The sequence below is a fragment of the Pan paniscus genome, chromosome 3 (assembly GCF_029289425.2).
Source record: "Pan paniscus chromosome 3, NHGRI_mPanPan1-v2.0_pri, whole genome shotgun sequence".
Lineage (NCBI taxonomy): Eukaryota > Metazoa > Chordata > Mammalia > Primates > Hominidae > Pan > Pan paniscus.
The window spans coordinates 129629100-129773278 of record NC_073252.2 but is presented as its reverse complement, the minus strand read 5'-3'; the positions used below and the strand labels follow the sequence as shown (position 1 = coordinate 129773278).

The window sequence follows — 144179 nt, the reverse complement described above, 5'->3', positions numbered from 1 at the left end:
TCACCGCCGCCCCAGTCCCCGCAGCCGCCGTGTCGCCGCCATTTTTTAAAGGGTCCGCAGCCTGACTCTGCCAAGTAAGGGGGGTGCGGCGGGTGAGCCGGCCTCGCCAGTGCGCATGCACGAGGCCCGAGCCGCCGCTTGGGTCACAGTGACCGCCACCGTTGCCCGGGGATGGGTCCCTGAGACTTGGCGAAGTAGGAGCCCTGTGTGATCGTGCGTCAGAGTCGGGGCTGAGACCAGTCCTGGCCAGGGCAGTTACCAGGACGGTCTCCGGAGCCCGGGATTCGCGGAGGCTCCACCAGGAGGAAGAAACCCCAGGAGGAAGAAACCTCAGACAGATCGCCGGGGAGGCAGCGAGGGATCCCAGCCTCAGGCGTGCGCGGACGGTGTGCGGGTGAGTCTCCCCAAAAGTGGCGCCCTTGTGATGTGGAGGACAGGTCTGCCTGTGTGCCCGTGGGCTGCTCCCTCGCCGGTGGCTCGTAGTCGCGGAGAGCAGAAGCCGGCAACTTCAGGAGCTGCCTGGGGGTGGGTGTTGCCTGCCGTATGTCTGTGTGCGTTATGGGTGTGTGTGTGTGTGATTGTGTGTGTGTGTCTGTGTGTGTGTGTGTGTGTGTGCGCGCGCGTCCGCGCGTGTGTGTCTGTGTGCCCACTTCCGTCTCTCTCTTACGTCTCTCTCTCTCTGTCTCTCTCTCTCCCTTCTCGCTCTTTCCGTCGTCGCCCTCTCTTTCTCTCTCTGTCCGTCTGTGTGTGCGTGTGCCTTGGGACACGTGTGCCCTGTGCGCCGGAGGGTGGGCTTCTTGCAGGTCGGCCTTTCTTCTGGTCAGCCTCTCCCCGCGTCTCTGCCTGGGTCGTGTGGCCGGTTGGCAGTCGTCTTCCCGGCGGTTCCGGTCTGGGGGTCTGTGAAGGCCTGGGCAACGTGGGCATCTGCGTCGGAGCCGCAGGGGTTTTCATCCCCTCCCCATCCGATGGGGCTAGCTAGCTAGCCCATCTAGCTAGGCTAGATCCAGACGACCGCTGCCCAACCAAGGACAACGGCCTCCCGGGCGCTCATTGTCCACCAGCGGGAGGGTGCCCGCAGACGTTTTAGGTAGACGGTCTCACGCCTCTCGCCCTCTACCTTTATCGAGAAATCTAGCCACAGTTCGACGCAGGGACGGAGAAGGAAGCCGGCAAGGGGATGAGGCAAGCATCTCTGTCGCTCGAAGGCTGGCCTTCCTGGCCGAGTCACCCGTTTGACACTCCTCCCCGGATGCCCGTGGTGGTGGCATGGCCCCGTATGCTGCCTGGGCTCTGGCCTCTGCTCTGTCCTCCCTCTTGCAGTGTCTGCCCCATCTCTGAGAAGCCAGGCGGCTTCTTAGTCTGGCTCAGTGTCTTCAACAAAGAAGACTTCCCAGTCCATCAGGGAGAAACCTCGTGGGGGTCCCTGTCATGATGGTTTCCCTCTCCACACCTCTTACTGGATGACTGGGCAGGTGTGGTGATCCTGGAGCTCTGGGCTTCCATACCTGTGTGGGACAGGGAAGCTCTCTTGGTCTCCATGGCCCAAGTGATGGCTGCACGCTCGGTCCAGGAAGAGGGGGAGGCAAGCCCGCCGTTCCCGACACTGGCCTTCTAGGAAAGGCGGTGTTGCATCCCACCTGCACTTCCTGTCTGATCCTTGAGGGCCAACCGGTTCCTCCGCTCCTGGGGAAAGTGCCTTCTAGCACTGAATCTTTTGGCTGCCACGGATGTCAGGGAGCCAACGGGACTGGGTTTTGGGTGGGTGCAGGGGAGGTTGCGTCAGGGGTACCTAGGCGGTGGCGGCGTGGGGGTGGGGTGTACTTTGTCCAAAGCTCTCGGCTCCCCTGGCGGGCCTCCCTGAATGTGGCCTGGACTCGCGCACAGGCCCTGCCTCGCAGGTTTTCAGGAGCGCTTGGCTTTTCCTCCGCTTTGTGGGGCCGGTCTCCAGTGGCCCCCGGGCGCACGCCTGGAAATCCCTGTCCGTCTCGTCGTCGCCCCCTATGGCCTCAAAGACACACGCTCACTGCATGTGCTCTTGGGGGACGTCAGTGCCACGTGTGGTCACACTGGCTCCAGCTCGGACTCGACTCTGTCTCTCCTTGCCCGTGTCGCCGGAAGCCGCGTCGGGATGCCGGAGCCCCCGGGCCTTGGAGATGAAGGCAGGCCCCTGCTCCCCCCAGGAAGGAGGGAGGCAGTGGGCTCGTGGGTCAGTGCCTTTGCAGCCGACAGCACGCCTTGCGGCCCTGGGGATCTTTCTGTGCCCCGGCGAGACCCTTTCCGCCTCACTGCATTGTGACCCCATTGACGATCGCCCGGTGGGATCCATCATCGGATCCCAAGAGGAGTCCGCGCAGCCCAGCCGGCACCCGGAAGCTCCTCCTTCCCCGGGAACCGAAGCAGAAGAACGATCAAGGAGGTCCTGACCACAGGACTCCTACGGGTCCGACCCTGGGTCTCCCGCAGGCCCCTCTGGTAGTCCTCTTCCCACCCGCCGCCTCGGGCTGCGCCGCGGCCGCGGCCGCCGCAACCTCCATCACCGCCGCCCCAGTCCCCGCAGCCGCCCTGTCGCCGCCATTTTTTAAAGGATCCGCAGCCTGACTCTGCCAAGTAAGGGGGGTGCGGCGGGTGAGCCGGCCTCGCGAGTGCGCATGCGCCAGGCCCGAGCCGCCGCTTGGGTCACAGTGACCGCCACCGTTGCCCGGGGATGGGTCCCTGAGACTTGGCGAAGTAGGAGCCCTGTGTGATCGTGCGTCAGAGTCGGGGCTGAGACCAGTCCTGGCCAGGGCAGTTACCAGGACGGTCTCCGGAGCCCGGGATTCGCGGAGGCTCCACCAGGAGGAAGAAACCCCAGGAGGAAGAAACCTCAGACAGATCGCCGGGGAGGCAGCGAGGGATCCCAGCCTCAGGCGTGCGCGGACGGTGTGCGGGTGAGTCTCCCCAAAAGTGGCGCCCTTGTGATGTGGAGGACAGGTCTGCCTGTGAGCCCGTGGGCTGCTCCCTCGCCGGTGGCTCGTAGTCGCGGAGAGCAGAAGCCGGCAACTTCAGGAGCTGCCTGGGGGTGGGTGTTGCCTGCCGTATGTCTGTGTGCGTTATGGGTGTGTGTGTGTGTGTGTCTGTGTGTGTGTGTGTGTGCGCGCGCGTCCGCGCGTGTGTGTCTGTGTGCCCACTTCCGTCTCTCTCTTACGTCTCTCTCTCTCTGTCTCTCTCTCTCCCTTCTCGCTCTTTCCGTCGTCGCCCTCTCTTTCTCTCTCTGTCCGTCTGTGTGTGCGTGTGCCTTGGGACACGTGTGCCCTGTGCGCCGGAGGGTGGGCTTCTTGCAGGTCGGCCTTTCTTCTGGTCAGCCTCTCCCCGCGTCTCTGCCTGGGTCGTGTGGCCGGTTGGCAGTCGTCTTCCCGGTGGTTCCGGTCTGGGGGTCTGTGAAGGCCTGGGCAACGTGGGCATCTGCGTCGGAGCCGCAGGGGTTTTCATCCCCTCCCCATCCGATGGGGCTAGCTAGCTAGCCCATCTAGCTAGGCTAGATCCAGACGACCGCTGCCCAACCAAGGACAACGGGCTCCCGGGCGCTCATTGTCCACCAGCGGGAGGGTGCCCGCAGACCTTTTAAGTAGACGGTTCTCACGCCTCTCGCCCTCTACCTTTATCGAGAAATCTAGCCACAGTTCGACGCAGGGACGGAGAAGGAAGCCGGCAAGGGGATGAGGCAAGCATCTCTGTCGCTCGAAGGCTGGCCTTCCTGGCCGAGTCACCCGTTTGACACTCCTCCCCGGATGCCCGTGGTGGTGGCATGGCCCCGTATGCTGCCTGGGCTCTGGCCTCTGCTCTGTCCTCCCTCTTGCAGTGTCTGCCCCATCTCTGAGAAGCCAGGCGGCTTCTTAGTCTGGCTCAATGTCTTCAACAAAGAAGACTTCCCAGTCCATCAGGGAGAAACCTCGTGGGGGTCCCTGTCATGATGGTTTCCCTCTCCACACCTCTTACTGGATGACTGGGCAGGTGTGGTGATCCTGGAGCTCTGGGCTTCCATACCTGTGTGGGACAGGGAAGCTCTCTTGGTCTCCATGGCCCAAGTGATGGCTGCACGCTCGGTCCAGGAAGCGGGGGAGGCAAGCCCACCGTTCCCGACACTGGCCTTCTAGGAAAGGCGGTGTTGCATCCCACCTGCACTTCCTGTCTGATCCTTGAGGGCCAACCGGTTCCTCCGCTCCTGGGGAAAGTGCCTTCTAGCACTGAATCTTTTGGCTGCCACGGATGTCAGGGAGCCAACGGGACTGGGTTTTGGGTGGGTGCAGGGGAGGTTGCGTCAGGGGTACCTAGGCGGTGGCGGCGTGGGGGTGGGGTGTACTTTGTCCAAAGCTCTCGGCTCCCCTGGCGGGCCTCCCTGAATGTGGCCTGGACTCGCGCACAGGCCCTGCCTCGCAGGTTTTCAGGAGCGCTTGGCTTTTCCTCCGCTTTGTGGGGCCGGTCTCCAGTGGCCCCCGGGCGCACGCCTGGAAATCCCTGTCCGTCTCGTCGTCGCCCCCTATGGCCTCAAAGACACACGCTCACTGCATGTGCTCTTGGGGGACGTCAGTGCCACGTGTGGTCACACTGGCTCCAGCTCGGACTCGCCTCTGTCTCTCTTTGCCCGTGTCGCCGGAAGCCGCGTCGGGATGCCGGAGCCCCCGGGCCTTGGAGATGAAGGCAGGCCCCTGCTCCCCCCAGGAAGGAGGGAGGCAGTGGGCTCGTGGGTCAGTGCCTTTGCAGCCGACAGCACGCCTTGCGGCCCTGGGGATCTTTCTGTGCCCCGGCGAGACCCTTTCCGCCTCACTGCATTGTGACCCCATTGCCGATCGCCCGGTGGGATCCATCATCGGATCCCAAGAGGAGTCCGCGCAGCCCAGCCGGCACCCGGAAGCTCCTCCTTCCCCGGGAACCGAAGCAGAAGAACGATCAAGGAGGTCCTGACCACAGGACTCCTACGGGTCCGACCCTGGGTCTCCCGCAGGCCCCTCTGGTAGTCCTCTTCCCACCCGCCGCCTCGGGCTGCGCCGCGGCCGCGGCCGCCGCAACCTCCATCACCGCCGCCCCAGTCCCCGCAGCCACCGTGTCGCCGCCATTTTTTAAAGGGTCCGCAGCCTGACTCTGCCAAGTAAGGGGGGTGCGGCGGGTGAGCCGGCCTCGCCAGTGCGCATGCGCCGCTTGGGTCACAGTGACCGCCACCGTTGCCCGGGGATGGGTCCCTGAGACTTGGCGAAGTAGGAGCCCTGTGTGATCGTGCGTCAGAGTCGGGGCTGAGACCAGTCCTGGCCAGGGCAGTTACCAGGACGGTCTCCGGAGCCCGGGATTCGCGGAGGCTCCACCAGGAGGAAGAAACCCCAGGAGGAAGAAACCTCAGACAGATCGCCGGGGAGGCAGCGAGGGATCCCAGCCTCAGGCGTGCGCGGACGGTGTGCGGGTGAGTCTCCCCAAAAGTGGCGCCCTTGTGATGTGGAGGACAGGTCTGCCTGTGTGCCCGTGGGCTGCTCCCTCGCCGGTGGCTCGTAGTCGCGGAGAGCAGAAGCCGGCAACTTCAGGAGCTGCCTGGGGGTGGGTGTTGCCTGCCGTATGTCTGTGTGCGTTATGGGTGTGTGTGTGTGTGATTGTGTGTGTGTGTCTGTGTGTGTGTGTGTGTGTGTGTGCGCGCGCGTCCGCGCGTGTGTGTCTGTGTGCCCACTTCCGTCTCTCTCTTACGTCTCTCTCTCTCTGTCTCTCTCTCTCCCTTCTCGCTCTTTCCGTCGTCGCCCTCTCTTTCTCTCTCTGTCCGTCTGTGTGTGCGTGTGCCTTGGGACACGTGTGCCCTGTGCGCCGGAGGGTGGGCTTCTTGCAGGTCGGCCTTTCTTCTGGTCAGCCTCTCCCCGCGTCTCTGCCTGGGTCGTGTGGCCGGTTGGCAGTCGTCTTCCCGGCGGTTCCGGTCTGGGGGTCTGTGAAGGCCTGGGCAACGTGGGCATCTGCGTCGGAGCCGCAGGGGTTTTCATCCCCTCCCCATCCGATGGGGCTAGCTAGCTAGCCCATCTAGCTAGGCTAGATCCAGACGACCGCTGCCCAACCAAGGACAACGGCCTCCCGGGCGCTCATTGTCCACCAGCGGGAGGGTGCCCGCAGACCTTTTAAGTAGACGGTTCTCACGCCTCTCGCCCTCTACCTTTATCGAGAAATCTAGCCACAGTTAGACGCAGGGACGGAGAAGGAAGCCGGCAAGGGGATGAGGCAAGCATCTCTGTCGCTCGAAGGCTGGCCTTCCTGGCCGAGTCACCCGTTTGACACTCCTTCCCGGATGCCCGTGGTGGTGGCATGGCCCCGTATGCTGCCTGGGCTCTGGCCTCTGCTCTGTCCTCCCTCTTGCAGTGTCTGCCCCATCTCTGAGAAGCCAGGCGGCTTCTTAGTCTGGCTCAGTGTCTTCAACAAAGAAGACTTCCCAGTCCATCAGGGAGAAACCTCGTGGGGGTCCCTGTCATGATGGTTTCCCTCTCCACACCTCTTACTGGATGACTGGGCAGGTGTGGTGATCCTGGAGCTCTGGGCTTCCATACCTGTGTGGGACAGGGAAGCTCTCTTGGTCTCCATGGCCCAAGTGATGGCTGCACGCTCGGTCCAGGAAGAGGGGGAGGCAAGCCCGCCGTTCCCGACACTGGCCTTCTAGGAAAGGCGGTGTTGCATCCCACCTGCACTTCCTGTCTGATCCTTGAGGGCCAACCGGTTCCTCCGCTCCTGGGGAAAGTGCCTTCTAGCACTGAATCTTTTGGCTGCCACGGATGTCAGGGAGCCAACGGGACTGGGTTTTGGGTGGGTGCAGGGGAGGTTGCGTCAGGGGTACCTAGGCGGTGGCGGCGTGGGGGTGGGGTGTACTTTGTCCAAAGCTCTCGGCTCCCCTGGCGGGCCTCCCTGAATGTGGCCTGGACTCGCGCACAGGCCCTGCCTCGCAGGTTTTCAGGAGCGCTTGGCTTTTCCTCCGCTTTGTGGGGCCGGTCTCCAGTGGCCCCCGGGCGCACGCCTGGAAATCCCTGTCCGTCTCGTCGTCGCCCCCTATGGCCTCAAAGACACACGCTCACTGCATGTGCTCTTGGGGGACGTCAGTGCCACGTGTGGTCACACTGGCTCCAGCTCGGACTCGCCTCTGTCTCTCTTTGCCCGTGTCGCCGGAAGCCGCGTCGGGATGCCGGAGCCCCCGGGCCTTGGAGATGAAGGCAGGCCCCTGCTCCCCCCAGGAAGGAGGGAGGCAGTGGGCTCGTGGGTCAGTGCCTTTGCAGCCGACAGCACGCCTTGCGGCCCTGGGGATCTTTCTGTGCCCCGACGAGACCCTTTCCGCCTCACTGCATTGTGACCCCATTGACGATCGCCCGGTGGGATCCATCATCGGATCCCAAGAGGAGTCCGCGCAGCCCAGCCGGCACCCGGAAGCTCCTCCTTCCCCGGGAACCGAAGCAGAAGAACGATCAAGGAGGTCCTGACCACAGGACTCCTACGGGTCCGACCCTGGGTCTCCCGCAGGCCCCTCTGGTAGTCCTCTTCCCACCCGCCGCCTCGGGCTGCGCCGCGGCCGCGGCCGCCGCAACCTCCATCACCGCCGCCCCAGTCCCCGCAGCCGCCGTGTCGCCGCCATTTTTTAAAGGGTCCGCAGCCTGACTCTGCCAAGTAAGGGGGGTGCGGCGGGTGAGCCGGCCTCGCCAGTGCGCATGCACGAGGCCCGAGCCGCCGCTTGGGTCACAGTGACCGCCACCGTTGCCCGGGGATGGGTCCCTGAGACTTGGCGAAGTAGGAGCCCTGTGTGATCGTGCGTCAGAGTCGGGGCTGAGACCAGTCCTGGCCAGGGCAGTTACCAGGACGGTCTCCGGAGCCCGGGATTCGCGGAGGCTCCACCAGGAGGAAGAAACCCCAGGAGGAAGAAACCTCAGACAGATCGCCGGGGAGGCAGCGAGGGATCCCAGCCTCAGGCGTGCGCGGACGGTGTGCGGGTGAGTCTCCCCAAAAGTGGCGCCCTTGTGATGTGGAGGACAGGTCTGCCTGTGTGCCCGTGGGCTGCTCCCTCGCCGGTGGCTCGTAGTCGCGGAGAGCAGAAGCCGGCAACTTCAGGAGCTGCCTGGGGGTGGGTGTAGCCTGCCGTATGTCTGTGTGCGTTATGGGTGTGTGTGTGTGTGTGTCTGTGTGTGTGTGTGCGCGCGCGTCCGCGCGTGTGTGTCTGTGTGCCCACTTCCGTCTCTCTCTTACGTCTCTCTCTCTCTGTCTCTCTCTCTCCCTTCTCGCTCTTTCCGTCGTCACCCTCTCTTTCTCTCTCTGTCCGTCTGTGTGTGCGTGTGCCTTGGGACACGTGTGCCCTGTGCGCCGGAGGGTGGGCTTCTTGCAGGTCGGCCTTTCTTCTGGTCAGCCTCTCCCCGCGTCTCTGCCTGGGTCGTGTGGCCGGTTGGCAGTCGTCTTCCCGGCGGTTCCGGTCTGGGGGTCTGTGAAGGCCTGGGCAACGTGGGCATCTGCGTCGGAGCCGCAGGGGTTTTCATCCCCTCCCCATCCGATGGGGCTAGCTAGCTAGCCCATCTAGCTAGGCTAGATCCAGACGACCGCTGCCCAACCAAGGACAACGGGCTCCCGGGCGCTCATTGTCCACCAGCGGGAGGGTGCCCGCAGACCTTTTAAGTAGACGGTTCTCACGCCTCTCGCCCTCTACCTTTATCGAGAAATCTAGCCACAGTTCGACGCAGGGACGGAGAAGGAAGCCGGCAAGGGGATGAGGCAAGCATCTCTGTCGCTCGAAGGCTGGCCTTCCTGGCCGAGTCACCCGTTTGACACTCCTCCCCGGATGCCCGTGGTGGTGGCATGGCCCCGTATGCTGCCTGGGCTCTGGCCTCTGCTCTGTCCTCCCTCTTGCAGTGTCTGCCCCATCTCTGAGAAGCCAGGCGGCTTCTTAGTCTGGCTCAATGTCTTCAACAAAGAAGACTTCCCAGTCCATCAGGGAGAAACCTCGTGGGGGTCCCTGTCATGATGGTTTCCCTCTCCACACCTCTTACTGGATGACTGGGCAGGTGTGGTGATCCTGGAGCTCTGGGCTTCCATACCTGTGTGGGACAGGGAAGCTCTCTTGGTCTCCATGGCCCAAGTGATGGCTGCACGCTCGGTCCAGGAAGAGGGGGAGGCAAGCCCGCCGTTCCCGACACTGGCCTTCTAGGAAAGGCGGTGTTGCATCCCACCTGCACTTCCTGTCTGATCCTTGAGGGCCAACCGGTTCCTCCGCTCCTGGGGAAAGTGCCTTCTAGCACTGAATCTTTTGGCTGCCACGGATGTCAGGGAGCCAACGGGACTGGGTTTTGGGTGGGTGCAGGGGAGGTTGCGTCAGGGGTACCTAGGCGGTGGCGGCGTGGGGGTGGGGTGTACTTTGTCCAAAGCTCTCGGCTCCCCTGGCGGGCCTCCCTGAATGTGGCCTGGACTCGCGCACAGGCCCTGCCTCGCAGGTTTTCAGGAGCGCTTGGCTTTTCCTCCGCTTTGTGGGGCCGGTCTCCAGTGGCCCCCGGGCGCACGCCTGGAAATCCCTGTCCGTCTCGTCGTCGCCCCCTATGGCCTCAAAGACACACGCTCACTGCATGTGCTCTTGGGGGACGTCAGTGCCACGTGTGGTCACACTGGCTCCAGCTCGGACTCGCCTCTGTCTCTCTTTGCCCGTGTCGCCGGAAGCCGCGTCGGGATGCCGGAGCCCCCGGGCCTTGGAGATGAAGGCAGGCCCCTGCTCCCCCCAGGAAGGAGGGAGGCAGTGGGCTCGTGGGTCAGTGCCTTTGCAGCCGACAGCACGCCTTGCGGCCCTGGGGATCTTTCTGTGCCCCGGCGAGACCCTTTCCGCCTCACTGCATTGTGACCCCATTGCCGATCGCCCGGTGGGATCCATCATCGGATCCCAAGAGGAGTCCGCGCAGCCCAGCCGGCACCCGGAAGCTCCTCCTTCCCCGGGAACCGAAGCAGAAGAACGATCAAGGAGGTCCTGACCACAGGACTCCTACGGGTCCGACCCTGGGTCTCCCGCAGGCCCCTCTGGTAGTCCTCTTCCCACCCGCCGCCTCGGGCTGCGCCGCGGCCGCGGCCGCCGCAACCTCCATCACCGCCGCCCCAGTCCCCGCAGCCGCCCTGTCGCCGCCATTTTTTAAAGGATCCGCAGCCTGACTCTGCCAAGTAAGGGGGGTGCGGCGGGTGAGCCGGCCTCGCGAGTGCGCATGCGCGAGGCCCGAGCCGCCGCTTGGGTCACAGTGACCGCCACCGTTGCCCGGGGGATGGGTCCCTGAGACTTGGCGAAGTAGGAGCCCTGTGTGATCGTGCGTCAGAGTCGGGGCTGAGACCAGTCCTGGCCAGGGCAGTTACCAGGACGGTCTCCGGAGCCCGGGATTCGCGGAGGCTCCACCAGGAGGAAGAAACCCCAGGAGGAAGAAACCTCAGACAGATCGCCGGGGAGGCAGCGAGGGATCCCAGCCTCAGGCATGCGCGGACGGTGTGCGGGTGAGTCTCCCCAAAAGTGGCGCCCTTGTGATGTGGAGGACAGGTCTGCCTGTGAGCCCGTGGGCTGCTCCCTCGCCGGTGGCTCGTAGTCGCGGAGAGCAGAAGCCGGCAACTTCAGGAGCTGCCTGGGGGTGGGTGTTGCCTGCCGTATGTCTGTGTGCGTTATGGGTGTGTGTGTGTGTGTGTCTGTGTGTGTGTGTGTGTGCGCGCGCGTCCGCGCGTGTGTGTCTGTGTGCCCACTTCCGTCTCTCTCTTACGTCTCTCTCTCTCTGTCTCTCTCTCTCCCTTCTCGCTCTTTCCGTCGTCGCCCTCTCTTTCTCTCTCTGTCCGTCTGTGTGTGCGTGTGCCTTGGGACACGTGTGCCCTGTGCGCCGGAGGGTGGGCTTCTTGCAGGTCGGCCTTTCTTCTGGTCAGCCTCTCCCCGCGTCTCTGCCTGGGTCGTGTGGCCGGTTGGCAGTCGTCTTCCCGGTGGTTCCGGTCTGGGGGTCTGTGAAGGCCTGGGCAACGTGGGCATCTGCGTCGGAGCCGCAGGGGTTTTCATCCCCTCCCCATCCGATGGGGCTAGCTAGCTAGCCCATCTAGCTAGGCTAGATCCAGACGACCGCTGCCCAACCAAGGACAACGGGCTCCCGGGCGCTCATTGTCCACCAGCGGGAGGGTGCCCGCAGACCTTTTAAGTAGACGGTTCTCACGCCTCTCGCCCTCTACCTTTATCGAGAAATCTAGCCACAGTTCGACGCAGGGACGGAGAAGGAAGCCGGCAAGGGGATGAGGCAAGCATCTCTGTCGCTCGAAGGCTGGCCTTCCTGGCCGAGTCACCCGTTTGACACTCCTCCCCGGATGCCCGTGGTGGTGGCATGGCCCCGTATGCTGCCTGGGCTCTGGCCTCTGCTCTGTCCTCCCTCTTGCAGTGTCTGCCCCATCTCTGAGAAGCCAGGCGGCTTCTTAGTCTGGCTCAATGTCTTCAACAAAGAAGACTTCCCAGTCCATCAGGGAGAAACCTCGTGGGGGTCCCTGTCATGATGGTTTCCCTCTCCACACCTCTTACTGGATGACTGGGCAGGTGTGGTGATCCTGGAGCTCTGGGCTTCCATACCTGTGTGGGACAGGGAAGCTCTCTTGGTCTCCATGGCCCAAGTGATGGCTGCACGCTCGGTCCAGGAAGCGGGGGAGGCAAGCCCGCCGTTCCCGACACTGGCCTTCTAGGAAAGGCGGTGTTGCATCCCACCTGCACTTCCTGTCTGATCCTTGAGGGCCAACCGGTTCCTCCGCTCCTGGGGAAAGTGCCTTCTAGCACTGAATCTTTTGGCTGCCACGGATGTCAGGGAGCCAACGGGACTGGGTTTTGGGTGGGTGCAGGGGAGGTTGCGTCAGGGGTACCTAGGCGGTGGCGGCGTGGGGGTGGGGTGTACTTTGTCCAAAGCTCTCGGCTCCCCTGGCGGGCCTCCCTGAATGTGGCCTGGACTCGCGCACAGGCCCTGCCTCGCAGGTTTTCAGGAGCGCTTGGCTTTTCCTCCGCTTTGTGGGGCCGGTCTCCAGTGGCCCCCGGGCGCACGCCTGGAAATCCCTGTCCGTCTCGTCGTCGCCCCCTATGGCCTCAAAGACACACGCTCACTGCATGTGCTCTTGGGGGACGTCAGTGCCACGTGTGGTCACACTGGCTCCAGCTCGGACTCGCCTCTGTCTCTCTTTGCCCGTGTCGCCGGAAGCCGCGTCGGGATGCCGGAGCCCCCGGGCCTTGGAGATGAAGGCAGGCCCCTGCTCCCCCCAGGAAGGAGGGAGGCAGTGGGCTCGTGGGTCAGTGCCTTTGCAGCCGACAGCACGCCTTGCGGCCCTGGGGATCTTTCTGTGCCCCGGCGAGACCCTTTCCGCCTCACTGCATTGTGACCCCATTGCCGATCGCCCGGTGGGATCCATCATCGGATCCCAAGAGGAGTCCGCGCAGCCCAGCCGGCACCCGGAAGCTCCTCCTTCCCCGGGAACCGAAGCAGAAGAACGATCAAGGAGGTCCTGACCACAGGACTCCTACGGGTCCGACCCTGGGTCTCCCGCAGGCCCCTCTGGTAGTCCTCTTCCCACCCGCCGCCTCGGGCTGCGCCGCGGCCGCGGCCGCCTCAACCTCCGTCACCGCCGCCCCAGTCCCCGCAGCCACCGTGTCGCCGCCATTTTTTAAAGGGTCCGCAGCCTGACTCTGCCAAGTAAGGGGGGTGCGGCGGGTGAGCCGGCCTCGCCAGTGCGCATGCGCCGCTTGGGTCACAGTGACCGCCACCGTTGCCCGGGGATGGGTCCCTGAGACTTGGCGAAGTAGGAGCCCTGTGTGATCGTGCGTCAGAGTCGGGGCTGAGACCAGTCCTGGCCAGGGCAGTTACCAGGACGGTCTCCGGAGCCCGGGATTCGCGGAGGCTCCACCAGGAGGAAGAAACCCCAGGAGGAAGAAACCTCAGACAGATCGCCGGGGAGGCAGCGAGGGATCCCAGCCTCAGGCGTGCGCGGACGGTGTGCGGGTGAGTCTCCCCAAAAGTGGCGCCCTTGTGATGTGGAGGACAGGTCTGCCTGTGTGCCCGTGGGCTGCTCCCTCGCCGGTGGCTCGTAGTCGCGGAGAGCAGAAGCCGGCAACTTCAGGAGCTGCCTGGGGGTGGGTGTAGCCTGCCGTATGTCTGTGTGCGTTATGGGTGTGTGTGTGTGTGTGTCTGTGTGTGTGTGTGCGCGCGCGTCCGCGCGTGTGTGTCTGTGTGCCCACTTCCGTCTCTCTCTTACGTCTCTCTCTCTCTGTCTCTCTCTCTCCCTTCTCGCTCTTTCCGTCGTCGCCCTCTCTTTCTCTCTCTGTCCGTCTGTGTGTGCGTGTGCCTTGGGACACGTGTGCCCTGTGCGCCGGAGGGTGGGCTTCTTGCAGGTCGGCCTTTCTTCTGGTCAGCCTCTCCCCGCGTCTCTGCCTGGGTCGTGTGGCCGGTTGGCAGTCGTCTTCCCGGCGGTTCCGGTCTGGGGGTCTGTGAAGGCCTGGGCAACGTGGGCATCTGCGTCGGAGCCGCAGGGGTTTTCATCCCCTCCCCATCCGATGGGGCTAGCTAGCTAGCCCATCTAGCTAGGCTAGATCCAGACGACCGCTGCCCAACCAAGGACAACGGGCTCCCGGGCGCTCATTGTCCACCAGCGGGAGGGTGCCCGCAGACCTTTTAAGTAGACGGTTCTCACGCCTCTCGCCCTCTACCTTTATCGAGAAATCTAGCCACAGTTCGACGCAGGGACGGAGAAGGAAGCCGGCAAGGGGATGAGGCAAGCATCTCTGTCGCTCGAAGGCTGGCCTTCCTGGCCGAGTCACCCGTTTGACACTCCTCCCCGGATGCCCGTGGTGGTGGCATGGCCCCGTATGCTGCCTGGGCTCTGGCCTCTGCTCTGTCCTCCCTCTTGCAGTGTCTGCCCCATCTCTGAGAAGCCAGGCGGCTTCTTAGTCTGGCTCAATGTCTTCAACAAAGAAGACTTCCCAGTCCATCAGGGAGAAACCTCGTGGGGGTCCCTGTCATGATGGTTTCCCTCTCCACACCTCTTACTGGATGACTGGGCAGGTGTGGTGATCCTGGAGCTCTGGGCTTCCATACCTGTGTGGGACAGGGAAGCTCTCTTGGTCTCCATGGCCCAAGTGATGGCTGCACGCTCGGTCCAGGAAGCGGGGGAGGCAAGCCCACCGTTCCCGACACTGGCCTTCTAGGAAAGGCGGTGTTGCATCCCACCTGCACTTCCTGTCTGATCCTTGAGGGCCAACCGGTTCCTCCGCTCCTGGGGAAAGTGCCTTCTAGCACTGAATCTTTTGGCTGCCACGGATGTCAGGGAGCCAACGGGACTGGGTTTTGGGTGGGTGCAGGGGAGGTTGCGTCAGGGGTACCTAGGCGGTGGCGGCGTGGGGGTGGGGTGTACTTTGTCCAAAGCTCTCGGCTCCCCTGGCGGGCCTCCCTGAATGTGGCCTGGACTCGCGCACAGGCCCTGCCTCGCAGGTTTTCAGGAGCGCTTGGCTTTTCCTCCGCTTTGTGGGGCCGGTCTCCAGTGGCCCCCGGGCGCACGCCTGGAAATCCCTGTCCGTCTCGTCGTCGCCCCCTATGGCCTCAAAGACACACGCTCACTGCATGTGCTCTTGGGGGACGTCAGTGCCACGTGTGGTCACACTGGCTCCAGCTCGGACTCGCCTCTGTCTCTCTTTGCCCGTGTCGCCGGAAGCCGCGTCGGGATGCCGGAGCCCCCGGGCCTTGGAGATGAAGGCAGGCCCCTGCTCCCCCCAGGAAGGAGGGAGGCAGTGGGCTCGTGGGTCAGTGCCTTTGCAGCCGACAGCACGCCTTGCGGCCCTGGGGATCTTTCTGTGCCCCGGCGAGACCCTTTCCGCCTCACTGCATTGTGACCCCATTGCCGATCGCCCGGTGGGATCCATCATCGGATCCCAAGAGGAGTCCGCGCAGCCCAGCCGGCACCCGGAAGCTCCTCCTTCCCCGGGAACCGAAGCAGAAGAACGATCAAGGAGGTCCTGACCACAGGACTCCTACGGGTCCGACCCTGGGTCTCCCGCAGGCCCCTCTGGTAGTCCTCTTCCCACCCGCCGCCTCGGGCTGCGCCGCGGCCGCGGCCGCCGCAACCTCCATCACCGCCGCCCCAGTCCCCGCAGCCACCGTGTCGCCGCCATTTTTTAAAGGGTCCGCAGCCTGACTCTGCCAAGTAAGGGGGGTGCGGCGGGTGAGCCGGCCTCGCCAGTGCGCATGCGCCGCTTGGGTCACAGTGACCGCCACCGTTGCCCGGGGATGGGTCCCTGAGACTTGGCGAAGTAGGAGCCCTGTGTGATCGTGCGTCAGAGTCGGGGCTGAGACCAGTCCTGGCCAGGGCAGTTACCAGGACGGTCTCCGGAGCCCGGGATTCGCGGAGGCTCCACCAGGAGGAAGAAACCCCAGGAGGAAGAAACCTCAGACAGATCGCCGGGGAGGCAGCGAGGGATCCCAGCCTCAGGCGTGCGCGGACGGTGTGCGGGTGAGTCTCCCCAAAAGTGGCGCCCTTGTGATGTGGAGGACAGGTCTGCCTGTGTGCCCGTGGGCTGCTCCCTCGCCGGTGGCTCGTAGTCGCGGAGAGCAGAAGCCGGCAACTTCAGGAGCTGCCTGGGGGTGGGTGTAGCCTGCCGTATGTCTGTGTGCGTTATGGGTGTGTGTGTGTGTGTGTCTGTGTGTGTGTGTGCGCGCGCGTCCGCGCGTGTGTGTCTGTGTGCCCACTTCCGTCTCTCTCTTACGTCTCTCTCTCTCTGTCTCTCTCTCTCCCTTCTCGCTCTTTCCGTCGTCACCCTCTCTTTCTCTCTCTGTCCGTCTGTGTGTGCGTGTGCCTTGGGACACGTGTGCCCTGTGCGCCGGAGGGTGGGCTTCTTGCAGGTCGGCCTTTCTTCTGGTCAGCCTCTCCCCGCGTCTCTGCCTGGGTCGTGTGGCCGGTTGGCAGTCGTCTTCCCGGCGGTTCCGGTCTGGGGGTCTGTGAAGGCCTGGGCAACGTGGGCATCTGCGTCGGAGCCGCAGGGGTTTTCATCCCCTCCCCATCCGATGGGGCTAGCTAGCTAGCCCATCTAGCTAGGCTAGATCCAGACGACCGCTGCCCAACCAAGGACAACGGGCTCCCGGGCGCTCATTGTCCACCAGCGGGAGGGTGCCCGCAGACCTTTTAAGTAGACGGTTCTCACGCCTCTCGCCCTCTACCTTTATCGAGAAATCTAGCCACAGTTCGACGCAGGGACGGAGAAGGAAGCCGGCAAGGGGATGAGGCAAGCATCTCTGTCGCTCGAAGGCTGGCCTTCCTGGCCGAGTCACCCGTTTGACACTCCTCCCCGGATGCCCGTGGTGGTGGCATGGCCCCGTATGCTGCCTGGGCTCTGGCCTCTGCTCTGTCCTCCCTCTTGCAGTGTCTGCCCCATCTCTGAGAAGCCAGGCGGCTTCTTAGTCTGGCTCAATGTCTTCAACAAAGAAGACTTCCCAGTCCATCAGGGAGAAACCTCGTGGGGGTCCCTGTCATGATGGTTTCCCTCTCCACACCTCTTACTGGATGACTGGGCAGGTGTGGTGATCCTGGAGCTCTGGGCTTCCATACCTGTGTGGGACAGGGAAGCTCTCTTGGTCTCCATGGCCCAAGTGATGGCTGCACGCTCGGTCCAGGAAGAGGGGGAGGCAAGCCCGCCGTTCCCGACACTGGCCTTCTAGGAAAGGCGGTGTTGCATCCCACCTGCACTTCCTGTCTGATCCTTGAGGGCCAACCGGTTCCTCCGCTCCTGGGGAAAGTGCCTTCTAGCACTGAATCTTTTGGCTGCCACGGATGTCAGGGAGCCAACGGGACTGGGTTTTGGGTGGGTGCAGGGGAGGTTGCGTCAGGGGTACCTAGGGGGTGGCGGCGTGGGGGTGGGGTGTACTTTGTCCAAAGCTCTCGGCTCCCCTGGCGGGCCTCCCTGAATGTGGCCTGGACTCGCGCACAGGCCCTGCCTCGCAGGTTTTCAGGAGCGCTTGGCTTTTCCTCCGCTTTGTGGGGCCGGTCTCCAGTGGCCCCCGGGCGCACGCCTGGAAATCCCTGTCCGTCTCGTCGTCGCCCCCTATGGCCTCAAAGACACACGCTCACTGCATGTGCTCTTGGGGGACGTCAGTGCCACGTGTGGTCACACTGGCTCCAGCTCGGACTCGCCTCTGTCTCTCTTTGCCCGTGTCGCCGGAAGCCGCGTCGGGATGCCGGAGCCCCCGGGCCTTGGAGATGAAGGCAGGCCCCTGCTCCCCCCAGGAAGGAGGGAGGCAGTGGGCTCGTGGGTCAGTGCCTTTGCAGCCGACAGCACGCCTTGCGGCCCTGGGGATCTTTCTGTGCCCCGGCGAGACCCTTTCCGCCTCACTGCATTGTGACCCCATTGCCGATCGCCCGGTGGGATCCATCATCGGATCCCAAGAGGAGTCCGCGCAGCCCAGCCGGCACCCGGAAGCTCCTCCTTCCCCGGGAACCGAAGCAGAAGAACGATCAAGGAGGTCCTGACCACAGGACTCCTACGGGTCCGACCCTGGGTCTCCCGCAGGCCCCTCTGGTAGTCCTCTTCCCACCCGCCGCCTCGGGCTGCGCCGCGGCCGCGGCCGCCGCAACCTCCATCACCGCCGCCCCAGTCCCCGCAGCCGCCGTGTCGCCGCCATTTTTTAAAGGGTCCGCAGCCTGACTCTGCCAAGTAAGGGGGGTGCGGCGGGTGAGCCGGCCTCGCCAGTGCGCATGCGCGAGGCCCGAGCCGCCGCTTGGGTCACAGTGACCGCCACCGTTGCCCGGGGATGGGTCCCTGAGACTTGGCGAAGTAGGAGCCCTGTGTGATCGTGCGTCAGAGTCGGGGCTGAGACCAGTCCTGGCCAGGGCAGTTACCAGGACGGTCTCCGGAGCCCGGGATTCGCGGAGGCTCCACCAGGAGGAAGAAACCCCAGGAGGAAGAAACCTCAGACAGATCGCCGGGGAGGCAGCGAGGGATCCCAGCCTCAGGCGTGCGCGGACGGTGTGCGGGTGAGTCTCCCCAAAAGTGGCGCCCTTGTGATGTGGAGGACAGGTCTGCCTGTGTGCCCGTGGGCTGCTCCCTCGCCGGTGGCTCGTAGTCGCGGAGAGCAGAAGCCGGCAACTTCAGGAGCTGCCTGGGGGTGGGTGTTGCCTGCTGTATGTCTGTGTGCGTTATGGGTGTGTGTGTGTGTGTGTGTGTCTGTGTGTGTGTGTGTGTGTGCGCGCGCGTCCGCGCGTGTGTGTCTGTGTGCCCACTTCCGTCTCTCTCTTACGTCTCTCTCTCTCTGTCTCTCTCTCTCCCTTCTCGCTCTTTCCGTCGTCGCCCTCTCTTTCTCTCTCTGTCCGTCTGTGTGTGCGTGTGCCTTGGGACACGTGTGCCCTGTGCGCCGGAGGGTGGGCTTCTTGCAGGTCGGCCTTTCTTCTGGTCAGCCTCTCCCCGCGTCTCTGCCTGGGTCGTGTGGCCGGTTGGCAGTCGTCTTCCCGGCGGTTCCGGTCTGGGGGTCTGTGAAGGCCTGGGCAACGTGGGCATCTGCGTCGGAGCCGCAGGGGTTTTCATCCCCTCCCCATCCGATGGGGCTAGCTAGCTAGCCCATCTAGCTAGGCTAGATCCAGACGACCGCTGCCCAACCAAGGACAACGGGCTCCCGGGCGCTCATTGTCCACCAGCGGGAGGGTGCCCGCAGACCTTTTAAGTAGACGGTTCTCACGCCTCTCGCCCTCTACCTTTATCGAGAAATCTAGCCACAGTTCGACGCAGGGACGGAGAAGGAAGCCGGCAAGGGGATGAGGCAAGCATCTCTGTCGCTCGAAGGCTGGCCTTCCTGGCCGAGTCACCCGTTTGACACTCCTCCCCGGATGCCCGTGGTGGTGGCATGGCCCCGTATGCTGCCTGGGCTCTGGCCTCTGCTCTGTCCTCCCTCTTGCAGTGTCTGCCCCATCTCTGAGAAGCCAGGCGGCTTCTTAGTCTGGCTCAGTGTCTTCAACAAAGAAGACTTCCCAGTCCATCAGGGAGAAACCTCGTGGGGGTCCCTGTCATGATGGTTTCCCTCTCCACACCTCTTACTGGATGACTGGGCAGGTGTGGTGATCCTGGAGCTCTGGGCTTCCATACCTGTGTGGGACAGGGAAGCTCTCTTGGTCTCCATGGCCCAAGTGATGGCTGCACGCTCGGTCCAGGAAGAGGGGGAGGCAAGCCCGCCGTTCCCGACACTGGCCTTCTAGGAAAGGCGGTGTTGCATCCCACCTGCACTTCCTGCCTGATCCTTGAGGGCCAACCGGTTCCTCCGCTCCTGGGGAAAGTGCCTTCTAGCACTGAATCTTTTGGCTGCCACGGATGTCAGGGAGCCAACGGGACTGGGTTTTGGGTGGGTGCAGGGGAGGTTGCGTCAGGGGTACCTAGGCGGTGGCGGCGTGGGGGTGGGGTGTACTTTGTCCAAAGCTCTCGGCTCCCCTGGCGGGCCTCCCTGAATGTGGCCTGGACTCGCGCACAGGCCCTGCCTCGCAGGTTTTCAGGAGCGCTTGGCTTTTCCTCCGCTTTGTGGGGCCGGTCTCCAGTGGCCCCCGGGCGCACGCCTGGAAATCCCTGTCCGTCTCGTCGTCGCCCCCTATGGCCTCAAAGACACACGCTCACTGCATGTGCTCTTGGGGGACGTCAGTGCCACGTGTGGTCACACTGGCTCCAGCTCGGACTCGCCTCTGTCTCTCTTTGCCCGTGTCGCCGGAAGCCGCGTCGGGATGCCGGAGCCCCCGGGCCTTGGAGATGAAGGCAGGCCCCTGCTCCCCCCAGGAAGGAGGGAGGCAGTGGGCTCGTGGGTCAGTGCCTTTGCAGCCGACAGCACGCCTTGCGGCCCTGGGGATCTTTCTGTGCCCCGGCGAGACCCTTTCCGCCTCACTGCATTGTGACCCCATTGCCGATCGCCCGGTGGGATCCATCATCGGATCCCAAGAGGAGTCCGCGCAGCCCAGCCGGCACCCGGAAGCTCCTCCTTCCCCGGGAACCGAAGCAGAAGAACGATCAAGGAGGTCCTGACCACAGGACTCCTACGGGTCCGACCCTGGGTCTCCCGCAGGCCCCTCTGGTAGTCCTCTTCCCACCCGCCGCCTCGGGCTGCGCCGCGGCCGCGGCCGCCGCAACCTCCATCACCGCCGCCCCAGTCCCCGCAGCCACCGTGTCGCCGCCATTTTTTAAAGGGTCCGCAGCCTGACTCTGCCAAGTAAGGGGGGTGCGGCGGGTGAGCCGGCCTCGCCAGTGCGCATGCGCCGCTTGGGTCACAGTGACCGCCACCGTTGCCCGGGGATGGGTCCCTGAGACTTGGCGAAGTAGGAGCCCTGTGTGATCGTGCGTCAGAGTCGGGGCTGAGACCAGTCCTGGCCAGGGCAGTTACCAGGACGGTCTCCGGAGCCCGGGATTCGCGGAGGCTCCACCAGGAGGAAGAAACCCCAGGAGGAAGAAACCTCAGACAGATCGCCGGGGAGGCAGCGAGGGATCCCAGCCTCAGGCGTGCGCGGACGGTGTGCGGGTGAGTCTCCCCAAAAGTGGCGCCCTTGTGATGTGGAGGACAGGTCTGCCTGTGTGCCCGTGGGCTGCTCCCTCGCCGGTGGCTCGTAGTCGCGGAGAGCAGAAGCCGGCAACTTCAGGAGCTGCCTGGGGGTGGGTGTAGCCTGCCGTATGTCTGTGTGCGTTATGGGTGTGTGTGTGTGTGTGTCTGTGTGTGTGTGTGCGCGCGCGTCCGCGCGTGTGTGTCTGTGTGCCCACTTCCGTCTCTCTCTTACGTCTCTCTCTCTCTGTCTCTCTCTCTCCCTTCTCGCTCTTTCCGTCGTCACCCTCTCTTTCTCTCTCTGTCCGTCTGTGTGTGCGTGTGCCTTGGGACACGTGTGCCCTGTGCGCCGGAGGGTGGGCTTCTTGCAGGTCGGCCTTTCTTCTGGTCAGCCTCTCCCCGCGTCTCTGCCTGGGTCGTGTGGCCGGTTGGCAGTCGTCTTCCCGGCGGTTCCGGTCTGGGGGTCTGTGAAGGCCTGGGCAACGTGGGCATCTGCGTCGGAGCCGCAGGGGTTTTCATCCCCTCCCCATCCGATGGGGCTAGCTAGCTAGCCCATCTAGCTAGGCTAGATCCAGACGACCGCTGCCCAACCAAGGACAACGGCCTCCCGGGCGCTCATTGTCCACCAGCGGGAGGGTGCCCGCAGACCTTTTAAGTAGACGGTTCTCACGCCTCTCGCCCTCTACCTTTATCGAGAAATCTAGCCACAGTTCGACGCAGGGACGGAGAAGGAAGCCGGCAAGGGGATGAGGCAAGCATCTCTGTCGCTCGAAGGCTGGCCTTCCTGGCCGAGTCACCCGTTTGACACTCCTCCCCGGATGCCCGTGGTGGTGGCATGGCCCCGTATGCTGCCTGGGCTCTGGCCTCTGCTCTGTCCTCCCTCTTGCAGTGTCTGCCCCATCTCTGAGAAGCCAGGCGGCTTCTTAGTCTGGCTCAATGTCTTCAACAAAGAAGACTTCCCAGTCCATCAGGGAGAAACCTCGTGGGGGTCCCTGTCATGATGGTTTCCCTCTCCACACCTCTTACTGGATGACTGGGCAGGTGTGGTGATCCTGGAGCTCTGGGCTTCCATACCTGTGTGGGACAGGGAAGCTCTCTTGGTCTCCATGGCCCAAGTGATGGCTGCACGCTCGGTCCAGGAAGAGGGGGAGGCAAGCCCGCCGTTCCCGACACTGGCCTTCTAGGAAAGGCGGTGTTGCATCCCACCTGCACTTCCTGTCTGATCCTTGAGGGCCAACCGGTTCCTCCGCTCCTGGGGAAAGTGCCTTCTAGCACTGAATCTTTTGGCTGCCACGGATGTCAGGGAGCCAACGGGACTGGGTTTTGGGTGGGTGCAGGGGAGGTTGCGTCAGGGGTACCTAGGGGGTGGCGGCGTGGGGGTGGGGTGTACTTTGTCCAAAGCTCTCGGCTCCCCTGGCGGGCCTCCCTGAATGTGGCCTGGACTCGCGCACAGGCCCTGCCTCGCAGGTTTTCAGGAGCGCTTGGCTTTTCCTCCGCTTTGTGGGGCCGGTCTCCAGTGGCCCCCGGGCGCACGCCTGGAAATCCCTGTCCGTCTCGTCGTCGCCCCCTATGGCCTCAAAGACACACGCTCACTGCATGTGCTCTTGGGGGACGTCAGTGCCACGTGTGGTCACACTGGCTCCAGCTCGGACTCGCCTCTGTCTCTCTTTGCCCGTGTCGCCGGAAGCCGCGTCGGGATGCCGGAGCCCCCGGGCCTTGGAGATGAAGGCAGGCCCCTGCTCCCCCCAGGAAGGAGGGAGGCAGTGGGCTCGTGGGTCAGTGCCTTTGCAGCCGACAGCACGCCTTGCGGCCCTGGGGATCTTTCTGTGCCCCGGCGAGACCCTTTCCGCCTCACTGCATTGTGACCCCATTGCCGATCGCCCGGTGGGATCCATCATCGGATCCCAAGAGGAGTCCGCGCAGCCCAGCCGGCACCCGGAAGCTCCTCCTTCCCCGGGAACCGAAGCAGAAGAACGATCAAGGAGGTCCTGACCACAGGACTCCTACGGGTCCGACCCTGGGTCTCCCGCAGGCCCCTCTGGTAGTCCTCTTCCCACCCGCCGCCTCGGGCTGCGCCGCGGCCGCGGCCGCCGCAACCTCCATCACCGCCGCCCCAGTCCCCGCAGCCGCCGTGTCGCCGCCATTTTTTAAAGGGTCCGCAGCCTGACTCTGCCAAGTAAGGGGGGTGCGGCGGGTGAGCCGGCCTCGCCAGTGCGCATGCGCGAGGCCCGAGCCGCCGCTTGGGTCACAGTGACCGCCACCGTTGCCCGGGGATGGGTCCCTGAGACTTGGCGAAGTAGGAGCCCTGTGTGATCGTGCGTCAGAGTCGGGGCTGAGACCAGTCCTGGCCAGGGCAGTTACCAGGACGGTCTCCGGAGCCCGGGATTCGCGGAGGCTCCACCAGGAGGAAGAAACCCCAGGAGGAAGAAACCTCAGACAGATCGCCGGGGAGGCAGCGAGGGATCCCAGCCTCAGGCGTGCGCGGACGGTGTGCGGGTGAGTCTCCCCAAAAGTGGCGCCCTTGTGATGTGGAGGACAGGTCTGCCTGTGTGCCCGTGGGCTGCTCCCTCGCCGGTGGCTCGTAGTCGCGGAGAGCAGAAGCCGGCAACTTCAGGAGCTGCCTGGGGGTGGGTGTTGCCTGCTGTATGTCTGTGTGCGTTATGGGTGTGTGTGTGTGTGTGTGTGTCTGTGTGTGTGTGTGTGTGTGCGCGCGCGTCCGCGCGTGTGTGTCTGTGTGCCCACTTCCGTCTCTCTCTTACGTCTCTCTCTCTCTGTCTCTCTCTCTCCCTTCTCGCTCTTTCCGTCGTCGCCCTCTCTTTCTCTCTCTGTCCGTCTGTGTGTGCGTGTGCCTTGGGACACGTGTGCCCTGTGCGCCGGAGGGTGGGCTTCTTGCAGGTCGGCCTTTCTTCTGGTCAGCCTCTCCCCGCGTCTCTGCCTGGGTCGTGTGGCCGGTTGGCAGTCGTCTTCCCGGCGGTTCCGGTCTGGGGGTCTGTGAAGGCCTGGGCAACGTGGGCATCTGCGTCGGAGCCGCAGGGGTTTTCATCCCCTCCCCATCCGATGGGGCTAGCTAGCTAGCCCATCTAGCTAGGCTAGATCCAGACGACCGCTGCCCAACCAAGGACAACGGGCTCCCGGGCGCTCATTGTCCACCAGCGGGAGGGTGCCCGCAGACCTTTTAAGTAGACGGTTCTCACGCCTCTCGCCCTCTACCTTTATCGAGAAATCTAGCCACAGTTCGACGCAGGGACGGAGAAGGAAGCCGGCAAGGGGATGAGGCAAGCATCTCTGTCGCTCGAAGGCTGGCCTTCCTGGCCGAGTCACCCGTTTGACACTCCTCCCCGGATGCCCGTGGTGGTGGCATGGCCCCGTATGCTGCCTGGGCTCTGGCCTCTGCTCTGTCCTCCCTCTTGCAGTGTCTGCCCCATCTCTGAGAAGCCAGGCGGCTTCTTAGTCTGGCTCAGTGTCTTCAACAAAGAAGACTTCCCAGTCCATCAGGGAGAAACCTCGTGGGGGTCCCTGTCATGATGGTTTCCCTCTCCACACCTCTTACTGGATGACTGGGCAGGTGTGGTGATCCTGGAGCTCTGGGCTTCCATACCTGTGTGGGACAGGGAAGCTCTCTTGGTCTCCATGGCCCAAGTGATGGCTGCACGCTCGGTCCAGGAAGAGGGGGAGGCAAGCCCGCCGTTCCCGACACTGGCCTTCTAGGAAAGGCGGTGTTGCATCCCACCTGCACTTCCTGCCTGATCCTTGAGGGCCAACCGGTTCCTCCGCTCCTGGGGAAAGTGCCTTCTAGCACTGAATCTTTTGGCTGCCACGGATGTCAGGGAGCCAACGGGACTGGGTTTTGGGTGGGTGCAGGGGAGGTTGCGTCAGGGGTACCTAGGCGGTGGCGGCGTGGGGGTGGGGTGTACTTTGTCCAAAGCTCTCGGCTCCCCTGGCGGGCCTCCCTGAATGTGGCCTGGACTCGCGCACAGGCCCTGCCTCGCAGGTTTTCAGGAGCGCTTGGCTTTTCCTCCGCTTTGTGGGGCCGGTCTCCAGTGGCCCCCGGGCGCACGCCTGGAAATCCCTGTCCGTCTCGTCGTCGCCCCCTATGGCCTCAAAGACACACGCTCACTGCATGTGCTCTTGGGGGACGTCAGTGCCACGTGTGGTCACACTGGCTCCAGCTCGGACTCGCCTCTGTCTCTCTTTGCCCGTGTCGCCGGAAGCCGCGTCGGGATGCCGGAGCCCCCGGGCCTTGGAGATGAAGGCAGGCCCCTGCTCCCCCCAGGAAGGAGGGAGGCAGTGGGCTCGTGGGTCAGTGCCTTTGCAGCCGACAGCACGCCTTGCGGCCCTGGGGATCTTTCTGTGCCCCGGCGAGACCCTTTCCGCCTCACTGCATTGTGACCCCATTGCCGATCGCCCGGTGGGATCCATCATCGGATCCCAAGAGGAGTCCGCGCAGCCCAGCCGGCACCCGGAAGCTCCTCCTTCCCCGGGAACCGAAGCAGAAGAACGATCAAGGAGGTCCTGACCACAGGACTCCTACGGGTCCGACCCTGGGTCTCCCGCAGGCCCCTCTGGTAGTCCTCTTCCCACCCGCCGCCTCGGGCTGCGCCGCGGCCGCGGCCGCCGCAACCTCCATCACCGCCGCCCCAGTCCCCGCAGCCGCCGTGTCGCCGCCATTTTTTAAAGGGTCCGCAGCCTGACTCTGCCAAGTAAGGGGGGTGCGGCGGGTGAGCCGGCCTCGCCAGTGCGCATGCGCGAGGCCCGAGCCGCCGCTTGGGTCACAGTGACCGCCACCGTTGCCCGGGGATGGGTCCCTGAGACTTGGCGAAGTAGGAGCCCTGTGTGATCGTGCGTCAGAGTCGGGGCTGAGACCAGTCCTGGCCAGGGCAGTTACCAGGACGGTCTCCGGAGCCCGGGATTCGCGGAGGCTCCACCAGGAGGAAGAAACCCCAGGAGGAAGAAACCTCAGACAGATCGCCGGGGAGGCAGCGAGGGATCCCAGCCTCAGGCGTGCGCGGACGGTGTGCGGGTGAGTCTCCCCAAAAGTGGCGCCCTTGTGATGTGGAGGACAGGTCTGCCTGTGTGCCCGTGGGCTGCTCCCTCGCCGGTGGCTCGTAGTCGCGGAGAGCAGAAGCCGGCAACTTCAGGAGCTGCCTGGGGGTGGGTGTTGCCTGCCGTATGTCTGTGTGCGTTATGGGTGTGTGTGTGTGTGTGTGTGTCTGTGTGTGTGTGTGTGTGTGTGTGCGCGCGTCCGCGCGTGTGTGTCTGTGTGCCCACTTCCGTCTCTCTCTTACGTCTCTCTCTCTCTGTCTCTCTCTCTCCCTTCTCGCTCTTTCCGTCGTCGCCCTCTCTTTCTCTCTCTGTCCGTCTGTGTGTGCGTGTGCCTTGGGACACGTGTGCCCTGTGCGCCGGAGGGTGGGCTTCTTGCAGGTCGGCCTTTCTTCTGGTCAGCCTCTCCCCGCGTCTCTGCCTGGGTCGTGTGGCCGGTTGGCAGTCGTTTCCCCGGCGGTTCCGGTCTGGGGGTCTGTGAAGGCCTGGGCAACGTGGGCATCTGTGTCGGAGCCGCAGGGGTTTTCATCCCCTCCCCATCCGGAGCAGCCTCTTTGCTAGGCTAGATCCAGACGACCGCTCCCCAAGCAAGGATAATGGCCTCCCAGGCGCTCATTGTCCACCCGCAGGAGGGTGCCCGCAGACCTTTAAGTAGATGGTTCTCACTCCTCTCGCCCTCTGCCCTCATTGAGAAATGTAGCCACAGCTCGACGCAGGGACGGAGAAGGAAGCCGGCAAGCGGATGGGTCAAGCATCTCTGTACCTCAAAGGTAGTATAGAAGTCCAGCACAGAGGCATATCCAGTATGGTGCCCACCACCTCATCTTCGGTCTTGGTGAAGGTCAAGTGGCACTGCAGGAAATAGTAGCCGGGTTCTCTTTCCTTAAGTGGTTCCAAGATTGCTGTCCACACCAGTACTTGGGCTTGTGAGAGTGGAGGGCTCTCCAACATTTCAGAAACAGGCAGTCTGCCATAGGGGTGAGAGGAGCAAAAGATACCCCCACTTATTCTTTTCCATGTTACACCAAGTCCCTCAGAGTATAATCTCTGCTAGGTTCTTGCTTCCTTATTTTTCTGTGTTCAAGTTTCTTCTTGTGGTTCTCTGAGAGGCTCTAGCACTCTCCTCTCAATATACATATTGGAATTAACTTTTATTTATCCATAACTTTGCTTTCTGTTTCTTCGAATAACTAGAGTCCAATATCTCTAGTCAGTCATATTGAAGAAAAACCTCAGAAATATACTTCTTAGTAACTCGACACCCGAGAGCAAATCATAATGGAAATTATAAAATATTTTTAATTAAAAAATATTTACTACATTATAAAATGTTTCATTTTAGAGGAAAATTTAGAACCTTAAATTCTTATTTTATGAGGACAGCAAATTAATATTTGAAATGTTTTGAATTTATTTGAAGAACTTAGAAATATCATCAGAAATAAAAGGAAATAAAAATACATGCATAGTCATTAAGAATACAGGGAAAGGAATGTCAAGAAATATGGCCAAAAGTTTGTTAGTTGTTTTAGGAGCCATACAATAACAAAACTGTGGAGAAATGGCTTGATAAAAATAAGAGAAGAAACAAGTATGCATTCTCAGGAATCAAAATAGGAAATAATTATACATCTTGTGTGAAGAATTTTTTTGTTGTTTGGAAAGGATCAGTTGTTAAATATTTTAGGTTTTTGGGCTATATGGTTTGTTGTAACTAATTAATTCTATTGTTGTGGCATAAATTGACAATATGTCAATGAATGAGCATGACAGTGTTGCATTAATACTTTATTTATAAGTACTCTCTGGCTTATTGGCCACAATTTATTGAGTTTTGTTATAAATAATACATATATCAAGAAGGTAAATTAGTGTAGTATGAAAACGTTTAATTCAATAAATTTGGAAATATATGTAAAATGTGTACAATTACTTGAAACATGCATTTTTCCAAAAGTGACCTAAAGTGGAAAGAAAAATCTGAATTGTGCTACAACAAATGCATTTAATCAGTAGTCAGAAATCATCTCATAAAGATAATTTCAAGCCATGATGACTTTACTGGCAGGTTGTATCAAACATGGAACAAAACAATAATTCCAATCTTACATAGAATTCTTTCTGAGCATGAAACAGGAAAGAACATACTCTATTTCATTTTATTATGCTATTATGACTCTGATATTATAACCTGACCAGGATAGTAAAGGGAAAGTAAATTAAACACCAATGTAATTTATGAAAATAATGAAGGAAAACTTAAAAAACTACCATGCAGAAATAAGCAATGCATTAAAATGTAAGACATCACAGCCAATGTTTATTCTAAGAAACCCTGGGAAGCAATAATGACCTCATATAAAGGTATCAATTAATATGATACACCACAACAAATAACTTAACAATATTATAAGCATATTTAATTTTATTTTCTTAAAAAGTCATACATTTTAACAACCCCAAATTAAAAGAGAATCTAGTTTAACTGATAACATTTGTTTTCAAAAGTTCTATTGAAATTATAACACTTAACAATGGAATGTTAAAATATTTCCTTTGTGATTGGGAACAAAATAAACATAGATGGTACAAGCAATTTTATTTATCCTTTTGCAGGTCTTAGACACTGGGATAGGATTGTAAATATTAAAATAATAAGAATTATGAAAGAGAAAACAGATTACTATGTTACCGATGACACTAAGTACACAGAAAATTCAAAATGATTGTAAGATACATTATACTAATGAATATGAGCTTTTAGCAAGATGCTTTGACACAAATGTATTATGCAATATTGAAATGCATTTCAAATAAGTAGAGAACCTTATTTAGATGTGTCAATGTGGCTTACTCTCACAAACATAATATTTAGTGGTACGCTTAAGTCACAAAAGAATATGTACAGTATAACTCAGTTTAAATAAAGTTCAAATAAACATAGACATAACATTGACATAAATATATTCTTGAATCGAAAGACTTTAATGAAATCACTTCTCCCCAAAATTAATCTTTGTAACTAGTGCATCCAAAGTAAAACCCAGTAAGGTTTGATTTAGATATTGACAAGCTAATTCCAGAATTTATGTAAACTCTAAAAATATTAAAATTCAGTTAATAATTTATTGAGGAAGAAAGAATATATTACAGGAAATATTATAAGACTTAATTAATGCAATGTGGTATTAACAAAGTAATAAATAATCAATGAAATGGAATAGGTAGACTACAGTAAGGAAAATATTTATAAGAACCTGTGATATGTAAGAAAGCTAGTATTACAGATCAGTGGTGAAAAATAAATTTGCCAATAAATGAGAGTGAGAAAACTGGTTATACATATGAAAAGTAATTAAAGTGATTCTTTACCTTATATAACATGTAACAGTCAGTTCCTTGGCGATCAATATTTAAATGTAAAGCCAGGCAAAAACTACAGAAAACCCGACAGTTAAACAAACAAAATGGCTTGTACATGTGCTTTATAAAATGTGTAATATAAGTGTCCACCATACATTTTAGAATCACTTTAACTTATTTTTAACACAAAAATGCAAATGAAAATGTTTTATATGTACATTATTACTTATACAACAGATTGACCAAAAAATGTCTGAGAAGAAAGACTTCTGGCAAAGATATAGAGCAACAATAATTTCATATGCTTTCCTGGAAATGGAAATTATATCCATTTTAAAAAGAGGCTTGTATTACTCAGTAATATTGAAGATGACCATATATTCTAATCAACAATTGACTTTCACTCCTTATTTTGTATGTACGTGGTTGGCCATTAAGAAATGTGATCCAAAATATTTACAGGCTCAGTTAAGTACTATAAACAATGCAAAAGTTAAACAACAGTAGAATGTGGTAGATTAATACAGTGGAATACTACACTTTAGAAAAAAATAGATAACTTTATTTAGGTATGTTAATGTGGTTTACTCTCACAAACGTAATATGCAGTGGTATGATTAAGTCACAAAAGGATATGTACAATATAATTCAGTTTAAATGAAGTTCAAGAACACACAACAGCAAGTTGGATTGTTTATAAAAGGTTTACTGGACACTAAATCTATAAAGGTAATAATAGAAATTATTTTAACACATCCTTCAATTACCTTTCATTCCTCCAGAAATTTGTTGAAACCCCTTGAATGCCTATGACCTTTCTCATTTCCTCCACTGTTTAATTTCCTTTTATACTTTGTTTAAAACTTTGAATGGACATATAAGAGATGAAGTCATATTTTTCTAAATAAGTTCAAAAATATTTTGCTTTAAAATATAAGTAGTGATTAAATTTCTAAGAATTGAGCAATAGTTGAATGTTATAAATTTAGTTTTCATGAGTATTTCTCTCTCCACGTTTCTTCTTCTCAACTTGCTCATATCCCTTCAAATGACAAAATACTTAGAAGTATTGGAGTCAAGTTAGATATATTTTTGAAGATATTATTTGCTTATTTATCTATGAGAGGTCAAAAACAACTTCCATGAATATTAGGAAAGCAAATGTCGGTAGCTCTATTCACTTCAATATTTAATTCACCTATATCTGAAATATAAATGTCAGTGATAAGAGTGACAGAAAGTGACAATTTCTTTAGGTAACACAGCACTAGGTGGCAATACTTTAATATTGTCACTATTACATTTTTCAGATATACAATGTATACTTTACCAAGAATCCTAGTCTATTATGTTCTAAGGATGAGCTGTCTTTATACAAATTCACAATAAATAGCTGTGTAAATAAGAGTTACCATTTTTATTTTATAGCATAAAATGTATTTCAAATAGTTGCACAAATCAGATATGTTATAAAAGAAACATCTTTCCTATTATTGAATTACCCAAAGTTGCTTACCTAACATAGAATCTTGTGGAGGAAAATAGGCCAGTGAAATTCAGTGATTATTCATTAGGATCAAGGTGATTAGTATAGAAATCTCCATGACTATTCTGTGCAGTGTCTTTTCTTTAACAATATTTTATAATCATTCTTATTTTTACTTTCTGTAGACAAATCCTTTCTTGTTTTGCCTCCTTTTAGGTACTTTTGGGATTATAAAGTATATAGTAAAAACAAATGCACACACAAAACTATTCGGTTGGTGTACTTAATTCTGTTAGAATAGATTTAGTCCAGGTATATTCCAGTGGTTTCTTACTGAGAGTCCATCCTAGTCCCCTCATTATTACTTGAGTGTTCAATGATGGTTTTTCCTTCTTGTTAACAGGAAATAGTTTTGGTTTCTGCTAAAAATGGCAGTTGCCACCAGTATATGTGAGTTTTATTTTATTTCTTAGAAAATAACTATATTTTATATTTCGTGAATATCTTAGTTTTGCATTTAATTTGCTAAGCAGAGTCAATGCAATCACTATCATATTCTATAGTTTTTCCTAACAGATTGATAGAGTAAAATGTATGGTTTTCTAATTTTTAGCATGTGTGTCCAATAAAATGACTTTATATAATTTTTTTCTTGTTGGTTCATTTTTTTTCCAATCAAAGTTTCTTCTTTAGTTTCTCATATAATTGATTCAAAACTCCTAAGTGATGATCACAGTAACCTTAGGTATTTCTTAATTCTCCATAATAAATATAGCATCTGAGTCTAATTTCTTCTGGGAGATTTATTAACTTTTAAGATAGCATGTGTCACTTACATAATCTAACAATGCATTTTGCATACTAAAATGATGAAACATTCTTAATGAATTTAAATAGCTACTTTATCAGAAACAGGAGTCATAAGTTGAATTTTTATGTGAGTAGTAGAGCTAAGAATATTTGTAAAACAGCTCTCCATGATGGGCTCCAACAGGATGAAGTAAGACCACCTATCAAGGAAGTAAGATCAATCCCAAAATGAACTGTACATGAAATTCTGCTCTAAGATCTTTTTGCTTTTTAAAATGATTTCAGAAAAGGCTAATTTTTATAATGGACTACAATACTTGTTTTGCTACATAAGCTTTTAGGATTTTTTTCTTTTATTTTTATTTTAAAATTAATTTTTGAGCAGCATTCTTGACTGCAAGAAAGCTTCTGTCAGTTTCCCAAATTACTCAAATAACATGTATTTTACACTGAAAATCATGAGCTCCTTAACTCAAAGCTTTTCCTTGTTGTTTTCATAACTATTTACCATACAATTACTTGTAAATGAAATGTATAACATAAATATGAGCTAACATAAAGGAAAATGTTTAAATATTTTTTAAACTTCTGAAAAAAGATAAAACTCTCGGTTTTTAAGAGCATTGTATCTTTCATTTTATCCTTCTTTCTCCTCCAAATATATTAATAACTATCCTTCTATTTGTTACCTTCTTTTACTTAAAGGGACTAAAGTATAAATCAGGTAATTAATACACAAAACTTTATTCTGTCCCTTGCTTGTAGCACTACTTCATTCCAGTTTCCTCAGAGTTTATTATACAAATCAGACAGATTTGTAAATAAGTATTTTACAGTCTACATTTATTTGATTATGAAAATGGAAACATAGAATAAAATGTGAACAGATAATAAGCTTTACTTGTGTGTTTCTCCATCTTTTCAAGTTGATCAGGTATATGGATGGCATTTTAAATAATGTGTTAAATTTAGAGAATACATTAAATAGAAAAGAAAATTGTGGGAAATAGGAAAGCCTTTCCATTAAGGGTTTAGATATAAAATGTTCTATTCAGTCACAAACTAAACCTAAAATGAGAGATTTTTTTTGTTTAACTGAAAGAGCTAGAGAGTAATTAAAGGTAATTGGCATGTTATTATTCTTAAAAGGTTCGCTTTTCTGTTCTAAGAATACCAGGGAACAATTGAATAGATAAAAAGCAAACTATAAATTGCCAAATAGATCTTTTGTATAATAATACATCTCCCAAGACAAAAGATATTTCAGACCCATAAAAAATAAGGGAAGTGTATTTGCCTGACTGGTCTTGCATCTTGCCTGACCACAATGAATTTGCATCAGATTTTAAACTCACAGAGTTATAAAACATCTTAATGTGTTAAGAGGGAATCAAAAGTGAATGTGATTAACTTGAAGGAACTAGTTGGCAGACTTTAACATTAGGCTAGTAGAAACTATTTAATAAATAAAACTGAAAGCAGAAAAATACTTTTCTTAAATAATTATTAGTGGCAGATTGATACTGTTAATATTATTGATTCAATATGGGAAGTCCTCCCTCTTGCCCTTTCTCTACCCAGATCTTGCATACTTTTGCAAAATAAGAACAATACAAACTTATTATTATTATTATTATTATTATTTATTTTTTTTGGAGACAGAGTCTCGCTCTATCGCCCAGGCTGGAGTGTAGTGGCGCGATCTTGGCTCACTGCAACCTCTGCCTCCCGGGTTCACGCCATTCTCCTGCCTCAGCCTCCCGACTAGCTGGGACTGCAGGCTCCCGCCACCATGCCCGGCTAATTTTTTGTATTTTGTTTAGTAGAGACGGGGTTTCACCGTGTTAGCCACGATGGTCTTGATCTCCTGACCTCGTGATCCGCCCGCCTCGGCCTCCCAAAGTGCTGGGATTACAGACTTGAGCCACTACGCCCGGCCACAAACTCATTATTCAGTCACTTATTTACTACTCTATTCCTCAATGAACTCTTTTGTAGACTTCTACCCCATCTATAACCAATGCAGTGGTACTCCTCCCTCTCATATTTAATTTCTCAGCTCAGGTAAGACTTCCTCAGAGGTTTAATCTAATTAATCTTAATCTAATTAAAATAGAAACCCTTACCCATTTATTCTGTCCAAAGCAACATGTTTCCCCTCCTGTCCCCTTCCCCTCCCCTTCTCTTCCCCTTCTCTTCCCCTTCCCTTCCCCTTCCCTTCCACTTCCTTTCCTTCCCCTTCTTTCCCCTTGCCTTCCTTCCTGCCTTCTTTCTTTCCCTTCTTTGTCTTTTCTAATACAAGGCTTGACCACTGGGGTAAAATTGTCAAAATGTAAAAAGGAGATAATTAAAAAATAAATAGTACCTAAGTAGTATGCTAAAATATACATGGGGCAAGATAATCTTTGCATTTTATCCTTGGGTGCATTCTGGACCACTTTAATCTTTTTTTTTTTTTTCCTAAGACAGACTCTCTCTCTGTCATGCAGGCTGGAATGCAGTGGCACCATGATGACTCACTACAGCCTCCACCTCCCAGGCTCAAGTGATTAATCTTAAATAGTGCAATTATTCTATTTAATCACAAATGTCAGCATGTCTTTTCTTTAGTTTTGGCACATGATTTTCACCTTTTATCCTCTCTCTCTCTCTCTCTCTCTCCATGCTTCATTATATTAGTTCCCTAGGCTACCACAACAAATTGACACAAACTAAATGACTTCAACAACAGCAATGTATTCTAAAACAGTTCTAGAGTCTAGAAGTCCTAAATACAGTGGGGCCACGCTCGCTCTGAGGTCCCTAGAGAGAATCCATTCTGTGGATCTTCCAGCTTCTGGGGGCTGCCAGCATTCCTTTACTCATGCCAGCATTCCTTTACCCCAGCTTCTGGGGGCTGCACCACTCCAATCTCTGCTCCCTGGTCACATTGCCTCCTCTTCTGTGTGTCAAGTCTCCCTCTGACTCACTCTTAAAAGAACATTTGTCAGGCCAGGCACAGTGGCTCATGCCTGTAATCCCAGCAATTTGGGAGGCCGAGGAGGGTGAATAACTTGAGGTCAGGAGTTTGAGACCAGCCTGGCTAACATGGTGAAACCCTTCCTCTAATAAAAGTACAAAAATTATCTGGGCATGATGGCAGGCACTTGTAATCCCACTCCTCAGGAGGCTGAGGCAGGAGAATTGCTTGAACCGGGAGGTAGAGGTTGCAGTGAGCAGAGATCGCACCACTGCACTCCTCCAGCCTGGGTGAAAGAAAAGGCTCCATCTCAAAAAAAAAAAAAAAAGAAGAAGAAGAACATTTGTCATTGAATTAAAGACCCGTGAGTATATTTCAGAATAAGCCCCTTCCCTTAAAGTCCTTAACTTAATCACAAGCATTGCCATATAAGGTAATATTAACTGTTTAACGTGTCATTATATTCAAAGATTCCAAGGATTAACGCATCACATATCTTTTAGAAAAAACTATTTGGCCTACTAAACTCGATGTGTCTTCATCTACTGAGACTCAGGCCGAGTCAGATAAAAAGCTTTACAATATTCCACACCTCTCTCTGCAGGTGTTAAAAACAAGGAGAAAGAGTTTCTCTTAAAATTTTAAGTTCACTAAAAATAGAACAGAAGCAGAAACAATTGAGGTTTTTGTGGTTGTTGCTGTTTGTGTCTTTATTTTTAAAGATTCTACTTTGTACCATATACGCATGGTAAATTATTCATTATCATATCTGCTCCTTTTTTTTCATTTGAAGTAATCATATTCCATGGAAAATATTTAAATTCCCAGGCATTGTTAGTTGTAGAGCTCATAAAATGTTCAATGCTTCAGTGAGTTGCAAATTGAAAACAGAAATAAATTCTTGGAGAAAAACTTGACAGTATTCTACACACTTTGCTCTTGATTGATGTCATATGGTGATTCCAATAAATGACTTTTTTCAAACAACTTAAACTATAACTGATTTAAGTAAATGGGGGTGCAATGGTTCTTTCTTATAGATCTCATCTGGTGAGATGCTATACACAGAATTTCAATCATCTTACCCTATGACTTTTCAAAGGTGTATAAGAATGAATAATAATATTATTATTCATTATTATTTATTCTAAAAATAAAAATAATCATAATATTCATTATTCTAAAAATAAATTTTTGTTTATTATTAATAAAATAACATTATAAGGATACATTTATGTATTACAATCATGAAAATATTTAGAATGTACCATTTTCTAGGTAGTAAACTAGTGCTTCAGGTATTTTTGTTCATTTAGTCTTTATTTTTATAAGTCAACTATAGATATTATTTTATATTATTTATACTTTATAAAATATAATAAAGACATTTTAAAATATATAATATCAAACATATATTATAAAGTATTACATTATAAAATACTGTATTTTATAAAGTAGATGACTATTGATATAGTCATTATATAGATGAGTAAACTGAGGAATATTGTTTCTGTAAAAACCTCAAGAGCGCACATAAAATAAATGCTGCAGACAATGAGCCAAAACATCATACTAAGGATTTTGCTTCCAGAAGCTGCACTCTTAACTACTAGGCTCTAATGCCTCTTTTTATATAAATGATATCATACCATTTGTTCTCTTTTGATCTGTCTTCTATTAATTAGCATATTTATTGAGATTAATCTATTTTATAGTATGGGTGAAAGTTTCATTTCTTTTATTGCTTATAGTATTTCAAAATATGGATATATCAAAGCTTGCTTATTCATTTATCTGTTAATGAATATTTGATTGTTACAAGCTCTTCACTATTAGCCCCTCTCTCCCTTAAAAAAGTGCTGTGAATGTTTTGGTACAAGTTTTTTATGCACATATACTTTCATTTCCCTACAAATTGATTGGCAGTCATATGATAGGTGCATACGTCAAAATATTTTAAAAACTGACAAGCCTTTTTCCAGAGTCATTGTACTAATTTCCATTACCATTAGCAGTGCATGTATGTTGGTTGTCCTCTATAGTTTTGCCAACACTTGGCATGGCCAGCCTTTTTAACTTTAGCCATTCTTTTTTCTTTCTTTTTTTTTTTTTTGAGACGAAGTTTCACTCTTGTTGCCCAGGCTGGAGTGCAATGGCGTGATCTCGGCTCACTGCAATCTACACCTCCCGGATTCAAACAGTTCTCCTGCCTCAGCCTCCCAAGTAGCTGGGATATAGGCGTGCATCACTATGCCCCGCTAATTTTTGTATTTTCAGTAGAGATGGGGTTTCACCATGTTGGTCAGGCTGGTCTCGATCTCTTGACCTCCCAGAGTGCTGCGATTACAGGTGTGAGCCACCACGCCTGGCCTCTTTTGTTCTTTTTTGAGATGGGTTCTTGCTCTGTCACGCAGGCTGGAGTGCGTTGGCACAACCATAGTTCACTGCAGGCTCCACCTCCTGGGCTCAAGTGATTCTCCCACCTCAGCTTCCCAGTAGCTGGTACTACAGGCATGTGCCACCATGCCTAGCTAAATAGAGACACCAAGCCATGTCTCTTTCTTTTTGGTAGAGACAGGATCTCACTATGTTGCCTAGGCTGCTCTCTAACTCCTGGGGTCAAGAAACCCTGCTGCCTTGACCTTCCAAAGTGCTGGGATTACAGGCTTGAGCAACTGTACCCAAACCATTTTTGACAGACACAGATTAATTCCCTAATGACTAATGATATTGAGGATCTTTCCATGTGTTTACTTTCTATCTACATATGTTCTTTAGAGAAGAAGTATTCATTTAAGTCATTTGCCTACTTTTATTAGAGTTGCTAGATTTATTATCAAGTTTTGAGAGTTCTTATATTTTCTGGACACAACTTTTTTGCCAGACATATATTTTGCAAATATTGTTCTCAGTAGTGTCTTATATTTCTATTTGTTTTACAGTGTTTTCTGAGGAACATATGTTTTACATTTTGATGAACTCGAGTTGTCAATTTCTACTTTGATGAAACATGGTGTTTGTGTCATGTCTAAGTAGTATTTATTAGCCTGAGGTCAAAGACTTTTCTATATTTTCTCCTATACGTAATTTTTCTTACTTTTTTTTTCACTTTGTTTTTACATTTTACATTTAGGCATATGATCTGTACTAAATTCATTTTTGTATCATGAGTTACGTGTCAAAGTTCTACTTTTTGCATATGAGTATCTAACTGTTCCAGCAGAATTTGTTGAAGGGCTATCTTTTATTTACTGAATTACGTTTGTATCTTTGGAGAACACCAATTTACCAAAATTCTGTACATATATTTCTGAATTTTCTATTATCTTCCAATGACATTTCTGTCTATCTTTATGCCAATATCACACTATTTTCATTACTGTAGCCTTATAAGCTTTGGCATTAGATTGTGCTAATCCTTCAAAAATATTCTTATTTTTAAGAATTATTTTGGCTATTTTAGACTCTTTGCATTTCTACTGAAGTTTTAAAATTAGTGTGTAAATTCCTATAAAACAATGCCTAATAATATTTTAATTGGGATTGTATTGAATCTATATTTAGGCATAATCACATTTTACCATGTGAATTTTCTAACCCATATTCATATCATATCTCTCCATTTATTTAAGTCTTCTTTAACTTTCTGCAGTGTTTTGAGTTTTAGTGTACCAGACTCTCACATCATTTGATAGATTAATTCCTAATTCTTCTACAGTTTTCATGATATTATTAATAATACTTTTATTTTAATTTTTTATTTTTCATTGCTGGTATATGGAAGTATTAGTTTAATATGTTGCTTTTTTTCTTTTTTATGTTGCTAACTCACTTATTATAGCCAGCAGTGTTTTTGTAGATTTCAGTGGACTTTCTACATAGACATGCCGTCTATAAATAAAACCAATTTACGTTTTCCTTTCCCGTCTGGAATTCTTTTGTTTATGTTTTTTGTCTATTGTACTTGGTAGAACGTCTAGTGGAATGTTAAAACAAAGTGCTAGGAGTTAACGGACTCATCTTGTTCCTGAAATAGGGGGAAATAAACTGATTTTTCTTCATTAAGTATGATGCCAGCTATTGTTTTTACATAGATATCCTTTATTAGGATATTCTTGAATTTCTTCCAGACAGTAATAACTTAGATCTTGTTTTATTGATCCAATCTGCTTTTAAATTGGTATATTTAGACCATTTATATGTAATGTGGTTATGTGTGCATATATATATATATACATTTTTTTTTCTTTTTTCTTTTTCTTTCTTTCTTTCTTTTTTTTTTTTTTTTTTGAGACAGAGTCTAGCTTTGTACCAGGCTGGAGTGCAGTGGTGCCATCTCAGCTCACTGCAACCTCTGCCTCCCGGGTTCAAGCAATTGTCCTGCCTCAGCCTCCCGAGTAGCTGGGATTACAGGCATGTGCCACCACACCCAGCTAATGTATGTATTTTTAGTAGATACGGGGTTTCATCATGTTGCCCAGGATGGTCTCAATCTCCTGACCTCATGATCTGCCCACCTCGGCCTCCCAAAATGCTGGGATTACAGGCATGAGCCACTAGAACCGGACATGCTTTTCTTAAAAGCTAAATATTTTAGGCTTGTGTGCCATTAGGCTCTGTTACAACTACTTAATTCCGCTTTTGTAATTCTATAGCACCCATTGATAATACATAAACAAATGAGCATGAATGTGTGTCAGTAAAAATTCGTTCACATAAACAGGCAGTCCACCCATGAAGCTATAGCTTGCTGACCCCTTGTTTAAACAATCAATTGAATTCAAACAGAAATAAAAGGATCTTATATATTTAACCATGTTGATACCATTTCCAGTGCTTTTCATTCTCCTATGTAGATCCAAATTTCCTTTTGATATTATTTTACTTCTGCCTGAAACATTTTCTTTAACATTTTTTATAGTGTTGTTTTACTGGTGATGATTTCTTTCAGGTTCTAAGTGCCTGAACAAAATCTTTATTTCACCTACATCTTGAAAGATAGTTTCTCTGAGTCTACAATTTCCAGCTGACAATGTTTATCTTCCAGTACTTTAAAGATGTTGCCTCATCATCTTCTAATTTTCTTTGTTTCCAATAAAATGTTTGCTGACATTTTTTGCTCCTCTGTGCAAACCGTGTTTTTGTCATTGGCTGCTTTGAGAATTTTTCTTTATCACTAGTTTTAAGCAATTTTATTTTAGTGTATTTTGTGCACAAGACAAGGATGCCCTCTCTCACCACTCCTGTTCAACATAGTATTGGAAGTCCTTGCCAAAACAGTTAGGCAAGAGAAAGAAATAAAGAGTACCCAAATAGGAAGAAAGGACGTCAAACTATCCCTGTCTGTAGATTACATGATCCTTTATGTAGAAAACTTTATAGGCCCAAAAGCTTAAGGCCCAAAAGCTCCATAAGATGAAAAACACCTTTGGCAGAGTCTCAGGATACGAAAAGAACATGCAAAAATTACTAGCATTCCCATACACCAACAAGAGTCAAGCGGAGAGCCAAATCAGGAATGCAATCTCATTCACAATTGCTGCAAAAAGAATCAAATACCTAGGAATACAGCTAACCAGTGAGGTGAAAGATCTCTGTAAGAACTAAAAACACCAAAGATATCAGAGAGGATGAAACAAATGAAAAAAGATTCTATGCTCATGGATAGGAAGAATCAATAAAATGGCCATATTGTCCTTATTTTCAAGTATGCTATTGCGCTCTATGACTGATCAAAACTCCTGCCAGATATAATTCTAAAAATCTGTTTGTTAATTTTATTATTTTATTTTTGGATTTTTAAATGCTTGGGAATTGGGAGATATGCACAATTGTCTTTGCTTTGTCCACAAAATTAAATGCGTATTTGGGTACTTATAGGACACTATTTGTAAAAACATTTATTTCTTCAGACATTGATGGTCTTGTCCCAGTTATTAACAACATTTACTTGTTTAAGAATAAATTTTCTTTTCTATCTACTTCTTTTTCCATTGAAAATTACCTTTCTATCCTCCTACTCTGGAAGTCTTTATGATTCTGTCCTAATAATTAGTGTCCCATTGCTTCTTCAAGAGATGTCTATCAGAATTTCTCCATTAATATAAGTTGATACTTCTATGAAAACTTTAAATCTCAAGTCTACAGTATTTCTAGTTCTAAAAAATATTTAAATTAGTTCTTTAATTATTTCAGTCTTTATGTTTACTTTCCTTTTTTTCTAGTATTTTAAACAACTTTATGTCAACAATTCTTTATCTTCACTTTACCTCCCTTTACCTTTCTTCGTTTTTTCCTAGCCATTGGATTCAGAGAGAATTATTCAACTTTTAAACTTCAAACTTGCTAGATCTATATTTAACTATGTCTATTGTTCTCTTCAGAGCATCTGTTGAGTTTTTAATCCAAGAGCTATTATCAGTATTTTCTAAAATGCAACCTCTTCTTGCATGTCTCTGAAGATATGAATTACACTTACTGTAATTACATTTGTTTCTTGTCTTAATTCTGATTCTCTGAAATTACTTATTCTGTTTGCTAAGTTTTGTATCTTCTTTCTTGTTTTTCTTAAAAGTTGGGTGACAATATTTTACATGGGTAGTTTTTCTGTTAATCATAGCTTATCTCCAATGATTAGGAAAATAACAACTATGAAGTAGGACAAAGTAACCTGGGTTCTTGTGTTTTAGCATTGCTGCTCCCTGTTCCTTCTTGGTTTTGTTAATTACCTGAGACTCTGCGCTGTTGATGTTAGTCAGATTCTAAGACTCACCTTGCCAAGCAAGCACTGCTTTGTTATTCCAAAGTGAAGTTCATTCTTACTTTGTCTGGAAAGCAGTCTCTGCATCTTTTACCTCATTATTTCCCTCCTTTCATATTATGTTTCTTCCTTTACCAATTTTAATGCAGCTTCCCCTTTTTCGTCTCTAAGATCTCCTTCTCTATCTCAAAAACAAAACAAAAAAACATTATCAGCGTTAACAAATACAACAGAGAGCTTCATTGATGTGGTTTGGCTGTGTCCCCACCCAAATCTCATCTTGAATTCCCATACATTGTGGGAGGAACCTGGTGGGAGGTAATTGAATCATGGAGGTAGGCTTTTCCTGTGCTGTTTTCCTGATAGTGAATAAGTCTCATGAGGTCTGATGGTTATTATAAGGGGGAGTTTTCCTGCACAAGCTCTCTTTGCCTGCTGCCATCCATGTAAGATGTGACTTGCTCCTCTTTGCCTTCCACCATGATTGTGAGGCTTCCCCAGCTACGTGAAACTGTAAGTCCAATTAAACCTTTTTTCTTTTGTCAATTGCCCAGTCTTGGGTATGTCTTTATCAGCAGCATTAAAACAGACTAATACAGTAAACGGGTATCAGTAGAGTGGGATGCTGCTGAAAAGATACCTGAAAATGCAGAAGGAATTTTGGAACTGGGTAACAGGCAGGGGTTGGAACAGTTTGAAGGGCTCAGCAGAAGACAGGAAAATGCAGGAAAGTTTGGAACTTCCTAGAGACGTTTTGAATGGCTTTGACCAAAACGCTGATAATGATGTGAACAATGAGATCCAGGCTGATGTGGTCTCAGATAGATTTGAGGAACTTGTTAGAAACTAGAGCAAAGTTGACTCTTGTTATGTTTTAGCAAAGAGACTGGCAGCGTTTTGCCCGTGCCCTAAAGATTTGTGAAATTTAGAACTTGAGAGATGAATTAGGGTATCTGACAGAAGAAATTTCGAAACAGCAAAGCATTGAAGAAGTGACTTGGGTGCTTTTAAAGGCATTCAGTTTATAAGGCAAGCAGAGCATAAAAGTTCAGAAAATTTGCAGCCTGACGATGTGATAGAAGAGAAAAACCCATTTTCTGAGGAGAAATTTAAGCTGGCTGCAGAAATTTGCATAAGTAACGAGGAACCGAATGTCAATCCCCAAGACAATGGTGAAAATGTCTCCTGGGCATGTCAGAATTCTTCACAGCAGCCCTTCCCATCACAGTCTCAGAGGCCTAGAAGAAAATGGTTTCACTGGGCCCAGGGTCCCCATGCTGTGTGCAGTGTAGGGTGTTGGTGCCCTGCATCCCAGTCACTCCAGCTGTGACTAAAAGGGACCAAAGTTCAGCTTGAGCTGTTGCTTCAGAGGGTGGAAGCCCCAAGCCTTATCAGCTTCCACGTGGTGTTGAGCCTGTGGGTGCACAGAAATCAAGAATTGAGGTTTGGGAACATCTGCTTAGATTTCAGAAGATATATCGAAACACCTGGATGCCCATGCAAAAGTTTGCTGCAGGGATGGGGCCCTCATTGACAACCTCTGCTAGGGCAGTGAGGAAGGGAAATGTTGGGTGGGAAGCCCCCACACAGAGTCCCTACTGGGGCACCGCCTGGTGGACCTGTGGGAAGAGGGCCACCATCCTCCAGACCTCAGAATGTTAGATCCACCAACAGCACCATGTGCCTGGGAAAGCCACAGACACTCAACACCAGCCCACAAAAGCAGCCAGAAGGCAGGCTATATCCCGCAAAGCCACAGGGGCAGAGCTGCCCAATACCATGGGAACCCACCTCTTGCATCAGCATGATCAGGATGTGAGACATGGAGTCAAAGGAGATCATTTTGGAGCTTTAAGATTTGGCTGCCCCTCTGGATTTCTGACTTGCATGGTGTCAAGAAATGAAAAGCGTAAAAATTGAAAAGTGAAAAGAAAAAATATTTTTATTCACAGAACATATATATGTATATTGTGTATGAAGAAAATCCTAATATATTTATTTAAAAAGCTGTGAATAATAAGAATCAAATTCAATAATGGTGCAGAATGTGTAGAATGAAAGGTCAATACACAAAATACAATATGTAAAACTAATGGAATTTCTAAATACTAGAAATAAACAATTGAGAATACATTTAAAAGTAAAATTTTAGTGGTATAAAAATAGTTAAGAATAATTTAAGTGAAACATTTAAAAATCTTTCACACTAAAACTTTTTAAAATTTCTTGTAGAAAAACATTACAGAAGACCTAAATAAATGTAAAGATCTACCATGTTCATAGATTTGAAGATGCAACATTGTTTGATGTGAATTCTCTGGAAGTTAATCTTTAAAATCAATGCAGTAGGGGCTGGGTGCGGTTGCTCATGCCTGTAATCCCAGCACTTTGGGAGGCCAAGGTGGGTGGATCACAAGGTCAGGAGATCAAGACTATACTGGCTAACACGATAAAACCCTGCCTCTACTAAAAAAAAAATACAAAAAAATTAGCCAGGCATGGTGGCACGGGCCTGTAGTCCCAGCTACTCAGGAGGCTGAGGCAGGATAATTGCTTGAATCTGGGAGGCTGAGGTTGCAGTGAGCCGAGATTGTGCCACTGCACTCCAACCTGGGTGACAAGGTGAGATTCTGTCTAAAAAAAAAAAAAAAAAGCATCAATGCAATCTATATAGTTTGTAATTTATTGACTACAATGAATTCTATATCTATTTACTACAACTCTGTAGTAAATTGTGGCAAACATTTTGAGAGAAATTCACAAGCTGTTTCCAAAATTTGTTTGGAAAACTCATAGGACCTAGAATTTTGAGAAAAAAATAGAGCCAATTTTCAGACATCTAAGAAAGCTGCAGTATCAAAACATCATAACACAAAAATAATAAGGATAAAGAAGGGTTCAAAATTAGACCTCCACCTATGCAGTAAATTAAATGTTTATAAGGGCATGTAGATAATTCAGTGGGGAAAGTAAGTCTTTAACAAAGGCTTTTGAAATAAGTGCATTCTCATGTTAAAAAAATACATGCATCAGTCCTTTGTATACACAAAACTAATCCAATATTTTTAATGTAGGCATAAAAATGAGAAAGCAAAATTCAGAAAGCTTTTAAAAGAAAAAAATTAAACAATATCTGTGAGCTATTATAATAGGAAAAATATTTCTGAACAGAGAAAGCACTATCATAAGAGTAAAAATTGATAAATTGTAGATATTAATTAAAAATGTATCCTAATAAAACTGCAAAATGTAAGAAAATATAATTTTAAGCCATAGACTGTGATAAATTATTCCATATATGTATGAGAAAAAAATTGCGTGTTCAAAACGCACAGAGTACTCCTGAGATCCACTAAATAGTTATAAGAATCTTGAACAGGTATTTCACAAAACAAGAGATACAAGTGGCTTACAGGAATGTGAAAAGATGCTCAATATTATTAGGTAAGGGGAAATGCAACCAAAATGCATTGAAACTGGAAAGACTAACATTTAAAATGATAATACTAATATTGGCAAATATGTGGGGAAACTAGAAGTCGTGTCTATTTCTTGTGAGAGTGTAAAATAGAACAACCGGCTGGGTGCGGTGGCTCATGCCTGTAATCCCAGCACTTTGGGGGGCCGAGGCGGGCGGATCACGGGGTCATGACATCGAGACTATCCTGGCTAACATGGTGAAACCCCGTCTCTACTAAAAATACAAAAAAAAAAAAAAAAAAAAAAATAGCCGGGTGTGGTGGCGGGCACCTGTAGTCCCAACTCATCAGGAAGCTGCGGCAGGAGAATGGCGTGAACCTGAGAAGTGGAGCTTGCGGTGAGCCCAGATCACGCCAGTGCACTCCAGCCTGGGCGACAGCGCGAGACTGTGTCTCAAAAAAAAAAAAAAAAAAAGCGGAACAACCGCTTTGAAAAATAATTTGCTTCTCAGTAAGGCCAACATACATCTACCCTATAGCACAGCAATTTCAATTCTAGAAATTTATCCAACAAAAATGAAAGCATATATTTACACAAAAACCTGTTTGAGAATGCACCTAAGTCCTTTATTTTAAAAGCTAATTCTGAAAGCAATCTGAATATTCACTAACAGACTAATGAATAAGCAAACTCTGACAAATACATAGGCAACTCAGAAATATGAGGAAAAGTAAACAAATGATACACAAATATTTGGCTAAATCTCAAATATTTATTTATGCTAAAGAAAATAAACCGGATACACGCTCACACACACATCCTGTAGGAATTCTAATTATTGGAATTTGAAGATGAACAAAATCAATCATGATAGAAATTATGAGGGTTTAATCCGAGTTATTTGGGATGCTGAAGCCGGAGAATCGCTTGAACCCGGGAGGCGGAGGTTGCAGTGAGCTCACATTGTACCACTGCACTCTAGCCTGGGTAACAGAGTAAGACTACGTCTTAAAACAAACAAACAAACCAAAGAAATTATACAGGTTTGCCTCTGAAGAAGAGAAGAGAAGTTTGAATAAGCACAATAGTATTTTCTAGATTTAGTGTAATTAGGTAAATATATCAATTTATAAAATGTACGAAACTACATTTTTGACACGTTTATTATATTTAAAATATAGCGCAATAAAATAAGGTTAGGAAATGATTGCATATTACTCTCTGAGAGGAAGAATGTTATCTGTTGGTAGAATTAATAACGTTACTCATTTCTTATAAGAAGTAAAGATATATTGGCCGGGCGCAGTGGCTCGCGCCTATAATCCCAGCACTTTGGGAGGCTGAGGCAGGCGGATCACAATGTCAGGAGATTGAGACCATCCTGGCTAACACGGTGAAACCCCATCGCTACTAAAAATACAAAAAATAAGACGGCAGTGGTGGCGGGCACCTGTAGTCCCAGCTATTCAGGAGGCTGAGGTAGGAGAATGGCGTGAACTCGGGAGGCGGAGCTTGCAGTGAGCCGAGATCATGTCACTGCACTCCAACCTGGGCTGCAGAGTGAGACTCCGTCTCAAAAAAAAAGAAAAAAGAAGTAAAGATATGTCTATTAACCTGTATAGGTATATATAAGCTAAAAATAACCATTCAACTTTTGTGGGCAAAGTAGTCTGTGTCAGGCATTTTTGTATAAATCATAAACATTTAATTCTCATTCAAATAATAAATATATTATCTCACGGTTATAAAGGTATAATAAGTACAATTTTAAAAAATAGACTAACTTTTCTGAATATTTCCAGTACAGTGGTATATCATTTTTTTCCAATAGAATAAATAGAAAAATACTCAAACTCTGGGTAATATTTTGCAGAAAATGAATTAGTTACACTTATTCAAGTTGAATTATTCTAGTTCCTCAATTTTATATTCCAGAAAAATATATGCTGACTATATTTTTGATGCTTTTTTTATTAGAGAAGTTTGTTTATTGATATGTACATCGCTTTTACTAATTCAGTTTTGAGCAAGTTGTGACTCTTTATTCAATTTTCCAAAGAGTTCCAAACCAAAACTTGTGGATTTCCAGTTGATCTGTATATCACCTTGCCACCTCTGGCTTTTTTCTCTCTAATACAGGTATAAGAATAACATTTAACAATAAATGATTTGTGAAGCCAATTGAAAAATGTTCATGCTATATTAATCAACTTGATAAAATGCATTAAATTTATGAATTTCTACAGGTTTGTTAGTGCCTGGAATCTATAGGTAGAGACACCCATAAAAAAGTCTTATAATATAAGATATATAACTTAGTGAAAAATCAATAAGGCATACTAATGTTTGCATAGGATGACAACCTGGTCATATTAATTTTTCTGAGAAAATAATCTCAAATGAAAAATCACTTCCCTAAAGCATTATTTGTTTTTATATCAGATTTATTTCAGTTCAACCAACATTTATTGCATGCTCTAAGTATTAGATATTGTGATTGGTCCTGGGAATGCTAAGATAAAAATTTCTCCTTTTGTAACCTTGAATTCACAGACAGGTAGAAGCAAGAGAAGCATAAACATATAATTTCAATGCAATATGGTACGTAAAATGATAGTGGTACTTTTTCTGAATTTTCCGATATCAATTATTTATTTATAAACAGTTCTTTAGAGGGTGATTTATTTTCTCTATAGACATCAACAAGATACACTTGCCTTGTATGGCAAAAATAAATTAATTTTTGCTTTGTGCAGATACATCCTATTGAGTTAAAAAGTGATGCTATCAAACACCATTGACAACAACAAATTCAGGATTTATGGCTCTCTCTGTCTCTGTTTCTCTCTCCTCTCTCTCTCTCTCTGTGTATATATATACATATATGTATATTATACATATATAGTTTAGGATACATGTGTATTTGTATATAATTTTATTTTTTAGAACAAAATTAAAAATAAAGTGTCTTTAATCGAAAGTCTGTGGTTGTAACACAATCTTATGACATCAGCATTAAAAAGGCTATTCAGAACACTTCCTCAAATTGAAACTATTACCAATACTGAGTTAAATATTTTAGGACTACTTCATTATCTAGGAAATTTGAGAAGCAAATTAACTCTTTGCTCAGAGTATTGTGATACCATATCTTTTCTTGTAAAATAAGATATTGTTTAATTATAAAATATTGTCAAATTTCTGAAAAAGTGTTTATATAAGTGTTAGGAATATGTTTAGCCCTGGGAGCCATGTGTTATTTATCATTGTACAGATCTTCTTGCTGACACAACTGGGTGTGGTAGACGGCCTGATAGGATTAACTGCAAGTAAAGCAGAAATTATTAAAAACAATATTGAGGCCAGGCAAGGTGGCTCACGCCTGTAATTCCAGCACTTTGGGAGGTCGAGGTGGGTGGATCACGAGGTGAGGCATTCAAGACTAGCCTGACCAAGATGGGGAAACCCCGTCTTTACTAAAAATACAAAATTACGTGGGCATGGTGGTGGGTTCCTGTAATCCCAGGCTGAGGAAGATAATTGCTTGAGCCCAGAAGGTGGAGGTGGAGGTTGCAGTGAGTTGAGATCACACCACTGCACTCTAGCCTGGGTGACAGAGTAAGACAACGTCTCAAAAACAAAAACAAAACAAACAAACAAACAAAAATTAAATTAACTGGATGTTAAATGTGGTTTCTTTACATTTACCAGAATTTCAGCCAAGGTCCTAATGGCCCCAAATAATAGGTGCTACATTATCAAGCAGATGTATCAAGAGATTGTGATAATGTTAATGAAACCCCTTTGCTCATCACTCATTTCCAAAATTTATATTTTCAAAGGGAATTTTGTACAGAGTTCCTAAAAAAAGGGATCATGATGCCAGTGTATTGCCTCACTGATTGCTAAATGAAGAGGACTATAATAAAGCATTCAAAGAACGTGACATGCCTCTGGGGCAACTGAAGGATTGCTATCTGACTTATGCATTTAAAACCTTCAAAGTGGAAGTTTGTCTGGAATGGCTTAGGCAAACAGACTGAGTTGGATTGAGAATTGAATGTATACATAAAATTTGGTTTGATCAGATGAGAACACCAAATGTGGCAGCTAGATCACCGTTATTTATGAGATTTTTATTGGGTTGATTTGCCTTGAAAGAATCAAATCTAAGAGAAATGTTTGGAATGGCTAGATGATCCTAACAGAAGAAATCTTACAGGTCTTTACTGCTAAACCTAAGGAGATGAGAGTAAACAGTAAGTGGCCAACTCAAAGAAGCATGGACTATGTTGAAACCTGGACTATAGCTGCAATTTCCCAGTGGTGCAGTTTTCAAGCGTTTTACCGCAGGAAAGAAAAAAATAAATAAATGAAAAGTAGCCATTTCACCATTCAGAAGATAGATACTGTTGCCCAGTGAAAACTACATGAATTATGTAATAGTTTTATGCTTGTTTCCCCCACTCACCATTCCAAAACTGTAAGACTTCAAGATAGCACAGGAGGTATGAAATTTTAACAGAACATAAAAAAATAGTGAACATTCTATCCCCGCACTTCATTGCCATTACTAAGGCTAAGGCAGGACTGAGTTTAGAATGCAGCAAAGCTTTGAAATGTATAAAAGATAATATCTCTAATATTCAAATGCACCATAAACTCAAAACTTAGAATCAATCCTATTTTTAAAATACTGAATGTGACAAGAAACATAAAAGTTTTCAAGATATCAGATATGATAGAAAGAGATGTATTGCTTTAGCACAAATCATTCTACAAAAAATCAATTCTTCTAAAATAAATTACTTATCCATATCCTACAAATTTTCTTTTTTCTTTTTTCTTTTTTTTTTTTTTTGAGACAGAGTTTCACTCTTGTTGCCCAGGCTGTAGTGCAGTGGCTTGATCTCAGCTTACTGCAAACTCTGTCTCCCGGGTTCAAGCAATTCTCCTGCCTCGGCCTCCCAAGTAGCTGGGATTACAGGTGCCAGCCACCACGCCCAGCTATTTTTTTTGTATTTTTAGTAGAGATGGGGTTTCACCGTGTTGGCCAGACTGGTCTTGGATGCCTGACTTCAGCTGATCCACCTGCCTTGGCCTCCCGAAATGCTGGGATTGCAGGCGTGAGTTGCCGTGCCCAGCCACAAATTTTCTTTTACCTTGGAAAACATATATGCAAATATGCTTGTCAACTATCCGACAAAGGTCTTCGGTATGTATGTATGGATTCAGTGAACATTGTTTCTTTTTACATAATGAATATTTTATGATTTTTAGCTTTGGTTTTTTGAAATGAACCAATAAATTGAAGAGAAACAAGAAGTAATGTGTGTGTAAATACCAGCATGCTTAGCCCCTCAAATAAACCTCTTACAGGTGTCTGACTCCTAAATCCAATTTGACATTTTTTCAGAACTTGTCTTTATCAATTATTTACATTCTGCTTTATTTTCTGATTTGTTTTTTTACTTTCACACTCACTTATCATTGTTTTACACAATAGTTGTTTACTACAGTAACAATTATATCTGACATAAATGTACTGAGGAACAAAACAACCATCTTATGGCATACAAATTAGCAGTGGGAGAAGGCTAACCCCAAACATATGCCAAGCCAGGGGCCAGGAAATCCAGGGATGTGGTTAGGCAGAAACTGGGAAGACACTTTACAGCGATTCCTATCTTTGTTACAGACATGAAGGAGATAAATTATAATATGAAAAAACGGCCCTCCCAGTCCTAAAGAGATTAACTAAAAGTCTAGTACCTTTTAAAGACCTGAATAGGAAACACTTGTCATTTATTATCTCTAAGGGCAGCCACTGTAAGACTTCAAAAGAACCTTGGTCTCCACAATCTTTTATCTTAACCTGAACATTCCCTTTCTATCAATCCCAGGCCTTGAAACAAACTCAACCAATTATCAACCAGAAAATGTTTAAATTCACCTATAGCCTGGAACCAACCCCCAAACCCCAATACCCTCCCATCCCCCAACCCCCCTGCCACCCCCAACCCCTCCCACCCCCACTCCCTCTGCTTTGAGTTGTCCCACCTTTCTAGATCAAAGTGATGTATTTCTTAAGTGTAGTTAATTGATGTCTCATGCCTCTCTAAAATGTATAAAAGCAAGCTGCATCCCAACCACCTTGGGCACATGTTCTCAGGACCTCCTGAGTGCTGTGTCACTGGCCATGGTTACTCATATTTGGCTTAGAATAAATCTCTTCAAATATATTTTTTTAAAGAAGAAAGAAAAAGGAAAAACAAATGCTTTTGCAGAAGCCAAGAAGAAAGTGAAGGGAAATAAATGAGAGTGGAAAAATGAGAGCTCAATTGTGGTGAGATATGCTTTTTTTGGCAATTAATTGCAACAAGTGCCCCAAATGCCAATTATAACATAGTTTGCTATCTACCATTGCTTTATTTAACTGAAGTGTTCAACCATAGATATGGAAAAAAGACTAACCTAGTTTAGAAAAGTTCTATCCTGATAAATTTAAGCACTGGAGACTATATACACCAATAAAAACACAAACTTACTTTTCTTAAAAAACTTTTACTGAGTCAAATATTAAAAGAGAACATTTGTTTGTAAAGCATCTGATGAAGATGATTTTTCATTTTTCAGTCCTTCAGTAACTAATAATATTTATTTTGACTTTGATGGTTATCTGATGGAAGAATAACTGCAAGATATTAATAATAGAAATCATTTGCATCTGCCGGGTACAGTGGCTCGCTCCTGTAATCCCAGAACACTGGGAGGCCAAGGTGGGCAGATCACTTCAGCCCACGAGTTGGAGACCAGCCTGAGCAATGTGGCAAAACCTTGTTTCTACTAAAGATACAAAAATTAGCTGGGCATGGCGGCATGTGCCTGTAGTCCCAGCTACTCAGGAGGCTGAGATGGGAGGATTGCATGAGCACACTGCACTTCAGCCTGGGCAACATAGTAAGATCCTGTCAGAAAAAAAAAAATCATTTGTGTCAAATGATTTTTGTATCAAAGCTTTCAGAAAAAGGAGTGGAAAGAAAATTTAAAAAGCTTTTGTCCATCATTCTTAGATGTCATATTCAATTAAATATTTCTTCAGACTTGATAAAAAAATTGAACAATAATAACAAGTGTGATTTTATTTCCATTAACCTGAAATTTACTGCTATTTCAAATTCTACTCAATGTAGAGTTTTTAAGATTAAAAACAAGAAATATTAAATAGAAGTTACAATATTTTTGAAGTAATTGATGAGAATTTGTTTAATAATGCCTATGTATTTGGTAATTTGATCTTAGTTCTACAAATTTCACTATCACGAACTCTTCCCTGTCCATTACCTCAGCTACAAGTTTTATCAGACTGTCAATGATAACTATGTCACATATGGTAGTGCCCTTTGCTTTAATGAGGGTGATTAGCTAAAATTGATGTTCATTGCCTTAATACAGACATACTATATTTAGATATATTTAACTCTATTACACATACTGCAAACACATACACTTGTTGTCTTCTACACTATTATATATTTTACTTGTTATAGTAGATATTTATTTTAGATGAATAACTAAGTATAATAAAATAGATAGCAGAGGAATTAATTATCTCATATGGATATCATTTCACCTGATCTTGATGAACAAGGAAATGGGTGATTTACCCAGGAATAAATATAAAGTTCTGTATGGTTTGGAAAGCACAAATGGTCACCTAATTTTGAAACACTTTAGGTAAATTGCCATTCAGAAAAACATTTATCACTTATGTAACTAATGAAATGCTTAGGGGAAAGTGTTTTGGCTGACAAAGAACCATACTTTGCTTTTAGAGACTATGTTTTTATCTGAATACTTCATAAAAACTATTTCTAAGCCAAGGAGAAAAAAAAACTAAATAAAAAGGCAAAGATCTATTTTTGAAAGTGAAATATTTACATATAACCGTAGTTAGAAAAGAAGTGGAAATCAGTATGTGATTTCAGATGATTGCGTATTTTATAACTATTAGGGATAAAGTGCATTAGAGCTTCCTGTTGCCAGTTGCTGAGAGGCTTTGATTCAGAGGTAGCATCTGTACAAAAAGATACTGCCATTTTTATGGTAAATGCTTTTTAAATTGAACTAGAAAGTAAATAGTCACATTTTGAAAAAAATATGAATTTTTAAAAGTCTGTGTTTGAACATCAATAAAGAAACCAACGTAACTATGAATTAAGAGAAATCTAGAAATACTTTATTTAAACAAAAACATTGCAAACATTTATGTCATAATATTTACTTTCTTAAAATAAAAACAAAACAGTTGGAGATTTAATTCACTATAAGAAAGAAAAGTTTTTGCACATAATGTTTTCTAAGGTAGTAAATGTAAACCTAAGTAACATGGCATGGAATGAAAATAAATTACTGAGAATAGCTTTGTATTGATTACATATGTTCTGAAATTTTTCCGTATTGAAACAAATCTACACAGTGGAGGAAAATATGTACTTAAAAGTGGCATCTGATGTGATTAGTGTATTACATACACACAAATTTGCAATAGTCTCTGAAGAGAAAATGAGATTTCTACCTTTTCCATTTCCAATTCAGTCCAGTCATTTTGGTGTATTTCTCTGATAGTGTCTCTATTAAAATGTACTTTATTTTATTTTATTTCTATAAATTTATGGAGTGCAATTGTAATTTTGTTACATCCATAGGTTGCATAGTGAAGTCAGGACGTTCAGCATATTCATCACCTGAAAAGCATACCTTGTACTCATTAAGTAATTTCTTATCATTTACTCGCCTCTCACTCTCCCGCAACCGTTCCAAGTCTTCATGTCCAAGTCTCTATCATTGCACACTCTATGTCCATGTGAACGCATTAATTACCTCCCATTTATAAATGAGAACACGCAGTATCTGTCTTTCTGTGTCTGACTTTCATCTAAGATAATGTCCTCCAGTTCCATCCAAACTGCTCCAAAATACATGTTTCATGAGTATATTATTTTTAAAGGCTGAATTGTATTCCACTGTGTATATCATCATATTTTCTTATTTTTAGGCGGAAATCTTTTTTATTATACTTTAAGTTCTGGGGTACATGTGCAGAACTTGCAGGTTTGTTATGTAGGTATGCACGTGCCATAGTGGTTTGCTGCACTCATCAACCTGTCATCTACATTAGGTCTTTCTCTAAATGTTATCCCTCCCCTAGCCCCTCACCCTCTGACAGGCTGTGGAGTGTGATGTTCCCCTCCTTGTGTCCATGTATTCTCATTGTTCAACTCCCACTTATGAGTGAGAGCATGCAGTGTTTGGTTTTCTGTTCTTGTGTTAGCTTGCTGAGAATGATGTTTGCCAATTTCATTCATGTCCCTGCAAAGGACATGAACTCATCATTTTTTATGGCTGCATAGTATTCCATGATGTATATGTGCCACATTTTCTTTATCCAGTCTATCATTGGTGGGCATTTGAGTTGGTTCCAAGTCTTTGCTATTGTGAACAGTGCCGCAATAAACATACGTGTGCATGTGTCTTCAGAGTAGGATGATTTATAATCCTTTGGGTATATACCCAGTAATGGGATTTCTGGGTCAAAAGGTATTTCTAGTTCTAGATCCCTGAAGAATTGCCACACTGTCTTCCACAATGGTTAAACTAATTTACACTCCCACCAACAGTGTAAAAGCATTCCTATTTCTCCACATTCTCTCCAGTATCTGTTGTTTTCTGACTTTTTAATGATCACCATTCTAACTGGAGTGAGATGGTACCATCTCACATTTTCTTTATCAAATCATCTATTGGTGGACACTCAGGTTGATTCAGTATCTTTGCTACTGTGAATAGTGCTGTGATAAGTGCTGGTATGTTTATGATATAAGGATTTCAAATAGACTGTAAGAGGGTAAAAAGTTTCCACTGAACTTTGGACTGGAAATATGATAAGAGAAGATCCTTTCACTAATAGAGGCAGAGCGTTAAGAGATAAAATCAATAACTAATTTTATGCTGCACTAAACAGGGAAGAAAGAGAAAGTGAGTAAAAAACAAGTTTTGTGGTTGGCCAGGTTTTGGATTACATAACGAAAATAGACAAACATACTTTATTAAGCATATTGCATAACCTATACTACTTTCAGCTGATTTATATTCATTTAATCCCTCATTCAACTTAATGTAATACCCTCCTTTCCTTCCTGGCTTTCTACCTGCCTGTTCTCATTCATTAACTTATTTTAGCCAATGAGTCATGAGTAGCTACTCTGTTCAGGCACTGTTCTCAGTTCTAGTGATACAGTAGTATACAATTTTAACAAAATATCTGCCCTCATGAAGCTACATTTTAGAGGAAGGAACTCAGTGAATAAGTCAACAGAAAAATATAAAATATTTTAGAATACAAATAATTGGTATGAAGGAAAACGAGTCAAATGAGGGATAAGACATATTCAAGGTAGAGAACAATCTACAATTACACTGAGCCCTGAACAAAGAGAGAAAATAAGCTATACATAAATTTGGGGAAGAACATTTCAGGAAGAGGAAAGTGTACAGGCTCTAATGAAATCAAAAAGCTAGTGTATTCCAAAAAGAGCAAAAAATCATTATGCATGAAATTGAATTGAATGAGCAATGAGAAGAATAGTAAAAATGAGGTCAAACAATAATCTAGAGCTAGATCAGAAAAAACTCTAAAAGCTAAAATGAAGATATGCATCTTATTCTAAAGTGTGAAGAGATCTGATCAGGAGAACTACATGATCTGATTACTGTTTCAAAATAAGGATTCTTGATGCTATTTGGAAAATGATGGCCTACTATAATGATAAGAGATTATTTTAAATATGTAGTGAGATAAAATGACATGAAAGAATGTTTTTATTTATAATGAGCATACCAGTGTGTAGCCTCTTTAGTACTTGTATACTTGGAAGCAGTTTATTCTCCGAAGTTTTTTTTTTTATTTCTTCTCTAACTTGTTTATTCTTTTTAAATTTAATGTCAATATAATATGTTTTAACTTTAAAAATTTAGGTGCTTTATGAGTGGAATCTCAGTTGAAAAATGTTATTATTCAGTAGGTACTAAATTGAGTTCCTGTTTTACCTTACAAACCAAGCACCATAGGTTATTACAGAAAATCATTATGAGTCAAATTTTTTAAAAGTTTCTTCAGTGAAGTAGACATTACAAAAGTTATATTTAAACACAGCACTATGAACTCAAGTCACAGAGGCAAAGAGAAACTATTGTATTTGCTTTGAGCAACTACACATTGTAAAAAAGGTTATTGAATGCAATTCAAATCTAACTTCATTTGAGGATAACCCCAGGCACTTTGTGTCTGTATTTCTCGTAGTTTTGTACTGACTATTGGAAACTCATTCAGTTTTGCCTTAAAGCACCCAGTAACCTATGAACAAAATGCATAAAAACTATTACATAATGTTTAGCCTCTGTAGACCAAACACAACAGGTATATGCAATTGCATAGTGCTGATGACTCACAAAAAAACAAAACAAAACAAAACAAAAAACTCTGTCCTCAGACTGATTTGTGAAAATAACTATTTAATCTAAAAATAAACTAAAGAGTGAAAATGAGAATTAGCAAATAGAGTTGAAGGTATGTGTCAAAATGGATTGTATTTTATATAGCCTTTTACTATAATTATTCTTATAACAGGGCTTGTTTTCCTCTATTAGACTGCAAATGTGTTGGTTACTGAGGCAGTTGCACTTGTTTTTGTATCACTTATGAAACCTAGTATAGTGCTTTGCATTACAATAATGATTCATTAGATATTATATGAATGATTTGAATTATATTTCATAGTAGCTCAAAGTTAGTTTTGATGGATAAATGAATGTAATACAGCCATATACATTATTAGTTAAGGAACTTAATAATATCATGAAGTATCTTTAACCAAAGTAATAATTAAAAAGTAGGAGTAAACAATAATAAGTTCAAATTTAGAATTTGATAGATAATGGAGATTACTTTTTAGGCCTAAATACTGAAGGATAGATGTTTATGAAACTTTGAGGTTCAAATTATTTGTAGAAATGTTTATTTAATATTATACTCAAGATATTAAAATGACAACAATAGGAAAATGTATAAGAGATTTGTTAAACACATCCTGAAAGCATGGAAATAACCATATATCTTAGCCTAATGCATGAAATAGTATAGCAAATATAAGCAGGATGTTTTTATTTTTATTTTAAAATTGTGTTTATCACTGGATAGGGATAACAAATTTATTCTATTTATTTTTTGCTGTTAAACATATACTTTAATAAACTAAACACATTTGTTTCTGCAGTGGATGGAAATATGTTTGTCACAGGTAAAATTGTCACTTGGGTAAATTTTATCTCAAGCAACTCCTTTTTAGTTTTAATACTTTCTATGTTGCCCAAATCAAGTCTTATTTCCATGAATCACTGTTTTATGTAATAATTTTCTTGGTGAGGTCAATTTACATAGTTTTGGTACTTTCATGTCAGATTGCTAAGGTAGTATAATTTAGTTTAGAGGAAGAATTTCTACACAGATCATGTAATTGTCTCTTCATATTGTATCAGCGTAAAATCTATAAAAAACAAAATTGGTTTGAGAACAAAGCTGTCATTACTTGCAAGATGTAAACAGAAAAATTACATGTGTTTATTAAAACACAGAAGTATATTCCTGTGCAAATTAACCCAGATTCTGAAGTGAAAGACAGGACTTTTGAGAGATTTTGAGTCCAAGGGTTCACCTCTTCAAACACAACTGAAAAAATTCTAATTTTTTTATTTTTAAATCTAATCAGTTTATATATGCCCAGGTCCAGCAAAAAAAGCTGGGTTGATGATGTGTTTTGCAGTTATTCCAGCTAGTTTGAAAGAGTACCTGTCAGTGATTGTGAAGACCAATGATTATGCTACTAAGGTCTCTCAATTGCCAGACCCCCACCAAGTATTTTTTAAATAAGCTGTTGTGTTTTGAAACTCAAAACCTCGTATTTTTGTTAATCTAGTTACCTGCCAAACCAAACAGGAATCCAAGGTTTCATAACCCTGCTGTGTCCTCTGGTTACTAGAAATAAGCAAATTTTTGATGTTTTAACAACCTTTTAAAATAATAATTTCTAATAATGAAATAGAATATTTCTATTTTAAGTAGCTATTGGGTATATCTTTACATAACTAGATGATTATATTAAATGGGTTTTTTAGATGAATGATGTGCATGGGTAGATATTTTAAAAACGAAATATGTTTTTTCCTTTTTTACTTAAATTTCTTTTTAGAACATACTGTTATGAACATTAACATTTATTCAAGTCCTTGGGACAATTCTTCAGTTACCCAGTTAAAATTTTCATGATCTCTGCAAAACACAGATTAGAAATATAAAATAACATAAATTTTAGAATACAGTGAGATGACTTACACAACAATTTGATAATATTTTATATAATATTTTATGATTAACCAGTTAACTGAAACCTAAAAACATGTATTAACTGATTAATATTGTAGCAAAATGTCAGTTCATGTTATTGTATCAATCACTTGTGGATACATGATTATGCTGTCATGATATGATTTCTAACAATTGTCTTGTCATTTTTAGCTTTTAATATTATAATTTTAATTAGAATATATTAAAGTCACTATATCATAACAGACTTTATATTGTGCCATGCAGTCCTATTGCTCTTTTGTTTCAAATATCATATAGTCTAAAGCAATGATTCTCATTAAATACATGCATCAAAATCAACTGCAGTTATTACATGCTAACTCAAACTTACAAAATCAAGCTCTCTGAGATCCTGGTTAATATATCTAAGTACTTGAGCCAATAATCCAAGTACTTTGGGGGGCCGAGGTGGGAGGATAGCATGTGGCCAGAAGTTCAAGACCAGCCTGGGCAACATAGTGAGACTCCATCTCCACAAAAAAATGTTAAAAATCATCCAGACACGGTGGTGCATGACTTAGTTCGAACTACTCAGGAGGCTGAGAAAGGAAGATTACTTTAGCCCAGGAGTTCAAAGGTGCAGTGAGCTGTGACTGCACTCCAGCCCATCTCAAAAAAAAAAAAAAAAAAAAAGGGAAGAAAAGAAAAAAAGAAATAAAAAGGTATACACATTTTTTTTTTTCTGAAGTGGATGGAAATATGTCATGTCAGAGGTAAATTGTGACTTCAGTAAGTTTTATGTTGAGCAACTCTTTTTGTTTACATTTTCAATGTGGCCCAAATTAAGTCTTATTTTCATAAATCACTGCTTTACGTAACAACTTTTCCTGCAGCCCTGGGTGTGGTGGCACACGGTTGTAGTCCCAGGTACACTGGACGCTGAGGCAAAAGGATCATTTGAACCCAGAACTTCAAGGTCAACCTGGGCAACATAGCAAGATCCTATCTGTAACAAAAATTTTTTTAGTGGTAATTCTCATGCAAAATTCAGTTTGCACAGTTTTAAAAAATGAAACACTTATAAGAACATGCTCATGAGGCAATTCTGACATGGTGTCAAGCCATTTAAACTTAGATTTAACCTAGGATTTAGGATCCTTGCTATTGTTTACATAGTAAGTCCACATTTAATGTCAGTAGATTATTGGAAACTGCAACTATAAGCAAAACGGTGAACAATGAAACAAATTTTACCATAGGCCAATTGATACAACAAGAGTTAAGTTCCTACTGCATATTTCTGGTCACAATATTATCACTGTACTTCTAAATGAAGACTAAAACACTTATAACATTCAACATTGAAATAAGTGTGAGGTATATATACATTTTTAAAAAGAGTAATAAAAACAAGTAAGATGATTATTTACCCAATTAATCCAGTTCAGAGTCTCGGGTGGCAAGAGCCTATTCTTACTCAGCATGCAATGCAGGAACAAACTCTGCACAGGATACTATTCCATGGCAGGGCATGACCACATTCACTCACATTGGGACACACAGTGGGGACATGCCAATTAACCAGACATGCACATCTTGGGGATGTGAGAGGAAGCAGGAGTTCCTGGAGAAAACCCATGCAGGCATGGGGAGAACATGTGGACCCTACACAGACGGTAGCCCTGTCCAGGAATCAATATTTATTCTCATCTACAATGTTGTTTATAGCAAAACAACATTGAACAAAACAACTTTATCTGAGGACCTGTTTTACTTGTACATCTTTGGGAAAATCTTTTAACTTTTATTACTCATAATGTTCTTCTCAATAAAAGTGTGTTAAGAATACATATTTCAGGAGGTTTTTTGAGACAATCAAATGTGGCAATGCATGCAGAATTAATAGCCCATAAGGCATTTTATACAGTATGTTCTTAGTAATCTATTTTTAATTGATAATTGCTTTATAAAATAATCTCATTACTTTTGGCATAAAGGATAACATATTCCACTAATACTGTGAAGTTTCAGTGATATAAACACTTAGAAATCGTCTGCTCTGTTATGGAAAAAAACATCTAGAAGTATCTTTCAGATTGAAAAATGTTTTTAAGGTGCTGGAATAATGGTACCTCTTGCAGATTTGTCTAGCATTACCCAGTGTTTGTGATTGCTGAGTACTATTAGTGAAATAAGTATGCAAATCTTTTAATAACTGAATAGAATCCTTCCCTGAACAATTTCCCAGGTGTTATTGCTGTTGCTATCTTATTAAATATTCAATGCCATCTATTATATCCTATACAGAGTCAAATAATAAGCTTACATAAACTAATATTTAATATAATACTAATAAATTTAAGATGATATAAAGCAGAATAAAATAACATTTCAGAATAAAAAGACTTTGAAGCTTCCCTGTATTACTTGATAAGATTTAGGTACAGTCTCAAGACAACATTTTTTTTTCCTTCTTCTGCATCAGCTCATCTACAAACCAATTTATTTCTGAAATAGGCCCCAGGGGCAGGCTGGTTGGTGACTGTAATGGGGGATATCTGACTGGCCACTCAAGGAAATTGCTATGGACTTTTAATCTTATTTTGATTAAGTTCTGTGCAGATTGTGTCTGCCAGGCTAGCACTAAGATTACTGTTTCTGAGATCCTTTGGCTGCTATCAGACTGGACTCAATTTTTTTTTCTACATTTTCAAGGTTAAGTTGAAACAGTATTACCCATTATTTATAAATGGTAAATGTTTAGGTTTTGCCTTGTGTTACAAACTAGAATGTTAATAAAAATACTATATTTAACAAGTTGCAAGTTTATGAAAGTCATTGTTTTTGAAAGAAAGTTTTAGATTAAAAAAAACAAAAGAAAGGAAAACAAAAATCCTTTAAGGGGAAACAACATCTTTATGTGTTTAAAGTTTCAAAAGGTAATTTATAAAGAAATCAAATCTAGTTAAAAATAACTAATCAAAGATGAATATTTAGTGTAGAGGAACATGGATATGGATAAACTGTAGGATATTTTATTTATCTTTTTCTTTCAGCAAAGATCTAACCAAAATTAGAGAAATGATGTGTTTTATTCTAGAACCATCACAATACAAACAATAATATGTTGTTTTTCATCTTGTATTGGATAAACACTATTAATCCCATTAATCCATTCCTCTTTGCTTCTTCAATTAAAATTCCTTGTATTATATAAATACCTCCCTCTACCCTCTGCAGTGTAGGAGAATCAAGGAAATCTCATCCCACCTCCCAAAACAGAGATGTACCCTGCATGTACCTTGCCAATGATGGCAACTTCTTTTCCTTTGTCGAGATATAATAGAAACCCCAGGTTGACACCATTTAATTCATGATATCACTTCCAGATTGATATTGGTGGAAAGGTGACTTAATCTGGCTAAATCAGATGCAAGAGATGGACTTGTGTTCTATTATTAGAATATAAATTTCTTGTCTTTCTGTATATGAATAGCAAAGCATGCTGCAACAATTGTTCTTATCAGCAAAGAAAAATTCTGATAAGCACCTGGAAATACAGCACCCTGAGGAAGCCCTCATTCTTCAGGACTTGATAAAAGAATTCATTATTATTAAAGCAAGTTAAGAGCCAGGATTACTGTTACTTGTCTTGAAAGCATGTTGACATTTCCATTGTTCCATATGCCTTGTCAGAATGATCTCTGGCTTAGGGAAAACTTTTCAGGTATCTGCTCTAGCACACTGGTGTGAAAGATGTGTTAAGGGAGAGGTGATAGCTTGATCCTTAGTGCTGTTAGACATCAGGTGGGTCTTAGATAGCTCGAATCATCAGGTCACTTTTTTCAGCCATGAGTAGTATGCTCTACAGCAGTTATTAACTTATATAAATGCTGTAGATTTAAAAATGGCAGTGAAGTGCTAATTCAGAGTATGTGATTTATAATTCAGAGCAATTCAATGGGTCATAGTTAAGTTGGCAGGAGTATTCTAGTTATCTCTCCAAATATAATAATTTTAAATATTGTCCACACAAGGAAAAAACCTAACATCTTTCTCCGTATCCTTAAAACTCCAGATATGAATTTGATCATGCAGTGCTTGTCTTTCTGTGCCTGGCTTATTTCACTTAACAAAATGTCCTCCAACTTCATCCACATTGCTAAAAATAACAGCATTTTATGGCTGAATATTGTTCTGGTGTGTGGGGGGGGTGGATAGATAGATGATAAATAGATGGATGATAGATGATAGATAGATAGATAGACAGATAGATATTTATACACCACATTTTCTTTATCCATTTATTGTTAGATGAGCATTTAGGCAGATTCCATATTGAATGATGCTTCAATATCCCTGGGTGCAGATGTCTCTTTGACATACTAATTTCATTTTTTTTGATTACGTACCCAGTAGTGGGATTGCTGGGTAATACAATAGTTCTCTTTTTTATTTTTGGTGGAACCTCCATACTGCTTTTCATAACAGCTATACTATTTTATATTCCCACCAACAGTGTATAACATTCCTCTTTCTCCACATTATCGCTTCCATTTGTTATATTTTGTCTTCTTGATAATATCCATCATTTAAACTGGGGTAAGGTAATAGCTCATTGTGGTTTTGTTTTGCATTTTTTGGAGGCTTAATGATGTTGAGCATTTCTTTATATATTTTTTGGCCATTTGTATGTCTTCTTTTGTCCATTTTTTAATCAACTTTTTCTTTTGCTATTGAGTTTTTTGAGTTCCTTATATATTCTGGATATTAAACCTTGTTGAATACATAGTTTGCAAACATCTTATCCTGTTCTGTAATTGTCTCTTCATTTTATTGATTGATAAGAAGTAGGTTAATTGTGCTATATAAGTGCAAACTTTGTCTAAAGGAGAATATGTTTTCTTTGAAGACAAATGTCCATTTGTCAAGCTCCCCAGTACTTTCTTTTATGTAGGAATGCCAATATAGGACCTTTCCATTTTGAAGCTGTTTGTGAGTAGATTTTTCTCTTCCCACCACCTGGAGGCTAAAATGTAAACCAGAGACCCAAGAATAGCCACTCATTCCTTGCATTTTTAACCTTGCAAGGTAAGAAGTAGGCAGAGAGTCTGAAATTATTCCTGTCAGATGGATAGGTTTTTGGAATCCAATGGTAAAGTGGGAAGTGACAAGCTAAAGCAGAGCCCAGCATTCCGGAAAATGCCTGTGCATGCTTTGCTGGCAGTGGCCAGCGGTCATGACTGACAGGACAATAGCCACATGAAAAGCAGAACTTCCTTTTTCTGATATTGGTTCTGACTTGCTCTCTGAGCCTGGTTCACTTACTTTTTTGTCAATAAAAGAGCTGTGTTGTGCTTTTCCAACGCATTCATTTTTGCTTGCTTTAAATTCCAAGTAATTTCTATTGTCTTTAAACAACTGCCTACCTAAAATAATTATTAAATATATAGCTAAAACACTAAATTAAATAAACTTACATTGTTTTCCTTGCTGTAAGAATTCTCTAAGCCTTTCTTATTTTAATATGCATCATGAACCTCCAGTTGAGGCAATGTGCAACACATTTTGAGAGACATGATCTACCTGTTGGAATCTTAACATTTAGAACAGATATATTGATCAGTGTATAATTTTTGGATTATCAAAGATGGGAATAAAATTGAGCTATAATACACAAAATAAGAGGATTTATATATGTTTGTTTTTTTACTCCCCATCTCACCTGCTACTTCTTTATGGATAACAGTTATCCCACTTGATGGGATTTTTCTCTTTTCATCCATTACTTTTTTATTTAAAGTATTCCCTCTCCTAGGATGTAAGTTTCTATAGACTGAAATGTTGTTATTTAATGGTAATAAGCCTTATTTTCAGGCTGCTTTACAGAATTTTGGCTTTGTCTTTTGTTTTCTTCATTGTACTTTTCTTACTCCACTCAGAATTTGTTGACCTGCTTAAATCTGCTTATATCTGTCTTCAATCAGTACTAAAAACATTCTCTATTATTTCCTTAGTATTGCCTTTGTCTCCCTTTTCCTGGTAAAGTTTAGACATATATTAACGTTTAACTCTATCCTTCATATCTTGAAACTTTTCTTCAATAATTTATTTTCTTTCTTCCTACTGTACTTCGTTAATTTTCTAGTAATTCTCTGTTACTTCTAGCAGGTATTTCCTTTCTAAATCTACCATGATCATATTTGTATTTTCCTGTGTGCATCTTTAAGCGTATGTTTTGTTCTTTAACTTCTGTCTGATAATTATATTATTTAAATTGTTTTTCTTGTCTGTCGATTTGTTTCTGGATGTTCTGTTATCCTTAACAATATACTGATTCTCTGTGTATGTGTGTGTCTCTCTCCATATCTCTCTAAACACATGCACACAAACTCTCTCTCTCTCTCTCACGTACACTATATTGCATACAAATGATTTACCAAAATAATTGACTTTATTTTTAATACAGACCTACAAGTTAGTTACTTTCATTTTCACGTTACACTTGAGGAAACTGAGACTCAAAGGGAAAAATGACTTGGCCAAGTTTATACACCCAATTAGTGTCAGGATAGTTTAAGATTACCTTGTTGTCTACTATGGAGATAATTTCCTCCAGAAGTTTTGCTTATGCAAGCATTACCCATATCAGATCATCTTAAATCAGGGTGAAAATATGAGTATCTGAACAACTCAGATTTGGTCCCAGACTTCAAGTATGCTCAAGAGCTGGTTCTTGTTTTCTCCTTCATTGGATATATTAACCTTATGATTCTAGCTTAGAATAGCAAAAGTCTCTGGGCAGACTCTCTATATTTCGTCAGCCATAGACTATAATTTCTGTCTTTTTCATCTGAGAATTCTATCTGAACAAAAGTTAACTTGGCTTGCAAGGAAAAGTTCCCTAAATTCAGTGATAGTTTTCCTCTTTGAGCTCCCATCTTCTTTAACTCTTATCATGTTTTTCTGTTAGCTCTGTTCTGCTTTTTTGTTTGACTTGCATTGAATTGGGTAACTTTTTTTTTCCCTCTTCCCGATGTATATAAATGACTTAAAGTATATCAATATCACTATATTCTCTATAACACACAAATAACTAGCATAAATAACTTGCATTTAGACAGTATAGTCTAAATACAAGTTCCCTGTCCTATTTTGTAGGTCTTTGAATATTGTTTAAAAAAATACAACTAAGACATGTTAAATTTCACTAAGTTTATTTGACCAAGAAAAAGGTTTGAGAACTAGGCACCATCCCAGAACAAAGATTGTTCAGAGTGACTCCACATCCAGAGTGGTGAGATGTATTTATAACCAGAACATAGAAAATTATATTCAGAGTTTCCCTGATTGGTTCAGTTCAATATTTGCCTTATTTGGGCATAATTTGGCAGCATTCAGCCTGGGATTGACTAAGGGTTTGGCTCCTATGATTGGTTGAGGCTCAGTTGCTTGGTTACAAGTCTATACATCTACATTAGCTTACAACTTATTTACACATTAAGTTAGAGTACAGTCACTATGTATGGATGCCGCTTTGGGCCAAATTTAATTAGGCAAGTGCAATGGGCACTTTGAGCCAAACTTAACTCAGCTTAACAATGTTCTCTAGTATTTGTTTTACTTTGTTGTATTTGTTTGATTCAATATAGCAAATGCTTCTTTAGACTTACCCACATGTTTATATATATTACTGTTTTGCCTCCATTGAACATGCCTTCTACTTCCTAATTTGTGCCAGAATTGACTAGTAGATGCTATGAATACATCATGCTCTTTCGCCCATTTGGAACACTCAGGTGTGTCTGTACTCTTAGTTCATCTATTCATCATTGCTTCTACAGTTCCCTCATGCTTTAAAAAATATGTGGCTTTTATAATTTATCCAGCTTTTTCTTGTCATTTTAATAACAGTAGTCTTATACAACTACTACATTCATCCCAGAAGTAGAAGCAAACTATTATAATCCCATTATTTTTATTCTTACTATTCTCTTTTCAGAATTTCTTTTAGATATTCCTTGGATAGTTTTATTCAATCCTCCATGTCTTTCAGCTTATCTTATGTTCTATCTTTCGGTTCATATTCTGCATTCTGGATAATTCTTCATCTTCATTTTCTAGTTTGTTGATATTCCTTTTGGTGACTATAAGCTGCTCTTTAAAATGGTCAATAATGCCTAAGATGTTTATTATTTTGCCCTTTGCAGAAAAAAATTTTCAGCTTTTGCTCTGGAATGATTTTGCATCTCTTCCACCAAACTTCCAGTGTAACAATGGCCAGAAATAATCTATATGTTAATTTGTTAATTTGATGGTTCATGGTTCAAGGCTGTGCAATTTATAAGTTTGAAGTCAAACAACACATGATGGATAATCCTGATGTTACAGATTCTCAGGGGAGAATATATATTTGTTTTTTCTACCAATTGTTCTAGTATTTACAGACAAACTTCTTAATTATACTGGGTTGGTTAAAAAGTATTTTTCTTTACTCTTTCAATCTAGGTCCAGCTATGCATCACCCCTTCGCTGATGAGCCTTAAGAAAATCCAAATTTATAAATTGCTGGGTCTATCTCTCTTGCCATCCAGAAAAGTCAGAGCAACTGGTCTTGCTGGTTTTAAGTGTTGCCTGTGTTTCTGGCATTGGTAATTTTCTTTGTTTTCCTGTAGTTTTAGGTATACATATATAATGACATCTCCAAAATTCATCAATATTAGCATTTGTTATGAAGATTTTTCAGGCAACTGGCTTACCATATGGCCTAAATCTGATTCTAAAGTCCAAGTTTTACTTTCTCAAATATAAAAACTGTTTGCTAATAAGCATTAGAAAAATATTTCAAAGAAGAACATTTTGATAAATATGATTATACAATATTCACTGCAGTAAATAACCGTTGCATACTCAAATGAGTTTCATTTGCATATATAACATGAGATGAAAACCAATAATAAATGGTGACTTTTAATAAAATAGATCAGAAATAGTATCTTGTGCAAATAATCTGATGTGAGAATAATTACCCCTCTAATTAGTAAAATTCAATAAGAAGGTAGAATTTTCATTTACATGTGATCAAATAACTTTTTTTACAATACCTTTGCCTTTTGAATTCTTTAATAAAATACATCAGAAATAGTATCTTGAACAAACAACCTGAAGTGACAATAAGTTCCCCTCTAGTAAAATTCAGTGAGAGTGTAGGATTCTAATTTACATGAGATCAAATACCTTTTTTTTTTTACAGTACCTTTTGCCTTTTGAATTCTTTATTGTTTTCATTTAAGAAATGTGGAAATATGAAACAAACTATATTCTCAATCATGTTAGAAAAAGTATATGTAATATGTATTTTTTTTAAAGTCCAGTGACTAAGAACTTAGACTGGGTTTTGAAATAATAATTTCCTAACACAGTTTCTCAGTATGTTTCCTCTAGACCAGAGAAAACTCTGTAATTATAAGATTCTTAATTTGCCCTGGTAATTTCATAAGAAAAATGATTAATTACTTTGAGCAATCAGTTATACAGATAATCATGGTTCTTTATTTAAACCACAAAAAATAGAAAGAAAGCAGTGAAGCTTATGCATAAAACATAAAGAAAAATTCATTTAGTAAAAATGAAATCAGTGTTAAAATATTTCTTTTGACACAGTCAGCTAACATCTTTCTATTTTTGCTGAGTAACAATTATATTTTAAGTTCAACTAACTCTTGACACAGCAATGGAATTTGAAGTGAATATACTACTTTAAAAAATAAATGTTGTATTTAGAGTGCTGACATTTAGAAAATGGTAGTTTTGTGAAATTTGCAATGTATTTTAGAATTATAAGTGCTAAAGTAAATGAATGCATGATTATATTTAATAGAATAAAAACAGAAGAATTTTTTAAGTCTTGACGACCCAAGGCAGGGTTCTGTTTTAAGTATTCCCCTTTCAACCAACGTTACAGCTATCCTAACTTAAAACCGCTTCAACTAATAATGTGTATTTATATTAAAAATGTAATCCATGGCTCTGAACCCTGGCTTCCTAGTAGAATCACATGGCAAGATTTTAAGTAATACTCATTTCTTGGCTCTACTAAAGTCCAATTAAAACAGAACTTCAGTTTTTAGAAGGAGGTGTGGGTAGTTTGAAATGTTCCACATTATTCTAAGATGTGGGTGAGATTAAGAACCAGTAAGCACACCAGTCAGAATGGCTATTATTAAGAAGTCAAAAAATAGCAGGTGCTGGCAAGGTTGCAGAGAAAAAGGAACACTATACACTGTTAAAGAGAATGTAAATTAATTCAGCCATTGTGGAAAACAGTGTGGTGATTCCTCAAAGACCTAAAAACAGAACTACCATTAGACACAGCAATCCCATTACTGGGTATATACCCAAAGGAATATAAATTGTTCTATTATAAAGACACACGCACACATATGTTCACTGCAGCATTATTCACATTAACAAAGACATGGAATAGACCTAAATGGCCATCAATAGTAAAGACTGGATAAATAAAATGTTGAACATATACACCCGGGAATAAGATGTAGCCATAAAAAGGAATGAGATCATGTGTTTTGAAGGAATATGGATGGAATTGAAGGCCATTATCCGTAGCAAATGAATGTAGGAACGAAAAAACAAATGCCACATGCTCTCACTTGTAAGTGGAATCTAAATGATGAGAACACATGCACACAAAGAAGGGAACAACAGACACTGGGGCCTACAAGAGGGCAGAAGGTCGGGGGAGGGAGATGATCTGGAAAAATAACTAATGAATAATAGGCTTAATGTCTGGGTAATGAATTAATCTGTAAAACAAACCCCCATGATGCAAATTTATTTATATAACAAACCTGCACATGTACCCCTGAAATTAAAGGTTAAAAAAAAGAAATAGGGAGCATTGCTAGGCTATATTTAGTAAGCACCAACTGCACATACTTAACTTATAAAAAGCCTAAAATATAGATAGTAAAAAATATGCACGAGAGTGACATAAAACAAGAATTCAGATATAGCAGTTGTTTTTATTTGTTTAAGAATAAATTCAAAATTCAGAATTATAATTGTATACTCTTATAAGAGAAAACACAATCAGATTCATTTTATATAAAATATATTGTGCTAATTTACACACTTTTTGATCCCTAATAATAAATGCAACTCTGTTAGATGGCTTAAAAGCAATCTTTACATTGCTTAGAGAAAGTTAAATATCAATTGTATATTTAAATTTTCTACTTATATGACAGCATGCTATTTTTCCTTAACTTTGGGTAAATAATTTTATGGTGTGATGAAACCGATCTGACATTTTGAAAAAGGGCATGTTTTTTAATGAAATATAAAAGAGTTGTAATTTTAGTTATTCACTGTTGCACAAACCTACTTTTTTGGCTTCATTTGCAAAAGGTTGTTGGATAACCTTTATCTTTTACCCCTAACTTCTTACTCTGATCCAAAATATTTGGCTTTTAAAATTCTCCTTATTTCATTATTTGTCTTCATATTTAAAATATCTTCTGTGATATTTCACTTCTAATTTTTTAATATTTTTACATAAAAAGAGATGAATACTTATATCCCCGATTTTTAAGAGAGGATTTTTATTGCCCTGTTAATTTGGAAATAAACGTGATAATATGATTTTAAAATGCTAAAGTGGAGCTCTAGTAATTCAGCTGAAAATAACATTATGAATAAACTATACTGTAGCAACTCTTTAACATAATAAAGGAGGACATCAACAGACCAGAAAATTGATGAATTTTGGAATATATGAAGCATGTTGTATCAAATTGCCAGAGAAACTAATGATTTTCTGCTACTGAACTTAGGTCACAAAGCCTACTGCCTGCTAATCGGCAAGTGGACCTGTTTCTCTAACAATGGCCCAAAACTTCACAATATCAAAGGAGAAATCATTGCCAGCAAAAGCATTTCCGGGTAGTAGGAAAGAATACAAGGGAATAACATTAGTCCAGAAGTTTTAATAATATTCTTTGCTGGTTGAAATTCATGTTTAACATGATGTAAATTACTTGATAGGCAAATTAAGAACTATGCTACTACAGACTCCAAATAAGATGCAAGAAAAATGAGAGGAAATACATTAAAGGAAAATCTTAAAAAACAGCTGCACAGAAGATAAATTATTTTTCCAGGAGTTTTAAACATAGTTGCTTTTGTTTGTTTGCCTTGCTGTTTTTTCATAATAATTGTTTTAGTAAGCTCAGGCTGCTATATAAAAATAAGATAGGCGCTAGTCTGAACAATAGACATTTATTTCTTATAGTTCTTGAACCTGGCAAGTCTGAGGAGGGTCATCTTCTGGGCTTTCAAAGGGCTGTCTTTTTCCTATGTACTTACATAGCGAATAGAAAGCGTTAGCTCTCTGGTCTCTTCCTATAAGAGCACTAATCCCATCATGAAGACCCCATCCTTATGGGCTCATCTAAACCTAATTACTTCCAAAGGTCCCACCTCCAAATGCTAACACGTTGAGAGTTAAGCCTTCAATATATTAATTTTGGGGAAATAAGACACAGTCCATAACAAATATATATATATATATACACACACAATATATATGTATAATATATACATATACAATATATATGTGTAATATATACATATACTATATATGTGTAATATATATACAAATGTATATAATATATATTACATATACCCAAATATATATATTATATACATTTGTATATATTATATATGTTATGTAATACAACTATATACACTCTACAAAGGCAGTGGAATGTAGTCATACTTCAATTGATTGTGCTTTGCTTCACTTGGCTTCACAGATAATGTGTTTTTCACAAATTGAAGGTTTATATCAACCGTGCATCAAGCAACTTTATTGGCACCACTTTTTAATAGCATGTGTTCATTTGTATCTCTGTGCCATATCTAGGTAAATCTCACAATATTTCAAACTTTTTAATTATAATTATATTTGATACGATAATCTGTAACCAGTGACCTTTGATGTTACTATTGTAATTGTTTTGGGCACCATGAACCACATCTATATAAGACAATGAATTTAATCAATAAATGTGTGTGTTCTGACTGCTCCGCCAACTTAGACAATTAGTTTTAGATCTTTTATTTTAGACGATGAGAAAATTTAAACTATAAATAGGCCAGGTCTGGTGGCTTATGTCTGGAATCCCAGCACTTTGGGAGGCTGAGGTGGGAGGCTCACTGGAGGCCAGGAGTTCAAAACCAGCCTGGGCAACATAGGGAGACCTTAGCTCTACAATTGAAAAAAAAATAGCCAGGTGTGGTCGTGGTGGCACCTGTCTGTATTCCAGCCACTTGGGAGGCTGAGGCAGGAGGTTTGCTTGAGTCCAGGAGTTTGAGGTTGCGGTGAGCTACACAATGAACTATGGTGGCACTACTACTACACTCCAGCCTGGGCCATAGAGTAAGGCCCTGTCTCTAACTGGAAGTCCAAAGAGGGATCTACTTCCAAGACTATTAATTTAATAGATCAATAAATTAATCAAGAATATAATTTTTTCCTCATCTTTCTTTGTAGTCATTTTATACAGACTTTTTGTTTAAGTAATCTCTCTTTATGGGCAGACAATGATTTCAGAAATACCACACATTATTCTCAAAGAGAAAAGAAGAGGATTTTTTTTTTTAGAAAATGTAACTCTTTTCAGTAGCTCTTGGCAGACCTACCCTCACATTTTCTTGACTAAAAACAGTCATTAAAAAAAGTCAATCACAAACAGGTGAATTTAAATTGTCATGGTTTACCTATACTTAACAAGCTTTATCCTCAGAGGTAAGGATAGGGTTACTTTCCTGAATTTTAGATATGTGGAAATATTTGGAGTTATGTCAATAAATGAAAAAGTATGATGGATATAGTGCTTGCCATGGAATATATCAAATACAGATATTCTGAAAACTTTAAGTTCAGTAATATGCCAGGGGTTCCCAAGACCACTTGAGACCTGGTAATTTATTGGAAGTCTCTAAGGGAATCAGAAGCTGTTGTACTCATTGTTACAGTATATTACAGTAAAAACAGTACAGATAGAGGTCAGCTAAGAGAAAAGACAAATGAAGTGAACTCCAGGAGAAACCAAGTCCAAGCTCTCAGGTGTCCCCTCCCAGAGCAGTTGCATGGGGACATGTTTAATTATCCCAGCAACAATATGTAAAGTGCAAAGCATCGCCAACCAGGAACACTCGCTGGAGCCTAGTTGTCGAAGGTGTTTACTGGGATCAGTCACATAGTCATGTAATGCCCATATGATTGACCTCAGCTCCATGACATTTCAGCACAACTTTCTTCCTACACCCAGAGTAAAAACAGATGTTCACATAAGTCACGTTGATAACATAACCTTTTCTGGTCGAACTGGGAGAGTATGGCCCAAGACTTCAGGAAAACAAGAACACTTTTATCAAGCAAAATACTCCAAGGGCTCAGAGATGAACTCCTAGACTAAGGTCTAGTCCTGCAGAGGGACCCCTCTTTGGAATGTACAGTATTTGAGCAATTCAGGCCAGTCAAGTTAAACCTTTTCACCCATGCCTAAATGCTATTTAAGAAATGTAAATAACAACAATGAGATAGTTTATTAAACGTTTTTATTGAAATACACAAATAGTATATAGTTAATTAATTTTAACAAAGTGATTGTACATATTTCACAATAAAATTCCCTTAAATTACCATCTGCTCCATCTGAAAGTAATTATTATTCTGATTGCTAATAACAGACTTTTTTTAACCTATTTTTCAACTTTTGTAATAGAATTAAACAATATATATTCTTTTCTGGATGGCTTCTCTTACTCAGAAATGTATTTGGGAGAGTCATCAAAGCTCTCTTGGGTATACCATTTATCCTTCTTGCATGATAATACTCCATGTATGTATATATATGCTATGATGTGTTTATTTTACTCTTGATGGATAACTGCAAAACTTCCAATTTAAGCTGTTATGAATAATTCTTTAATAAACCATTGTGTACATTTGCTGAATATGTTTATGTGTTCCTGTTGGATGATAGTAGCAGAATTATTGGTCACATAGTATGCATATACTTAATTTTAACAGATAAGGTCAAATACTTTCCAAATCCATTTTAACAATTACAGTCAATCTGCGTTGTTTTAGAGCCCCGATTGCAGGGTCATTTTGGATTAGTTTGTCTTTCTCTTACTGATTTTAATGGATAGTGTTAGGCTGTAAATAAAGTTATTTATGCATAGTAAGAACTTTCTCAACAAATTTTACTCAGACTTCGGCTCTACACTAAGAACTAGCTCTTGAAATTAATTCACGGAAAGAACATGGTTAGGGGCCATCCTGAGGGATTTACCTCACTAGGGATATATATTTACATTTCAAGAGAAGATGAGACCCAGTAGATGCATCCCAGAAGTTACAAAGCTGGAGACTCTAGTGTTATCTTTCCCCTGGAGAGATTTATTTTTATCCAAATGGTTAGAGTAAGAACTCAGATTTTTTTCCGTTTTGTGACTATGGAGACACACTCAGAAGGGGGTCAGAGCAACTGGGTCACTCTTCCACAAAAATGCTCAGGTTCTTTTTTCCAGAGTTCTTTGCCTACAGCAGATCCCCTTACATGTAGGACATCTGGTTCTCACCACATCACCACCACGGTAAGAATTAGTGGAAAGGAGAGCTAGGTTAAGGGCAGCTGTTTCTTTCCTTCTCTGCAGCCTCTGGTACCAAGTACTGCATGACATGTGTCTCACAACATTCTCTGCCTCTGCACCTCTGTGCTACGACACTGGATGAATCTATGGAGTGAGCAATAGAAAGTCTCTGAACTGCCAGAAACAACTTCATTTTACATGGAAGTGGCTTTAAATCAAACACATTAACCTCAATGAACTGAAATTAAATATGTCTCTATTCAACTTCCCCTTAGCTGAATACTAAAAGTGCTGTAGGCTGGACCTGCACTACCTGACAGGGAGATAAATGACTAAAGGCAAATGGGAGTCAAAACAGGTGTGGCCTTTCTTATTTTTAATTAAACATCTCACAGAGCAAATTTTGCAAAATTCATATGACCCCGAGAAAGACCCATACACATGAAAGGTCTTAAAGATTTAACTTTCTTAGCTTTAACGTAAACTTTCCACTGGATTTTCCCATTACACTCATTCCATAAAGAAATGAAATAATCATATATAATTGATTAATAAATGATAAATAAATGAAATAATAAATAATAATAATGATAAATATATAAATAAAAATGATAAATAATAATGATAAATAAATGATTAATAAATGATAGATAAATGAAATAATCATATATAATTATACTAAATTGATCTCAACACATTTTCTTAGCAATGTATACCAACATTGTTTCCAATATTGTTTATTACAAATGATGCTACAGTTGAAATCTATACACCTGAACGCTTGTGTGTGTGTGTGTGTGTGTGTACCTATTCTGTGTATAACACTGATTTTATTTATTTGTATAGGCCTGGAAGTGGAAATGCTGTGACATAAAATAGGGGCACAGCAAATTATTCAAGATGTCGACAAACAGCATTGTTTCCAAGTTTTTGTTCCCTTACAATCCTTGCCATTGGCCAATTTCTCAAAATCCCATGTTGCTTAACATTTAGTAGCTTAGTAAATATTTTAAATCTCAGAGATTTTACCCAACTGATACCAGGGTTTTTAAAATTTGTTTATATAGATTAAGCGTCTTTGAATAAATAACAGTATGCAAAAAATATGATTGCTATTCTTCATGATAAAACTATCTTAAACTCTTTTCCAGAGGAAAAAATAACAAAATACAAACCAATGAAGGTCTTTTGCTTGGTGATTACATATATTGATTACCTGTGTAAGTTAAACACATTGGGAAAAGGAAATATCCAAAATTGTGCCTAGATTATATCATGACATCATGTATATATGTAAATAAGTTAATTTTTACAATCGCAACATAGAGAAAAATGTTATTTTAAATGAATAAAAATAAATAGAACATAAAGTAATATTTCAGCATATTAAATTTAGGAGTAAAAACCTTTGACATCTCTGAAAATCTTTGGTAAAAAGTCCAGATTATGATAACTTGGCTTTAATGAACTAGGAAATAGATGGATAATAGCACACACATTTTTAGCATTGTAGGGATTATTTTCACTGGTTGTAGGATCAACACACTTGGTTTACATAATGGTTCTGAGAATGTAATTAATTAATTATTTTAATTCATTTTTGTTAGGAAAATAAATTCATTTCTAGACACAGGATATTTTACAATTAGATCGTATTTCAAAAAAGAATCACTGTGTTTTTAATGAACAAATGTCACATAAAGAAGTCTTCTCAAAAAGTGCTTCAAAAACTTAAATTTGAAATATATGCAAAGGATCCACAAGGTATCTAATGATTTTTATTTTTACCAAGCTCATGAGTAAGTTAGTTAGCCCTGAAACGGTTTTGGAGAAAAAAAAAAAGTGTTTTAGTTTCTTCATCTGTAAAATATTTATGTGGCAAATGATTGAGAAAATATATAAATTTAAGCAGTTTGATCCTAGAACTTGTTATGTTTAAGACTATGGATTATTGAGAAGTACTTCACCATAGTATTTATCACATAGTATGTCCTAATTTAAGATTAACTATGGTTGTAATCATAATAAAGTATTTTGAAAATTCTTTTGAAAACTCTGTTTTAATAAATTATAGATTGAACATTGAGATAAGATGGAGTTATCCATGATCTTTAAGACCGCAAAATTAGGTCTTGAAATTAAAATTGAAATGAATATAATACACATATATTGATTTTATGTCAATGTTTTATAATCAAATCTGATTAGAAAAAGGAAATTGGTATAAAGGTTCTCCACATCTTCTCAGTCACCCTACTTCATTTTCTAAGGGAATTACATTACGTACTTTTATTTGATTTCTTGTTATATAGCAGTATCCTTTCCTTGATTTCTTGGCTTGCTTCTGCTCTCTTCTGCTATGCCTATGCATCAGTTTCCAGAGCTCAAACAGTTTTTAACAGTCTAATATGTGTATTTGGCAATTTCCTCCCATAACTATGATTTAATATTCATGGCCACATAAAGGGTATAAAATATTTTGCACTCGGTGTATACACATTTTCTTTATATCACTTTATCTTTCATCAATAACTCAATGGAAATCCTGTTAAGAGAATATGAATAGCTGTAGTTGGTATTCAATGTCTGCCTAACATTTCATGTTGACAAATTATCATAAACTATTCAACAGAAGAATTTTACTAACAATATATCATTAACATTCTAAAATGTTTTTGTATAATCTAGACTTTGGTGGGAACAAACCTTGGAACAAACTGGTTCCAAGTTTTCTTGGAGGGGAGTGGTGAAAAAGAAATGGGGAAATTTATGTTTTTTGAATTTGTCAACTTATTGAGGAGGGGTAAGTAGAGAAATTGACTAATTTGCTAAGACAATAGAAGGTATTTTTATTTCAAATAGTACTTGAAAATTATGCATCTAATTGTGAGGTCAAAAAATTGAAGATACCCCTTAATAAAGAAATAAAGGATAGATCTTCCAAAATAACAAGGATGTAGTGGAATGAATAAAAAATGTATCAAGTCAGCAGCAATAAAGTAAAAATATTAGAAAAGTAATGTTAAATAGTTGTCAGATGGAAGGATATATTTGAGCAAATATTTTGTTAAATAGATGACAAAAAGGTAATATTTATACATTACATATATGTGTTTGTATGTATGTATGTATGTATTTATTTTGAGATATAGTCTTGCCTGTCACCCAGGCTGGTATGCAGTGGCACGATCTCGGCTCACTGCAACCTCCACCTCCCGGGTTCAGACAATTCTCCTTCCTCAACCTCCTGAGTAGTTGGAACTGCAGGTGACCGCCACCACACCTAGCTAATTTTTTTCTTTTTAGTAGGGACGAGGTTTCCATGTTGGCCAGGCTGGTTTTGAACTCCTGGCCTCATGATCCGCCTGCCTCAGCCTCCCAAAGTGGTGGGATTACAGGTGTGAGCCACCGTGCCCAGCCTCAAAGATGTCTTAAAATTCACCTGATAAAGTTTGGAGCCTCAAGAAAAATTAGCAGGGGAAAATAATAGGTAGTTACTATTTAGGGTAAACTAAACTGTTCTAAGGAATAGAAAATAAAAATTCCATGTCTTAAAAAATAATTCTTCCCTCTCATTCTCTCTGAATATCTCATAAGAGTATTCAGGCCACAGAAATAACTACCATTTAGCCACTCAGAGGCTTATAGTAGTTCTACTAACTTTAACATTTGGCAACCAAAATTAAGACTCATCACCCAAGTCAGACAAACAGGTAAGATAACAAGAAAAAGTGCTTGTATAAGGATTTAAGACTAAGGCTCAGGGACAGCAAATATTCTATTTGCTAAAACTAAGCGACATGCACACACCAAGCAAGAGAGCCAGGGAAGTGGATAGGCACAGGCAGTCCACAGAAGAATGAATCAAAGTTCTGAACTTTCATAGAAAAATCTGTTAAGATTCATGGGTGGTAAAGAAAATACAAATTAAAATAACACAGGAATGTCACCAGAAAAACCATCAAATAGGTAGCATTTAAAGATAGCTATAGGACTTACTGTGTCTAGTGTTCTCTTATATGTTTCTGGTGAAGAATAATTTATTGTAGAGCTTTTTGAAACAATCTGACAATTTATATTGCAATTAATTGTACTTATGCCATCTGACCAAACAATGTAACTCCTAGGCTTTTTGCCTATATGACTAAAATCATATCCACAATAGTGGTTATTACATTCTTTAGCCCAGTCGCCATTAAATTCCTTGTGCCCTTAAAACCTAAAAGTTCACAGGGAGAAGACCTCTTACTGACTTGTAGAATCTCAATACTACTTATCTTGAAATTTCAGTAAGTGTTAGGTAAAAGAGTTCATTTGGGATAATCACACTATGATAGTCTTTAGCTTTTGAATTGGAATCCAAATTTTAGTTTAGAACAGCAAAGTTTGCTCCTAAAGATTTCATGAAGTAAAAATACTAATTTTGATTATATATCTAAATATTTGCACATCTAAAATTGTCTTTTACCTGTAACCAGAATAAATGATACCTCTTTTTAAAAAAAAAAAAAAAAAAGAAGAAGAATCTATTTAGAAAATGAAAAAATTAGGCTAAAATGGTGACTTAAGTAATTTAAATGGATATAGATTTATAAAATTAAACTGTATTTCTCAATTTTGAGAGGAAAAAATCAAGGAAATCAAATATACCTTCTCTTTTGTCAACAGATGTATGCTGTCTTAATTGATGCTTAATTTATTTTTCCATTACATAATTTTAATATTGTAATAATTATAACAACAGACAGAAAATGAAATTTCTGTATATTTATGAAAAATGCTAAAATTATAAGTAATTTAAATATATAGGTTTAATTTATTCATATGATTTAAAATTTTATGTCATTTTATTTTATTTCTTAATTTTTGCTATAATTAAATGTTAATAAAATAAAGTCTTTAAAAATTCTGATTTGGCCTTGCAATATGCGATTAGAACACTTGTAAAAATGCAAACATATAAATAATGCAAAAATAATATTTGAAAAATGTAATCGTTATTAATGTTATTGAACTTCCAAAAGTTATTGACGAAGTATTCAGAAGCATTTTAGAATATTGTAAAATATTATTTAAATTATATTTAATTAAAAAATGATATACATTATTCAGTAAAAAGAAAAATAGATTAGTATCAAGAAAAGCAAAACTGAAAAGATGAAAATGTTTTAATATTCAAGAAGCAATCCTGTCTTTTTTACTGAATTAAGGGCCTTCCCTGCAATAAAATCGATTATGCTCACATGATAAAAGTATATCTTAATAATTTAAGTGAAGAAATAAAATCTGTCATCACTTTCACTTTCATCTGGAAAATAGTACCTGGTAAGTTTTTTAATTGCAGACTATAAACATAGAAGCAAATTTATTAACTTGGCACTATTATATAAGGTGCATAATGAGAGTTTGTAAAATGGCAAAATAGTTTTTTCTAGTCCTATAATTAATTTATCATCAGAATAGCCTCAGACTGCTATACAGATTCATTCTATAAACAGTATTGGTGAAAAAGCAGATGTGTTTCTGTTTTTTGTTTGTTTGTTTGAGACTATCACTGTTGAATATACATCAAGCAAAATAGTTAAAGAAAAGCCTTTGGAGTAATGTAGTAAATTCAATAATATGTATATGTGCACACACACACAAATACACATCCCAAACAACCACAAGAGGAATAAGAAATTTATAACCTGAGTGGGCGCGGTGGCTCATGCCTGTAATCCCAGCACTCTGGGAGGACGAGGCAGGCAGATCACTTGAGGTCAGGAGTGAGACCAGCCTGGCCAACATGGTGAAACTCCATCTCTACTAAAAATGCAAAAATTAGCCGGGGCGTGGTGGTGAGCACCTGTCAGCTACTCAGGAGGCTGAGGCAGGAGAATCGCTTGAACCCAGGAGGTGGAGGTTGCAGGGAGTGGAGATTGCATCACTGCACTTCAACCTGGATGGCAGAGCAAGACTCTGCCTCAAAAAAAAATATTATTACCAAAAACCTCACTAATTCTGTACATCAGCATTTATTAAAATAAGGATAAGAGAGCTACTATAGATATCTCTAAGAAAATAAATAAATGATTATTGAATGTGTAGTTAATCTTCTTTTTGTTTGCCTATTTCTCTTTAGAGCCATGCCCATGAATTGCATTTGCGGGCTGGATTACCAAGGGCTTCTCTGAAATGGCAAAGAAAATAATGTTTGATTTCAAAATGCAATAATAGCTATATGAAAACATGACCTTTGAGAGATTATTCAGCAAATAATACACTTAATGAAACTTGTTTTTTAAGAAATAGATATTTCAGAAAATGTGGTACTACATATGATTGTTGCCAAATCATTCCATATACTTAATGGTTGTTCAGCACTTTCTGTTTTATAAAGTACTTTCAAATATACCAATTCAGTTAGCTAGTACCCAAATCCTTGATGTAATCACTGTCATATAACATACAAGCAAACTGTGTATAATGAATCACACTGTAGTTGGAGTACAAGAGTAGGCATCAGGAAAGTGGCAGGTGTGTCATTTTGAATAAAGGGCGTTGTGGGAAAGGTTCCTTCAGACAGATCCCTCTCCCCAGGTATTTTTGTGGTGAGAAGAGCGGGTGGGGTTTGTGGAGTAGAGTCTGGGGCTTGTGCATTCTTAATTCAAGTAACAGCACTTGAATTAAAGGTTTATCCTAACTATAAATCTATACATTTTTCTCATGATGTATTTGAATATATTCTTTTTAAGGAAAGAAAAAAATGTAGTCATATAAATGTTCAGGTCCTGAAGTATATGTATGTCACTTATTGCTAGTCTCTTCTGTATTTTATGTGAATGCCACAAACATTTTTAAAATTTTAAAGAAGTAAACATATATACAACATAGATTTTTAAAATGAGATATATGCTGAAACAAGGCTTTGAGGAGGTATAATGTTCTGAAATGTAATTAGATGACAAATTATTTCTGGTACACATTTCCTAGCACTTACATTTTTCACCCACTCATAAAACAATGTGAAGTAGGTCATACTGAGTCACCAAATTAAACATTCAAATTATTCTACATCTCCAAAAGTAGCCCATAATTAAAAGGAATTTCATATTGGAATAACTGGAACTAATTTGCTTACTCATTAAATTGTGTCCAAGTGTAGTCTCTGAATTATATCAGTTAGGGAACAAGAAGGCATACTTAAAAAGAGCTGAATTAACAGTGCAAATAAAGTAACCACTGTGGGTATTTTTGAAAATTCTAGTGTTAATTTTGTTAGTCAATGCAATGGAAATACATCAGTAGCATAGTAATAAAAAAAAATATTTCTTTTTATAGCATCTTTGATAATTATAAAATTAATAAAGATTTATTATTTAAAAAATGGAATAATTCCTACATCATTAAAATCACAAGTAACTCCACTGTCTAATTACAACAACTATTGCGGTCTTGATGTATTTTCTTATCATTTCATTTATTTATCATTGATATCTTAGGTGAGTATTAAAATATAGCCTGACATTATTTTATGATTGTTTATTTAAAATATATTATATGATTGTCTATTTAAAATTAAGCCTGTTAAAAATAAAACTATTGATCTTTCCTATCCTCTAATCCCAAATTTGCTCCTCCCAAATTTAAACCCAGGTGAGTAATTCCAACTCTCTTCTTCCCATAGTTCAGGCCAAAACATTGCCAATATCATGGACTTTTGCCTCTAATATACAGGGTTCAAATATATCCTGTTTGCATAGAACAATTTCAATTTATAATTTACATAGTTTATAGTTTAGAACAGCTTTCCGAATAGTTTACACAATACTTTCCTCACTAATTTCCCTGTTTTCTCTTTTGCTATGCTATGGTCTATTTTCACAAATCAGTCAAACTGTTACTGCTAATTCTTTAAAGAGGCAATTGCTTTTCCATTTAAAACCCTTCATTGGCTGCCAATTAAATAAACAAAAGTTCTTACCATTTTCTAAGAAGCTTTATGTGACCATCTCCCCATGGAGTGTGACTTCATCTCCTCTGCTGTATCACACCGGCATCCTTAGTGGAACCTCATGGGAGCATTCATACACCAAGGCCTCATTTGCTATTTCTGCTCCCCAAAAATATGTTATCTCAATTATGCTCTTGGCTCATTCTCTCATAACCATTCATTGTATTCAGATGATACCACCCAGTGAGGCTTGCAGCAACCATCTTGTTCAGTATCCAGCACCTCTTGTGCCCAGAACTCTCTATTCCTCTTCTTTGCCACATTTTTTAGAATAGAACTTAAACCATCTGGCATACAACACATGATACTTTGTGGTATTAATTACTGTTTTTCTCCCAACACTGGAACAACAGCTCTATGAAGCCAAGACATTCTGAATGTTATTTTCACTATTTTTTCCCCAGTCCCTAGAAATGGGCCTAGAATATACATAGTAGATGCTCAATAATTTGTTGGGGAACAAATGAAAGTTGATCCTCAATAATATTTTATAATGAATAGGCTTACAATTTATGAAAAAGCCATAACATATTTAGCCATCTCCCCAAATTTGCATGCTTTTGTAAGTAATAATATCATGGTTGTGAAAACAATTATGTGTGTATATACATAATATGTATATAGGTATTTTATGGCAGTGATATACACACATGTATAGTCTTCTGTAATATTTATAGGTGCTTTTGTTTTGCTTGCATTATGCAGCATATATGATTTTATAGCTAGTATTCTGGATGTCCATGAAACATCAATTAAAAATAAACTAATATTATTAAATAGCAGACCTGTTAAAGTGGTAGTCAAAATATTCTTTCCCCATTATATACTTCAGAGATTTCTGATGAACCCTTTTGAAATCTAACAGTGGCTGTAATCATAATAAATTTTTTCTAGATAGTTTTACAAACAATTTTTAATCTTCAAAATTCAAGGCTAATGTATGCATGTTGAATGATTATGGCATTCATATATAAGCTGTTTGGAACCAGAACTTACCAGTACTTATATTTATGTGTAGGTATGATAGACAAAGCATAGGAATAACAAGATATCATTAGTTTACTATTCATTAAAAATATGAATAGAACTGGTTTTGCTCTGTAGTTTTTGCTGTGATAAACCTTAGCCATGAAAATAACCTGATATTAAGCATGTGTGTCATCCATCTTATGACTCACCAAAAATAGGGAAATGAGTCTAGAACCATCAAAGCAGTTGACAACAGAAGTGAGATTTCAGCTTGGATGCATTTTATTATAAAAGTAGTATAATTATATTCAAGAATTTGTTAACCTTTTATCTCACTAAATAAATTTCAATATTCATTATAAATAACAAATTCAAGCATTTAAAATATTATTTATATATTCTTAATTTTTGTTGTTTGTTTTAATTACACATGTCAATCCTGTTATGGAATGACATCAACATCCCCTTGGCAAGAGGATATTTTTAAATTTCCACATGTACATTTTAAGAGTTTGATACAACCCTATTTATCTATGATTTTCTCTTTCCTATACTTAGTAATTTTCACTGTAGGAGACTCACTTATAAAAGTGTATATTATTATTATATTTGGATGATAAACTAAAATTTTGAAATATTTAGAAGCATTGTTATGAACTCATTAAAATTATCAGAATCACTTCATATAAAATGATATTTAATATTTTCTTATACATAAATTAGTGACATTAATTGTTTTATACTTTTAATTTAATTTGATTATGAAAACTTTCTATGTGTTTTTGAATTTGTGTAACCTTAGACGGATTGCTAAGCCCATTTCATCATGCATTAATAGAATAGGATTAGATAATCTCCAAGTTTCCTTTTGGCTCTAAGATTATATGATTGTAATTAATGGCACTGCAGATCTTGTAGAGGGACATTAAAATGGAGCCATACCTGAAGTTACTTTTCAATTGAATTAGTACTTAGGGAGTTGAGACAGTAGAAACAAGGAAGGCAAAACAGTCTTTCATAACAGATCATAATAAATTTGCTAATATTATAGAAAGGTCATTGGAAAGTGTTTGTCCTTTTTTTTTCAATAGGACCTTCCCATTTTCACTTACAGTTTTGAATACATTTATACATTTCCTTCTTCAAATGTCATTTAAATTAAAAGTGTCTCTATTTTCTCCAGATGGAGTTTCAATGCTCATAAACATTTACATTAGGAGAGAATGTAGTACCTATTATCTAACTTAAGTTGAAAAAGAATGAAACTGTAAAATATATTTACCAAAATAACTAAAGATTTATTTATCTTCGGTAGGCCTCAATTAGTTTACTTTTAAAAAGCATTCATTGATACAAATTTTAAAAATCCATGTAACAGACATCAATCAAATGTGATTTTTCTCCAGTTTATTATTTTCTGCCACGGGAAATAAAATGCAATAATCACATTTTAAATATACATCTTTTTAAATGATTCTGTTGTGATACATATGATTGCTATTCATATTTTTACTATTATTGAATGCCCCTGTACTGACCTTTCCAATTTGATAGTGCAGTAAGAAATAAACTTTTTTTTAATATTGAGAATTGGAAATGACCTGGTAATTTCTTTGTACTAGAGACCACTAATTGTCCATATAATGCATTCTTTCATTTTGTTTAGTAATAGAATCCTAAGTACATATGACCACAGGCAGGAGATTACCTCCTATAGTCTCTTATCAGTGATTAATTTTGATCAAGTATAATATGAATTATATTATGAGCATAAATTTAAGTTAATCTCCATAAAGACAAAGCCGATTGTTTTTACATCTCTTCTTACACATTTTACTGGCTGGAATGCAGAAGTATTGCTGAACTTAGCCATGAGGATGAAACACTAAGATAGGATTATAAAGAGAATACAAGATGAAAATCTCCTGGGGCCCGGGATGAACTCATGACAAAAAAACATCCCCACCAACTCTCTTAATTGTTGGAGAGAAATATAAGACTACAATAAGGGTCACTCCTTATACTCATCATTTTTGAGTTAGAGATATTGACAAGTGTATCAAACTATATATTTTCTCCCACAAGACATTGAGGGGCACACTTCTTTTATTCTCCAAAAGTAACAAAAAATGCTTTGGTGTCTAATTTTTAGCCTGCAAGGGCTCTCATAGTGTTGTTTTCAAAGACTTACATGTTTTATTTCCTTACCTCACTGCAACATTATAAATTTATCTTCTGTGCTAACATCATGATAGCATCTAATGGTTCCAAGAGTGAAGATTATCACTAGTTTATGAACCTTTGTATTCCCCAAAAGGGAAAGAGATATTACATAACCAAATTCCAAGTATGATTAACCAAGATTTTTCTAAAATTTTCCACCTCTCAATTCTGTCTACTAATTTGAAATAAATGAGCAAAATACATTTGCAACATGATAATTCTTCAAACTCGGCTCTTATGCCAAGCAGTATTGATGATTGGGGCATTAACAAAAGCAATAAAATTGTTTTGCAAAACAAAAACGAAGTGAAAAATAAGCTCAGCTTATCTTACACAATATTGTTTTCCACATCAAAAATGGCTAGATAACCTTAGAAAAAATGGCATATACATTATTTACCTAAAAGTTATACTAATCTGGGTAGAAGCTTAAAGTCATCTATCCTGTTATATAGTTGTCATTAACTAGGATATTAATTATTCTTAAAAGGATGCAAAATTTTTCCAAGAGATGTGCATCTGCAGACAGTTTTAAGGGACTATTGTCAAGAACTGTGAAGGATCTGAGCTTACAAGTTAGCCTGCTTCAGTTTTATGGATGCTGGCAGAAGACACATAACTGTTTGGTCAGAGACAGAAAGACTTCCATTATTTGCAGCACAGCACAGAGTTGCACGAGCTTCATGTTTTCTCTGGTTCCTGTTTTCCCTCAAGTTTACTGGAGATGATGACAAGGAGTTCAAGTTGATGCTACACACAGTTTGTGTCACAGATGAAGAACTCCATGTAAAGGAAACTTAAATCTTTAGTAAATGAGCAGTAAGCACACCTGTCTGATGTTTTCTGTGGAGGAAAACACTATCTTCATTTTACTTGAAAATAAACAAATCTGTTCTCCCATCCATAAATAAACAATATCTTGATCTTCCAGGGCTATCCACTATATAAAGATCTTTAAAAAGGAAAACCTGTAATAAATGTGAAGCTAGTGCCTTTCTATTTGCAAGATGCACAGAAATGCATGAGACCAATTGAAAATTGCCTCTCAACAAATACGCTTCCAGTTTTTTAGCTTACTCTTTTCTAAACATGAAAATTCTCAGAAAGTACATGTTCCCAAGATTCATGCCATTTCTTTTTTCCCAAGTTGCTTTATCACAATCATCTTATTTTTCACATTACCAATTAATGCACTTCCCTAAACTATCCAAAATTTTCCGTGGTGTTACAGTTTCTAAGGTACTAAGAAGAAACTCATAGATGAAGCATATTTATAAATTGTTTACAAAATAATATCGAATACATATTTTCTCCTTTTCCCTGTCACTAGTAACTTTTTCTCTGCTTGATTAATTCATATCACGTATTTAATAGCCAAATTTATTCAGAACATACTGAGAGGTGAAGCCAGCTGAACTTCCTAGGTGGAGTGGGGACTTGGAGAACTTTTTTGTCTAGCAAGAGGATTGTAAAATGCACCAATCAGTGCTCTGTAGCTAGCAAGAGGATTGTAAAATGCACCAATCAGTGCTCTGTAAAATGCACCAATCAGCGCTCTGTAAAACACACCAATCAGCAGGATCCTAAAAGTAGCCAATTGCAGGGAGGATTGAAAAAAAGGGCACTCTGATAGGACAAAAACAGAACATGGGAGGGGCCGATGCGGGAATAAACGTTGGCCGCGGCAGCCAGCAGCGGCAACCTGCTGGTGTCACCTTCCATGCTGTGGAAGCTTTGTCCTTTTGCTCTTCACGATAAACCTTGCTACCACTCACTCGTTGGGTCCATGCGATCTTTAAGATCTGTAACACAGCAAAGGTCCGTTACTCCATTCTTGAAGTCAGCAAGACCACAAACCCACCGGCAGGAACCAACTCCGGACATAATACCACATGGCAATCTCTGTTCTAAGCATTGATGTGTACAGGTTATTTACTCCTCATAAGAACACTGAAAGATAATTGCTACTTACTGGCTCCTTCTTAAGATGAGTAAGCTAGGGACAGATACTCGTGATTTGCTCAAGACTTCAGAACTTGTCTGTGGCAGATCAGAGATGAGAATTAAATTACCTAGCCACCATTTCTTGGAATTTAAACACATTGTTATGCCACCTCTTAGTATATGTAATTAATGACATGCAGTTCACAGAATTATGTTATTTAAATTATGTTGGACAGAAATAAAAAAATTAGTATGGTTGACACTTGAACATAATGAGCTTGAGCTGTGTGCATCCCCTTATATATATTTTTTAATTAAAAAAAATCAGCATCTGCATTGAAATGTGGATCAAAATACAGTATCCACGGGATGAAAAACCCGCAGATATGGAGGACTGACTTTTTGTATACTCTGGTTCCACAGGATTACTTGAATATGTGCTGATTTTGGTATCCTCTGGGGGCCTGGAACCAATCTCTTGAGGATATCAAGGGACCACTGTATTTTTATTTAAAATGACAAGAGTAGAGAATATATGCAGATATATCCCGAGGAACATCTTTTAGGTATATGCTTTTCTATTTTAATTCCTCTTAAAAAAACACATCTTAGAACTTACAATGTATCGATACAAAAATGTGGCCATTATTTATGTAGGAAAAGTTTATATACTCCTCTGGAGGGTAGGAAATGAGATTGCAGTGCACATGGGGTTCTGCCACTCACAGTGTAGGATGTTTCACCATGTCTCCTGAAATGATTTGCAAATAGTCAAGAACAAATGACTGTGGTGATAGAGATATATTTATTGCTGCCACCTTGTTCCCACTTCACCGTTGCATATTTGTACACAGGACACATATTTAGTCTTTTAAGTTTAGATTTTACTGAGAAATGAGGACCTTATCTGGACTTCATTGGGAGAATTATGAGTGGCCGGAGATACTAAATTTTGAGCTTGATGCCAGACCTTGAAAGAACTCTGCATTTTTTATTTTGAGAGGAGCAGTCGGTGTGTTTTATAATGAGAGGAAGATGAAAGCAGATACTTTGGCATCAGAAGGACTGACCTTGACAGAGACTGGTGAGATGATAACATTATTTCCTCCTTTGGACCATACGGAAATGCTGTATTTTTCAGCCTCAGATGCAGGTAGGACGAGACCATTTCACTGGTGAATGAAATGTAGGTTAAAGTTTTATTTCCCACTTTTAGACTGAGCTATAAGATACCTCACACAATGCTTCTCATACTCCTCTTTATATTAAATGCAGAGGATTCAGTGAAAACCTTTAAGGAATTTCAGAAAGTTAATCCTCTACTGAATTATTATATGAATGAGAAGAAAAAAAATTGTGTTAAGTCACAGATATTTGCAGTTTGGTTCAGAAACTAATGTTAATTACCCTGACTAATATACTGAGATACTAGTGATGATTCTGCAATGACTGCTTTTACAGTGAAAGAGAACACAGTAGCATGCATGGATAAATTTAAGGTGATAAACATTAGGATTGCTTACATATTTTTTGGCTTCTTCATACACATGGTAGGATATAGCTCACTGCCCTGTTGAATTCAGTTATAGAATGTGATTTCCTTTTGCTTATTGAAATGTTAGTAGACTAAAGTGTCTGTTGCCTTCTAGAGGTGAAAATTCAGAGTGTGCCTCACAACATTCTTTTTTTCCTTGACTACAGTAACTTTCAATGTTCTGGAGTGGCTGCTTTGTCCCCTAGATCCTGGTATAAAGGTGACAATGACCCATGAGTAGAGTCATAAGCAACACCATGGACATGTGAAATGAGCAACTTATGAATGAATTAATTTAGGCTCCTGACATTTTGAAATTGTTTTGTTATCACTCAGCTTAGTTTTTCTGATGTAATTTAATTGCTCTAAGGAAGCAGTATCTGCTGTGATTTGTTACTGTCTCTTACTGCCCAGTGGTTGGCAAGGCCAAAAGTTCTAGACATGGCAGTATTCTGAGAGTTAAGAGCCAATATATTTTCTTGGCAGTGCTTATGCTCATGGTGCACTTGAAGCTGTGCTGATGCTGCCATAGGAACACCACAAGCCAACCTCGTTTCTTCCATGGTTGCACTCTTTATGTATTCAATTACAGACCTCAGGTTTGTCCGACATGAAATAAACATACACAGGCATCATGATGGTAATCAACTGATTGCTTCGATGTGACTGGTCTTTGTAGGTCTTGAGAGTATCAACCTGGAAAAACAAGCTTTTAACTTTAATAATTTCAGCAAGGTAATATAAAGGGAAGTTCCACATATAGGTCTGGATCAAGTTTTTCTATGAAGTAGTGGCCAATTAGAAAAGTTTCCTAAACAATTAACCCTAGCAAAAAAATTGTGTAAAGATTCCATTCACTTATTACACAAAACAGTATATTTTATGAGTGCTACCTTCTACTTTGGCCATTAGATAAAAGGTCTCTTCACCCTTCTTTTGTAGTGTTTCGCCTAAATATTTGGGCATATAGCTATAACCCATCATTCCCTTTTGAAAACAAAGAATAATAACCAAAGTAATATAATCTAAACCTGCTTTAAAGTCCAAATGTAGTTTATGTTATATGTTCCTGTAATTATTTGTCATCTGTGGCTCAAATCCCTTTTACTAAACTACTTTGCACTTCACCATAAACAAACTTGTGCAAACAAACAAGACACAGAAGCGATATAAAACTCCCAAAATCAAGTTACTAAGTTTCAGTAACAAATAAACCTGAATGTGTAATTAAATAGATTATAATAATGCTGAAAATTCTGTATTTTAGGTTCTTTATGATCTAGAGTTCTTCACATGTATTTAATAAACCATTCCAAGTGCTATATTTCTTGCTAATAAAACCAAATAACAATGTCCAGGGTACATTTTAATGAATTAATGCTTATAATGCAAACTATGCTTTCATCCATTTTATTCAGAAGCACACGATTAATTATACAACAGATATTTTTATATGAATGTTCAGGGTAAAGACTATTTTTATTTGCTTGAATGACAACATAATTTATTAAATGAATAAATACATGGATTCGTCTTCTCCATCACCATTTCAGGCATGTTTTTGTGACATCTACCTTCTTCACCGTGAACTCCTTCCTAACCAACCATTATATCTAAAATAAATTATTAGCAAACATAAATAATGTGCTGTTCCAGAGCTACCTCACATGAGCTAGATGATGGGAGGCATAATTAATAATAAACAGACCCTACCTTTAAATTCTATAAAGCCACAGCATTTAAATTATAACTATGCTACAGAGCAGTAACCTATTTTCCTATTAATTATATCCCATAAAAGCAATATACCTTCACTAATTAATTATACTTGAAGTAACAAGTATGGCTTAATTAAATGAACCATTCCTAATAATGAAACCTTAAAATAATTGAACTCTTCTGTCTAGAGGCAGTAACAATTATTGTCATTGGAAAGGATTTCAAACATAGCTATGCTAAGCAAAGCTGATTCATAACTGACATTGAACCTGAGATTTCCTAGAGCAGTAGCTCTCAAAACCTTTCGTGAAGGGCCAACTATTAAGTATTTTAGAATGTATGTGCCATGTGATCTCTGTCACAAGTACCAACATTTGCCATCGTAGTGCATAAGTAGCCGTAAACAATATGTAAAATAAAAGGATGTCACTTTATTCTAATAAGACTTTGTTTACCAAAATGCATCAGTGGCCTGATTAGCTCTGTGCTTTGTAGTTTGATGACCTCTTATATAGAATCGAATTATTGAACTCATCTCTACTATGTTTCTAGATTTTCTAGTATTGTATTCTAGGTTTCTATCTTTCTCATCTATCCATCTTAATGGTTAAGTTTTACAAACCCTTATTATATATAATATTATTTAAATTATATTAATCTGCATTTAACACACATCTTTCTCTATTTTGTAATTTAGCATTTTTGAGCCATTAAAGTTTAAATTACAGTAGAGATATAGACATTATGTAAAGGTATATTACTTTGTTGTATATGTTCATAAAAGACAATAATGGCCACATTGAAATGACACAATACGATCCACCAAAAGCAAGTAAGGCAGAGATTGTGTACATAAGTAACCAAGTACAAGTTCTGTCCTTTAAGTGAACCCCTACATCATTATTATTCCCTTATGGTGGAAATTCCAGAAGTAGATAGCACATAAATTTTACATCTTCTTATCTGATATATGGATACCTTTTTTTTTATCAAGTATTCCTTTTTTTTTTTCCTTTTTTCTGAGATGGAATCTCGCTCTGTCACCCAGGCTGGAGTGCAGTGGCGCGATCTCGGCTCACTGCAAGCTCTGCCTCCCGGGTTCACGCCATTCTCCTGCCTCAGCCTCCTCCCGACTAGCTGGCACTACAGGTGCCCATCACCACGCCTGACTAATTTTTTCTATTTTTAGTAGAGACAGGGTTTCACCGTGTTAGCCAGAATGGTCTCGATCTCCTGACTTCATAACCGCCCACCTCGGCCTCCCAAAGTGCAGGGATTAGAGGCGTGAGCCACCGCGCCCAGCCCATATGCCTTCTTTTATTCATGGTTTACTAATTATAATATTCTATTTATATAATTGAGAATTCCTTGTTCCGTTTTTCTTTTTCATTTTCTTTCATCCCAGTCAATCATTTTCAGTCAAAATATATATGTGTGTATATCTATATATATATGCGTATATATATATATATATATACACATGTATATATATATGTGTGTGTGTGTGTATATATATATAGATGGGAAAGAAATACAGAGCAATCTAGGAAGCATTGTGAAAAAATGGTGTGAACGTATGTATCAAAAAGTAATATTACAATTTTATTCAGTATCCCATCCAAACTTTTCCCCTGCGGGACTTTCATGCTTGCTATTGTCAAATCTTCTCCCTTCTGTATAACTTTCATTTATCTTCTCTATTATTGCTATTGTCACATAAATGTGCTTTTATATATCACATTAGAAAAATAGTAATTCTCCTCAGTCTACATGTCTCACAAATATAGAACTACTTTTTTTTTCTTCTTCAGAGCAAACTTTCTCAAAAGTATTCAGAAAATTACAATGTGTAAAACAAGCAGCAAGAGAGGACATCTGTGTTAGGCTGAATAATGGCTTCAAGAGATATCAGGTCTTAATCCTTAGTACCTGTAAATGTAACCTTTTATGGCAAAGAGACTTGCAGATGTGAATAAGTGAAGAATTTTGTGATGGAATATTATCATGAATTATCTTGGTGGGCTCTAAATGCAATCTTAAGTGTCCTTGTAAAAGTGATGGAGAGGGAGATTTGACATAGAATCTAGGTTATGTGATCATGGAAGTGGAGAAATATTTGAAAATTATACACTGCTATCTTTGAAGATAGAAGAAGGGGCATTTGAGACAAGAAATGTAGTTCTAGAAGCTGCATTTCTGGAATAATTTCTAGAATTACTCTCCCCTGAGTTCTCTGGAAAAAATAGAATGCTGATCACACCTTGGTTTTAGACCACTGATACTGATTATGAATTTCTGGCCTTCAGAACTATAAGAGAAAAAGTCTGTGTTGCTTTAAGCTACCCATTTTGTGGCAATTTGTTACAGCAGCGTAGGAAAATAACAGAGAATCTCTTCTTGTTCCCAGGTTTAAAAGCAAGTCTTCTAACATTCCCACATTATTATGTCATAAGATATTGTTTATAGGATTTCAAAAGATACACTTTATCAACTTAATGAAGTGCCTTTTAAGTCCTAGGTTAATAAGAGCATATATATATATAGTAAATTAATGATGAATTTTGTCAAATACTTCTGTGTATCAATATCTGTTAGGATACAGATCTTATGTATCTGCATCTACTGAAATGATGTGATTTTTCTCATTTACTCTGTGAATGTGATGAATAATATTCTTTTTAATTGAATCTCAATTATAGAGAATTGAATTAATCATCATTTTGATTAATGACATACTTTCATCTTATGCCTATTCATGGTCATCTTTTATATGTAGGTAATTAAATAATAACTTTTACAGTGTTGGAAGCAACCAGCATATAGCACCCTGCATAAAAGCTAAAACCTGAAGAATGACCACATTTAGCCATACAGTTTCTCACTCCCATCTCATCCTCTATAATTACCAGTGTTTGAAACACAACCTCTTTCTTCTCTAAACCACTAGCTGAAATCTAAACTCGGGACTCCAACCTCCCATTTATTGATTTCTGCTAGGCTTCTTGACGTCTCACCTTGTGCATACATATCTTTGATACTGGCCACACTTAAGGGGCATTTGTATGCAGATATTCAGGCTCTCTCTCTGTGCTTACCTCCTTCTTGGAAATTGGTCTTGTGAGCCCCATACACACTGGATACTCTTAACTCTAATCTCTGTCCCCTCAACACAGTAAAATTTCACTTTCTGTGTATGCTTTCTTTCTTCACATTTGGGAAATGTTATTAGAGGAAAAACATCTGAGTGAATGTAATTTGTAGTCTATAATTATTTCTTTTTAATAATAATCCCACTCAAGCTCTGTATACATTGATTCTTCTCCAGTGTCTTCCAACAGTTGTCTAACATATTTTCCCCGCTTTTATAGCCAACTTCAGGGTGTGAGTTTGTGCTACTTTATCATGGCCTGAACCTGAAATCCTCTAACATATATTGAAATGGATGGTTATTATAGCTCATGTTGCATTTCTTGTGTTTCCAATAAGTTTTTAGATTTTCTATTTCTCCACAATTCTGGAATTAAGAATCCATTTGTTTCATTCTAATCTAGTTTCTTATACATAATGCTAAAGGGAGTGTTGTTTTAATGGCCATCAATAACTTCTACGTGGGCACCATTCACATTTCCCAAAGTCTCAGCAGCATTTCAAATTATTGAAAATTTCTCCCTCTTCAAAACATTATTCATTATAGAGTTCTTTAAAAATATGCCAACCTTGCTTTTCTTCTTGCCACCTCAGCTTTTTATTCCCAACTCAATTTCAACACATTTATTTTTTCAGCTCATTTGGCATTAATTTCTCTTGTCTGTTTCAACTCTTCCTTGGTGATTTAACAATAAAAATAAATAATTCCTTTAAAAGGCTCGTAAGTGCCAGTAACTCCCATAGCTTTACTTTTACCTTTGACTATTCTTCAACCTTCAGACTTAGACACAAAGTTATTTAATTACCATCTTGCATTTCTCTCATGCCAAACGTCCACATGACTGATAGTCCTGTTACTTCTTTCGTCAAAGTATATATCAAATGCATTCACTCTTTCTATCGCCATTGCTACTATTACTGTTTTAGTCAATTCTGGCTGCTATCACAAAGACCTATAGACTAGGTGGCTTAGAAACAACAAAAATCAATTTTTTCACAGTTCTAAAGGCTAGAAGTCTGAGACCATGGTACCAGAGTGACCAGGTTTCAGTGATATCTCTCTTCTAAGTTGCAGACTACCATTTTCTTCTTGTATCCTCACATGTCAGAGAGTGAGAGAACTCTCTTGGGTCCCTTATATAAGGGAACTAGCTCCATTTAGAAGGGCTCCAACCTCATGATGTAACCATCTCCTGAAAGTCCCACCTCCTAATACCATGATATTAAGGGTTAGGATTTCCACCTATAAGTTTCAGGGACAGGGTGGCAACAGCCATGCAGTCCATTGCAATCACTATCCAAGACATCACCATCATCATTATCTCCATTCCATATTTGGATAATAGTCTCTGACTTTGTCTTCTTGCATTTATTCTTTTTCCCTAAAGTGATTCTTCAAAGAGTAATGTCAAAGAGAACCAGAGCCAGAGGGTAATTAAAGCAGTAAAGAAAGATTTTATTCAGAAATTATTGCAACACAGAAAAAGAGACTTTAGTAGAGAAATGAGCTCAATTCCAAATACAGGCACACATGGAAATTGATAGCAAAAGAGCAGTGTGAGGAGGTCAGTGGATGGAAAATTACTAAGAGGAGACATCAAAAGTAGGGGAACTCTTGCTAAACCAAATTAACAGGATTCTTGCTGAAGGCAGCTCAGGGTGATCAGATATCAAGATTCTCTCCATATGGACTTAAGGATTCTTGTTAAAAGTGAGCTATGGAGACTAGGCAAGAGGCCTAGGTGAAGATCTAGCTGAGAGGAGAGCTCAAAAATCTGACTAAAGTTTGATGAAGGAGAGAGTCTTTGTCAGTATTTGTGTTAATTTTTTTTAATTACTAAAAGTGGGGCTTGTTTGCATTCTTCAAGGACTTACCAATTAATAAGCTATGTTAAAATCTCCAGTTTTAATGTCTATTTCTTCTTTCAACTTCTGTTATTTCTGCTTTATGAAAATTGTAATTTTGTGCATGTTATTAATATATATTTTATTTTTAATGTAGAATGAAGCATGAAGCCTTCTGTAGAATAAATTTCCCTTCCTTATCCTGTTAAATTTATTTTGTCTTAAATTCTATCTTGTCTCATAGCAAAATTCTGACAACTATTTCAGGATCTTGCTATCATACAAGATCTATCTTTGCTCTTCTTTTTACATTAAACCATTCTGAATTGCCTTGTTCAATACGTTTCTTTTACACAGAAGAGATTGGATTCTGCTCCATTAGCCAATCTAAAAGTACACCATTTAATGGTGAGTTAAGCCCATTTGTGTCTTTGATATACTTGTTATGCTGGTGTTAAGTTCTGTTATATAAGCTTTTGCTATATAAATAATTTATATAAAATCTTGCCCTGTATTGACACTTTAATTTAAGGGGCAGGATGTACTCATTTGGTATTTATAAATGTTTCCATGTTTATTCGTATTATTATCTTATAATAATATTATAATAAAATATACTAGTCCTCTAGTGTGTTTTAATACTGCCTATTGATTTCTTCAATGAGTAGTAATACTGTTCTCTAGTAAACTCTTTCCTTTCTTCTCTCTTTTTGCTTAACATTTACTTTAGTTCCATATTTTTTTAATGGCAGTTAGATACTCCTGAGATAGTCATTAAGATTCGTCTACTTTCTTTTTCTTCTCCTTTTTTCTGTTTGTTGTTGAGTTGCATTATTTCTTCATGGTTAACACACTTAATAGCATCATGTTTTGTCACTTTAATCCCCATTACTTGTTCTTAATTATAAAATTAAACATATTTAGTCCTTATCCAGAAGCTTCACATGATGTTTGTCTTACTGTCAGTAAGTAGGACATTTCTAAAAAAGCCATCGCAGGAACAATGTTTTTTAAAATCATAAATATTCATGATGTTCTACATTCCTTAGACATGATTCATAGTTTGGATGAATAAAATCTCATCTCACTACTGTGTTATCTGTTTCATAATCATTAAACCATTTCTTGATTATCGTCCTGTATAAAATGTTGCTATCAAGAAGTCTATTATCAATATAAACTTCTTATCCTTTTACCTTCATGCTCAAATAATTAATATTATTTTTTATTTTAATTTTTGTTCTTAGAAATAGCCATTACATGGGTATTACTATTCTTTGCCTAAGTTCTATGTTTAGAAAATTTTTAGATGTTTTTAATCTCTCAATTTCTGTTTTTTACTCTTATTTTTATACTCTATATCTCTGACTATAGTTTGTACCACTTCTATTTGATTTTATGTACCTTCAAATTATTTTTTTCTAAAAATTATTTTCCAAAAATTATCTTACTTGTCTCAGATTATCTGATTCTCTGATTAATTTTGATTTTGTTCCAATTGTTTTTCTTCAGGGTAAGTATTTTTCTTTTGGGAGTGAGCATTATTGATGATTTCTTGTTGTAGTTTATTGATATTAAGATCTTACAATACTTCCTTCTATCTTCATTTTATCTTTGCCATTAACTCCAGCTGGTACTGGCCCTATGCTGCCAATGATTAGGACAATTACTCTTGTATTCTGGGTTTTATGCTGATTATTTGTCACCTGTTTTAGTTGGTGATGTCACCCATGGGTTTTTCAATTACTTCTCCTAACTCCTCTGCCTGGCGTTTGGTACAGATCCAGACATAAATGAAAGAAAAGGAGATAGATAGATAGATGGATAGATAGATGATAGATAGATAGATAGATAGGATAGATTAGATAAATAGATAGATAGATACATATTTACATATGTACTTACATACCATAGTTTGCTGCTGAGAGTCTCTCCAGTTTATTTTATTTAATATTCTCTTAATCTAGAAGCTGTTCTCTACAATGATAAAATAATCCAACTCTCAGGCAATACTGAGCAAAATATAGCATAACTAATATCTCAACATACTTGACCCTATATTTTATATGAAAATAAATGAGGCCGGGCGCAAAGGCTCATGCCTATAATCCCAGCACTTTGGGAGGCCGAGGCGGGTGGATCACTTGAGGTCAGGTGTTTGAGACTAGCCTGACCAACATGGTGAAATCCCGTGTCTACTAAAAAAAATACAAAAATTAGCCAGGCATGTTGGTGCATGCCTGTAAGCCCAGCTACTTGGGAGGCTGAGGCAGGAGAATTGCTTGAACCTGGGAAGTGGAGGTTGCAGTGAGCCGGGATCATGCCATTGCACTCCAACTTGGGCAACAAGAGCAAAAAATCTCTGAAAAAGAAAAGAGTAAAACACTTTTGGTTGCTCTCTGTTTTAGTAATATGTTATTTATTAGATAATGTGATACATATTAAGTAAAGTGGGATTTTTCTTAGAGAAGATATTTATCTCTATTGAGGTAGCAAAATAAATATGTATAGATTGAATGAATTTGTCTCCTTTTAGGTTTAAATAAGAAATGGGTGTGTGTGTTTTTTTGGCCTATTCCTATTTTTCCTGGCTTATTCATATTCTAATTCCTCTTGTTTATATAATTATTCACTTTGATCACCTCATATATCTTATCTTTTTTGGGTAGCCTAAAAGCAAAAATATTCTACAGTCTAGTCACCATTTGCTGTGCTTTCTTATTATGGTACTTGTTTAGCACAAACTTGATGCTGATTCTACTTCTCATTCTTCATGACAAAACAAGTGGAAAAAAATATCTGGGAATTGGCTCTATGACATGGCTAGATAACACTAATATGAGCCTTGTGCCCTTAATCTATAAAATGGGAATAATAAAAATAGCAAGTCTGTAATCACTGCTATATGAAAACCCCGAGTTTTAAGAGTGCTTCTGGGAATACCTAGTAAAGAAAACATATCTATGTGCTTTATCTTTTAATAGTTAAAAACAGTTTTGACAATAAGTAGCTTATATTTATTAGTTATTATAATATGTATAACTGTAAATAGGTATTAGTTATTATAATATACATGTACATATAACACATTCATATAAACTATAAGTAGTTTATATGTATTAGTAATTATAATATACCTATTATAATAACTAAGAATAGAAAGGCAATGTAGAAACTAAGAGTGATATAATACCCATAGTAATTAATCAATATGCAAATACTATTTTTAGTATTTTTATACTATTTGTATATGTATTCATTACTTTATGTATATAATTCTTTATATAATTCTTAGGTTCTATAATACCTTTATTCTGTATATTTTGAATTATGTATTTAATAGCCTAATATATTTCTAATTTGCAGAAAACAAGGAAAATTGTCTTCCTTCAATGATTATAAGTATGCATTTCTTTATCCATGGAGGCTAAAAGGCAAGATCATAACAAGCTATTATATGGAAAATTATTTCTTCAAAATATTCCTTTTAAAATTGAGGCAACAGAATCATTTTTCCCTCTCATTGTATGTTTAATTTAAAATTGTTTCAACAACAATATGTAGATTGCCAGTTCAAGGTCTCAGGTGTAGCAAGACTCACATTTCTTTGTTATACAATACAATATAAATATAAAGTAAGACATTATATTAAAATGAAAGTTTTATAATATTTAGACATTAATATCTCAGCCTTTCATTAGCATATTATTTGAAGAAAGGCATTCATTTTTTCACAGGTTACTTCCTTGCTCCTGAAAATGACAATGTTCGATTTTCTACTATTTCTGTCTAAAAATTTAAACAGGTTAGTATATCCTCTGCATAAATGCTACAAAATACAATGCACAATAATTTTGTTATAATTACTAAATATTAGTAAAAAATTTTATTAGTTTTCCTAATAATTGTTTCCTTATTTTTCATATCTATATATGCAATCATTCTAAAGTTAAGAACTGACTACTCTCTTGATAATGGAGAAATCTTTCAACACACAAATACAAAATTTTTATTGTCTTTTAAATAGGTCCTGAGAAGAGGATTAGAAAAAGGCAACACATCAAAAAGTTAAGAGGCAGAAATAGCTTTCATGTTGCTGGTAAATTTAATGAGATCTTAAATTATTCGACTGGCAAGTCTCATCTCTGAGCATTTCAGTGAAGACTGTCAGAAATCATCAAAATTCAACACAACAGAGTAAAAGCTAATAGCCTTTTTGTTATACCAAAACTGAAAGGATTGGTAAGACTCAAAATGAATGCTATTACTGAAAATCTTCTTTTATCTAATTCTTTGTGCAGTGAAAATTGAACAAATACATATCCTTTTTATGGTGTTAAAATGAATTCTGACACTATTAAACAAATATTCTTTTGTCCTAAGACCTCCTGAATACTTCTTTCACAAGTAGTATTATTATAATATCCTATGTGACTCTAGTTCATAATATTCTGGCTATCATTTGATTGTTTTCTGTGAAATAAAAATGAAGCACTCTATTTTTTAAAAAATACTGTGTTTTGATGAAGAAGGAAGGTTTTGAGTGGTTATCACATTAGAGAAATTTTTATTGTAATCAACCTTTGATAATTTCTGACATGATTAATATTTATCTTCTTTTCTAGATGTTCTTAAGTAACAAAAAGCAATAAAGATAAAATACAGGACATCAAAGATATCACATACATTCATATATCTCAAGCAATGAAAGAGCTGTGATATGATCCATATTTTTTGTTTATTGACAACTAATGCAAAATTCCAAACAATAATGAAGCAACTACAGATTTGGGGAAAATAGTAAATCAGAAAGAGCAATTGAGAGAGCCTTTTTAGAAAAAAGTTTTCTCCTTTGGAATTATGTTACATTTTGAGTAATTATTATGATATTCAACCATTAATGTATACATTTATTTTTAATTTAACATATATTTTGAGTACTAAATATATCAGGCACTATTATAGGTGCTTGTGCTAATTAACAACCAGTTTTCTAGAATGTGTAAAGTGCCATAGAAAATACCTCTTGGGTTCTATGCTGACTACCTGGATGATGGGTTCAGTCATACCCCAAACCTCAGCATCATGCAGTATACTCTGTAACAAACCCTCACATATATCCTCAAATCTAAAAGTTGAAATTTAAGAAAATAAAAATAAAAAGCAAATAATTATATTAAGTATATTAACTAAAACAAAACTAAGTGATTCCGTTTTAGAAAAAGAATTTAGAAATGAGGGGGAGTGGAGACTAGAATAACACTTATGGTGTTCAATCAGAATCAAAACTATCAATATATACTTAAGTTTACTTTTTTTCTACGTTAGATAGAAATTGAAAAGAATGTGTAGATATATAAATAGACCTAGATGCACATGTTTGTGTGTGAATGTGTATATTTCTTTTTTTTTTTTCCTTTGAGATGGAGTCTTTCTCTGTCGCCCAGCTTGGAGTGCAGTGGCCCGATCTCGGCTCACTGCAAGCTCTGCCTCCTGGATTCATGCCATTCTCCTGCCTCAGTCTCCCAAGTAGCTGGGACTACAGGCACCTGCCACCACGCCCAGCTAATTTTTTTGTATTTTTAGTAGAGACGGGGTTTCACCATGTTAGCCAGGATGGTCTCGATCTTCTGACCTCATAATCTGCCCATCTCAGCCTCCCAAAGTGCTGGGATTACAGGTGTGAGCCACAGCGCCTGGCCTAATGTGTGTATATTTCTTAATTTTAACCACTAAGACTAGAAGCAATAACATTTTAATAGCAATCAGTACATCTAGCATTCAAATCTTGGATTCACTCTTTTCTTCTTTAAAAGGATACAGAGCTCCTTGGATCAATGCCTGATTCTAGGTGCATGGGGCAGAAAGAACAAAATGGGTCTGAGACATCTGTTGTTGTTAAGAAAATAAGGAAGTCTCAACTAATGATGGAGACATGCCAAAGAACATAGGAACTAACTAGAAGTGGCTCTCAGTGACCCAAACTGAGATAAATTGAGCAAGGGAATAAATAATGATGGCAATAGATTATTCAGATTAATTAAACCAAATACACATGAATCCACACTAATATAAATAAATAATGGGAGAAATAAGAAAAGGGGGACAAAGGAAAGCTTTTCCATACAGTAGAATTCTAATCAATAAATATAGAAAGAATACTGGAAATAGATTCTCATTTCTTGGCAAATACCATATAATTGTTGCAGACAAGTCTACTAAAATTAGTGGATACAATTATGAGAAACGAGATATTTACATAATCTCCAAGTATCTCTCAACAAAATACTGATTTTAAAAATGGTAACTTTGAAGTGGAGAAATGTGGTAGACAATATCTTATGCAAGTGATCAGAGTTAATGTCAACAATATTAGGACACGATGATATCATGGGCCTCCTGATATGATGCACTGAGAAGGACAACTTCGGCATTGTGGCATTCTTGCCAAAATATATTATGTGAATGTAACCATGAAGAAATATTAGAAAAAAAATCAAACTTCAGAATAATCTACAAAAAGCAAGTATCAAGGGCATGAAAGACAAAAAGAAAAGCTGAATTTTCTTTTTTAACATTTTTTTTTTTTTGAGATGGAGTCTTGCACTGTTGCCCAGGCTGGAGTGCAGAGGCCCGATCTCTGCTCACTGCAAGCTCCGCCTCCTGGGTTCACGCCATTTTCCTGCCTCAGCCTCCCAAGTAGCTGGGACTACAGGTGCCCACCACCACGCCAGGCTAATTTTTTTGTACTTTTAGTAGAGACGGGGTTTCACCGTTTTAGCCAGGATGGTCTCCATCTTTTGTCATCGTGATCCGCCTGCCTCGGCCTCCCAAAGTGCTGGGATTACAGGTGTGAGCCACTGCGCCCGAATAAAGAAAACTAAAGAAATATAGCAGCTAAATGCAATATGTGACCCTGATTTTGATCCTAGTTAAAAAACGTTAGTGGAACCATGAACAAAATATGTAAATAAGGTCTGTAGGTAAGTAACCAATTCCATATCAATTTCCTAATGTGAGTAACTGTACTCTTAGATATGGTGTTAGCAATCAAGAAGCTGGGTGAAGAATATATAGGAATTCTTGATTTTTTAAAATATATTTTTGTAAGCTTTAATTATTTCAAAATGAAAATTTTAAAATAAAATGAATAAAAAAGAAAAAGGATAGTATGGATCTTCTGAAGTATTGTGCTAAATATGAAATTCATGGTCCATCCCTGAGGTCTTTTATATTACAGTGTTTAAGATATAAAATAAATGTAAAGAAAACCAAAGAATGATAGATAGTGATGAAAGTTATCACTATTTCTGGATAAACCATGTTCTATGATAGCACATAACTGGTGAGAGCTTGGAGTCATGCGAAGACCTCTCCAAGAAAATGAAATGTAAAGTGATGACTTAAATATGGAAAAGGAACCATTTGATTAACAAGCCAAACTATGAAGCTTCAAAGACAAGATGTTACTTTGTGCAAAACCCTGACATGGGGAAAAACTGTGTTTCAAGAGTGGAAAGAGCCCTGTCTCATTAGGAGTGAGGGGCTTGAATGGTGCCTGTGGTTGTAGACAGCAGAGCAGAGCTTTAGCATCCTGGAGATTTGAATTTTGTACTCCACAAGTAACTAAAGGATTTAAAGCAGAAGAGGGAAAGAATCTTACTTACATTACAAAAAATAAGAAAGAAAAAGAAAAAATAAAAAAATAGAAAAAAATGTAATATATGTTGTTATTATTACATTGGTTTATAATAATTGGTTTATATCTAATTTGTTTCCCTGTGTTTATAATACATATATATCTCTGCCTCTTAAACCAAGAATAATTTTTACAGGGACAAGAATAAACACAAGGAAATGAATTAGAAAACTATTAAAGTGAAAGGACAAGAAGGTGGAGACCTTGTTCAAAATAATGAAATACATATTTAAGATATGTGCAAGTTTGAAGAAAAGAGCTACTGATAGATAGGGTTTTGGTGTATTATATAAGATAAAATCAATGGGAACACCAGCTGAAGTAAACAAACAAACATACACACACAAACTGGGAAGCACAGAAAATAACAAAACTCTACTTAAAACATTATGAATTTCAGTTGTCTATAAAACAATCCACATTTGATATTAAGTAAGTAGATGACTATGCAAAGCTCTAACTCAGAGAAGATACCAAAATTGGAAATATTCTGAGATGCTATCATGTAACTGGCCTTTAAACCCATGAAAATGCTTGAGAACACTCAGGGGAAAAAGTGAGAAAGTAGAGAAAAAAGAAAGTACTCAGCTAAGTGGGTTGAAGACAGTACAGGAAATATTGAAGGAGACTGTCTATTGTTTGATTTCTTTCAAAGAAAGAATACAAAGTAAGTTGATAACTGAAGAACAACGGTAAGTCAACGTAAACTTTTAACAAAAAGGGAATTATTCATTAATGAGAATGATAATACTAAAATGAGAGGGAGAGCTAAGGGACAGAATTTTGATAGAAGAAATAGTTCAGATATGGAATGGAGGGAAAAATAGTAGTAAATGGAGACAAATTGTAAAACTCGTGTTGAAACTGTTCTTGTCTGATTAATTCTATTTACTTAATATTGGGAGATCCCATCAATTTAGCAATTTAGTGGTAACTTTGTAGAAGGTTATTGTTATGAATGTTGTGGGAGTGAATGCACTGCGAAACTAAAATAGAATGTTTGGCACTGTTGAGTATCCTTTTAAGTTTTGTAATTAATTGAAATCATGTTATTAGTTACAACGTGGATGAGCCTGGAGGACATTATGTTAAGTGAAATAAGACAGGCACAGAGAGAGAGAAAAACCACGTTCTCACTTATATGTGGGAGCTAAGAATGAGCTTATAAAAGTAACAAGTAGAATTGTAGCTATCAGAGGCTGGAAAGGATGGGAATAAGAAGAGGATGGAAAGAGGTTGGTAAGCAAAGTTAACTTTGTAACAAAGTTGTAGCTAGAAGGGAGGAATAGCTCTTAGTGTTCTGTAGCACTGTAGGGTGAATTAAGTTAACAATAATTTAGTGAATTTTTTTAAAAACCTACCAGACAGAATTCTGAATATTCACATCACAAGGAAATGACAAATGTACAAGGTGATAGATATGCTAATTACTCTGATTAGATTATTTCATATTGTATACATGTATCAAAATATCACTCTGTATCCCATAAATACGTATAATTATGTGCCAACTAAAAATAAAAGAAAAAATAGAATTCAAAATATAATCAATGTTCAACAAAAGCTGGTTAAATTGAATAAAGACAAAGAAGCTATTGAAAATGATTTTTAATTCTGAATTTAAATTAAAATAATCTAGCTTAATTATGTCATTTTCCCCCAGAATTCTTAAGCTTTTTGGATGCTAGCCCATTAAAAAAAAAGAAAAAAATTGGAATCATATTGTTTACTCTAATAACCTAGTCTAAATCACGATTCTAGAGAGAAGTGGTAAAGACTCAAATTGTTATTATATTAGAAACTTAGCCTCTGAAGGCAATATTAGGGAAAAAGAAATCTAGGCCACAATGAAAATGAGAGTAGTTTACACAGGAAAAGGAAGAATCAGAGAGATTATTGAAAATGCCATCAACTAAGCATAATTCAAACAGAAGACAACATATATATATATATATTTTTTTTTCCACCTAGGATTAGTAAATCAAGAAAATTGTATTATAGTTTTATTGGATGGTGAGTTCTATAATAAACTAAATATAAAAAAATAAGTAAAAGACTTGACATATACCATAATAAAATATTTAATAAGAACATATCTAGTAAGTACATAGAAATATATAAATAAAAACAGCTTTATTCAATAAGTATTTGTGACTATTATATATCTTATCTCATTTATCTTCACATTATTTTTGTAGGATAAATATTACTAATTTGATGTGTTGGTTGCAAAAAGGGTAATGTCACTAAAAGAAGTCAGATAGCCTGATTAAGGTTTTACATTCATTCATTAAGTGTCAAATATATAATGAGAACACAATTTATCTTATTATATCAAACTACCTGCTAAACAACAAAAGGAGTTTGATGATTTAATTACATATACTTTATCTTAATTCCCAAAGTGTATTAATATGGAAGGGCATTCTTTGTTGGTATTTGATGAGGTTAGAATTAAGAATTTAAAACTTACTGATATAAACATATACCTAATTTAAATCATTTAAGTTATGATATGTTAAGCTGACTAATACATGCTTGAATTTGTTACTACTTTTGAAAAATTCTGTGTCTCCCCACACCTTCCTCATTCCACTTCGCTAGTTATTATGTTTCTTTTTTAATTTATGAAGATGGAATATAATGCCCAATTCATAATACTGTTTTTCAGGTACAAATTTGGCATAGACAATACTGAAATACATGTGATGACATTTACAGTAGCAATTCAAATTAAAAGAGAAAAGTGTCTTTCTAAACCATCTTCAAGTAAACACTTGCCATTTATTTCTACTAGCAAATATTTCTATGTGTCCTAAAAATTAAAAGTGATATACATTGAGTAAGACTTTACAGTCCTCAGAATACTAATAATGGAAAAATATGTATTTGATATGTTTTCCTGCCATTTCACTATCTAGAAATTGTCCTAATCCTTAAAAGAGATCATTAGCTAGCCACTGAAATCTCAGGAGAAAAGCTGTTAAAACTGACAGCTACATTTTTTAACACTACACATATAGACAACTCAGAGTTTAAATACATTGGATTTGTAATCTCTCTGTTATTTAGAAGAGGTGCTGTATAGGTGAAGGACTCATTTTGTGAACCTTTCTTAGTATATCAGCTAATTTATTCTTAGAACATTTCTAGAGAAAGAAAAACAGCAAGAGATCATCAGAGAATAAAAAAAGGTATTATAAAAATGAGTTAAAATCATTTAAAGTAGCAGTTTATTTTTCAGAAAAGAATTTTAAGCCTCTACATATTTATAAAGAAGAATGGAAACTCTTGAACAACAGTCATGAAAATTTAAAATATGGATCTGATAAAAAATTCCTCTGCCTGTTTTATCAAATGTGTTTAGATTGGAAATAAATGGGGAGTTTGCTTCATAGCTCCCCTGGGTTGGAGGTAAAAAGTTTCTATTCCTTAGGAAATGGAATAAAATAAATTTGTTAAAAGAAGTTTTGAGATTCATTCATCCATAGCATTCTAAAATAGGAATTAGCTTAGAAAGGTCATCAACGACCAAAATTATCTGAGTTTGGTGGAGATAAAAAAGCAAGACTGAAAGTTATATTCTTTTTTCAAGCAATGTTTGAATGGATAAAGTACAGAAGGAGAAAAATGGTTGCATTTCTATGCATTGAAAATGCTTATTTGGTTTTCTTTTAAGCTTGTTATTTCAAATGGCCCACTTAAATTTACTGACTCTATACCAAATAAATTAATCTCACTTTTCACACTGCTATCCCTCTAGTTTCTTGCCTCAATTTATTCCAGAATGACATTCTACATTTATTCAATAAGTACTCAAAGGGATGTGTTATGTGCATGGCATTCAACTAACCATTAGTTGGACAAGACAAACTAAGTAAAGGATATCTTTCCTGCCTTCTTAAAGTTTGCAGTTTAATTATCTTGATATTTCAAGGCTCATTCTCTTACATTTTCACTAATTTTCCATATTTTTTCTAAGTCTCCGAAAAGTTTTGATAGTGAATTCCATCCCTTTTATATTAGCTAAGCTCTCATTGGCTTTCTAACTCAATTTATCACATGGATATTGACTTTCAACCATGTTTTCTTTTTTTTTTTTCTTTTGAGATGAGTTTTGCTCTTGTTGCCCAGGCTGGAGTGCAAAGGGGTGATCTCGGCTCACTGCAACCTCTGCCTCCAGGGTTCAAGCGATTCTCCTTACTCAGCCTCCCAAATAGCTAGGATTACAGGTGTGCACTACCATGCCCAGCTAATTTTGTATTTTTAGTAAAGACCGCATTTCTCCATGTTGGTCAGGCTGGTATTGAACTCCTGATCTCGTGGTCCACCCACCTCGGCCTCTTAAAGTGCTACGATTACAGATGAGAGACACCGTGCCTGGCCTCAACCATATTTTCAATTCTGAAAACAACTAAGAAGTATATGACTGTTCTTACCTTCAAATAAATACAATTTTAGTCTAAATGATAAAAGGACTCTATATAGGTAAATTCATCATAAGTTAGGAAGTACAAGTGGAATGAAAAGTTGAAAAAAATGGCATAGTACGTGAGTATGAAAGGATACAGAATTAAAACCCATCTAGAAGATTCAGTAAAATATATGGCTTCCTTTTTATCCAAATAAATTTAGAAACTTTCCCTCCAACTTCCACACTTCTATGGCATTCAATTCCCATCTTTATTTTATTTCGTCTTATATTTTGTTTTACTTTCTGTCTTTACTTTCCCTTCTTGTTGAAGTAATTATTTCCTAGAAACATAGATCTTCATAAGGTTTATTACCTATTTAACATCTAAAGTTATCATATAATATGAGCTAGATTATGTTATCTAGCAATTTATCAATTGCAAAAATTTCACCCAATTGTAATTTAGAAAAAGTGTCAAACCCCCTAATAAGTTGCAAGAATAACAAAACTAATATTCAAATACATGCAACTCAATCCATAATCCATGTTTGTGTGTGTGTGTAAATTTTTTTTTTTTTCGAGACAGTTTCACTCTCGTTGCCCAGGCTGGAGTACAATGGTGCAATCTCGGCTCACTGTAACCTCCGCCTCCCAGGTTCAAGCGATTCTCCTGCCTCAGCCTCCCGAGTAGCTGAGATTACAGGCATGCGCCACCACACCCAGCTAATTTTGTATTTTTAGTAGAGACAGGTTTCTCCACATTGGTCAGGCTGGTCTTGAACTCCCGACCTCAGGTGATCTGCCCTCCTCAGCCTCCCAAAGTGCTGGTATTACAGGTGTGAGCCACCGCCCCAGCTAAATTTTTTAACTTATTCAAAAATCAGTTGTAGACATCACTATAATTCACAGGGATAAGCAAATTATTTCTATAAAGAGCAATATAACAAATATTTTAGGAGTGTGTGTCTGTGTGTGCGTAAACTTTTGAGCTTATTCAAAAAGTAGTTGCAAACATTATTATGAGTCACAGTGTCAGCAAAGTATTTATTTCTATAAAGGGCAAGACAGTAAATATTTTAGGCTTTGGGAACATTGTAGAAGTCTCTGTCACAACTGCTGAACCCTGTTGTAACAAGAAAGTAGACAATATGCAAACAAATGGATGTGGCTACAATATTATCAATGTTATTCATAGACACAAATGTTAAATTTTGTTAATTTTGTGTTACGAACTATTATTCTTCTGTTGATATTTTTGTATTATTCAAAAAATATAAAAGTATTCTTAGCTGCAGGTTGTACAAAAACAGGCAATAGGACAGGTTCAGTGTATGGGCTGAAGTCTGCTAAACCCTGTGGTTCAACTATAAATATTACAGTATATAGCTGCTAATAGCAAGAGCAATGTCCTATTTATACACAAGAAAGTTATCACGGGTGGAAATTATATTAAATACATTTTAATCATGCAAGTTATGCAGGAATGTATTACTTTTGAAAAAATCAAACGATTACCAGTAAATCTATTGTGTGTTGGTTCATCCCCAGAAGGCCATTATTATCAGTGTGGTTTGCGTATTTCCAGACATTTTCCAAAGCAATCACATAAGTTTATTTTTAAAATGTATTCTCACATATTTTACTGATAAACCATTTAAAAGTAAATGTGCAAACAATAGTTCTGCAATTCATTCATTCTCTTTAATAAGAAACATGCTGGAGACAAAGAAGGCAGGTTTTTTGGTAACCATACAACCAGCTAACCCTCTTGGCAAACGAACTAAGAAGTTTCCAGGAAGGAATATCTTACCTACAGAATGCTTTTAGAAGAATGTATGTGCTGTGATTTCTTTTCTAGGGTTGTTTATGATAAAATCTAAATCTCTTTGACTCATGGGGCATAGTTTCTTGGACCATCTAAAGACAAAATGAGATATTTTGTGATCTAAATATCTCCTCTGTGTAAGTGAGATGACCGCACATCTTACTCAGAATCATCATCTATTATCCTTGTTCAAAGCATATCTGATGTGGGAGGAAAGGACCCAGGGATTCTCACAGTGCTATCTGACCTTACCTTGCTCCACCTGTACCTCACAATAATTTTTATCCATAAAATTATTAGTTAAGTTTGCATAAGATCTCTGATGCATGTAAGTCTGATTTGATAATCTAATACTTTGTGTATTTTTAACCACAATAATGTGTTTTTATTTTTCAATTTAATATGTATTGGAAATCTTAGTGATTCAACACATGTTAATCTTTATCATTTCTTTAACTCTTAGATATGTCATATTTACTTAGCCATTTCTCTATTGGTGGACATTTAATCTATTTAATGGGCTTTTGACTATTTTTAAAAAGCTGTAATTGACATCCTATTGCATTTTATTGCACATATGTTAGTATTTCGTAAGACAGAGGATGAGTTAAGGAAAATTGTGCTTATAAGTTATTCACATTGTAAAATTTAATAGATATCAAAAATTTTCATCTAAAGTGGTCTTATAGATGTCAATTTGATATTATTAAACTTTGAATTATTTTGCTAAACCCATGGATTGAAAGTATAATTTTATGAAATCTTAGGTACCACAGGAAGAAGTATAAATTGATAACAATTGATTTGAAAAAAATTAGTCTGTGATTAAATAAGTATCCACATATGTTTGCTCCTAAAATTCCTTGGATAGTTACATGTTGTAGATAAACTTATGCATATAATTCTGAGAGCATATGTCCAAGTATTTTCATATTGACTTTGCTCCTTAGCACCCAAACTTTAAAATAACACAAATGTATATAAGGAATAAAATAGAAAATTCTCATCTATATAAACAATCAAATATTACAGAGCAGTGAAAATAAATAAATTACAACTGCTTGCATCAACAGGGCTGTCACTCATAAACATATGTTGAACAAAAGGAGTGTGGCACAAAATAATACAGAAAGATTTCATATTAATTATCAAAGCAGGCCAAAAAAAATAAGGTATGTTGTCCAGAGATGCATACATGGTATACCTTTTTGAAGCACAGCAAAAAAATTATACATAAAACTTAGGGTGAGAGGAGCTTCTTTTAGGAAGGGACACTTGGGGGAGTCTGGGGCGCTGATATAGTCTAATTCGTGGCCTAGTTTGGTTTACATGGGTTAGCTTTACAACCTGAATACATTTAAGCTTTACAGATGTCTTTGATTCATGCTTTTGCATCTCAAAATAAAAGGTTCTATTGTTTAATTTGTTTTACTTGATTATTGAAAAATTTAATTATTTTTAAAATTTTAATTAAATTAGTTTAAATAAATAATTAAGGTCTTTAGAACTACTCTCTTGATTCTTCCAGTAAGCACCTATTTTTACATTTTCCCACTTTTCTATTGATATATTTTTATTTTTCTAAATTATTTATAGATTTGCTTTGGTATACATAGTTTGCATATTGTCTCTTAGTAAAAAATATGTAGTAAAACTATTTTGCTGGAAGTGAAGACTTTAAATTTAATCTAGCCAAATTAATCAATTTTTTTCAAGGGTATTGATTTTTGAGCCTTGCTTAAAAAGGCAAAAGGGAGTCATACATTAGGTAAATATATTGAGAAAGGGAATTTGAATCAGAAAGAAAGGGCAGTGATCAGTTGGAAATATCTGAATACATATTGCCTAATGGGCATGTCCTCTCTCTGACAAAAAGCCTGATCTGACTGCAAATGAGGCAAATTGTGGCCGGTAGCAGCATGAACCTCCTTCTCCACCAAAGGATTGCTCAGTAATAACAGTCTAGCAGAAACTCACCTTGAAAAAAAAATGTAGACAACATGAAAAAAAGAAAGGAAGAAAATCAACAGTCATTCAGAGAAGTGCCATCATTGTAAGTGCATAGGGTAAGATTTAAAATAACATGAAGCAAATGAAAGATGCATAAAATACAAAAGAAAGACAGCAGAGAGCAATAAAAAGAGTACTTCCAAATAAGTAGAATTAATATTCTCAGGGGAATGCCAGAAGTTACTGCATCCATTAATAAAGAAGAGGAAAGCTAAAAATGAGATCATTGAAGTAATGATGGATATATAATCTCTCAATAAATAATGACTAATTGCATATATAGTAAAAAGAAGGCTGAAATATTTTTAAGCATACGCTTGCATACTAAAATAAATGAGGTCAAATGAACAATAAAAATACACTTCTTTTTGGACACTGACTTCTACTTGCACCTGCAGTTCTAGTCCTCTCTTTTCCACTACACTTTCTGATCTTCTTAGTATGAATTCCAACAAGAGGCTTCCTTTTCTTCTGACTGCTGAGTGAATTCAATGAGTTAAAGTGAATGATTTGTATTCTCAGGAAAGCAGAGAGCAAGATCAAGTATTTTTAACACTGGCTTCCCGCGGGTGATTGGCTTTGTCCCTTAAGCTTAGGTGGTTGCTCTTTTCCTGATGAGTCTACTTTATCCTAAAGTTAGTAAACTTGCTCTGCCACTGGCCCTTTCAAACTAGGGGTGATAAAAATCACTCTAACCAAAGGTTACTGCAGTCTCTTGTGTTCTTTCTCATCCCTTCGACAGCTTTGCAAAGAGTCTCCAAACCCTCTCTGCATTATCCTTATTAAATTGCACTATCAGTTTCTTTATATGACCTCAACAAATACATGAATCTCCTAGTTAGGGAAACTGATAGACTAAGAGTACTTTCTTCCATGTTCAAAGCTAGAAGGTAAGTATTTTCTAATAATGTGAAGCAGCTGAAATGACAATTTGGGTTAGAGCTGTGCTGTGGACTACAGCTATTTGAAAGTACAGTTTTATTTTTATGACAGTTTGCTCTCTGCTGTCTGGGATATTTACATTTTCCTTTCCTATGGAGAAGGTCAGAGTATGATTGATTCAACAGTAAAAATAACTTTAGATTGTTTAAAGTGAGGATGTTCTAAATGATAATATTTGTGAAGTCCTCTATTTTGATATTTTTCACTTAAGATCAGTGATTTAGAAATCAAGTGAAAATCTTGTTACCATTTGAATGAACATACTGATGTTAATAAAATGATAAGTATTTTAGATGATCATCCAAGTTAGATTTTGACAGAATGCCTAGGGTCTTGGAGTAACCAGCTTTTGGCAATTCCTGGCTCTCTTTTTCATATTCAAATTTGTAAAGAAAGTAGAGAAGAGTAAATGTGTGTAGGTGTCTTCCTCCTGGAAGTAGGCACAAACTGCATGGAAAACCAACCAAAAAATGGTAACAGAAAAATATGATAATAATTTATTTAAAAATAAAATTCTTAGACTTTGTCATAACTAGAAGACTATCTAGAATTGTGAATGAAGTAAGGACCCCAAATAAAGACACATTTCTAATTCTCATATTTCTGGCCCATGCGGCAAATATTGGGTATGCTAGATGGAAGAAAAGGTGTTCAATATAAAACATCCTCTTCCATATCTCAGTTTTGATTCCATTAAAATTAATACAAGGAATATAGCAGAATAGTGAGAAACAAACACATTTAGTCTGATATAGGGGATGCATATTCATGGCAGTTGAGCCTTCTAATATTGAATTCCAGAGTTAGTGCAGAAGCAAAGAATGTGTGCTTTCTGTGAGTGATTCCTAAATAAAAAGAACAGAGGCATATGTTTTTAACAAGTACTTATGTGGGATTCATAAAATTAATTTTTATATTATCCTCTCCCCTATCAACAAATTGTTAGGGACGCCATGTCCGTGTTTTAAATGTTTATTAAAATTGCATTGTATTTTAATCTCAACAGTATCAATATAGATTTAATCCTCAGTCATGTATATCAACTTTTGTGAAAATTAATTTTATTTTCTTTCACTGGCATAAGTTTATTTTAATAGTTATTCAAAAAAAAACTCCTGGATTTTTTATTCCCCTGACTTTTTAAATGTTTAAAAGATGGCTGTTTCTTACCTTCATGTGATTAGGGGACCTTATGTTAAATTCTTGAGTTATGCTTTCTGCAGACTTCAGGTAGACACAGTTTCTCTGGTGAGGTAAATTTTTTTAAACTGTGAAATGCACAGATCTAAAGTTTACAATTCAATAACTTTGGACAAATACAAAGACCCGTATAATCAATACCGATTCAAGCTACAGGCATTTTCCTCACCTCAAAAATTCCTTCATGCCTTTCCACTTAAATCTCATTCACACATCAAATCTTTAATCCATTCTTATTTTCATAACCATGGATTAGTTTTGCCTCTTCTGGAATGTCATATAAATGGAACTTTATACTGTGTAATTTTTTTTTTAAATTTGTTCAACATAATAAGAATGGATATTCAACTTTTTTATTTTATTCAATATAATATTTTATAGAGGCCGAGACATTTTGTTACACATGTCAATATCTGATGTGTTGTTGTTGTTGTTAATTCTGAGTACTGTAGTATCCACTGTATGAATATATACAATTCGTGTATCCATTCCTTTATTGAAGGATGTTTGGGTTGTTTCAAGGTTTAGTTTTAAGAATAAAACTGTTCTAATAAGTTTTGAATAAATCTTTATTGTGGCATCAGTTATTATTTCTTTTGTATACATAACAGAGAAAAAACTTACTGGGTCAAAGAAAAATATATTTTAAACTTTATAAGAAAATAATTAACTGTTCTCTGGAGTGTTTGCCCCATTTTACACTCTTAAGAAACAAAAGACTTCCAGTTGCTACATATCTATAATTTTTGGTATTGTCAGTATTTTAAAATTTCTTTAAATAATTTCTAGTGAATGTGCAATGGCTGTCATTGTCATGTATATTTGCATATTCCTAATGAATAATGATGTCCAGTGGCTGTTCATGTGACATTGCATATCTTCCTTTGTAAGATATTCAAGACTCATGCCTATTTGGGAAGAGGCTGTTAGATGTTTTATTACTGAATAGTATCACTTATTAAGATCTTCTAAGTCATTTGTATGTATTAAAAATAATTCCTCTGATTCTGTGTCCTGCCTTTTAATTTTTTTCAATGCTTTCTCTTGATAAGTAGAAAATCTTATTTTGAGGAAGCCCTATTTATATAATTTTTTCCTTTACGGCTACATTTTCTGTTTGTTTTGTCTGAAGTATTTTTGACTCCCTAAAGATGCAATATTTTGCCTCCCTAAGATGCAGGATTTTTCTCTTATATGCTTTATAGTATTAGTTTTTATATTTATGTTTCATATTTATGTTTATGAGCATCTCAAATTGGATTCATCACAAATTTGTAAATGATATGGGATAAACATTGACGTTAGGCTAAGCATGATGACTCACACTTGCGACCCCAGTGCATTAGGAGACTGAAGAAGGAGGATTTCTTGAGCCCAGGAGTTCGAGGCTGCAGTGAGCTGTGATTGCACTACTCCAGCCTGGGCAACAGAAAAAGTTAGAAATAAAAAAATTCATTTGATTTTCATAAATTTATCTAGTTGTTTCAGATTTGTTGTAAAAATATGTATTTTCTATTGTCCTTTGTCTTCATAGAAAATCAGTTCATCATCTATATTAAACACGAACATATTTATGGATGCTCCATTTTTTAACATGCAGCTTTAAAAATCTTAAAATAATTTAATGTTACTTCTTTGATTATATTCTTTTCCAAGATTGGTTAAGTTACCTATGTTCCTTTGTATTTCTGCATATTTATATACATCTTGACATCACATTGTTTATTTTTATTTTGCAGTAAAATCTGATGTGATTTTCATCAGAGTTGAAATACATTTGTAGATCAATATAAGGTGGATGGATATCTTAATATAAATAACATATCAATAAGAACAAGTATAGATCTACATTTTCTATTTTTTCTTAACATTTATCAATAATATTTTTTAGCTTCTAGATAAAAGACCTATGCATATTTTGTTGCCTTTATTCCTAAGAATTATATGCTTGTGATTATTCTATTGTGAATAGAATTTATTATTATGTTTTAATGATTCATTATTAGTATGCAACAACACATTTTACCGGTTAAGAACTGCTTATCCAAAATGCTTGTCGAATTAATGCAAAAACAGCAAACTAAATACTACATGTTTTCACTATAAGTAGGAGGTAAACATTTGATACCCAAAAACACAAAGATGAGAACCATAAACACTGGAGATTCCAAAAGGGAAGAGAGAAGGAGCTGGCCAACTGTTGAAAAACTATCTATTGGGTCTTATGTTCACTACATGGGCGATGAGATCATTAGAAGTCCAATATTCAGCATCACACAGTATACCCATGTGACAAACGTTCAGATGTACCCCTAGAATCTAAAATAAAATAAAACAATCAGTTGCCAATATACAAATTGAAGTTGAATTCAACTCATGCTGCACTCTTTTCCCTGTTGCGATCATTATTACTGATTAAAATCTGTCCTTACCACTTTAACTAGTGCCTCCTTCGTTTATTTTTAATACAAGAGGCCCTTCTGCCTTGCTTACTTACGTATTTCCAATGTTTGCACAGTTTTTGTTCATAGTGTCTGCTTAATAGGTATTTGTTAAAAATAAATAAATGTGTAGAAGAATAGTAGTGAGATGAACATTCTTTCTTTTTTCCTGATTTTATGTGGAATTTTTCAATATTGCACCTTTAAATAGTACCCTGCCTGAAGATTTTTTGTAGGTTGTGGAAATAACACCTAATAATAACAGAGAGAATCTATATTTATTCAGACTTTTTATAACAAGAAAGTCAGCTGTCATCATATATGTTTTGCAGAGACTCAAAGAAAGGCTGAGGAATAGAAAAGTTTTGTACTTGGAAAAGGAAAGCTTTTGGATATGCTCTGCTTTAAGGTTGTATGGGGAAGCTGAAGGTGGACTAAATAAATAAGGGGAAATGGAGCACCTTATGTGATCAGTTAGAAAGCATACTTGACTTTCTCTGATGGGTCCTGAGTTGGCAGCGGGGGCAAAAATAGGGAACCTGGCAGTCATTAACTAAATCATATTCATCTGGGGCTGGTTGATGCAGAGGCCGTGGTTTGGCTTCCCAGGCTGGTTGCTACAAAGATGTGGGTCTTATATATGGTCTGGCTACCCCTCCTCCCATTTTGTCATTAACTAGCTTGTGAGGCATTGACCAAGCCAATTCAGGGAAGTTTAGAGATTCAAATCTTCACGACTTAGAGACTGTTTAGTTGTCTCTATTGTCAACCATATTATGAGATGTTCTTGAACTTTTTGCAGTTTTGTAGTAAGGGCAATCTTCTGGTGAGAGGGCTGCTATAAAAAGGAAGTTAAGACTGAGTTGAATGCAATTGGCCAGCATCATGACTACTATGACAAAAACAAGAACAATGAGTAGTTCCTATAAAATGCTTCAGAAATAAAACCCCAGTTGTCCAACTCAAGTCAAGAGAACAAATCTTACAGGTTATGACGATCAGCCATAGAGAGCCAAGTAACTTCTTCCTTAAGGCAATATATAGCTTATTCCGTCTTGCTGTATTAATCGTGGTTATTGTTTTTGTTTTGCTTTGACATCTTGAGACCATATGGGTTTCAAGACAGAGTGCTCCTCCTAGGGTTAGCTAATTTCTAGAAATACTAAACAACTTGCCTATGAGCATGTTATTTATATGCAAACCAACCAATCCGGAATCCATACCCTCACTTGACTCTTATTATATGGCTCCTGTGGTCTGGGACATTATCCCTCTGCTTTCATCACCCCAGAATCAGGTGCTGGAACACTAGGGACTAAATTACTCAAAAAGCACTCACACTACCCAGTCTTAAACCTGCTCAGCTGCTTACCCTGTCTCACTCATTCCTTCCAAGGAAAACCATATTAAAGGCTCTGGCTCATGCTTTAGTCTTGCTCCTTTTGCCTTCACTGACTCTGGTACTTCCCCATATGGCCCCAGTGCATGATGTGCTGTGGCTCCTGTTTCTAGGGCTTTATGTGTATAAGAACACATGACAGTCATTTCTGTCTCTGCACATCGCTCCATAATTAAATGGAGACAAAAAGAAATCTAGAGCAATGAAACAGTGTAATTGTTTTTTAAATTAATTTCAACTTTTATTATAGGTTAATGAAAGACTGTTACATGAGTAATCGTGTGATGCTGAGGCTTGGAGTCCCAGTGATCCTACCACCCAGGCAGTAAACACAGTACCCAACAGGTAGTTCTTCAGCCCACGACCCCTACCTTTCCTCCCCAATCTAGTGGTCCCCAATGTCTATTGTTCCCATCTTAACATGTATATTCAATGTTTAGCTCCCATCTGTAAGTAAGAAGATGTGGTATGTGGCTTTCTGTTCTTCTATTAGGTCACTTAGGATAATGGTCTCCAGCTCCATTCATGTTGCCACAAAGAATATGACTGTTCTTTTTTATGGCTGCACTGCATTTTGTGATGTATACATACCATATTTTCTTTACCCAATTCACTATTGATGGACACCTAGGTTAATTCTATTGCTTTGGTATTGTGAATAGTGCTGCAATGAACATATGGGTGCATGTGCCTCTTAGATAAAAAATTATTTTCCCTTGGGTATATATACCCAATAGTGGGATTGCTGGGTCAAATGGTAGTTCTATGTTAAGTTGTTTGAAGAATCTCCAAACTGCTCTCCACAGTGGCTGAACTAGTTTGCATTCCCACCTACAATGTATAAGCATTCCTATTTCTCCACAGACTTCTCAACATCTGTTGTTTTTTTATAAGTTTTAATAATTGCCATTCTGACTGGTGTGAGATGGCATTTCATTGCGGTTTTTGCATTTGCATTTATGTGATGATTAGTGATGTTTAGCAATTTTTAATGTTTCTTGTCTGCTTGTATGCCACCTTTTGAGAAATGTCTGTTCATGTCCTTTGCCCATTTTTTAGGTGGATTTTTTGGGTTTTTTGCTTGTAGATTTGTTTAAATTCCTTATGGATGCTGGATATTAGACCTTTATCAGAAGCATAGTTTGCAAATATTTTCTCCCATTCTTTAAGTTGTCTGTTTACTCTGTTTATAGTTTCCTTTGGTAGGCAGAAGCTCTTTAGTTTAATTAGATCCCACTTGTCAATTTTTGTTTTTGTTGCAAGTGCTTTTCGGAACTCAGCCATCCATTTGCCAAAGCCTATATCAAAAAGGGTACTTCTTAGATTTTCTCCTAGTATTATTATAGTTTTAGGTCTTACTCATAAATTTTTAATCTATCTTAAGTTAATTTTCATATATATTGAGAGGTAGGGGTCCAATTTCAATCTTCTGTATATGGCTAGCCAGTTACCACAGCACAATTTATTGAATAGGGAATTTTTTTTCCCATTGCTTGTTTTTGTCAGCTTCTTCAAAGGTCACCTAGTTGTAGGTGTGCAAATTTAGTTCTGGGTCTTCTATTCTCTTCCACTGACTGGTCTGTGTGTCTGTTTTTGTATCAGTACCACGCTGTTTTGATCACTGTAGCCTTATAGTACAATTTGAAGTCTGGCAATGTGATACCTCTGGCTTTTCTTTTTGCTTAGGATTGCTTTGGCTATTCAAGCTCTTTTGTGGTTCCAGATGAATTTTATTATAGGTTTCATTCTAATTATTTAAAAAATGACATTGGTATTTTGATAGGAATAGCATTGAATCTGTAAATTGCTTTAGGCAGTATATCCATTTTAACAATATTGATTCTTCCAATCCATGAGCATGGATATTTTTCCACTTATGTGTCATCTCTGATTTCTTTCAACAGTGTCTTGTACTTCTCCTTGTAGTGGTCTTTGACCTCCTTGGTTGGATGAATTCCTAGGTATTTCATTTTCTTTGTGGCTACTGTAAATTGGATTGTGTTCTTGATTTGGTTATTAGCTGCAATGATTTTGGTTCATAAAAATGCTACTTATTTTCCTACAATGTTTTTATTTCTTGAAACTTTACTGAATTCACTTATCAGTTCAAAGGGCCTTCTGATGGAGACTTTAGGATTTTCTATGTGTAGAATCACAGCATTGGCAAAGAGAGATTGTTTAATTTCTTTTCCTATTTGGATGCCTTTTGTTTCTTTCTCTTACCTGTTTGCTCTCACTAGGACTTTCAGTGCTATGCTGAATAGAAATGGTAAAAGTGGGCATCCGTGTCTTGTCTCAGTTCTCCAGAGGTGTGGTTCCAGCTTTTGCTGTTCAGTTTGATGGCGACTGTGGGTTTGTCATAGATAGTTTTATTATTTTGAGGTATGTTCCTCCAATGCCTAATCTGTTGAGGGTTTTTATCATAAAAGGAATGTTGAATTTTATTTATTTATTTATTTATTTTTGAGACGGAGTCTCACTCTGTTGCCCAGGCTGGAGTGCAGTGGCGAGATCTCGGCTCACTGCAAGCTCCACCTCCCGGGTTCACGCCATTCTCCTGCCTCAGCCTCCCGAGTAGCTGGGACTACAGGCGCCCGCCACCACGCCCGGCTAATTTTTTGTATTTTTAGTAGAGACCGGGTTTCACCGTGGTCTCGATCTCCTGACCTCATGATCCGCCCGTCTCGGCCTCCCGAAGTGCTGGGATTACAGGCGTGAGCCACCGCGCCTGGCTGGAATGTCGAATTTTATTGCTGGCTTGTTCTGTATCTATTGAGATGATCCTATGTTTTTTGTTTTTGATTCTGTTTATGTGGTGAATCACATTTATCAATTTGCATATGTTGAATCAACTTTATAACCCAGGAATAAACCCTAGTTGGTCATAGTGAATGAACTTTTTGATGTGCTGCTGGATTTGGTTTGACAATTTTTGCTTGTATTTTCATCAGAGATATTGATCTGTAGTTTTCTCTTTTCTTTTTCCGTGGTCTGTGCCAGATTTGGTAACAGGGTAATGCTGGCTTTGTAGTATGAGTTAGGTAGAAGCCCCTCCTCCTTGATTTTTTGGAGACATTTCAGTAGGATTGGTATCATTTCTCCTTTGCACATCTGATAGAACTCAGCTGTGAATCCATCTGTTACAGGGCTTTTATTTTATTTTATTTCGTAGGTTTTTATTACTAATTTCATTTCCAAACTTCCTATTGGTCCGTTCAGGTTTTCACTTTCTTCCTGATTCAATCTTGGGAGATTGTGTGTTTCCAGGAATTTATTCATTTCCTCTAGATTTGTGTGCAGAGAGGTGCTCATAATAGTCTCTGCATATCTTTTGTATTTTCATGGGATCAATTTTAATATAATCTTTATAATTTCTGATTATACTTATTTGGATCTTCTCTTTTTCTTTGTTAATCTAGCTAATGGTCTATCAGTATTGTTTATTAAAAAAAACTCTTGGCTTCATCTTTTGTGTGGACTTTGAGATATCAATTTTTTTTCAGTTCTCTGACTTCAGTTTTTTTTTTCTTCTACTAGCTTTGGGGTTGGGTCTTTTCTGTTGCTTTTTTTCTAATTCCCCTAGTTGCTATGTTAGGTCATTAACTTGAGACCTTTTTGTTCCCCTGATGAATGCATTTAGCACCATCAATTTTCCTCTTAACACTGCTTTAGTGTAGTTTTTGAGTCATCATTGCTATAATGGTTAAGTCCAGTAGGCCAAAGGCATGAAAAAGTAGTTAGTTATGGGGTGCTTCTACCATGTTTCAGATATGTTTTTCCCTTTGAAGTGACCCATTCACATAATGCCCTTGGTCTGCTTTCCCCATCCACTCACTTTGCCCCAGCAAAATGGAATGAGGTACTTATTCAGAGAGTTTAAACAAAAACTTGAGGATGCATAACCCAGAATCATTCTTACCTTCTGCCTCTCTGAGGCTCAGAGAAAGCTTACACTCTGCTCTCCTAAAAACATGTGCATTGCCTGTCAAAGGAGTTCTGTTCTAGTTCAATGTTGTTTCTGTCTGAGTGGGTTCATCTATATAACACTGAGATTCAAGTTTAGGAAGCTGACTCATGTCCATATATAAATCACATTCTGCAAGATCTGCTTTAGTTGTGTTAAATTTATTTTGCTTTCTTCCCTTCTTGTAAGAAACCTATACTATAGGAACTCTAACTTATGATTTTATAATCTGTTCTCTTAACTTTGAATGTACTTTAGGAACAAATATGCATAAATGTTAATCAGTTTCTCTATTCAAAATTATTTTTATCTCATGTTATAATTAAATACAATCGTTTCTTAATAGTCAATTTATATAAAATCTTTATCAATTATCTCTTTGTCTATAAACCTTAGGAAAATATGTGAAATCTTGTTCTACATATTTTGAAAATGGTTATTTCTTGATGGTGAGAATTTCTATGATAAATTTAGTTTTATCTTAATTACTTATACTTTTTATTGCTTTCTTGTTAGACTGCTCAGGCTGCCATAACAAAATGCAATAAACTTGGTGTCTTATACAACAAAATTTTTTCCTCATAGTTTGGAGGCTAAGAAGTACACGATCAGCATACACATGGTCAGTTTCTGCTGAGGGTATTCTTCATGCTTGTCACACAGATACCTTTTGTTGTGTTCCCACAGGGAAGAGAGATAGAGAAACACACAGAGAGACAGAAACAAAGGAAGTGTACAAGAAAGTGCTCTTTTGTGTCTTTTATAATAAATTCACTAATTCCATCATGAGGACTCCATCCTCATGGTTTCATCTCAACCTTTTGACCTCCAAAAGCCCACATCTCCAAAACCATAATACTGGGGATTAGGGCTTCAAAATTTAAATTTGGGGTGGGAGGGACACAAACATTTAGTCCAAAATATTTGCATTTTAAATTAATGAGAATCCATTCAAACTAAAAAATAGGGTCATTATTATTGATTTTCAAAAAAATAAATTTGAAAAAAAAGATTTGTCTCTGATTTACTCTTTGAAGAGTCACATATTGTAGAAAGTGATTGTTACTTTCCCCTTAAAAATAGTTTACCAGTTTTAAACCAAAGAAAATCCAAATAATCTATAGTCTCATACCATTAAGTGTACCTAAAAATTGTCATCCTATGAAATGTATACATTATCTTACAATGCACTGTGAAGAATGCCTAGGATTATTAGAATTACTAAATGAGAAAAGTTAATGGATATAAGATAGAATACAAAATCAATTTTCTATAATTAACAGAAATATTTAAGAAATACAATTTCAAAAGTAAACTTTAGTAGCTACTAAAGCAAGGTTGTTTATAATAAAAATACAATGTATCTCATTCTCACTCTATACATCTCATCAAGAATATAAATATGAAACACAAAGCTTTAAAATTTTAAAAGCAATTTAGCCTGAATCTCAGAGTATGAAAAAAATTTTCAAACCAGCACAAAAACTGACTGGAGCAAGATGATTTGTAAGTTTGATCCCACAGATATCAAGAGTATCTGTTCCTTCTAAATCACCACTGGTAAAATGAAAAATCATCATAAACAGCATGGCAACATTTGCAAGTACATAACAATCTATTAAAATTCATGATACAATTAATTTCTGTTAAGGATTTAGAAAAAGACATAAAAATTAAAATACGAAAATACATAAGCAGACTTTTTAAATAATAAAAAAGTTAAAATACATGAAATGGTACCAAAGCTTATTATTAATTCAAATTAAAACTATAAAACAACAAAATATAATTTCTTTTTTTGTTTTTTTGAGAGGGAGTCTCACTCTGTCACTCAGGCTGGCGTGCAGTGGCACAATCTCAGCTCATTGCAACATCCACCTCCTGGATTCAAGCTATTCTCCTGCCTCAGCCTCTCAAGTAGCTGGGATTACAGGCATGCACCACCACACTCAGCTAATTTTTGTATTTTTAGTAGAGACGGGTTTCCCCATGTTGGCCAGGCTGGTCTTGAACTCCTGGCCTCCGTTGATCTGCCCACCTTGGCCTCCCAAAGTGCTGGGATTACAGGCACGAACCACTGCGCCCAGCCCAAAATATAATTTCGTATACATCACATTATAAATTTTTAGACTGCATTTATTTTTGTGTGAGTTTGGATGTAGGGCAATTCAAACTTTTATATACTACTATTGGCATACAAATTAATGTGATTACATTGTACAACAATTTAACATTATCTAATAATGTTGATCATGTGCCAGCCCTGTGACCCAGGAATTCCATTTCCAGAGACATGTTAGCTCTTGCGTTTCTGGCGACAAGTACACAATAAGCACAGTAGCAATGTTAATTTAAAAAAATCACAATAGCATTGAAAATTTCAGAAAACTGAACAAATTAATGTTCATAAGAAGCAGAAAAATAAAGTGTGATCTACTCATTCCTTGGAATAGTGACACACATATCAGATTGGATTATTCCGAGAACAATACTTAGAGAGAGAGAGAAAAACAGCAAATTAAATCAAAGAGGACCAACAGGATGAAAGATTTGCCCTATTAGACATTGAAACTTTATAACATACAACAATTCAGACACATCTTGTTCTTGAAGATGGATAGTATGCTGGAGTCACCTTGCCTCAACTTCTGGCTACGAAGTCTCCCCTGAACTCCTCATGAAAATGGGCTTTACAAATACAAACTAACCAATTCCCAAACACATACTCTATAGGGCTCTCACACTCCAGGCCACTGTGCTTCTGTCCTAATCATGCTAGGGCCAAAAACCAGACAACCAGGGACAGCTCTTATGCCCCAGAGCCCACTGAAATTATTCAAACGAGCCAGTCCTAAGCTTGTTTACCCTGCTTGGTTTCTTCCTGCAAACACCACAGTCTAGGGTCTTGCTCCTGAATTCCTCCCTCTCTCTGTTTCCTGATGGACCTGAGTTCTTCCCTGTAGTCTCCCCTGGCGTGACATGCTCCCTTCTCTTGGAAACTGTGAGTATCTTTTCAATGGCAATTGTCTCTGATCTTACCTTACTATACCTTAGCTTTTCTATTAATACACTATATATTAAAACAATATTTAATATAGGTGAAAAATTGAGAAAAGATATTCTAAAAAATGGTAAACCAGAATCGCACACAAAGATTATGTGAAAAAGAATGAGGTAAATACAAATAGAATAACATGGCTAGTGTGTGTGGTTGGTGGGAAAATAAAGAGGGAAATGATGTGTTTTAAGTTTGAGGTTAAAAAATTAGAGTAAAATTGAGAAATACGGTTTTAAGTTCAAACTATTGAATCTATTAAATCTAGAGAAATCAACAATAAAGTATCTATTTAGAGTAATAACTAAATCTGCTTTTGCTTTTTTCAATTAAAATAGAAACAAATATTGTGGCATTATTTTTATTGTTGTAACAGTTTTGGGCTGCTTTTGAGTCTTTGTTTTTGGAAAGTTTTTATTTTTAGGTTATTTTTCTTTTGTGATATTCTAGACAACCTCTTGTATAAATGTTAAAATGTAATTTTACTACCTTTGAGTCATATTTTAATGTGCCCTAGTTATTAACAAATTTATTCAAGATTAAGTACTATATTTTTAACTTCTTAAAAAAATAAATTTCTTTCTATGCAATGATTGACCTTGAAAATACAAAAGTTGTACAGTATGCACATAATATTCATACTGAATCTAATTGTTTAACTGTTGTTTAATTCATTTAATCATTCCTCTTTCAAGGGAAACATATTGAATAATAAGGTAAAAATTTATCAGCAGCCACTGTGTTTATTTGGTAATTTTGTATGCAAGATAGCACATTGTAGTCTTGAGGAAAGACATTTCCTTACTAAGATAGCTATTAATTCAAATTCTATATTGTTTTAAACAATAAAAATTCAAAATACGTATTTTGATAAGAAAGGAATTTGAATTTGCCAATAGTTGCTTTCTCATTTAATTTTTAAAAAAGAAAAAAGTCCCTGTCTTCGAATAGACAACTTTATTAAATCTGATGAATTTTTGTAAAGTCTGTTTAAGTTGTTTCTGCTTTGATTGGTTAAACAACTAACTTTTAAAACAATGTTAGAAACTAACATATTATATATATTTCAGGATATCTTATAATATTATTTCATTTTTCTATGTAACTGTACTTGTATCTATGTCTATGTCTATATCTGTATCTGTATCTATCTATATCTGTATTTAGACAGAGTATCTACAAGAACAAGTAGGTGGGAGTTTGGTCCTAATCCAAGGATTTTCAGTCACTGATAAATATAGTTTTCTCACGGAGGTTTCGTATCTGACTTTCTCTCCACTGGAAATTTCTGTTGCTATTCAAATAGTTCTACAATGTGCCTCCAGAAAATATGTCAATAAGATTAAAAAGTCAACATTTCATAAATTGAAATTGCTATTTTGACCTCCTAAAAATATATAACTTTTATTAAAATGAATTACTATTAAAATATATTCCACATAGGTATGGTAATTGCTTTTATTAGAAAACTTGAAAGAAGTGAGATAATCTGAGTAATATGGTTTACAACAGATATGTAAAAACAAAGAACACATATCTGTCATCTATATTTATTCAGTTTTATGTGTTATAATTAAATGAATTTGGGTTCTTGCTTCTCTCAATTATGACATAATAAATGATAGAAAATATACATGTTTTTCCAGAAGTCATTTTATAAACATAATATTGAGTAACGTTTAAAAATTAAAAGTAAAAATTAATTATTTATACTTTAATTTGGAGAAAAAAACTGCTGTAAGCCTAGTATTATAAATGCAAAGTAAGGAGAAGTGTTGAGTCCACTGGTTGCATCAAGAACTTTTTATCAAACTTAGAGGCACATAATCAGAAAAAGATATGTATATTTGTCCTAGAAATTAAGATTAAAACATATATATCTAATGACATTGAGAGATAAGGAAAGGTAATGATCTATTAAAATCGTTTCCTGAATGAGTATCAGCTAAAATCATGACAAATTCGTATGCAGACTGAAATCCTAATCAAAGCGTAAGTAAAAAGAAATGAAAAAGGTCCTTAAAATTTTCTGAAATTTTTATATGTGAATTATATATTTCAAAGAAGCTCAATTTAAAATGCCCTCGTGTTCAAAGTAAAAATACATATTACAAATTGTGTAATGTGTATTAATTTTAAATTTTATAAAAAATCAGTGAATTCTTTCAAGTTTTTCAAAGTGTTATGGTTAAGTCTAAATAGGAACTATACTTAAATTACTTTAGATTGTTTAGAATGAAAAATTATTTTAAATTTATTCAATGTTTATTTTATGTGTTCAGCATTCTGATGATTCTTTGAGAAGGAAAATAGTATAAATAGTTGAACATACTTAAAAACATCATATTGATCACAATTATACATAATTTTTTAAAGTTCTTTTGATTTTTTGCTATACTTTGTTAATTAATTGTACAACAATTATAGCCATAATTGGAATAGGAACTGGACTGTATATAGTTTGACAGGTAGAGAAGTAATATTGTAAGATGAGAAAAAAAGGTAACAAATAGTTAAATGTGAGATAACTTGTATAATGGAATTTTAAAATTGTAATTAAATTTAGAAATCAAATAAATGCTGATATAGATAAATTTGATAAGAAACATAGAGCAATTTTTAGCAGTATGGACTTATCTTAAAACCGGCAAATGGATACTATCATTTTAAAACATTAATTAGAACTTTGGGTCTGCTTTCCCCCATGCCCTATTAGTAGTAAATTCCTTATTGGCTCCCTTTTAATATGTACATGCCAGTTTAATAATTTCAAAACCCCTAGAGTTTTTTTCATTTCAAAGTTATTTTGATTGTTCTAAATGATAAGCAGAGAGAATCAGTCTTTCCCCGTAATTGCTTCTTTTGTCACATCAGGTCTGTATCCAGACCCACATACATTTTCTCGAGGTCTTCTTGGGGCAGATTTGACCCTATGTCCTCCGCACATAAACAATAAAATTAGTTATCAACTAACATTCATATGACTTACCATGTTTCTCCAAATCCTAGCCAGCCCATGTGCCTGTACTTGAGTCAAGAGCCTCAGCATATCACCGGCTGAAGTTAATTTAAGTGCAGGGCTTTTCCAAGCTGTGCAGCCTTGTTTGGTATGAAATTTCCACTTAACTGAATAAGATTTTCTTAACTAGACTGTTTGAATACTTTTCCTCAGAGTTCTTGAACTCATTGTGCAAATTTTTCCACTTTTCATCTTCTATTAGGTCAGCATACAATGCATTTACAAAATAAAAGTTTATTGTCACATCTTAATTCTAGCATGGAATTCTAGGTGTCTGCCTTCTCTACATTTGCATAAAAAAGAGGACATTTGGGGAAGACATAAAAACAAACAAAAAACAAAACACAAAAGTTAAGTTAAAAAAAGATAACAATTTGCAAAATTAGCTTATGTGAAAATAAAACTATAATTATTTAAGGATATTCTAAACCAATTTGGAATGTCAATTTGTTGAAGAAGACTATATTTTTATATATTAAGATTTATAGAAGTTAAAATTTTTATCTGAGCAATTCAATATATTTTATGATAATAAATTATATAAATTCCAGCAGAAAATCATATTAGATGATTATGGTTTAAGGATTCTAGTAAAATCTTTAACATAAAAAAATACTCATATTGGTATACATACAGAACATAGTCATCTACCATTCATAGTTCAAGCCGGAGCTATTAAGAATATTAGATTGGATAACTCAATATCAATATTGATATCCATTGTAAATATATACAATAGAAACCACTAATCTTACCAAAAAGATATAAAATTACCGAAATTTTTTACAAACAAGCTTTCATAATAATATTTATTTTCTGGGCTGTAGTATTAATTCTAAAAAATGACAAAAATTTGTAAGAAAACATATGACATAATTTTGACCTATTGAAATATTATTAAATGTGCTATTAATACAATAGTCATGAAAGCCCGTATACAAAAAGAAAGTATTGTTCATGGCATTTACAGAGAACACATTGGTATGACTCCTTCAGGGTATTTATAATTATGAAGCAAGATTTGACTGAGAATACTGAAGAAAACATTTACTTAATTTTTTGAAACAGCTCTGAGTAGATGAATAGCACTTATTTGGGTTCTTTATTCTCTTTTGCTTCCTTTCTCCTTTCCTTATTTTCTGTCATAGATGAGCCAGGCAAGTAACCCAAATGCGTGATATGGACTAGGTCTAATAAAACTGAGCAGTGGAGAAATTGTGGTAAAATGAAGCATCTGAACTTTGCTTGTAAAGGTCAGCTTCTTAAGTCTATTCAATGTAAACTGCCTCCACCTTATTTGATGTTTATCAAGATAAACCAAAAATACAAGATTGGAGAATTAAATATTGAAATAGTCAACTATCGGAATGTTCTCAATTAAAAAACAAGGAAGCAAGCAAACAAACAAACAAAAAACACATTGTGCTGGCCAACACTGTGAAAGATAAAGTAACTCTGCAAATGTATTTGGATCAGTTATTGTAAAGTTATAATTTTCCTCTAGGAAGTAGACAGTAGGATAAACCATTGAAATGTTTCTATCTTGTTTTGATGTAGTTCCAATACTTACTAAATATGTGGCTTGGACATGTTAGCTTCTTTATTTTTAAAACAGAGCAAAAATAGACATCATGTTGATTTGAATACTAAATGGGATAGAAGTAATAAACCATATATAGCAATGCTTAGTACATTAGTAAACACGTGATAAATAAGTGGTAGCTATTATTATTGCTTGCCAAATAACTTTACAGAGGTGTCCAAAAATTCAAAATCCCACATGTCCTCAGAGTTATTTCTGCTTGCCAGGTGTCCCTGCTTAGAAATTAATAGGAAGTACACACCAAAATTTGACATTTAGATGTTTCATTCCACTTATTTGTCTTCTAGTTTAAAAATACTTATGAAAATTCTTTATATTTTCAAAAAAATGTTAAATGATAACTAACAAAACAAAATAGAAAGTGTTATTTAATGAATTCAAATTCACAAAACCACTTCTTATCCTAAAATATCTTAAATAGTTCTCATACTGCCCTCCTTAATAAACTCTGCCTTCTTGCTCTGCAGGCAATCACCTGCCTATGTTTCATTTATTTTTCCTGTGTTTCATGTTTCTGATTCCTATGCATTTTTACTTTCTTCTACTGTTCAATTATGAATTCTAAAATAAATGTGATGTTTTTGCCTGTTTTTAACTCTAAATAGTTTTATAATTTCATTATACCATTACCTAATATTTGATTCAAACTTGAGTGGTTCATAATATTAATTTGCATTAATTATCAGTGATGTACTATATCCCACTGTATAACAATAGCTTGAATTATATTTTGATTCTCTACTGGTAGATATATAGGTCAAATCTAGGGTTTAAAAAAAATCCCAACAATGCTGCTATAAGCACTCTTACATGTTTCACTGTGTATGCATGTGTGAGAATTTTTCCACAATATATACTCAGAGGTACCCTTGCTGGATCAAGAGCAACTGTACGTTTTCACATTTTAGGTACTTCCAAGTTTTCTCCAAAGTGGTTGTACAGTGTATGTTTACCAGCACTGTAAATGTAAATGAAATATATCTTTATTACCCTTGGTATTATCACACATTTTCTTATTTACCAGTCTAATCACTGGTGAGATGGAATCAGGATTGATAAACCTATTCATGATTCCTCTTTTCTTTCTTCAAATTGCCTTATATTTAGGCTACTCTGCTACTGGAATACTTTTCCTTTTAATATCTTTCTTTATATTATCAACAGTTTTGAATGTTAATACTTTTTGCATTATAAACATCTTATTTTTTCTCCTATTAGCACTTTCCTATTTGTAATTGCATATTTTCAAAAATGGTGTTTAACACTTTGTCATCAACTTAATATTTTTATTTAAGTTTAGCTCTTCTTTAATCATGTTTATATCATTTGTTAGCCTAAGCTGATAAATATTCTACTGGATTACCTTCTAGAAGTTTTTAAGCATTTATTTTCTATCTAATTTTTTCAGATATCAAATAATCCCTCATATATTATACATTTCCCATGAAGTTTTTATTTACATTGAATGAATTTGTAGTTCTTTAACCATGTGAAACATTTCATTATGAAATATTTCAATAAAAATATGATGTATCTTTTATCAATATGTTTTTGCTCATACATATATTAGTTTTTTTGGCTATTAAATTTTCTAAGTGAAAACTTTTTGGTAAGATTTTTCTTTCTGGTTTAACTGGCTATCTGATTGAAAAACAACCAAAATATCTCCAGATGGATTAAAGAATTACACACAAAAATATAACTTTAGTGAAGTAGATCCATATGTTATCAAATAGCTTAAAACTAACTTAAAAAAAAAAGTCAATGTGACTACTTAAAAATTTTGTTCAGATAATTGCAGAGATACCAGTTTGAAATAATCTGACTTAAAATCATACATTTATGTACATAAAATAAATTTGGTATCAATGAAAACACTAAAAACTAGAAAACAATCTAACTTCTGAAATTATTCTAAAATAGTATAAGAATATATTTTATATACGCTTGTAATGTAGGAAGGGCTCTTTAAAAGTGTGACGCAATTCATAAAGGAAAAAATGTTTAAAGGTAAATCCTGATTAATTGATTATTAAGCCAGATTCAGGTAACCCTACTACTAATTTACACAATTACATAGTGAATCTTTGAGGCTTAGATGCTAATACATATGAAGTAACTAAAATAAAAACAAATAAATTCCTTGTAATTGGTTTGCATTTATTTCAGCAGAAATGATATATTACTATTTTATTTATAATTATAAAAGCATGTGTTAATTTTCAGTATGCTGTTCTGTAAGTGAAAGTATGTTTGAAAATTGTAATGGTGGAGAAAAATTTAGCTGCACTTTACTTAAAACTAAACATACACACATTACAGATAGAGTCCAATGAGTTTTTAAGAAATTTATTGAGCTATAATTAATATATTAAAAGCAAAAAATATGTAAGATAAATTATTAGATATGCTCTGACGTATTTATACATACATGAGATCACCATTATTGTCAAGATAGTGAACATATAAATCCACAGAATGTTTCCTCATGACTACTTTTAATAATTCCCTTTTGCAATTATTGTCTCTCCTAATAAGCATATTAGCTAGACAACTGCTGACCATCTTTCAGTATTGTATATTACTGTATATTGTATATTGGTGCATTCAGAAGTTTTATATAAATGGAATCATATAAGGTGCACTATTTTTTTGGCTGGCATTTTTGCTTTACAGCAAAATTCTTTTGAAATTCATTCATGTTGTTGCATGTGTCAGTAGTCAAACATTTTTATTGCTGAGCAGAATTTTGCTGTATGTATATATCACTAATTACTTGTTAATGAATATTTGGGTCATGACCACGTTTTAGCTATTAAAGAGAAAATGCCTATGAACATTTATATACAACAATTTCTTTTTCATTTTTCGAGGGGGAAATATCTAGAAGATAAATGACTAGATTAAGTGGTAAGTGTAGGTTTACTTTTTTAAGAAGCTGTCAATCTATTTTACAAAGTGGTTGTCAATCAAAAGTATATTAAAGTTTCAGTTCCTCCATTTTGTTGCCTATACCTGGTAGGGTCAATACTTTTTTTTCACTTTGGACATTGTAATAACTATCAATAGTATTTCTTTGTGGTTTTCAATTCTTTAATGACTACAGATGTTAAAATCTTTTGATATACTTATTTGTCATCCATGTCTTCTTTCATGATGTCTTTTTCAATCTTTTGCCTTTTAAAAAATTGGGTGATTTGTTTTATTTTTGATTTTTGACAGTTTTATATATTCTTTATGAAAGTAATTTATTAGTGTGTTGGGGCTCCTTATGACCACCCTTAGGCTCAAAGATTAACGATAATGATTCACAGGTCTTAGAAAACATGTTACATTCATAGTTACAGTTTACTACAATGAAAAGATACAGATTAAAATCAACAAAGAAAAAAAGCCCATGGGGAGAAATGTAGATATCAGGTACAAGCTTTCAGGTGTCCTCTCCCAGTGGAATCCCACAAGAACACACGTAATTCTCCCAGCAACAATATTTGACAGCATATTGAAGTGTTGTCAATCAGAGAAGCTCATTTAAGTTTTGGTCTCCAGGGCTTTTACTGGGCATCAGTCATGTAAGGTGGTGCCTATATGAGTGATTTCAGCTACTCAGACTACAGCATCTGTCAGAGCAAATATAGCCATTCACTCTAAATTATATTGTTAGGATAAACTTATCTGTTCAAATGAGCACAGCATGGTCCAAGGCCTCAGACGCTGAAAACCACTTGTGCACTGTACTCTAAAGCCAAAGATGTATGGAAACACTGTCATCAGGTAGAATATATTAAGGGCCCACAGGTTATCTTCCAAAAGCCAGCCAAGTGCCAGTTCTAAAGATAAACATTAGTCCTGATGAGATAAACCTTTCTTGGCCAATAAGATATATGCTATTCAAATGTTTTCTCAGTTCATAGCTTTTTAAAAAAATATTTTTAAATGCCATTTTCCATTCCTATTAAGCATAGTATTGAAAGTTCTGGCCAAGGCAATCAGGCAAGAGAAAGCAATAAAGGGTATTCAAACAGGAAGAGAGGAAGTCAAATTGTCTCTATTTGCAGATGACAAGATTGTATATTTAGAAAACCCCACCGTCTCAGCCCAAAATCTCCTTAAGCTGATAAGCAACTTCAGCAAAATCTCAGGATTCAAAATCAATATGCAAAAATAACAAGCATTCCTATACAACAATAACAGACAAACAGAGAGCCAAATCATGAGTGAACTCCCATTCACAATTGCTACAAAGAGAATAAAATACCTAGGAAAACAACTTACAAGGGATGTGAAGGATCTCCTCAAGGAGAACTACAAACCACTGATCAAGGAAATAGGAGAGGACACAAACAAATGGCAAACTATTCCATGCTCATGGATAGGAAGAATCAATATGAAAATGTCCATACTGCTGAAGTAATTTATAAATTCAATGCTATCCCCATCAAGCTACCATTGACTTTCTTCACAGAATTAGAAAAACCCACTTTAAATTTCATATGAAACCAAAAAAGAGGTTGTATAGCCAAGACAATCCTAAGTAAAAAGAACAAAGCTGGAGGTATCATGCGACCTGACTTCAAAATATACTGCAAGGCTACAGTAACCAAAACAGCATGGTACTGGTACCAAAACAGATATGTAGACCAACAGAACAGAACAGAGGCCTAAGAAATAATGCCACACATCTACAGCCATCTGATCTTTGACAAACCTGACAAAAACAAGCAATGGGGAAAGGATTCCCTATTTAATAAATGGTATTGGGAGAACTGGCTAGTGGAAAACTGAAACTGGACCCCTTCCTTACATCTTATACAAAAATTCACTCAAGATGGATTAAAGACTTAAACATAAGACCTAAAACTATAAAAACCTTAGCAGAAAACCTAGGCAATACCATTCAGGACATAGGCATGGACAAAAACTTCATGACTACAACACCAAATGCATTGGCAACAAAAGCCAAAATTGATGAATGGGATCTAATTAAACTAAAGAGCTTCTGCACAGCAAAATAAACTATCATCAGAGTGAACAGGCAACCTACAGAATGGGAGAAAATTTTTGCAATCTATCCATCTGACAAAAGGGCTAATATCCAGAATCTACAAATAACTTAAACAAATTTGCAAGAAAAAATACAAACGACCCCATCGAAAAGTGGTCAAAGGATATGAACAGACACTCCTCAGAAGAAGACATTTATGCGGCCAAAAAACATGTGAAAAAAAGATCATCATTCGTCATTAGGGAAATTCAAATAAAAACCACAATGAGATACCATCTCACTCCGGTTAGAATGGTGATCATTAAAAAGTCAGAAAACAACAGATGCTGGAGAGGATGTGGAGAAATAGGAACACTTTTACACTGTTGGTGAAAGTTTAAATTAGTTCAACCATTGTGGAAGACAGTGTGGTGATTCTTCAAGGATCTAGAACTAGAAATACCGTTTGACCCAGCAATCCCATTACTAAATAGAAAAAGGATTATGAATTATTCTACTATAAAGACACATGCACGCATAGGCTTATTGCAGCACTGTTCACAATAGCAAAGACTTGGAACCAACACAAATGCCCATCAATCATAGACTGGATAAAGAAAATGTGGCACATATACACCATGGAACACTATGCAGCCATAAAAAGGATGAGTTCATGTCCTTTGCAGGGACATGGATAAAGCTGGAAACCATCATTCTCAGCAAACTAACACAGGAACAGAAAACCAAACACCACATGTTCTCACTCATAATTGGGAGCTGAACAATGAGAACACATGGACACAGGGAGGGGAACATCACACACTGGGGCCTGTCAGGGGGTGGGGGGCTTGGGGAGGGATAGCATTAGGAGAAATACCTAAAGTAGATGATGGGTTGAAGGGTGCAGCAAACCACCATGGCATGTGTATACCTATGTAACAAACCTACACATTCTGCACGTTTCCCAGAACTTAAAATATAATAATTTTTTAAAAAGAGTAAAAATTTTCACTTTTGAAGAAGTTCAAGTTAACATTTTATTTTACAAATTAAATGTTTAATGTCATATACAGCACTTATTTGTTTCAACTAAGTCACAAAGATTTATCTTATGTTTATATCTAGAATTTCAATACATTCAGGTTGGCTTTTTATTAATGTTTATATATTTTGCAAGCTATGAATCAAATTTGTTTTTCTATTGCTTATAAATACCCAACTGTTTTACATTTCTTGCTTTGAAAACTATTCCATTTCTTCAAAGCTCATACTTTCCCTAATGAATTGACTTGCTACTTAAAAAAAAATTAACTATATGAGTAAATCTGTTTTTGTATTTTCTATTCTGTTCTGTTGATCTATTTAGTCTTTCTTGAGGACAATATCACACAGTCTTGACTATTTCAAAATCATGAACATGGTATATCTCCCCAAATTTTATCTTTTATTTGTGATATCTGGAAAGCATATAGGTCTAGAAGTTGAAATTTGTTCTACCTATATTAGTTAGTCTTCAAGTAGAAATGATGATGGAAAAGATTGCGGTGATCAAAATTACCTAGGGAGAATGTATAGCATGAAAGAGTAATAAGCAGTTCATGCAGATCTCTGATTTAGCTTACACACCTAGAGGAAGATTAAATGAAGATCAATTTGCAAGTGAATTTAAAATTTTGTTACAAAATTTTAGGAGCTAAATTAGGACACTGCGGTGTTACAGAATCTAAAGAACTATTTTGAGCTGCTTTTGAAAAATAAACATAAAAGTTACCAATCTGTATGATTGACTTTTGCAACATTTTCTCATTGAAAACATATATTCTACAAAAAAAATTATTTTTGTAACCTTATCATTTGGGACTCACTTGATCTAGCAGATCTAAGTACATATACGTTTTTACGTATGTTCCCATCTATAAATTATCTATTATATTTTCAATGACATTTTCTTCTAATAAAAGCATGCTCAATTTTAACCATTTGTCTTAACTTATTTTGGAGATTCAAGGTACATTTTGTTGTTGTTTTTATTATTTTATTTTACTTTAATTTCTGGGATACATATGCAGAAATTGCAGGTTTGTTACATAGGTATACATGTGCCACCTATCAAACCATCATCCAGGTTTTAAGCCGCATGCATTAGGTATCAGTCCTAATGCTCTCCCTCCCCTTTCCCCACATGCCCCAAGAGGCCCCACTGTGTGTTGTTCCCCTCCCTGTGTCAATGTGTTCTCGTTGTTCAACTCTCACTTATGAGTGAGAACATGCGGTGTTAGGTTTTCTGTTCCTGTGTTAGTTTGATGAGGATGGTGGTTTCCATGTTCCTACAAAGGATATGATCTAGTTCTTTATATGGCTGCATAGTATTCCATGGTGTATATGTACCACATTTTCTTTATCTAGTCTATCACTGATGGGCATTTGGGTTGGTTCCACGTCTTTGCTATAATAAATAGTGCTGCAATAAACATATGTGTGCATGTGTCTTCATAATAGAATGATTTATATTCTTTTGGGTATATACCAAGTAATGTGACTACTGGGTCATGGGATTTCTGATTCTAGATCCATAAGGAATCTCCACACTGTCTTCCACAATGGTCGAACTAATTTTCATTCCCACCAACAGTGATTCAAGGTATTTTTGATGGTTTGTTTGTTTGTCTATTTTGCATTTCATTTGTTTTTGTAAAGGGAGAAAATTTTGGGCTTAGGGAATACCATAATGCTTTAAACTTCGAGTTATTTCTTCTTTTTTTTCTCAAATAATGTCATTTTGTCATAGATCTCTGAAAATGACCTTGAAAACTTCCCATAAAAATCAACAGAACTTACGATGTTCAGAGCATAAGAAATAAATGTCACCTTACAAGATTCATCAAAATGAGCTTAGATGAAATTTTAATTGCCATACTCAAGCCACTTAAATAGTTAACCAAGACATTCTCCCTTGTTTCTACAGTGATATATAGTATTGAAAATTGCTTTGACTGCACACTCAAATTATTACAGTTCAACTTTCTTCAACATCATAAATTGAAAGGATATCATGTGGATCTTTGTTGTTCCCAATTAGGATTGAAAATAACTTCTGGCCAAATTAGTAGTGTAGAGACTTATGGAATGAAGTCAATTTAAAACAGAATTTTTTTGAGTTAATGATAAGAAAGAGTTTGTTGCAATAAATTTCTTTGAAATTTTAGATATGAAATTGGTACAAAAACTTAATACAAATTCATCTACCTGATTTTTTTGTGGCAATGTCACAAATAATAGAAATATGGTCTCATCTTTCCTAAATATTTTGCTCATGCTCTTTGACAATACTGTAAAATGTACTTAAACTACATAAGAATCTTCTAGTAAAATAAAATGCAACATTTCACTCAGAAGTAAAACATTTTTAAAATAGTGTCCAACAATTGCTTCAAGATGGTGACAACCTATGAACACCCTGTTCTAAGTGTTTCCACCCTAATTGGCTTTGGCTTTTTTTTTTTTTTTTTTTTTTTTGAGACAAAACCTTGCTCTGTTACCCAGGCTGGAGTGCAGTGGTGTGATCTTGGCTCACTGCAACCTCTGCCTCCTGGGTCCAACGGATTCTCCTGCCTCAGCCAACCAAGTAGCTGGGATTAGAAGCAACTGCCACAATGCCCAGTTAATTTTTGTGTTTTTTGTTTGTTTGTTTTTTGTTTGTTTGTTTGTTTGTTTTAGTAGAAGTGGGTTTCACCATGTTGGCCTGGCTGGTCTCGAACTCCTGACTTCAAGTGATTCGCCTCCCAAAGTGCTGGAATTACAGGCATAAGTCACCATGCCTGGCCTCCCCTAATTCGCTTCTTTAATCCTCTCTACATCTTCACAAGATAGGTGTTACTATGATTACTATTTTACAGGTGAGCATGAGACACAGAGAGGTTAAGGAGGAACAGGGTGATCTGCTACAACTCTTCAGCAGGGCATTCTGGGTAGGACTGTCTAACTTGTGAGAGCCAAGGGGACTATTTATAGCCTATGTATTCCCGTTAAAGTAACAAACATATATCAAGAATAAATATTACAGTATATTTCTAGCAACCATCTAGAAATAGGAAATAGTATCAGTATCATATTGTCAGATGACAGTAGGATTAAATAAAACCGGAGTGACTAAGTAACTCACCCTTTATTCACTGCATTTAAAAGAAAAGTATGTCTTGGAGTTGAATTAAGTAACCTGGGATAGATCTCTAAAAATCCGTAAGTGAAGCAGGGGTCACATATTAACATGTTATACTAGAAACAGTGTCTAAGAAAGGAATTTGGCACTGGAATCTACACAGGGAACAACTAAATTATCCATAAATTTTTTTACTTTATCTTGAAAAAGGTATAGTACCAAAAACTCCAGAAACACTGCTAGACCCTCCATAATATGTGTGGGCTCTAAGATAAGAGTGGAAATAGGGCCCACATAACATATGTATAAATATTTTAACATTATAAAGCAAACAACTCCAATAATCTGGCCTGCATTTCCACCTAGGTTCTCAATGGCCCACTTCCTGACCACCACCCTCTGGAGTCCAAAGGAGATTTGCTTATTCCCAGTGTTATTCCTGCAGGTCAGCCAAAGAGGAGCAAAGAGTCATCTACCTCAATTATGTTCAGGAAATGATCAGGTCAAGATGTGGAGTGAGCAAGCTTTTCTCTTTTGTGCCACATTTTCTGACCCAGTATTTCAAGGTACTTCTAATACACAAAGACTATTACAAGAGGGAGGAAGGAAGGAAGGTCAGTTATCTGAATAACTGAGGCTAGCTAGAAGCCCAAATTTGGTATGATGGGGGCCATCAAATCTCAACAGAAACAGCTTTCTCTCTCTGTTAACCTGGACAGGGCTTGTGATTTTTTTTTTTTTTTTCCTCCACTCAGCCATAGACTCTCAGCTACATATCCTCTAGCCTGGAGTGGTCAAATCGGCTCATCTCTTTCTCTCTCATACCAAACTTTCAAAAACAAAACAAAACAAACCAAAAAACACTTTTGTTATTGGAATAAATGAGAAAGATGTATTTGTGTTTAAATATCTGTAATACATGGACCATCAAAAGCCTCGCTGCTAATGAAGGCAATTATTTAGGTTTACTTAATCTATTAACTTATCAGTTAATAACTGCTATTTATTCTGCTAGAAATTCCCAGTGGTACAATTGTTTCTGGCTGTAGCTCCTTCCATGCTTTGTACATCTTACTTGTGGTAGGCAGAATCATGGCTCTCCACGAATGATGTGATTTGGCTGTATCCCCACCCAAATCTCACCTTGAATTGTAATAATTCCATGTGAAGAATGGGGTCAGGTAGAGATGATTTAATCATAGGGACGGTTTATCCCATGCTGTTCTTGTGGTAGTGAATAAGTTTCATGAGATCTGCTGGGTTTATAAACGGGAGTTCCCCTGCACAAGCTCTCTTGCCTGCCACCACGTGAGATGCGACATTGCTTCTCATTAGCTTTCCACCATGATTTTGAGGGCTCCCCAGCCATGTGGAACTATAAGTCAGTTAAACCTCTTTCTTTTATAAATTACCCCGTCTCAGCTGTGTCTTTATTAGCAGTGTGAGGACAAACTAATACAACGGGTGTCCACATTCTAGTCCCCAGAATTTGTGAATATGTTAGTTGCATGGCAAAGGAAAATTGAAATGGTAGACTAAACTAAGGTTGTTCATCAGTTGATATTAAGATAGGAAAGTTATTCTGGATTATCCTGATGGGACCAAAATAATCAGAAGGACATTTACAAGTGGAAGAAGGAGGCAGAAGAAGTTAGAGTGATGAGATGGGAACTCACAAACTGCCATTGCTGGCCCTTTAAAACAATTTAAATCTTGTTTTATGACACATAATTATTGTACATATTTATGGGATACAGTGTGATGTTTGAACACGTGTATGTATAGTTTAAATATTGAATCAGGATATTCAACATATTCTTCACTTCATACATCTTTGATATCTTTACGGTGAGAGAATTCAAAAATCCTCTCTTCTAGCTATTTTGAAATATACAATACAATATTGCTAACCATAGTCACCCTGACTCCATTCCTCATTTTAAAAATGGAGGAAGGGACAGTGATTAAAGGAATGCAAACAGCCTCTGGGCTGTGGAAAACCAAAGGAAACAAACTCTTCCCACAGACCCCCCCCCCCAAAGAAAAACCCAACCCTGGCAGTATCTTGGTTTTACCATGGAGTGATCAAGTCAGATTTCTGTCTTACAGAACTGTAACATAATAAATCTGTATTGTTTAAGCTACTAAGTTTGAAGTAATTTTACTAAAACTTGAAAGGAATTTACATTTTGCTTTTAAAGTTCTTTATTTTTGAAACTTTAGACAGAGATCAACAAATCCTCAACAAAAGATAGCTCAATTTTTACCTTTGAAAAAGGAATTATGTTACATATCCATAAGAATGAATAACTACAGCACAGAAAAATACTCATAAGTAATATATTATTTGAAATCAGGAGTCTAATAAGAGAAAATGCAAATGGACCCTTTTCTATGAGATTTAGATAAATTACATGAAAAAATATGTGTGATAAGAGGTATGTGTTCTGAGTTAATACATATACTTATAAAATCTGAAAAAATTGCAACAGGAACAATAAATATGGAAATTGAAATCACAAAAAAATCAATGAATTTGAAGACCATTTGGAGAAATGCTTATATCATCTTAAGATTAATTTATTCTAATCATGCACCAGTGATAGTATTATAAGAAAAAATAAATTCATTATCATTTTTTACTGTATTTATTTTTTAAGACAGAGATTGGTACTAATTCAGTAATGGAAAACTAATTGTAAAATGTGTACTGTGGTAAATTTGGAAAACAAGGCATGGCACAGAAAGAGCTTATAATAAAATAATTTGGCATAAAGGCCATTTGAAAGGGATTAATTATAGTGATGAAACATGTCATCATTTCCTGGACAAGTAGGGAAGATAAGCAATGAGAAGGCTATGGAGGAGAGAGAAGAGAGTAGAGTCCATAGAGTGACAGTCTTCAAGAGGTTAAAAACCTGTACGAGTTCAGGTCTTGAACAAGTGATATTGGATGAAATGGGAGGTAGAGAGGACCAAAGAGTAGGATATTTTAATTTTTTTTAAATATTGAGAAACATTTGCTGTCTAAAATAGAGAAGAAATGTTATTAACATGCATGGTGGTCAAGAAACTGACAGGTAAGATTTGAAAGAGTTACCAGTTTGAGGTAAGCACAATAGAGAATAACGACAGAGTTTATAATGGAGAGAATGTCTTTGAAAGCCAAAAGCAAAAGTTGTCTTAATAGAGAAAGAAACCAAACAAAGGTTTGAAAAAGCATTTGAATGGAAAGTTTGGTGTAGACGTACGTTATGAACCGTAAACTGTCAAAGTTTATTGGTGATGCTTGTTGGTTTATTTACTTGTTGGTTTTCAGAAGGAAAGAACTATAATAGACTGATAACTACAAATTAACTGAAATTGTATATACCCCGCCTCCTCATCATTAGGCAGGTGAAGATGGGGTGAGCAAAATAGTAGCAACCCATTGAAAGGGCTGTTGAAGGGGTTATATTTTCCAGACATATCAGGAGTTCAAATTTTTATTAAAAATGCAAAAAGAGTTTGCTAATCAGAACATAAGAATTCAATATCTATCACTATCAAGATGTGAGATAAGGGATAGGTAATTGATTCTGTTGGAAAAGCAGAGTCATATAGTGATGAAAGTCTGATAATACCTCTGTGACTTGAAAGTGACAGAAGTAAACAGGAACATGAAGCAAAGAGTTTTAGTTCTGATAGTCTCTTTGAGGAGGAGGAATAATGGCACTATTGTCATTTTTTGAATATTTCCCCTAGTATTTTTAGTGATTTCACAAATCGTTCTAATGCCTTAAAGGACTACCACTCTGGAATATCACTCAAAGCAATGTTCTTGTGAGGATTAGGCTTAATGAAAAGTCCTGTAATGCTTGGACACATGGAAAGCTGACCAGTATTAGATAAAACAAAATTGTTATAGTTGGGAATTATTACTATAGGTATCTTCCTCATCATTTTGCAACATTTATAGTTTTTTCTTAATGAAATATGTTGATTTTTCAGTGTTTTTAAAGTAAAATTGTATTACATTTAAAAAATTAATAGAGAACTATTCTGTTGAAGACAATGAGCGCATATTATGCTTAACATGTTAATATGTGTTTCACATTATTTATAGATTTTGTCTACTGCATTGAAATTTGCTAGAATGCTGCATATGTAGAGCTTAAAGTAATCACTTCTTAGCTATAATCTCTGGAGCCAACCCAGTTACAACAAAATTAACTCTAATTTTGTGTCTTTTATTTGTTTCTACTTCTAGGTTAAATATGGTTTGAGAAAAGTGTTTTAGAAACTTTGAAAAATCACTGGCTTGTTAGAATGCATGTTCTATTAAAAGATATGAGTCCTATCTCCAGGTTACTTAAAATATTAGTTTTATTCCAAATTGTATTCTAGTTTTCCTATCTTTAAAATATGTTCATGAAATATTTCTCTTCTCTTATGAAGTTAAATGTTCTTTTAAGTTTGAAATTTATTAGAGAACTCTGATATATGATTTTTAAAAAATAACACTCTGAATTACTTTCTAAAATGGAAAGCAACCCTAAAACAAAAAGATATTACCAATATTCAGTTTTACCTCTGGCTTCAACTTATTTTTCTCTCAAGATCTTATTATTCTCTTCTCCAGCTACCCAAGGTGCGAAAAGGAAAGAAGGCCAAAGGGAAGAAGGTGGTGCCGACCCTTGCTGTCTTGAAAAAGCAGGAGACCATGAAAGTGGTGAATCTTCCGTTTGAGAAATTTGGCACTGGACAGGACATGTTGGCATTGGACAGAACATCCAGCCCAAAAGGCACCTCACTTGCTTTGTCAAATGGCCCCATTATACTAGGTTGCAGCAGCAGAGAGCCATCCTCTATAAGCAGCTAGAAGTGCCTTCTGTGATTAATCAGTTCACCAGGGCCTTGGACCACCAAACAGCTGCTCAGTGGGGTAAGCTGGCTGGCAAGTACAGACCAGAGACAAAGCAAGAGAAGCAGCAGAGACTGTTGGCCTGGGCTGAGAAGAAAGCAAAGGAGACATCCCCACTAAGAGATCACCTCTCCTTTTAACGGGGGTTAACTCTGTCACCACCTTAGTGGAGAAAAAGAAGGCTCAGCTGGTGGTGACTGCACAGGACATAGATCCCACTGAGTTGGTTGTCTTCCTGCCTGCCCTGTATTGTAAACTGAGGGTTCCTTACTGCATTATCTAATGGAAGGCAAGCTTGAGACATCTAGGATTAAAAAACAAACAAACGAACAAACAAACAACAACTCTTTAAAATATTCTTTTAAAACTTCTAATTATTAGTTTTTTTTTTATCTCTTCAGTACATTAAAATGTCTGGTGGTAGGAAAATACTGGACTCATATATGACTGTCTACGTGATTTGCAGGGCCCAGTGCAAAATGAAATGGATGTTGTACCTCGTTCAAAGTGTTAAGCGTTTCAAGATGGCAACAGCAGAGCATTAGGCCAAGTATGAAGTCATTATGTACATGGGTCCTCGTGTGACCACACAGGTCACAGGAACATGAAGCTAGACCTGAGTGTATATTCAGATAGGTAAATCTTACAGATTTTTAAAACTCAATAAAAGAAAAACTACATTTCATGTGTGAACACAAAAATTGGAATTAAATTGGCAATAGCATTGGGATTTGTGCTCAGAGTCACAGTTTACATCTGACCACAATTTCTATATGAATTTATTAAGATAAAACAGTAAGAATTTTAAAGAAGGTTTCTGAAATTTAAAAATTATAATAATTAACTTTGATATTTTAATTCCATGTAATTTAAAACATTTAATAGATATATAATGTTCCACTATTAATTTAACTAGAAGTATAAAAATTAAACATATATAATAAAAATATTCTACTTACTTTTAAATTATCTATATTATACCAAGTAAAAGAAAATTTAGGAATATAAATAAATGAGAATTTTTGAACACATAAAAATATTTTCTTGCTGTTTTTAGGAGACTTTTAGCAGGACAGGAGCTTACCTCTCATCTACCTCTGCTTGGACAAACCAGTGATGTGATTTGCAAATAGGTTGTAACTTCACCCAAAACACATCACAGTAAAGAAATGTAGTGACTTTCAGAGAATTTGACCTAACTAAGAATTTGTAAAAGAGAAAAGCATTGTCCTTATGCCTAAAGTACATGACTGTTTCTTTTTAAGTTACATGTATATTTACCTGACCAATTTGTTTTACTCTGTATTTCAAGTTATCAAGTGAAATTATTTTGGAATAAATTAATGAGTTGTTTGTTCTGAATAAATGTGCATGTTACAAATGCAAACACGTGTATGTATTATACAACTATGCAGCTTCAAGAGCTGACTTATTTCTATCAGCTTTTTATTCACTTTAAAAAATCAGGCTACTGAAGCATATTAGAATTTAATTACACCAATTAGTACTGCCACATCAGACATATGATGCGCCTTCAATTAAGAAGTACCTAATGGGTATTAGTACAATTTAGCTTCATAATTAAACTTCTAAGAACAGCACAAATTAAACATTATGATTACCAACATTAAAAATCTACTGGTGAAATTAAAGCTGAATATTTTAGCTTCTCCTTTTGAGCTGATTTTAAAAAAGAAAATCAGGATTATATA

At 38.8% G+C, this 144179-nt stretch overlaps 1 pseudogene; it reads left to right on the top strand.

Moving 5' to 3' along the window:
- Positions 1-25374: 25374 nt before the first annotated feature.
- LOC129397695 (large ribosomal subunit protein eL8-like) lies at positions 25375-143846 on the top strand (annotated as a pseudogene).
- Positions 143847-144179: the final 333 nt, after the last annotated feature.